This window comes from Zea mays, chromosome 5 (assembly GCF_902167145.1).
Source record: "Zea mays cultivar B73 chromosome 5, Zm-B73-REFERENCE-NAM-5.0, whole genome shotgun sequence".
NCBI classification, from domain to species: Eukaryota; Viridiplantae; Streptophyta; class Magnoliopsida; order Poales; family Poaceae; genus Zea; species Zea mays.
Window position 1 is genome coordinate 59,009,364 of NC_050100.1, and position 144,179 is coordinate 59,153,542.

The window sequence follows — 144,179 nt, forward strand, 5'->3', positions numbered from 1 at the left end:
TCTTTGCTTAGTTCGACTTTGGTCCTAAAGAGACTGCCTTCACTAAACCAAAGGAATCGGTAAATCATTTAAAGCCGCTCTTCGTGCGTGGTCACATTGAGGGATACCGATGGCTAAAATGTTGGTAGACAGGGTGGGGTGACCGTAAATCTAATGCCTTATTCATTGTATAGATAATTAGGTAAACAGGACAACGAATTTGTCAAGACCAACATGACCCTCCGCGGCGTTGGAGCTGATAGTTCGATCGAAGCCAAGGGAGTCATGTTCGTTGAGTTAACCATCAGGACTAAGACCCTTGCTACTGCATTCTTCGTTGCTAATGTAGAAGGAAAATTTAGTATAATCTTAGGCAGTAATTGGATTCATGCTAATCAATGTGTACCTTCTACGTTACATCAAATGTTACTACAATAGGTAGGCGATGAGGTAGAACAAGTATATGCTGATGCATCGGGCTGTATTGCTATGACCGATGCCCCTGTACTCTGGACCTATGAGACTGCTACATGTCTCATATGAGTAGATTTTTTTGATTATCAGTTCATAAGTATAGATAAAAAAGGGTTCATTCCTGTAATGCTAGAGCCGATGGAGAATCGGTTGAACCCTAAATAAAGTTTAAATGGTAATTGCACATAGAATGAATGAGTCCCTGGTCGCGGACGGTCCGGCCTCTTAGGCCGAACGGTCCGGTCTATCGCAGAACAGTTCGGCTTTTAAGGCTGAGCGACCGCCACAACATAAAACCAGTGCCACGGACGGTCTAGCTCTCGAGATCGAACGATCCGTCGTCACACAGAGATCATCTAATTCCTCTGTGGGAGACATAATAGAGGAATTCAGAGATCTCGACAAATTAGGACATGGGTTTACATCGGCCGATCCTTTGAAGGAGTTCGATATAGGAGATGGTAAAACTCCAAGGCCGACTTTTGAGAATAAAACCCTAGAGACCGATCCTAGAGATGAAATGATCAGTCTATTGAAAGAATATTCTGATTGCTTTGCTTGGAATTACACTGAGATGCCAGGATTAAGCCGAGAGATAGTAGAGCATCGACTACCTATTAAGTTTAGTTTCAGACCTTTCAACCAGAAAGCTAGAACATTTCGTCCAGACCTACTACGACGAATAAAGGACGAAATTCACCGGCTGCTAGAAGCTATTTTTATTAGACCTTGCAGATACACAGAGTGAGTCTCCAATATTATGCCGGTGGAGAAGAAAGAATTAGGTAAGCTCAGTGTATGCATTGATTTTCGCAATTTGAATATAGCAACTCCAAAAGATGAATATCCCATGCCCATAGCCGGCACGTTGATCAATAATGCGTCAGGAAATAGGATTATTAGTTTTCTTGACGGTAATGCCGGATATAATCAGGTTTTCATGGCCAAAGAAGATGCGTCTAAAACAACCTTTATATGTCCAGGCTTCATTGGTTTATTTGAGTGGGTTGTCATGACATTTGGTCTGAAAAATGCTAGTGCTACTTATCAGAGGGCTATGAATTTGATCTTTCATGAGCTGTTGGGAAACACTATGGAAGTCTACATTGATGATGTTGTAGTCAAATCGGCTGAGTTTAGTTCTCATATAGCTGATTTGCGCAAAGCCTTTGATAAAACAATATAAAAAGGTTTAACCTTCGGCTTGTTGTAATAAATCTGTGGCTACACCATCGAGTGTAACAAGGGTGACAAAAGCTCCAAAGTCGTTCCTAAGGGGATGTAGAGCTAAAATACCACCTAAGTAAAAGGTGAAGAAGCTCCAAAGTCGTTCCTAAGGCGATGCAGAGCTAAAATACCACCTAAGTTAAAGGTGAAGAAGCTCTAAAGTAGTTCTTAAGGGGATGTACAGCTTAGCTCCAAAGTCGTTCCTAAGGGTATGCAGAGCTAAAATACCACCTAAGTAATAGGTGGAGACTCCAAAGTCGTTCCTAAGAGAATGCAGAGTCTTGGGTTTTCTTTGATTATTTGTATGTAAACATCATTTGCATCATACCATCATATCATATTGCATAGCATCGCATCATACATCATTTTGCATCGACAAAAGCAGTGGAGAAGAAGGAAAATTGTTCCTTCAAATATACTTGTCGGCTCATGAAAGAACGTACCAATAGCACAAGATATGCCTTTGGCAGATACATTCTTACACAGGGATGGTACCTTCGTCAATAGTATTACTATACAACAGCCATGACGTGATATTCAGTATTACTTCGACAGAACGAGAATTTCTTTCTTCATGAAGCGTGAAAAAGGGAAGGTGTTTTTTCGCCAGCGGTTCAAAACGGTATGTACGAAGGATTCACGCATCACAAAGAAATATATTACATTAACATACATACAAATATTTGATATTTTTTCTTACAAAAACGAAAGCTACGTACAAAGACCCTAAACTTTCAAATGTACAAAGCTTCAATATTCTTTTAAGACCTTTTTCGGCAGCTTCTTCTAGCAGTTTGTTGACAGCTTCGTTAGCGATTCTAATTATGTCGAGCGCCCCCTTCAAAGATGGATCAACTTCGAGATTGTATGGCTTTGGAGAGGGAGAAAGCTCGGCTGCATCAGAATACAAGTATTTATTAGTACCGAAGCTGCAATAACTTACGAAGCTAAGTTGTAATAGGTATACCTATAAGCCTGACGCGTTCAGCAGCCTCTTCAGCTCTCTTAGCTTCTTCTCGGACATCGTGAGGCTCTTTTTCATTTCTTCTAATAGCTTCATCAGCTATCTCTCGGTCACCCTTCAGCCATACCTCTGAATAGAATTTCCCGCTTAGTGCAGTAGCGCGGTTGAAGGGTTTTTTATATCATCGGTTGAAAGTGAGAATCTTGGCTGAGTTACAATTTTCTCATGTTCGCACCAGACTTTCTCCAGGATTGATACAACTCCGCAGGCACAAGCAAAAGCACAAAAATCCCCTTTGTCACTAAGGATCTCCTTAAAGGCTTCGGCTTCACCTTTAATCCACTGAATAACTCCATCGGGGTCACCGCAGATTAAATTTTGTTCTAAGAAAAACGCACCAACCTTAGCAAAGCTATTCTTCAAATTCTTGGCGCATTCTATAGCCACATCGTAGCATTTTTCTTTAGTTGCATGAAGCCCGTCAACATTCCTCTGTGCCCTTGATCGTTCGATTTCAGATATTACATGTTTTGTCAGCTCCACATTAAAATTTTCAGTTGCTTCAGCAACTTTCTTTTCTAACTCTTGCACTTCAGCTTTGTGCACTTCTGCTTGAGCGGATAGCTTACTTCACTGGATTTCAACCTTTCGACCAAAGATAGCAAAATCTTGTCGTTTGCAAGAGCTTTGTTTCTCAAGGTTATAACCTCCAATCGGAGGTTTCCAAGTGCTATCTGACAGCTCTCGTCCTCTACATCCTTTTGAGCCTTTAGAGCCTTACTGAGGATTAGACCCTATCAAACAAAAGAGCGAACAAACAATAAAAGTAAGAATTACAAAAAAATAGCTCGAAAAGTACTAAATACGAAGCCAAAGTGTCCAAACCTTCAAGCTATTGTACGTGAGGCTGTCCTCAAGCTGGTCCTTTGTCATAGCAGACAAACCAAGCTCGAGCTTCGGAAATCCCATGTGTCACGAAACCTCCCAAGGTATTAGGCCCACCTACAGATGTCATTGTCCTAAGGACCTCGGACAACCATATAGATGCACATAATCACTCGACAAGTTTGGTCATCTGTATCATCATCATATCACCCAAGAGCGCTTCACCCATTACGCAGACATTACACACATAGTCAGAGTAAAAAATAAGCGGAAGCAGATTACAATAACTTAATTTACATTCATAAAATATAAGTAGAAGTATTTATTACAATACTAGGTGTCTGAGTGCTCTTACATATAAGGGAGGTAAAACATCCTCCCACCAACAAGTTCACTGATCTGCCTCCTCCTTTGGTACCACCTTCGAGCAGAAATAACAAAACTCCGCTGTTTCATCACCTTCAACAACATGGGTTTGAAAACCGTGAGTACAGAGTGTACTTTCGCAAGTCTTACCCGACAAAGGAAAATACTCTCAAGGATATGCTGGCTTGTGGGATTCAAGGTAAAGCTAATCAATAACCAAAGACTCTGTTTGCAGAAATGCTTACTAACAGTGGATCCTTAAAAATTCAATTTTATTATCAGGTTAAGTCATTACCTGCATCTAGAGTTCTTTCTATCCTAGTTCAGGCACTTGGCCTATGCTACCCGTCGTTTATCAACCTTCACTTTACTGGATTGCTACGTGTAGGGCAGTGACCAAGTCTTCATGTCCGAGAAGTAACGGCGATCCGAATCGATTAATACTCAGCTGAGGATCTCCGACCACATGACATATGTAGCACTTAACCCTTGCATATGTCAACTTGCCACCGGGTTTCTCAAGACCAGAACGGGTTCACGCCAACCGAGAGCACAAATACACCACCGTCCAGCCTCTTGCCACGGAGGGTACACGCTACTCTCACCATCTCTCCACTTCCATTGCGTGGTGGCCTTTCTGGTATTGGTCCGACCGATGCAAAGCTTACCCATGACGAGGCATGTGGTCAGTTAAAGGGTCCTCGGTCAGCAAGCCTACATCGACACGGTCCTTAATCGACTCAGACGGAGATATATACATCGAGACTTCCTTCTTGTGCAAGTCACCCGTCCGGTCTCGTCTTTATCATTTACAACCCAAAGTTTGGTACATGTCAGAGGTACATCTTTTCCGATGTTGAACCCATCATGGCCATGATGGATTCACCATCAAGTTTTTTCTTTGAAAACATCCTATCCCATATGAAGCATCATCTTTGTTTAAAACAAAACATTTTGTTTTCTAAGGCAAGACTAAGCATCAGAAAACCTTTAAGTAAAACAGGTATCAAGGAATGGTAATCAGTTCCAAGGAAGGAAATGCAACAATTGTTTATCACACAACTCCTATCACCTAATGCATCATTTCAAGTGATAAAGAGTTTAAAATAACAAGGAAAGGGTAAATGCACCGGGGCTTGCCTTGTGTTGTAGGAGGCTCAGGTTTGTCACACAGATATTAAAGTAGACTTTGTTCTCGACAGGTGGAATTTCAGCTTACGGGGCAACTTCTTCTTCGACTACCACTTCTTCTTCGTTTTCTATACATACTAATACATATACATGAATGCTCATGTGATGCTATGAATATGCAGTTATAATAGAAACACACTAAGTTGTATCTTGAATACAACTTTCCTTCACGGTGCCCACTAGTCACTAGAGTTTCTTGGGTTAGTACTTTGTTAGGGTTAGGCACCTTTATCCTAGAGAGCTAGTATCTTAGGTTTGGGACCAAACAATGTCCAAAGCATTCCAAACTTTACTCAAGGGCTTTAATCCTCAAATTATGCTTACCCAAAAAGTTTTATTATTTTTGGAGCGACCAAATTAATTCGAAAATTCTAAAAGGCAAGGTTTAGGCATCTTTAAATACTAAATAATTCCTGGTTGGGACTAAAAATCTTGGAACCATTTTTATTAAATACTAGATGAATTTAGGAGTCTAGAAAAATTGATCCCATAATTTTACATTTTTCTAGAATTTCTTATAAATTTCCAAGTCTGCTAGTAAAAAGAAAAGGAAGGAACAGTGCTGGGCTGAAAGCAGCCCAAACCGGCCCACCAACAGGGGAAACTCGCGCCCCCGCGCGCCAGCGTTGGCCATCTTGCACAGAGGCCCTCGGTCATTTGAACAAACAGTAAAGAACCCTCGACACTATTTCTTGTCTCACTGACAATCACACTTAAACCCCTCGGTTTCTATTTCTTCGCAAGATCAGGTCCCCGACGGTGAACGACGGCGTGCGTGCTGTCCGGCGAACTTGCACCAGCCACAACACTCAACAAACCATGCTCTAACTTGGTCTATGTCGAATTCTATCCTCGACAATCTACTGGGAATCACCAATTTGATCCGAACACCATTCTAGAGCTTAGTCCACGCACCCCCGCGGAAGTGAAGGTTTCTCGGTCTGTTCTCGGTGATATAGCGAAGTAGCGTACAAATTGGGAGCATGGTAAGCTTTAGCAACTTACCAGGGCTTAAGAATGGTAGCTAGGAAGGCGGGTGGAGGGACAGGACGACGCGTCGACGGAGGGGTGTCCACGGTGGCGCGGAGAACCAATTTGGGGGAAAACGGAATTGCTTGGGCTATGGTGGATGACTGGCCGAGGTTAGAGTTGCACTGGGTTTGTTATGAGGGGGCGAATCAAGGGAGGTGCTCAATTTATAGAGGTTGGCCACGGTTACTCCGATTTTGGAAGGGATTTGGAGGGCGACGGTGACAAGACATTGTACCGGCGAGCACGATGTGGCGCTCGACGGCATACAAACGTAGGGAGAGTAATTCTGAGCATGCCATGGTTACGACTACATGGTAAAGGACCACGTCGTGGCACAATCGAGTTCACCGGTGACCTATGACAACCATGACCGTTCGGCCACGTCGCGCAACCCCCAAACCCCTCTGATAAGCTACTGCCCGCGACCCAATCCATCTCCCCGCCAGATCTTTTACTCCCCCGCGGTTATCCACCTTGCGCCGAGCATAAATCGTGACGGCCGGCGTGAATCTAGGCACGGGGATCACCGGCGGCGAGGTGCGATGTATCTGAAGATTTTTCCTTCACCACTATACCATTGCGACCGTTCATCAGAGCGCTTGACAGAGCAGATTGAGAAGCCAAATTCTCCAACTTTCATGTGGAGAGCTACCAATTTGACTACATGAAAATTGTTGTTCAACATACCAGCTCTGATTTTGTTATAGCAACTATAATCAAACACTTACTGGATCCTACTTGAAATCGCCCCCAAAGTTTACCAGAGTTCACTGTTAGCCAAGTTCAGTCTTCAGTGGTGACTGACAGTCCAACTTCATCCTCACTTTTCTCCAATTTTTGTACAACACCAATGCTTAGTCACTTAATCAAACTTGTACCCCTAGTTTGCTATATTGACCTAGAGAAAAACCCTCAAAGATTTAGAAATATAAGGCCTCAAACTTGGCCTAATTACACTGAAATTTTAGAGTTTACCACATGGGTGTTCTTGGGACTTTTGCAATTAAGTCCAAAATGTTCCACACTACTTGAAAATCCTCCAATGTAAAAGTTTTTTGGTTTTTGATGTTCTACCACTTTTATATATACACTTTGGTCCAAAAGTGTATAGAATTTGAAATCACCCCTAGGGTACAAATTAGGGTTTCTAGGGTTCCTTTTAGGGTTTTGGGTGCTTTAGGGTTTTTGTGCCACTCAAATCCATCAAACTTAATCTCTTGTGAATATTTCCAATAGTTGTAGATGAACTTATGCACCTATGGAATGATCAACTAGACAAACTGGTTAGTCCACAAGGTTTGTGATGGTCGTCAAACACCAAAATCGATTATAGCAAATGTTGAGACTATTTCCCTTTCAATCTCCCCCTTTTTGGTGATTGATGCCAACACAAACCAAAGCAAATATAAAGTGTAGAAATGTAACTAGTTTGCATTTTGACAGATGTGCATAAGTTATTTTGAAATGAAAGCATTTCTAAGTATATAAGTTTGATTTGATTTTTAACATTTTGGACCACATTTGCACCACTAGTTTTGTTTTTGCAAATTCTTTTGGAAATTCTTTTCAAAGTCTTTTTGCAAATAGTCAAAGGTAAATGAGTAAGATTTTGAGAAGCATTTTCAAGATTTGAAATTTTGTCCCCATGTTTCAAATGCTTTTCCTTTGACTAAACAAAACTCCCCCTTAATGAAATTCTCCTCTTAGAGTTCAAGAGGGTTTTACTAATTGAAAGAAGATCAAATATTTTAGATACCAATTTTGAAAAACTCCTCCTTAAAATATAGATACCAAATGAGATAGAATTTCTTAGAGGAATACTAATTTCAAAGATACCAATTGAAAACAACCTTTTTGAAATTTTTTGAAATTGGCGTGGTGGTGCAGTCCTTTTGCTTTGGGCTAATACTCTCTCCCCCTTTAGCATTAATTGCCAAAAATGGAGTCTTTAGAGCCCTTTTTATTTTCTCCCCATTGGTACAAGTAATAAGAGTGAAGATTATACCAAAGTGGAGAGCTATGCGGAGTAACGGCGAAGAGTGAATAATGCCGGTAGAGTGGAGTGGAAGCCTTGTCTTCGCCGAAGACTCCATTTCCCTTTCAATCTATGACTTAGCATGAAATATACTTGAAAACCACATTAGTCATAGCAGATGAAATAGATATGATCAAAGGTATGTAAATGAGCGATGTGTGCAAAGTATCAATCAAAGTTCCTAGAATCAAGAATGTTTAGTTCATTCCTAAGTTTGGTAAAGGTTTTCTCATCTAGTGGTTTGGTAAATATATCGGCTAATTGTTCTTTGGTGCTAACATAAGCAATCTCGATATCCCCCTTTGTTGGTGATCCCTCAAAAAGTGATACCGAATGGCTATGTGCTTAGTGCGGCTATGCTCAACGGGATTATCCGCCATGCGGATAGCACTCTCATTATCACATAGGAGAGGGACTTTGGTTATTTTGTAACCATAATCCCTAAGGGTTTGCCTCATCCAAAGCAATTGCGTGCAACAATGGCCTGCGACAATGTACTCGGCTTCGGCGGTAGAAAGAGCTACTGAATTTTGTTTATTTGAAGCCCAAGACACCAGGGATCTTCCCAAGAACTGACAAGTCCCTTATGTGCTCTTTCTATCAATTTTACACCCTGCCCAATCAGCATCTGAATAACATATTAAATCAAAAGTGGATCCCTTAGGGTACCAAAGACCAAACTTAGGTGTATGAACTAAATATCTCAATATTCTTTTCACGGCCCTAAGGTGAACTTCCTTAGGATCGGCTTGAAATCTTGCACACATGCATATTGAAAGCATAATATCCGGTCGAGATGCACATAAATAGAGTAAAGATCCTATCATCGACCGATATACCTTTTGATCTACGGATTTACCTCCCGTGTCGAGGTCGAGATGCCCATTGGTTCCCATGGGTGTCTTGATGGGCTTGGCATCCTTCATTCCAAACTTGGTGAGTATGTCTTGAATATACTTGGTTTGGCTGATGAAGGTGCCCTCTTGGAGTTGCTTCACTTGAAATCCTAAGAAATACTTCAACTCTCCCATCATAGACATCTCGAATTTTTGAATCATAATCCTACTAAAATCTTCACAAGTAGATTTGTTAGTAGACCCAAATATGATATCATCAACATAAATTTGGCATACAAACAAATCATTTGCAATTGTTTTAGTAAAGAGAGTAGGATCGACTTTGCCGACTTTGAAGCCATTAGCGATAAGAAAATCTCTTAGGCATTCATACCATGCTCTTGGGGCTTGCTTGAGCCCATAAAGCGCCTTAGAGAGTTTATAGACATGGTTAGGGTACTCACTATCTTCAAAGTCGGGAGGTTGCTCAACATAGACCTCTTCCTTGATTGGTCCATTGAGGAAGGCACTTTTCACGCCATTTGATAAAGCTTGAAGCCATGGTAAGTAGCATAGGCAAGTAATATACGAATTGACTCAAGCCTAGCTACGGGTGCATAGGTTTCACCGAAATCTAAACCTTCGACTTGTGAATATCCCTTTGTCGGGGACCATAATTAGGGGTACCCCCAAGACTCCTAATCTTAGCTGGTAACCCCCATCAGCACAAAGCTGCAAAGGCCTGATGGGTGCGATTAAGTCAAGGCTCGGTCCACTCAAGGACACGATCTCGCCTCGCCCGAGCCTAGCCTCGGGCAAGGGCAGCCGACCCCGGAGGATTCACGCCTCGCCCGAGGGCCCCTCAAGCAACGAACACACCTTCGGCTCGCCCGAGGCCCAATCTTCGCCAAGAAGCAACCTTGACCAGATCACCACGACGACCGACCGTATCGCAGGAGCATTTAATGCAAAGAAGGCCTGACACCTTATCCTGACGCGTGCCCTTCAGTCGATAGAGCCGAAGTGACCGCAGTCACTTCGCCGCTCCACTGACCGGCCTGACAGGAGGACAGCGCCGCCTGCGCCGCTCCGACTGTTGTGCCACTCGACAGAGTGAGGCTGACAGCACCCAAGTCCGGCCTCGGGCACCATAGGAAGCTCCGCCTCACCCGACCCTAGGGCTCGGACTCGGGCTCGGCCCCGGAAGACGACGAACTCCGCCTCGCCCGACCCCAGGGCTCAGACTCGGGCTCGGCCCCGGAAGACGACGAACTCCGCCTCGCCCGACCCCAGGGCTCGGACTCGGGCTCGGCCCCGGAAGACGACGAACTCCGCCTCGCCCGACCCCAGGGCTCGGACTCGGGCTCGGCCCCGAAAGACGACGAACTCTACCTCGCCCGACCCCAGGGCTCGGACTCGGGCTCGGCCCCGGAAGACGACGAACTCCGCCTCGCCCGACCCTAGGGCTCGAACTCCGGCTCGGCCCCGGAAGACGACGAACTCCGCCTCGCCCCACCCCAGGGCTCGAACTCGGGCTCGGCCCCGGAAGACGATGAACTCTGCATCGCCCGACCCCAGGGCTCGGACTCGGGCTCGGCCCCGGAAGACGACGAACTCCGCCTCGCCCAACCCCAGGGCTCGGACCCAGCCCTGGCCTCAGCCGACGATCTCCGCCTCGCCCGACCCAAGGGCTCAGACTCGGCCTCGACCTCGGAAGACAGACTCGACCCCGACCTCGGAGGAGCCTCCGCCTCGCCCTACCCAGGGCTCGGACCGACCACACCACAGGAGGGGCCATCATTACCCTACCCCTAGCTAGCTCTGGCTACGGGGGACAAGACCGGCGTCCTATCTGGCTCGCCCCGGTAAAACAAGTAATGATGGCGCCTCGCGTGCTCCATGACGACGGTGGCTCTCAGCCCCCTTACGGAAGCAAGGAGACGTCAGCAAGGACTCGACAGCCCCGACAGCTGTCCTTCCGCCAGGCTCCAGCGCTCCTCCAACAGCCACGACATCACACGAACAGGGTGCCAAAACCTCTCCGGCTGCCACGACGGCATGTACTTAGGGCACTAGCTCCTCTATGCTAGACACATTAGCACACTGCTACATCTCCCATTGTACACCTGGACCCTCTCCTTACGCCTATAAAAGGAAGGTCCAGGGCCCTCTTACAGAGGGTTGGCCGCGCGGGGAAGGACGGGACGGCGCGCGCATAAGCCTCTCGCTCCCTCCCGCACGGACGCTTGTAACCCCCTACTGCAAGCGCACCCAACCTGGGCGCGGGACAAACACGAAGGCCGCGGGTTTCCCCTTTTACGCCTGTCTCCCTCCGGCTTTCCCCCCTTCGCGCTCCGTCTCACGCCGACCCATCTGGGCTGGGGCACGTGGCGACAATTTACTCGTCGGTCCAAGGACCCCCCCGGGGTCGAAACGCCAACAGTTGGCACGCCAGGTAGGGGCCTGCTGCGTGTTGACGAACAACTTTCCGTCAAGCTCCAGATGGGTAGTCTCCAGCAACCTTTCCAGCCCGGGACGGTGCTCCGTTTCGGGAGTCTTGAGTTCATGTCCCTCGACGACAGCTACGACATGATACTCCTTCCCCCGCCGCGCGACAGCGACAATGGCGGCCGACAACCCGCCCGCCGGCGGCGGAATCGACGACGTCTTCCCCACGTGGCAGAAGAACAACATTCGGGCTTGTCCCGTCCCCTCCCCCGCCGACGGAGGAGGAGGCGGGGCAACTAAGGCCAAGCAGGAGGCGGCACCTCGTCGGCTGTTGAGCGAGTCGACGACGCCGGCGCCCCAATGGGGGGCACGTCGGGCATCGACCTCGCGTCTGAGACGAAGACGAGCGCTGTTTCCCCACAACACGCCAACTCCAAGCGGACGGACGACGCCAGCACGCTCACAAAGGACTTGTTGGGCGTCACCCTCGTACCTGAGACGACGGTGCAGTCTGCCCCTGATGCGACCTCGTCATCGCCCGTCGACCAAGAGGTACCGACCGATTCCCATCTCGAGCCTTTTGGATTCAGCCTCGACCCACCAAGTGACCTCGCTTCGGTGGACGCTTTCATAGAGGCGAGTCCAAACCCTCCGGGGTACGGTATGTGGTCACCCTGGGACCAGCTGATAGCCGTCTCGACCTACGGGCCCTTGGGTTCCGAGGAAGATGACGAGCCCGACTTTTGTTGGGATTTCTCCGGACTTGGTAACCCAAGTGCCATGCGGGACTTCATGACCGCATGCGACTACTGCCTTTCTGATTGTTCCGACGGTAGCCGCAGCTTCGGCGACGAGGACTGCGGCCCAAGTCGTGAATGTTTCCACGTCGATCTAGGGGGTCCCGGCAAAGGCAACCATCTTGGTATACCGGAAACGGTGATCCCCCTAGGCCTGCGCCTCGCGTTGACATCCTTCGGGAGCTAGCTGTGGTCCCAGTCCCCGCGGGGGGTCAGGACGCACAGCTCGAGCAAATGCGTGAGATGCAGGCCAGGCTCGACAAGGGAGCAGGAGCACTTGAGCCGTTCTGCCGGGACATCGGGCAGGAATGGGCAGGCCAACCTCTAGCCGGAGAAGCGCGTCATCTACCCCAGGGCATCCAGCATCGCATCACCGACGATGTCAGGGCAAGGCCGCCACCGGCTTCCAGTGGGGTCGGCCAGAACCTGGCTGCAGCGGCAATACTTCTTCGCGCGATGCCGGAGCCATCAACCACCGAGGGGCGGCGTATCCAGGGAGAGCTCAAGAATCTCCTGGAGGATGCCGCGGTCCGACGGGCCAAAAGCTCTGCCTCCCGAAGGCAGGGGTACCCCTCGGAGCATCGCGCCGCGACTTCCCGATTCATGCGGGAAGCCTCGGTCCACACCGGACGCACGCGCAACACAGCGCCGGCGGCCCCGGGTCGCCTCGGCAACGAGCACCATCATCGCAACCGTCGAGCCCACCTCGACGAGAAGGTGCGCCGAGGCTACCACCCCAGGCGTGGGGGACGCTACGACAGCGGGGAGGATCGGAGTCCCTCGCCCGAACCACCCGGTCCGCAGGCTTTCAGCCGGGCCATACGACGGGCGCCGTTCCCGACCCGGTTCCGAACCCCGACTACTATCACAAAGTACTCGGGGGAGACGAGGCCGGAACTGTGGCTCGCGGACTACCGGCTGGCCTGCCACCTGGGTGGAACGGACGATGATAACCTCATCATTCGCAACCTCCCTCTGTTCCTCTCCGACACCGCTCGAGCCTGGCTGGAGCAATTGACTCTGGGGCAGATCTCCAACTGGGACGACCTGGTCCAAGCCTTCGCTGGCAATTTCCAGGGCACGTACGTGCGCCCTGGGAACTCCTGGGATCTCCAAAGCTGCCGCCAGCAGCCGGGAGAGTCTCTCCGGGACTACATCCGACGATTCTCGAAGCAGCGCACCGAGCTGCCCAACGTCACCAACTCGGATGTCATCGGCGTGTTCCTCGCTGGCACCACCTGTCGCGACCTGGTGAGCAAGCTGGGTCGCAAGACCCCCACCAGGGCGAGCGAGCTAATGGACATCGCCACCAAGTTCGCCTCTGGCCAGGAGGCGGTTGAGGCCATCTTCCGGAAGGACAAGCAGCCCTAGGGCCGCCAGCCGGAAGATGTCCCCGAGGCGTCCACTCAGCGCGGCACCAAGAAGAAAGGCAAGAAGAAGTCGCAAGCGAAACGCGACGCCGCTGACGCGGACCTTGTCGCCGCCGTTGAATACAAGAACCCTCGGAAACCTCCCGGAGGTGCCAATCTCTTCGACAAGATGCTCAAGGAGCCGTGCCCCTATCATCAGAGGCCCGTCAAGCACACCCTTGAGGAGTGCGCCATGCTTCGGCGCCACTTTCACAAGGCCGGGCCACCTGCGGAGGGTGGCAGGGCCCGCGACGATAATAAGGAGGATCACAAGACAGGAGAGTTCCCCGAGGTCCACGACTGCTTCATGATCTACAGTGGGCAAGTGGCGAACGCCTCGGCTCGGCACCGCAAGCAAGAGCGTCGGGAGGTCTGCTCGGTAAAGGTGGCGGCGCCAGTCTACCTAGACTGGTCCGACAAGCCCATCACCTTCGACCAGGGCGACCACCCCGACCGCGTGCCGAGCCTGGGGAAATACCCGCTCGTTGTCGACCCCGTCATCGGCAACGTCAGGCTCACCAAGGTCCTCATGGACGGAGGCAGCAGCCTCAACATCATCTACGCCGAGACCCTCGGGCTCCTGCGGATCGACCTGTCCTCAGTCCGGGCAGGCGCGACGCCTTTCCACGGGATCATCCCCGGGAAACGCGTCCAGCCCCTCGGACAACTCGATCTACCCGTCTGCTTCGGGACTCCCTCCAACTTCCGAAGGGAGACCCTCACGTTCGAGGTGGTCGGGTTCTGAGGGACCTACCACGCAGTGTTGGGGAGGCCATGCTACACCAAGTTCATGGTCGTCCCCAACTACACCTACCTCAAGCTCAAGATGTCGGGCCCCAATGGGGTCATCACCGTCGGCCCCACGTACCGACACGCGTACGAATGCGACGTGGAGTGCGTGGAGTACGCCGAGGCCCTCGCCGAATCCGAGGCCCTCATCGCCGACCTGGAGAGCCTCTCCAAGGAGGCGCCAGACGTGAAGCACCATGCCGGCAACTTCGAGCCAGCGGAGACGGTTAAGTCCGTCCCTCTGGACCCCAGCAACGACACCTCCAAGCGGATCCGGATCGGCTCCAAGCTCGATCCCAAATAGGAAGCAGTGCTCGTCGACTTTCTCCGCGCAAACGCCGACGTTTTTGCGTGGAGTCCCTCGGACATGCCCGGTATACCGAGGGATGTCGCCGAGCACTCGCTGGATATCCAAGCTGGAGCCCGACCCGTGAAGCAGCCTCTGCGCCGATTTGATGAAGAAAACCGCAGAGCCATAGGCGAGGAGATCCACAAGCTAATGGCAGCAGGGTTCATCAAAGAGGTATTCCATCCCGAATGGCTTGCCAACCCTGTGCTTGTGAGAAAGAAAGGAGGGAAATGGCGGATGTGTGTAGACTACACTGGTCTAAACAAAGCATGTCCAAAAGTTCCCTACCCTCTGCCTCGCATCGATCAAATCGTGGATTCCACTGCTGGGTGCGAAACCCTGTCTTTCCTCGATGCCTACTTAGGATATCACCAAATCAGGATGAAAGAGTCCGACCAACTCGCGACTTCTTTCATCACTCCTTTCGGCATGTACTGCTATGTTACCATGTCGTTTGGTCTGAGGAATGCGGGTGCGACATACCAAAGGTGCATGAACCACGTGTTCGGCGAACACATTGGTCGAACGGTCGAGGCTTACGTCGATGACATCGTAGTGAAGACGAGGAAAGCCTCCGACCTCCTTTCCGACCTTGAAGCGACATTCCGGTGTCTCAAGGCGAAAGGCGTAAAACTCAATCCTGAGAAGTGCGTCTTCGGAGTCCCCCGAGGCATGCTCTTGGGGTTCATCGTCTCCGAGCGGGGCATCGAGGCCAACCCGGAGAAAATCACGGCCATCACCAACATGGGGCCCATCAAGGACTTGAAAGGCGTACAGAGGGTCACGGGATGCCTGGCGGCTCTAAGCCGCTTCATCTCGCGCCTCGACGAAAGAGGCCTACCTCTGTACAGCCTCTTAAGAAAGGTCGAGTGCTTCACTTGGACCCCGGAGGCCGAGGAAGCCCTCGGGAACCTGAAGGCGCTCCTCACGAACGCGCCCATCTTGGTGCCCCCGCTGCCGGAGAAGCCCTCTTGATCTACGTCGCTGCTACCACTCAGGTGGTCAGCGCCGCGATCGTGGTTGAGAGACGAGAAGAGGGGCATGCATTGCCCGTCCAGAGGCCAGTCTACTTCATCAGTGAGGTACTGTCCGAGACCAAGATCCGCTACCCACAAATTCAGAAGCTGCTGTACGCGGTGATCCTGACACGGCGGAAGTTGCGACACTACTTCGAGTCTCATCCGGTGACTGTGGTGTTATCCTTCCCCCTGGGGAGATCATCCAGTGCCGAGAGACCTCGGGTAGGATTGCAAAGTGGGCAGTGGAAATCATGGGCGAGACAGTCTCGTTCGCCCCTCGGAAGGCCATCAAGTCCCAAGTCTTGGCGGACTTTGTGGCTGAATGGGTCGATACCCAGCTCCCGACAGCTCCGATCCAACCAGAGCTCTGGACCATGTTCTTCGACGGGTCGCTGATGAAGACAGGGGCAGGCGCATGCCTGCTCTTCATCTTGCCCCTCGGGAAGCACCTACGCTACGTGCTACGCCTCCACTTCCCGTCGTCCAACAATGTGGCCGAGTACGAGGCTCTGGTCAACGGGTTGCGCATCGCCATCGAGCTAGGGGTTCGACGCCTCGACGCTCGCGGTGACTCGCAGCTCGTCATTGACCAAGTCATGAAGAACTCCCACTGCCGCGAGCCGAAGATGGAAGCCTACTACGATGAGGTTCGGCGCCTGGAGGACAAGTTCTACGGGCTCGAACTCAACCACATCGCCCGACGATACAACGAGACTGCGGACGAGCTGGCTAAGATAGCCTCGGGGCGGACAACGGTTCCCTCGGACGTCTTCTCCCGAGACCTGCATCAACCCTCCGTCAAGACCGATGACGCGCCCGAGCTCGAGAAGGCCTCGGCTCAGCCCGAGGCACCCTCGGCTCGGCCCGAGGCACCCTCGGCCCCCGAGGGTGAGGCACTGCACGTCGAGGAGGAGCGGAGCGGGGTCACGCCTAATCGAAACTGGCAGACCCCGTACCTGCAATATCTCCACCGAGGAGAGCTACCCCTCGACCAAGCCGAAGCTCGGCGGTTGGCGCGGCGCGCCAAGTCGTTCGTCTTGCTGGGGGACGGGAAGGAGCTCTACCATCGCAGGGCCCCTCAGGCATCCTCCAGCAATGCATATCCATCGCCGAAGGCCAGGAGCTCTTACAAGAAATACCCTCATGGGCTTGCAGTCATCACGCAGCACCTCGAGCCCTTGTTGGAAACGCCTTTCGACAAGGTTTCTACTGGCCGACCGCGGTGGCCGACGCCACTAGAATTGTCCGCACCTGCCAAGGGTGTCAATTCTATGTGAGATAGACACACTTGCCCGCTCAGGCTCTGCAGACGATACCCATCACCTGGTCGTTTGCTGTGTGGGGTCTGGACCTCGTTGGCCCCTTGCAGAAGGCACCCGGGGGCTACACGCACCTGCTGGTCACCATCGACAAATTCTCCAAGTGGATTGAGGTCTGACCCCTAAACATCATCAGATCCGAGCAGGCGGTGGCGTTCTTCACCAACATCATCCATCGCTTTGGGGTCCCGAACTCCATCATCACCGACAACGACACCCAGTTTACCAGCAGAAAGTTCCTGGACTTCTGCGACGATCACCACATCCAGGTGGACTGGGCCGTCGTGGCTCACCCCATGACGAATGGGCAAGTAGAGCGTGCCAACGTCATGATTCTGCAAGGACTCAAGCCGCGGATCTACAACGACCTCAACAAGTTCGGCAAACGATGGATGAAGGAGCTCCCCTCGGTAGTCTGGAGTCTGAGGACAACGCCAAGCTGAGCCACGGGCTTCACACCGTTCTTTCTAGTCTATGGGGTCGAAGCCATCTTGCCCATAGACTTAGAATACGGTTCCCCGAGGATGAGGGCCTACGACGACCAAAGCAATCGAGCTAACCGAGAAGACTCACTGGACCAGCTGGAAGAGGCTCGGGACATGGCCTTACTACACTCAGCGCGGTATCAGCAGTCCCTGCGACGCTACCACGCCCGAGGGGTTCGGTCCCGAGACCTCCAGGTGGGCGACCTAGTGCTTCGGCTGCGACAAGACACCCGAGGGCGGCACAAGTTACGCCTCCCTGGGAAGGGTCGTTCGTCATTGCCAAAGTTCTGAAGCCGGGGACGTACAAGCTGGCCAACAGTCAAGGCGAGGTCTACAGCAACGCTTGGAACATCCGATAGCTACGTCGCTTCTACCCTTAAGATGTTTTCAAGTCGTTCGTACACCTCATTCACACACAAAGTCTAACCATCAAGGAAGGGTCAGCCTTGCCTCGGCAAAGCCCGACCCTCCCTCGGGGGCTAGAAGGGGGGAACCCCCCTCTCGTCAAAATTTTCCTCGAAAAAAGTCTTCCATCAAAAAGGCTTCCGCATCTCCCGGCTATATCAGTAGCAGGACCCCGAGAAATGAATAAGGGCGCATGTAAGTGGCAAGGCCGACCGAGCCGAGGGACTCCTACGCCTCTGGGATACGGATACCTCACTCGTCACCTACCACGAAAAATGACTCTTACTTGGGCAAGCTACCCTGCTACTGAGGAACGGGTCCGGATACGCAAAACGGAAGGAAAAGGAGCACAACCTTATATTACGATGATAAAGTGTTCGGGCCTCGGCGGCCGCAAAAGACACATATGCATTCAAAGAAAACTGCTCTGGCAGAGTCAGGCGTCGCCCGGAGAAGGCGCTGCGCCCTCGGCTTTGTCCCCACCTTCGGCAAGGTCCGCCCCGGCCTCGGACGACGACGCAAGCGGGAGGATCTCTGCCTCGAAGGTGGTTGCCAGCACCGCGCTTGGGCCCGCGGCGGCCGCGGCGAGCCTCTGGACTTCGGCCAGGGCGGCTTCATCTTCGTCAGGGAGGCAATACCCCTTGCTGACCCGCTCTAGATCCACGACATAGTGGGAAGCGAGCACGGCGAAGGTCCGCCTAACACCGTGATGCATCGCCTCGCGGAGTCTGCCACGCGCATGGTCACCCAAGGCCTGCAGGCGACTTTGAGGGGAGCTTCCCGAGGGGCCGTCGTCGAAGCCAACAACTCGGCAGAAGGCCGAGATGGCCTCGAACATGGCCGCGTGGTCGGCCTCCCTCTGCTTGGCTGCCTGAGCAAGCGCCTTGGTGGACTTATCAAGAGCAGACTCGAGCTCTGCGAACAGCCAAAGCGGAAGACCTCAAACACAAGTTGAGGAACCGAGCTGAAACAAAAACTTGAAACAGCCAAGACATACCTCCGGCTCGGGCACGCTGCTCCGAGGATGCGACTTGGGCCACAGCTAGGTCTGCTGCAAAGGCTCCGGCCCGAGCAGACGCCTCGGCTAACTGGACTCCAAGAGCCTCAGCCCGGTTTTGGGCCTCGGCGGCCCGGCCCCGAGATTGGTCCCGCTCGCCGGTGACCTGGTCAAGCTCCGACTGCCGCCGCTGCACCTCTGCGCGTGCCGCTGCTGCCTCTACTCCTAGATCGGCACAGAGCAACCAAAGGTCCGCCACCTCGACGCTCTGTTGGGAGAGGCGCGCGGTAGCCCTGGCAAGCGTGGTCCTCAGGGACCACAACGAACCCCAGACATCGACCTCGCGGCGGATGAACGACGACTTGGCGGCGCTCAGATCCGTCAGATCCTGAGGGAAGAAAGCGGGGCGTCACAAAGAACGCCTTGATCACAAGAAAGGTATGCCTGAAATCATTACCTGGAGGATCTTGGGAACGTCCCTGCAAAGGACTTCCAAGGTCGACTGGAGCGACCCCACCGTTGCCTCGGCACACTCACGAAGCTCGTCCCAAGACTGCTCCTCCCGCTCATTGTCAAGAACGAAGAAGGGATCCGGGGCCCCACGGGTCCGGAACCGAAGCAACTGGCGCCGCCCCTCGGAACCGTGCAGCGCGGGGACAAGGCTGCCGCTCGACGGGACGAGTCGCGGTCCCGCGCCCCCCTCCTCTGAGGCACCAAGTAGCGACGCCTCGGCCATCTCAGCATCGGCGGCAACGGGTGGCTCCATGGCCAGAATGGCAACGGCCTCGGCAGCAGCCGGCGCCAGCACCGGCAGCTTGTCTGGTGGGCCCGAGGCCACGGCCGCGCCAGCAGCCTCCCCCAGCGCGACAGCCGCTTCAACAGAAGAGCCAGCCTCGGGAGCTCGCTCCACGGCAGCTGGTGCCGCCTGAGCCCCCCGCTGCGGGGCGTCTTCTGAGGAGGTTAGCTGGCCGGCGAGGCCCGGCGCGGCACTAGCTGCGGAAGCCAACGCCGTCTTGAGGACCTTCCGGGGAGCCAGATCGGTCGGACTGTGACTCTGCTTGCTAAGGAGAAAAGGAAAATCAGGGTCGGGACATACGAAGGAGGAGCCAGGACGAAGATATCCTAAGACACTTACCCACTCCGGGCCATAATCAACCGTGGCTGTGGGGAGGTCTCTCGAACCTCGACCCCCGAAGGTACCACCGAGGTCCGCCTCGCTGCCACCTTCGGTACCATCCTCGCCTTGGGCGCCCTAGGCTCCCGAGAGACGGACTGCCCAGGCGCAGCCACGTCAACCTGAGGATCGCCCTCCTGCGCAGCCGGCACGGGTGACGGTTCTCGGGGAATAGGCAGCTCGGCCTGACTCCCCGGGGTCACCTCAACTTCCCCGGCCGAGGGGTCAAGTACCCCCTCGGTCTGCCCCCGCTCTTCGGACCGGGACCCCGACGTCCCGGCCCCGGATACCGACGGCACCAGCCTGCTCGGGGGCTGGCTTGACGACCCCTGGCCCAGCCTCAGATCCGGGCTGAGGCCAAGGCGGGCAGCCACATCGTCGTCTTCGTCATCGTCTTCATCGTCGTCGTCGTCGTCAGGCGTCTCTGGCGATGGCTCCCTCGGGAGCCCATCCCTCTCCTGCCGACGATGGAGCTTTTCCAAGGCGTCCCGAGCCCGCGTCCGCTCGCGGGCCCGAGCCTTCTTCGCGTCCTTTTTCTCCTTCCTCTTCTCCTCGGCAACCCTCCGCGCAGCTCGGTCCACCGTGTCCTCCGGGACCAGTGGCCGGGAAGGCTTGTGATGCCCTACCTCCTGGAGACAGACGAAAAGTCTTGGCTGTGAGAACCAAGGGCAATCCGGCGCAAGGAGAAAAAAGGAGCGGACACTCACCAGGGACACACACCCGCGGTCGGGACGCATCAAGGGCTGGGAAAGAGCGCCGGCGTCCGGCTTCCCCAACGTGACGGCTACCCGCCTGTGGAGGTCGTCGACGGGAAGGGGATCCGAGGACATCCGCAAACCCTCCAAGTCGGCCCCCGGCGTCATCTCCCAAAGCGGCAGTCGCCGCTCCGTCAAGGGAAGCACCCTCGGGCGATGAATGGCGGCAACCACTCCCGCAGCGGTGAGCCCTCCTTTTCACAACTCCTCCAGGGCCTTCAGAAGGGGCTGGAGATTCTTCTGTCTGTCGCGCGGGGTCCCGTAGCGCCAGATATCGGCGGCGGTGGTCACCACTCGCTGAAAAAACGACGGGAGCCTCCCGTCGTCATTTCGGAGATAGAACCACCGGCGCTGCCACCCTTTGTTCGAGGACGCAAGGATGGCGGGGATATAATGCGGCGCCCGCGCCTGCCTCAGCTGGAGGATGCAGCCACCGGCCCGCACTGCCGTGCGAACTCTTCTCTCCCCCGTTGGCGAGGCGAAAAGCTCCACAGAGAAGAAATGAGTCCACAGGTCCCAGTGAGGGTCAATCCCCAAGTATCCTTCACAAACTGCCGCGAAGATGGCGGCTTGCGAGATGGAGTTGGGACTGAGGTTGTGCAGCTCCACCCCGTAGACATGCAGAATCGCCCGCATAAAACGGCTTGCCGGCACTCCGAACCCCCGCTCGTGAAAGGAGACGAAGCTCACGACATACCCCGACGGCGGGGACGGGGCGGCTCCGCTCGGGGGAGGCATCCACTCCGGCTGCGAGTCACCGGAGAGAGGGCGAAGCAAACCCTCAGCGACAAGGGCCTCCAGATCCTCCGTCGTGACGGTGGAGAAAGGCCATGGCTCGCGCGGCGGAACAATGGTCACCCGGTCGGCCATCACCAAGCAGAAGAGATGGCGGCGGAAAGGACTGGGTGAGCGGTTTCCTTTCTCTGGCTATTCCCTCGAGTTGCGAAAACCTAAGAAGGAGGCAAGTAGCAAGAGTAAAAAAACTGTCACCGGTCCCTCTCCCGAATATATAAAGACCGAGGCGAGACCCATTCAACACTTCGCTCGAACCCGCCGCAGGATTCAAAACTCAAAGCGAAACGCTCGTTCCTCGAATGGCTCGCGCACGCGCAACGGCTGCCCCGCGAACCACTCGTCCCGTCGCATTAACTCTGTGGCAGGACAGGCGGCGCCTTTGGCGGACAAAGCAGGCAACGCTTCGCTTCCGCCATAAAGACCGCGTCAAAAAAGGTGCGCCACGTCATTCGATTTTGTATCCTTTTCCTCTTCCTCTTTCTCTCTCTTACAACAGGGACCGGGAAAGGGGATACCCTGAAAGGGATCCTTCTCCGCGAAGGAAACGGGCCCCGAGCCCCCCTACTGATCAGAGGTTCGAAGGCTGGCCCCTCGGAGGGGTTCAACAGCCGCCTCAGAGCGCTCGGGCTCCACGCCCACTACTGGTCAGAGGTTCGAAGGCCGGCCCCTCGGAAGGGTTCAACGACCACCTCAGGCCACTCGGGCTCCGCGCCCACTACTGATCAGGGGTTCGTAGGCTGGCCCTCGAAGGGTTCACAGCCGCCTCAGACGCAGAGCGAGGGATGACCCTGGGTACGTTCGATACATAACCAAGGCTCGGGCTACGCTCCCGAGGTACCCTAGGACATTTCCGAGACCCACGGGAACGATTTTGTAACGGAATCCCACCAGAGGGAGGCATCGAGCCCTCGGACCCCGTCAAAAGGGGACCGGGTCCGGCAAATCACCCGCAGGTACTTTTGGAGCGCGCCTCCGGGCCACTAGACGACCCCTAACAAATGGGGCACGGGCGTCCACTCGGATTACCCGTTAGCAGCTCACTGGAGACACCATGTTCGGTGCCCTCCAAGTGCAACATGGCGCTTTCCCCCTCCTCCTTGTGGAAAGGCGACGCAGGGGCATATGTGAAAAAGTCGAGTCTGTCCTTGACCGTCCTCTCGCTCTGTCGGAGGCTCGGGGGCTGCTCTCGCAAACCCGGCTCCGGCCAAACCGTTGACAGCGTCAACATACCAGCCCGAGAACTTGGGACCCGATCGTGCACCCGGGCTACGGCCAGCTCGCATGAGGGAACAACCAGACCGGCCGAAGCATCGCGAAACGCATTAAGACCTCGAAGGAGTCAAACCACTCCTCTGAGGCCTCGAGGGCTACACCCAGTGGGTGCGCTCGCGCGCACCCACCGGAACAAAACGCAACCGAGAAAGGTCGGTCCCCTTGCTAAAAAGTGCGACAAAAGCCTCCAAGCGAGTATTAACACTCCCTTTGAGGCTCGGGGGCTACTGTCGGGGACCATAATTAGGGGTACCCCCAAGACTCCTAATCTCAGCTGGTAACCCCCATCAGCACAAAGCTGCAAAGGCCTGATGGGTGCGATTAAGTCAAGGCTCGGTCCACTCAAGGACACAATCTCGCCTCGCCCGAGCCTAGCCTCGGGCAAGGGCAGCCGACCCCGGAGGATTCACGCCTCGCCCGAGGGCCCCCTCAAGCAATGGACACACCTTCGGCTCGCCCGAGGCCCAATCTTCGCCAAGAAGCAACCTTGGCCAGATCACCACGACGATCGACCGTATCGCAGGAGCATTTAATGCAAAGAAGGCCTGACACCTTATCCTGACGCGTGCCCTTCAGTTGACAGAGCCGAAGTGACCGCAGTCACTTCGCCGCTCCACTGACCGGCCTGACAGGAGGACAGCGCCGCCTGCGCCGCTCCGACTGTTGTGCCACTCGACAGAGTGAGGCTGACAGGAGCCAAGTCCGGCCTCGGCGCCATAGGAAGCTCCGCCTCGCCTGACCCCAGGGCTCGGACTCAGGCTCGGCCCCGGAAGACGACGAACTCCGCCTCGCCCGACCCCAGGGCTCGAACTCGGGCTCGGCCCCGGAAGACGACGAACTCCGCCTCGCCCGACCCCAGGGCTCGGACTCGGGCTCGGCCCCGGAAGACGACGAACTCCACCTCGCCCGACCCCAGGGCTCGGACTCGGGCTCGGCCCCGGAAGACAACGAACTCCGCCTCGCCCGACCCTAGGGCTCGGACTCGGGCTCGGCCCCGGAAGACGACAAACTCTGCCTCGCCCGACCCCAGGGCTCGGACTCGGGCGCCGTCCCGGAAGACGACGAACTCCGCCTCGCCCAACCCCAGGGCTCGAACTCGGGCTCAGCCCCGGAAGACGACGAACTCCGCCTCGCCTGACCCCAGGGCTCGGACTCGGGCTCGGCCCCGGAAGACGACGAACTCTGCCTCGCCCGACCCCAGGGCTCGGACTCAGCCCTGGCCTCAGCCGATGATCTCCGCCTCGCCCGACCCAAGGGCTCGGACTCGGCCTCGACCTCAGAAGACAGACTCGACCCCGACCTCGGAGGAGCCTCCGCCTCGCCCTACCCAAGGCTCGGACCGACCACGCCACAGGAGGGGCCATCATTACCCTACCCCTAGCTAGCTCTGGCTACGGGGGACAAGACCGACATACTATTTGGCTCGCCCCGGTAAAACAAGTAATGATGGCGCCCCGCGTGCTCCATGACGACGGCGGCTCTCAGCCCCCTTACGGAAGCAAGGAGACGTCAGCAAGGACTCGACAGCCCCGACAGCTGTCCTTCCGCCAGGCTCCAGCGCTCCTCCGACGGCCACGACATCACACGAATAGGGTGCCAAAACCTCTCCGGCTGCCACGACGGCATGTACTTAGGGCACTAGCTCCTCTCTGCTAGACACGTTAGCTCACTGCTACATCTCCCATTGTACACCTGGACCCTCTCCTTACGCCTATAAAAGGAAGGTCCAGGGCCTTCTTAGAGAGGGTTGGCCGCGCGGGGAAGGACGGGACGGCGCGCGCATAAGCCTCTCGCTCCCTCCCGCACGGACGCTTGTAACCCCCTACTGCAAGCGCACCCGACCTGGGCGCGGGACAAACACGAAGGCCGCGAGTTTCCCCTTTTACGCCTGTCTCCTTCCGGCTTTTCCCCCCCTTCGCGCTCCGTCTCGCGCCGACCCATCTGGGCTGGGGCACGTGGTGACAATTTACTCGTCGGTCCAGGGACCCCCCGGGGTCGAAACGCCGACACCCTTGGCTACAAGTCAGGATTTGTTCCCTATCACCACACCATGCTCATCTTGCTTGTTGCGGAAGACCCACTTGGTTCCTACAACATTTTGATTAGGACATGAAACAAGATGCCATACCTCATTCCTCGTGAAGTTGTTGAGTTCCTCTTGCATTGCCAACACCCAATCTGAACCTCTTAATGCATCTTCCACCCTGTATGGCTCAATAGAAGACACAAAAGAGTAATGTTCACAAAATGAGCGACACAAGATCGAGTGGTTACCCCCTTATGAATATCGCCGAGGATGGAGTTCACGGGATGATCTCGTTGTATCGCTTGGTGGATTCTTGGGTGAGGCGGTCTTTGACCCTGATCATCTTCCTTGTCTTGATCATTGGCATCTCCCCCTTGATCATTGTCCTCCTCTTGAGGTGTCTCATCCTCTTGATCTTCATTTTCATCATCTTGAGCTTGATCCTCATCTTGAGTTAGTGGAGATGCTTGATTTGAAGATGATGGTTGATCTTGTGCTTGTGGAAGCTCTCCGGATTCCTTAAGGCACACATCCCCGATGGACATGTTCCTTAGCGCGACGCATGGAGCCTCTTCATCATCTAATTCATCAAGATCAACTTGCTCTACTTGAGAGCCATTAGTCTCATCAAACACAATGTCACAAGAAACTTCAACTAGTCCAGTGGACTTGTTAAAGACTCTATATGCCCTTGTGTTTGAGTCATAACCAAGTAAAAAGCCTTCTACATCCTTAGGAGCAAATTTAGATTTTCTACCTCTTTTAACAAGAATAAAGCATTTGCTACCAAAGACTCTAAAATATGAAACATTGGGCTTTTTACCGGTTAGGAGTTCATATGATGTCTTCTTGAGGATTCGGTGAAGGTAGAGACGGTTGATGGTGTAGCAAGCGGTGTTGATTGCTTCCACCCAAAACCGGTCTGAAGTTTTGTACTCATCAAGCATGGTCCTCGCCATGCCAAGTAGAGTTCTATTCTTCCTCTCCACTACACCATTTTGTTGTGGTGTGTAGGGAGAAGAGAACTCATGCTTGATGCCCTCGTCCTCAAGAAAGACTTCAATTTGGGAGTTCTTGAACTCCGTCCCATTGTCGCTTCTAATCTTTTTGATCCTTAAGCCGAACTCATTTTGAGCCCATCTCAAGAATCCCTTTAAGGTCTCTTGGGTTTGAGATTTATCCTGCAAAAAGAACACCCAAGTGAAGCGAGAATAATCATCCACAATAACAAGACAATACTTACTCCCGCCGATGCTTATGTAAGCTATCGGGCCGAATAGATCCATGTGGAGTAGCTCAAGCGGCCTGTTGGTCGTCATGATGTTCTTGTGTGGATGATGAACACCAACTTGCTTTCCTGCTTGGCATGCGCTACAAATCCCGTCATTCTCAAAATGAACATTTGTTAGTCCTAAAATGTGTTCTCCCTTTAGAAGCTTGTGAAGATTCTTCATCCCAACATGGGCTAGTCGGTGATGCCAGAGCCAACCCATATTAGTCTTAGCAATTAAGCAAGTGTCGAGTTCAGCTCTATTGAAATCAACTAAGTATAGATGACCCTCTAACACTCCCTTAAATGCTATTGAATCATCACCTCTTCTAAAGACAGTAACACCTACATCAGTAAATAGACAGTTGTAGCCCATTTTGCATAATTGAGAAACTGAAAGCAAGTTGTAATATAAAGAATCTACAAGAAAAACATTGGAAATAGAATGGTCAAGTGATATAGCAATTTTACCAAGTCCTTTGACCAAACCTTGATTTCCATCCCCGAATGTGATAGCTCTTTGGGGATCTTGGTTTTTCTCATATGAGGAGAACATTCTTTTCTCCCCTGTCATGTGGTTTGCCCGCTGTCAATAATCCAACTTGAGCCCCCGGATACATAAACCTAAAAACAAGTTTAGGCCTTGTTCTTAGGTACCCAAACAGTCTTGGGTCCTTTCACATTAGAAACAAGCACCTTGGGTACCCATACACAAGTCTTGGAGCCCTTGTGTTTGCCCCCAACATATTTGACAACTACTTTGCCTGATTTGTTAGTTAAAACATAAGAAGCATCAAAATTCTTAAATGAAACATTTGGCTCATTTGATGCAATAGGAGATTTCTTTTTAGGCAATTTAACATGAGTGGATTGCCTAGAACTAGATGCCTCACTCTTATACATAAAAGCATGATGAGATCCAGAGTGAGACTTTCTAGAATGAATTCTCCTAATCTTATGTTCGGGATAACCAGTTGGATATAAAATATAGCCCTCGTTATCCTGAATCATGGGAGCCTTACCCTTAAAAAAATTAGACAATTTCTTAGGGGCATTAAGCTTGACATTGTCTCCCTGTTGGAAGCCAATGTCATCCTTAATGCCAGGGCGTCTCCCACTATAGAGCATGCTTCTAGCAAATTTAAAATTTTCATTTTCTATCTCATGCTCATTAATTTTAGCACTAAGTTGAGCTATGTGATCATTTTGTTGTTTAATTAAAGCTAGGTGATCATGGATAGCATCAACATTAATGTCTCTACATCTAGTACAAATGGAAACATGATCAACAGTAGATGTAGAGGATTTGCATGCATTTAATTCATCAATCTTAGCATGTAAAATAGCAATTTCATTTCTAAGATTAGAAATAGAAACATTGCAAACATTTAAATCTTTAGCCTTAGCAATTAAATTATCATTCTCAATCTTAAGGCTAGAAAGTGATTCATTCAACTTGTCAATTTTAGAAATCAAACTAGCATTATCATTTTTGAGGTTGACAAGAGAATCATCACAACCATTTAACTTCTCAACCTTAGCAATTAATTTAGCATTCTCATTTCTAAGGTTGGAGATAGTGTCATGGCAAATGCTAAGCTCACTAGTTAATTTTTCACATTTTTATATCTCCTCAGCATAAGCATTTTTAACCTTAACATGCTTCTTGTTTTCCTTAATAAGGAAGTCCTCTTGGCTATCCAAGAGTTCATCCTTCTCATGAATAGTACTAATTAATTCATTCAATATTTCCTTTTGTTGCATGTTTAGGTTGGCAAAAAGGGTAAGCAAATCATCATCATCATCACTAGAGCTAGCCTCATCACTAGATGTTGCATATTTAGTAGAAGCTCTAGATTTTACCTTCTTTTTGCCGTCCTTTGCCATGAGGCACTTGTGGCCGACGTTGGGGAAGAGGAGGCCTTTGGTGACGGCGATGTTGGCGGCGTCCTCGTCGGAGGAGGAGTCGGTGGAGCTCTCATCGGAGTCCCATTCCCGACACACATGAGCATCGTCACCCTTCTTCTTGTAGTACTTCTTCTTTTCCTTCCTTCTCCCTTTCTTGTCGTCGCCCCTGTCACTATCACTTGACATAGGACATTTTGCAAAAAATGACCGGGCTTACCACACTTGTAGCAAACTTTCTTGGAGCGGGGCTTGTAATCCTTCCCCCTCCTTTGCTTAAGGATTTGCAGAAAGCTTTTGATGATTAGCGCCATCTCCTCGTTGTCGAGCTTGGAGGCGTCGATGGGGAGCCTACTTGACGTAGACTCTTCTTTCTTCTCCTCCGTCGCTTTGAATGCGACGGGTTGCACCTCGGGTGTGGAGGTGGCGCCTCGCTCGATGATTTGTTTGGAGCCTTTGATCATCAACTCAAAGCTCACAAACTTTCCTATAACCTCCTCAGGAGACATTAGCTTATATCTAGGATCACCATGAATTAATTGAACTTGTGTAGGATTAAGAAAAACGAGCGATCTTAGAATAACCTTGACCATTTCATGGTCATCCCATTTTGTGCTCCCGAGGTTGCGCACTTGATTCACCAAGGTCTTGAGCCGGTTGTACATGGCTTGTGGCTCCTCCCCTTGGTTGAGCATGAATCGACCGAGCTTCCCCTCAATTGTTTCCTGCTTGGTGACCTTGGTCACCTCATCTCCTTCGTGCGTGGTCTTGAGCACGTCCAAAATCTCTTTGACACTCTTCAACCCTTGCACCTTATTATACTCCTCTCGACTTAGAGAGGCGAGGAGTATAGTAGTGGCTTGGGAGTTGAAGTGCCGGATTTGGTCGACCTCCTCCGAATCATAGTCTTTGTCCCCTTCTTTCGGTACCTACGCTCCATACTCAACAATATCCCATATGCTTTTGTGGAGTGAGGTTAGGTGATGCCTCATTTTATCACTCCACATAGAATAATCTTCACCGTAAAAAACCGGTGGTTTGCCTAATGGGACAGAAAGTAATGGAGTGCGTTTGGAAATGCGAGGATAGCGGAGGGGCATCTTACTATACTTCTTGCGCTCATGGCGCTTGGAAGTGGCGGATGCCGATTCGGAGCCGGAGGTGGAAGGTGACGAAGAGTCGGTCTCGTAGTAGACCACTTTCTTCATCTTCTTCTTCTTGTCACCTTTCCGTTGTGTCTTGATGGAGGAAGAGGATTCCTCCTTGTGCTTGTGGCCGGACTCTCTTGAGTGGGTTATCCCCGAGCTTGCGGACATGTCGCCGCCGGTCCCGATCTCCCTCTTGACGGATGCTCCCGACATCACTTCGAGTGGTTAGACTCTAATGAAGTACCGGGCTCTGATACCAATTGAAAGTCGCCTAGAGGGGGGTGAATAGGCAAATCTAAAATTTATAAACTTTAAGCACAACTATAATCCGGGTTAGCGTTAGAAATAAAGTCGAGTCCGAAAGAGAGAGTGAAAACAAATCACAAGCAAATAAAGCGGATGCCACGGTGATTTGTTTTACCAGGTTCGGTTCTTGCAAACCTACTCCCCGTTGAGGTGGTCATAAAGACCGGGTCTCTTTCAATCATTTCCCTCTCTCAAACGGTCACTTAGACCGAGTGAGCTTTCTCCTTAATCAAATGGGTCACTTAGACCCCTCACAAGGACCACCACAACTTGGTGTCTCTTGCTTTGATTACAAGTGCTTGAAGAACAAGAATGGGAAGAATAAAGCACGATTGCAAAACATCAAGCGACAAGAGCGACAAATAACACACAAATCACTCTCTCTCAAGTCACTAATCACTAATGATCACTTGTCTCAATTGTAAAACTTGGAGAGATTGGAATCTTTGATTGTGTCTTAGAATGGATTGCTAGCTCTTGTATTGAATGTAGAGGATTGGAATGCTTCGATGAAGTGAATGGAGGTGGTTGGGGTTGTATTTATAGCCACCAACCACTTCCTAGCCGTTGCTCCAATTTTGCCGACCGCGAACGGTCCACGCCCCTAGTCCGGACGGTCCGCCCCTGTACATCAATGGTTGAAATAGCAACGGTCAGCAGTAACGGCTATATCAACGGCTATAATGCATTAAATGCGTCGTCAGGTGTCAGATAAAGGCAGTCGCAGACGGTCCGGTCGTGCACCCCGGACGGTCCGCGAGGACGCTATAATTCATTTTACCGAACCCGTCATCTTCGGGTTTTTCGGTTCTTCACTGACCGGACGGTCCGCGCCTGAGGCCGGACGATCCACGCTTGGACTTTGGACAGTGCTAGCTTTTTCGTCGGACGGTCCGTAGTGTATACTTGTGTTTTTGCTTTGGTTCTGTCTGAGGGTCATTTGGGTGTCGCGGACGGTCCGCCGCAAGGGGCCGGACGATCCGCGCTTAGTTTGTTTTTCCAAAAAGCTTCTCCTATCCAGAATAATCTACGGTATTCCGGACAGTCGACTTTAGAATAGTTGTAGATGAACTTATGCACATGTGGAATGATCAACTAGACAAACTGGTTAGTCCACAAGGTTTGTGATGGTCGTCAAACACCAAAATCGATTATAGGAAATGTTGAGACTATTTCCCTTTCACCTTGGCATAGTGTTCTACTTTGGCAATTTGTTCTAATGATAACTGCTTTCCCGAAGTGTGTCGAACAATGTATTCCAAGTCACCATGGGGAGGTGCTTCGGGAGCAGGAGTTTTAGGTTTTTCAGGAACACTTTCTTCCACCAGCCCTATTGGCGCAACTTTCGAAGATCCAGCTTCAGGAAGAACATTAGCTATGCTTGCAGTAATCGCTTCTCTTGCAGCTTCAGATTTTTCACCGGTTGCTTTGGCAAAAGCAGGAACTGGCGCTTTCACGGATTCTAAAACGGCATCTAAGCCGCTAGCCATTCTTCTCTTCCTTGGAGTCACTGTTGTAGTACTCGATGGCTTCGACAACCCTGTTACAGCTGGAGGGCTCAACACCTTTAGTTGTTCTGCTGCCTTTTCTGATTCCGGCTCTTTTACCAGACATGTACTAGCTTCGATCAACATCGCATGAGCTATTTTTGTGGCTGAGGGGGCACCCTCTGCACTTTCAATAAGCTCCGGCACCTCGACCCTCCCAATAGGCTTCGACCTATGTGTCAAGACCTTGACCATCTTCGGCTTCGGCGCACTAGAAGAGGTTGAAGCAGTAACTTTCCTTTTTCCCCTTTGCCTTCGGACAGGAAAACAGTAATCAGGGTAGACAAACCCAATAACATCAAAAATCCTGTTCAGCCTATTTTTCCCTCGAGCGCCGAAGGCAACAGTCATGGCCTCGTCCTCTGTCCTCAAGTAGGCTCCAAGAAGCTCATCACTCGTTGCCTCTATAACGTCTAGCCAATCATCATTTGGCTCATCAAACTGGCTTCTGTACCGGAAGGTGTACTTAAGATAAACCAAGTCACCCTGACTAGAGCCAGCGATAGTTTCCTTTAGCATTTCCCATTCATTCGTAAGAGGCCATACTTTGAAAGCGATGTGTTCTTGAACTAAGTCCCTGGTACCGATATAGGTACATACGATGTTGAAGGCCATTAGGCATGCTTGCACTTCATTCCCAATTGCGATTGATGGTCTTCTAATGCCGAAGCGCGACCATATGGGGCATTAAATGATGCCCCTCACATCCTCCCTCTGATTCAGATCATTCTTTACGTAAAGCCATTGCTTCATCCAAGAGCCCGGCCATTTCTTTCGAAATGTAGGCACAAGATAATTTGCCTCAGAGCGGGGCACAAAACTATAGCAGCCAAAGTTGTTATGGTATTGTTCTTTTCTGGTTGCCTTTGTCTTGTAAAATAATTCGTGAATATTGTAGAAGCGTCTAGCATTCGGCTCTAGCCCCTAACTCTTCATAGCCCATATAAAAACCCCCACTTTGATAAGAGCTTCGGGGGTAAGTTGATGAAGGTATATTTCGAATGTCTTCAGAACCTCAACCAACATCTTGTGTAATAGAAAGCGAAGCCCAGCTTTCATGAATCCCTTGAAGACCACCACCTCATCAGCTTCGGGATGGGGACGGTGCTTCCCCCCCGACCCTCACTATAGAAACATCATGAAAGTATTTGCCCTTGTTTGACAGTTGATTTCCCAAAAACAACATGACTCGTCCTCCACGATCGATTTTCGACATCTTCATTCCCGCTCTCCACGTCGAAACTTTCGCTATCGCTGGAATCCTCAGACAACCCAGCCAACATCTCATTGTTGATCTTTTCTGTGTTGGTCTTCTCCACAGCTTCATAAAACCCAGACATTGTGGGGTATGTAATCTTCTTGTCTTCAGCCATTCGAATGATGGTTGCGGCAAGTGTCGAAGCTCAAAAGTGAATTGAGCTCGCAAAAGAGACGAAAGCTAAGATGACAATCACAGCACAAACAGTAAGATGACACGAAAAATATTCACGACACAACCTTCTATACATATACTTAGAGCCCCACAGCTCGGTGGGTCCCACGGTTCAGAATGATTCACTATTCTAGCGAAGGGAAGGTGTTTTTTCGGACCTTCGGCTAAAGGCCTTCGTTCACGTCACAGTTTGAATTTGTTACAAAGAAACAAATTAATACTGCGAGGGGCTACTGTTGGGGGCCTTCCTCTTCCGAAGGTCTAAAAAACATTAACCATATGTTTTTAACATGGTATGAATTATTACAGGAGCTTCAGCTTCAGGATGAAAGTTTTCTCCCATGGCAAAGGCATACGATGTGAAGATATAATCCGAAGATGATAAGAATGGACGTCGAAGCTATAACCGAAGAGTAATAGCTTCGACTTATAATGGTGATGAAGACCAAACATGATGATGATCGGAAGGGAAAAAGACCAGCTAGTCCTTAATAATTTATGTTACGATCACAAGTAAATGTCAAGGACATAAATGTACTTTTACCCGGACTGCGTCCCGTGCCTATAAATAGATGAGCAGTAGCGCCGTACTGTTCACGCTAGATTGTCATCACTCTCGCGTCAACACCTTCGAACAAGCTGAATGTATCAATGTAATATAGACTTTGTTAATATTCATATGTATATTATGAAATATAAATGTGAACGAACCAATGAATTATATTCTTCATCTTTACATATTCTTATTTATCCATGAAATGATGAAGACATGTCATTCATGACCTTCGTCCGATGATCATTATATCATAGAGGAGGTAATGATTCGGAGGACGAATGTCCTTAATGCTTAACAATTGTGTTGCCTTGTTCTTGATTCACAACATTTGAGAACAAGTGACCAATAGAAAGTAAATTGGTTCAATTGGAATGAGTTCGGGGGCTCTCAATCGGTCATACCCCTTCATATATATAAGGGAGGTCTAGACCCGTTCCTAGCGCGATAGCCAATAGACCTCACATGATTAGATGGATAACCATGCACGAGATAATGATAATCGTCCGAGTCAATCTGATCACGAGGGCATGGACCATCCGAACCCTAGGGCCGGACCGTACGTCACTTTTGGTGTTCAACAGTAGTATATTTGAGTCACTTCATAATATGCTCTATATTTTTTATAAAAATTGTAAAATAGATACCTTTACGACTAGTTTGGGAGCTCAATTTTTTTCCTAATGATTCCTATTTTCCTAGGAAAAAATGAACTAATTTCTCAAGGGAAAATAAAATTTCCTTAGGATAACAAGATTTTCAAACTAACCCTTAAGGCTTTGTTTGGGTACTCTAGTATTGATCTCAATCCACATGTGTTGAGGTGGATTAGAGTGTAAATTAGTTTAAGTTACACCTCAATACATGTAGATTGAGGTCAATACTAGAGTATCCAAATTAGATCTAAAGTTATTTTATGGGTCAAGGCTTTATTTTAAGATAGTACATTGTTTTAAAGCAATGTTGGTCATGCTCTTAAGATTTTTTGACTGACGTGGCGCTCGAACTAGTCTATTGCTGTTGCTGCAGCGGCTCGGGTCAAGAGAGAGAGGAGTCCGTGGGCCGTTGCTCAACCCACGCGTCTTTCTAGCTCAAATGGGCAAGTAGGCCTGGATGAACCTAAAATGAGCCCACATCACAAAATTTCCCCTCGCTCCTAGCACTCGAGCACTCAACTGTCGCACCATCGGGACGCCGCGGCGGCGGCCAGCACGTTCGAGGCTGCGGCGGCAAGGTGGGCTGTCGTGCGAGGTCAGCGAGGACAGGTCGTCTGGGAGCACCTGAGGCTGTGCGAGGTGCCGGCAGGCTATGACATTTCTAGAGTAAGTAATACTCTGGGGGCATCTCCCGCTCGCTTAGCTGTGCCCGCCAGGCCATGGAGCGTGAGGACGCCGACGGCGCTCTCGATTCGTGGGCTCAATTCTGCACTCTTTCCAACGAGCTTCTCGCCGGAGACGGTGATCTCGCCGTCGGCCCACGCCTAGCTCCCGTCGTTGGTGACCTCTGCACACGCGGCCTCGCCACGCTCGTCCGCGACTACTTCCTCCACTCCCTCGAGGTCCATACCGTTCCCTCTCCTCCCCGTCCCCTATTACTCTCTCTCGCGCGCGATCGAGCACGCACAACTGCTGACGGGCTGGTTTTCTATTCCTGTATTCGGGTGGAGATTTGGGCGGTGGATCGATGATAGTTTCATGGTGTGAAGGTACGCCTTTGCTGCATACTAGGTGTTTGTGAGAATGCCTGCACCAAATGGCTGGGGGCCATACGCGAGGATGGAATTGGGATCCTGTCTTAAGCTCGGGTGTTTATGGAAATGGCGCCCAAATGAAATCTCAGTGCTGGACTGTAGGATTTACAAATGCCGCGCTCAGCATTCTTTTCAAGTTCTTAACTTTCATTTCATCGCTAAAATGTTCCTCATGTTTTCAATTTTTTTCTATTTTATTCGATTTCTGTTGTCAACCTGTCCTTGTTGGTGCAGGAAACATTTCGAAACCATGCAGTCAAGAAGTTCTGGCAGCACTTTCATCCTTATTGCAGTGCCTCAACCGTAGACAGAATTAAGTTCTGTGTAAGTTATGGAAAACCTAATCTCCTTTATTTTGAAATGTTTAGAATGGAAATTTCAGCTTTATAAAGAGAGGGTGTCTTGTTTCCTACTTATTTTCTCCTATAAGTATGTGCTACCAATGATTTCAAGTCGGGCGACTTGCTAGTCGATACACCTAGGCGACCAGGTGACTAATCACGATTAGGACGACGACTAGGTCGACTAATCGGGTCCTAGTCGACCTGGTCGTCCCTACAGCGCTCCTGCATATTTGCAGGACCTATGTATATAATATTGATATATATAGCAATCTAGCATATAGGAGGCAATACCAAACATAAGTACATAACAAATATGAATACTGGAACTGGACAATTCAGATTTCAGAACATCAACATCAGTCACTAACTTAATTATATATAGCAATATAGTATATAGGAAGCAATACCAATTACCAAACGTAGCAAATATGAATACTGGAAGACAGAATTCAGATTGCAGATTTCAGAACATGAACAATTGAACATCAATTACTACTTAGTAGTCACTAACTCAATAATTCATATGATGCAGAGTTGCAGACTTACTAGTTACTACATAAATGCCAAGTGCAGACTTACTATTGACCTAAACTAGGAGTCCAGGGCAACTAATCACCCCACCCAAATTGGACGACTAGTCGCGTTTAGTCGACGACTAATCGGACGACCAAACAATTAGTCGAGCAGATCGGGCCGCCCTCCCTAGTCGTGCTAACAGAACCGATTAGCCCGACTAACTGTGACTAATCGCGATTAGTCAGACGACTTGAAATCACTGTGTGGTACCCTACATATATCATGAAGTAATAAAATGACCTGTTTTCATTTAATTATAGTTTGATGGTGTGGACTCTTAATGCCTGGTTTTACCTGGTTATTATCTCTCTCTCTTTTTTTGAAAAAAATAACAAAACCTCTCCATTAATTCATTAGGTTAAGGAACATTGGCCTGAAGAAATCTTAAGTAAAGCACTGGAGGACATATGCTTGGAAAGGGGTTACCAGGAAAAATGTGTTCTTGTTCTTGTCCAAGTTTTACAATCATATGAGGATAGGATGCCACGAAAAAAAATCAAAGAAGTGGTCTGTAGTTCCAGCTTAATGCCTAGGTATCAGTTAATGGTATCATCAGTACTTCTGACAACACTGCCCTTGAGCTTTCCTGGTTAGTATAATTTCTTCTCTGTTTTGCATGCAGAGAAAGCCTTTCTATTGCTGTATCAGTCACAGTTATATCCACCAGTTTATAGTGGACCATGTATTTTAATGTTCCTTTGAATAATGCTCTGCACACAAGAAATTTTTTATACACACATTTTGTTCACTGTTCCTTTGGATAATGCTTTACAAACATGAAAAATGGTACACGGCTGAGCACAAACTGCACCTTGTTTTCTCTTCGTTGCAGGCACCCTATGTTGCCCTGATACGGCGATACGGATATGCGATACGCCGATACCCTGATACACTATTTCTCAAAAAACACTGATACGGCGATACACAATATATATTATAAATAAAATTAAATGCTGAAAAAATGGACCACAGCTGACCAGTTCAATTTAAGGGCATCAAAAGTTAATGTTCAACAACTTTGACTAAAGTAAACATCTACCTCCTCTTCTAGAATATATCTGAACTCAAATCAACGAATCCAGCATGCCAGAACATGTGTAATGATACACTAGACCAGCAGACTTGCAGATAATCACCAGTTCATAACACGAGTTCACAACTAGTACATAGATAATAAAGTTCGGGCCATCAAGCCATCAAACCTAGGAACTTCAGTCTTCAAGTTCTAACAGACCACAGACCAGACAACAACTAGATTTCATTAAGAATCTTCGGCCAAATCCAAGGCCCCAAGATCTTCAAACAATCTTTCTTCAAGTTCTGGCTCATCAAGTGACAGATCAGCTTGCTCAAGAAAATCAGCATCACCCTCAAAATCAGCTTCGAAAGTGTCAGCTCCAACATCCCACATTGAACCACGGTGGTATTCATCAGATTTTCTAGAAAGAAGATGCAATTTTTGGTGTGCGAAAACTAAATCCTTAGCACCCCAGGATTTAGCCTACAATTTAAAGAAAGATTGTACATCTAATCCTAACATTGTCCCCAGACCCTTTCCAGTTCTTTCAAGTATCTCAGCATACCTCCACAATGGCTTTTTTTCATCATCTGGAAAAACCACACGAGCAGCAGCCAAGACCTGCCCTGCGATAGCAGGGTTATTGACAACGGGAAAACTTCCTTCGCTGCCACTGGCCTCAGTAGATGCATTTAAATTTGCTGCCATGGGATCTAACAAGACCAGAGAATGGGAGCAGTAGCAGTAAGAGGCAGCAGATTGAGAAGAAAGGAGGAGTTCGAGAAGCAAGAACAAGAAGGGAAGAACACGGCCACAGACCACGCGGTATTGGCTTCAATCCGTGATTGACGAGCTGATGGCCATAGATCGGCGGCGCGCGGCGCCCACAGATCAGCGGCGGCGGCTCCAATCGGCAGCGGCGGTTGGCGATGCGCGATACAGGAGGCGGGGAGGCTTTGGGCCTTTGGCTGACCGCTACAGGAGCACGGGCAACGTAGGGTTCCCAACATATCCCGCAGGTATCGGAGAGGTGTCCTAGGAGTATCCGTCTTTTTTTTTATTTAAATCCACATAAATATCTGATACATCCTAGATACGTATCTGGAAGTATTCGAGAGGTATCCGTATCCGATACAGTATCTGACATTGGTACGTGAGTTTTGTGAAGTATCCGCGCATCCTAGCAGGCACCAGTTGTTCCCATGGTTTGGTTCTGTGATAGCAACACCTGGTCTGTCACTAAGCTGTTTACTAGGGAAAGTTAGGTTCATTGATATGTGTACTAAATTGGATCTTTCTCTTTCTCTTTTGCCTACGCTTATGGTTAGCTCACATAATTCCTTGGGTTGATATAAGGATTTTATAGCATTTGTCACCTCCTTCACTAGAAACCATCATTGTACCAGAGTACTTTAGTGATTACATTCTTGTGCATATTGATATCCTTGCAAGACATAATCACTGACTAACTGATTTCAACTATATTTTACCATACGTATTGTTCGTTGTAATAGTTAATTCAAAATCACAAGTCAGATGAAAATGTTTTTTTCTCGAACACGCCGTAGAGCTGCGTATCATTAAAGTAAGAAAGAAAGAAGGGTCCAAAAATAGACCAAGTGCAAACACAAAGGAAAGGCACCCTATGGTGGCCGCAACTTAGAATATATGAAAGCATCCATGATAGAACACCTAAAAAGCCCACCACCTGCACAGCCCTGACGCGCTAGCTCAACACCAAATAACATCTTCATCTTTGATGTTACCACAAACTCTCTCTACCAGACCCCTGCAAGACACCTGGAATGGGAGCTGTAAGAAGAGCCAGATGTTTGGCCCCAGCGAACTTCCATAAAACAATATCTTCTTCAGCTCTTCTGATAGCTACCTCCAAGTTGGGTTTAATTTTGTCAAAGACAACCATTTCTATGGTTCCAGAGAGTCCACAGCCCGAGGGTGATCAAAGACTTAAGCCCTTTTTTTGCAATCCCCTACAGCAGCTGTTCACTATTTCTACTCCACCACTGCATAGTGCTCTCTTCCCCCAGTTGTGGAGCAAAACCTTGTAGATTAACTTGTCCAAGCAGTTGGAACCAAAAGTTCCTAGCAAAGACACACCCCACCAATATATGATCTATATTTTCTTGTTCTTGGTCACACAAAGGACACTTGTAAGGATGACTTAATCCTCTTTTCTGACGGTCTGCTGTCCAACACCTTAAATCATCTAGCCATAGGAAGAATTTACATTTAGGTGGTGACCAAGTTTTCCAAATTAATTCCCAATGTTCAGATTGGGTCAACCCAATGAAGAATCCCTTATAGGCAGCTTTTGCCGAGTAGTTTCCATCAGTAGCAAACCTGAATATATTGTTTGAAGCACATCCCAGAGATCTAGGAGATCAGCAAACACACCTACTGTCAATGCCCCTTTAATATCAGTCAACCAGTTTCTATCTATTAAGGCCTAGAACAGTTCTGCTGTTCTTAATCCTCTTTGGAACGGCTGCAACCAGTCTAGGAGCTAGGTCATCAATTTTCTTTCCATGAACCCAACGATCTTGCCAAAATAAGGTTGAAGATCCATTCCCAATTTCAGTGAGCATGGTAGTGGAAAAGAAGGCCTTCATCTTTTTAGAGAACTGCATAGGCAGCGAGGACCAAGGTTTATCCGGTTCTGTTTTGCCCAGCCATAGCCATCTCATTCTCAAGGCCCATCCCAATTCTTTGAGACTAGAAATACCAAGACCGCCAATTTCAAGAGGTCTACATACTCTGCCCCAAGCCATTAAACAATGTCCTCCTCTAACATCTTTCCTTCTACGCCAGGGAAAGCCTTTTCTGATTTTGTCAATAGCCTTGAGTGATCCTGGGGGTATGTCAACTGCCATGGCTAAATAAATGAGCATGCCTGCCATCACATATTGGACCTGCACTCTTCTCCCAGCCTTTGTCATTAGATCCGCTTTCCAACCAGACAATTGATCAGCCACTCTGTCAATAATGGGTTGCACCTGAATTCTGGACAATTTTTTAAGGACAGAGGCAGGCCAAGGTATTTACAGGGGAAAGATGAGAGCTCAAATGGAAGCTGACTTGTAGGGTTATCAAATCCTCATCACCACTTCGTATGAGATAAACACTACTCTTCTGAATATTAGTTTTCAAACCTGAAGCTTCTCCAAATAGCTTCAAAATATTGAGCACAATATGTATTTCATTCTCTCTTGGATGAAAAAATAAAACCGTTGCACTTTGTAAAATGGAATAGTATTAATTCTTCTCACACTTCTCAGACATATTGAATATCTATTTCAAGAAGAAGCTGGAAGAACTTAATAGTATTATGGCTGGATCTTATGAGAGTGATCAACTTGTGGATCATGAACCTTTTCAAAGGAGTAATACATCTGACTGGCATTCTGGAATGGACATTGATGGTTCTGAAGTTTCAGAAAATAGCTCCTTGGTAAAGAACATTGGCAAAGTTGTTCGTGATCTTAGATGTATTGGTTTTACATCGATGACTGAAGATGCTTATTCCTCTGCAATAATCTGGCTTTTAAAGGTTTGCATCACTTATTTTGGCATAGATACTATTGAATTTCTTATAATTGACCTAGTATTATCTCTCATTCTCACTCTGCAGTCTAAGGTTTATGAACTAGCTGGTGATGATTATAGAGTGTCAGTCCTTTGGTGTGTGAAGAAGTGGATTCAGGTACCATCTCATCTCACCATTTAGCGAAGTACGAAATTTGGACCTTCGGTTGTAGATTTACTCCACCCATGTCCTCTGACATAAAATTCGGAACTTGTCAGGCTGTTCCTCTTCAGTTTCTGCATGCTCTTTTAACATATCTCGGTGACTCTGTGGACCATGGCAGTGGATCTTCTGGTCTCAAATCACCATTAGCTTCACGCCCTTCTTCCTTCCCAGGGATTGGTGTTCCTTCTGAAGCCCTTGTGAGATGGCACATGCGCCTTGAATATTTTGCTTATGAAACCTTGCAGGACCTACGAATTGGCAAACTTTTTGAAATAATTGTAGATTACCCTGAGAGGTCAGTCATTTCCCTTGTATGATGCTGCAAGATTCAATATGGGCTTTGACAATCCAAATATTTTAAATGCTTGAATAGTTTTTCTTGACTGATGTTATATGAAGCTTGGCATACAAGACTTTGGCAACTTGATTTATGAGATAACTTTTGCAATGTGTTTTTCCTAATGGTGTCCATCTGGACAACATTTATGTTCTCGCATGCTATCCTCATCTAACTGGGGGATTGCTTAATATGATATTGTGGCTCATATAGGCATCTCATCATTCTGTTGTTGTTTTATCTGTATGACTACTGAGTTTTGTTCTTTGCTCCTCGATTCCTTAAAACAAACATCCTATTTCGTTCATCTATCATACTGTTCGTAACTTCATATAGTTTTAACAGTCTTGTCATTTGATCTTTTGGCTTTGATCAAGTTTTTTAATACATATATCTGAAACTTCTGGCCTACCATATGAATGCTACTTTGATTCCATTCTATTGTTACTATTCTTATGTAGTTAACTGATGCCAAATTCATACACATTTTTTGGCCAATTTTTTGATGTAGCTCTCCCGCTATTGAAGACCTAAAGCTGTGTTTAGAGTACACGGGCCAACACTCTAAGCTTGTTGACTCATTTATCTCATCGCTTCGATATCGTCTACTTACTGCTGGTGCATCAACAAATGATATATTGCACCAATATGTGTCCACTATAAAGGCATTGCGGACAATTGACCCCACCGGGGTGTTCTTGGAAGCAGTTGGTGAACCAATTAGGGATTATCTGAGAGGTAGAAAAGACACTATCAAATGCATAGTGACAATGCTAACTGATGGGTCAGGAGGAAGTGGAAGTGGAACAGGCAATGCAGGTGACAATCTTCTGGAAGAGTTGAACAGAGATGCTGAAAACCAGGAAAATGCTGATTACGACGATCATGCAAACATTGATGAGAAACAAGCATGGCTCAATTCTGAAAGGTATATCTTCATTCTAGTGATCGTAATGCCATTTATTCTGTGAGTTTTAAGAAAGTTAGCTCCTTTAAATGTGGTACGTTACTGTGATCTGAACTTTTTACAGCTGGGAACCCGATCCTGTAGAAGCAGACCCATTGAAAGGCAACAGGAACAGAAGGAAGGTCGATATACTTGGACTAATGGTTAGTATAATTGGCTCAAAGGACCAACTAGTCAATGAATACCGTGTAATGCTGGCAGAAAAGCTGCTCAACAAATCTGACTTTGAAATTGATTCAGACATTCGCACATTGGAACTCCTGAAGGTTGGACTGTTAATTTTATGATAGACCTATTCTTAATTGTGTTTCCAAGAGATTTTTCTGTGCCACATGACACATCCCTTCACTTTGCGATGATATTGTTATTTTGGCAGATTCATTTTGGTGAGAGCAGCATGCAGAAGTGTGAGATTATGCTTAATGACTTGATTGACTCGAAGAGAACCAATTCGAACATTAAAACATCTTTGCTGAAGTCATCTCAAACTGGTACTGCTTAATTATAACAAAGTCCCTTACGGAACGAAGTTTAGTATACTGTAACAACATGTGTACACTTCTTTTTCGTTGGCAGTTCCTGGGCAAGAGGAGGCAGAAGTGTCTCATGATGTTTTGGATGCCACTATAATATCATCTAATTTTTGGCCACCAATTCAGGTATGCCCTAAGAATAAACATTGTGGTAGTCCTGGAGCTAAATCAGTGACATTTTACCTATTTCATCCTTTATCTCTGCTTAGACTGAGATGACTTTTGGCCCCCGTGTCGCCTGACAAGGGGTGGCACGAGCGGATCCTGTCCTTGCCGCCCCAGCCCTCCAACACCGGACTTCTCCATCCTCGTCGCCGCCTGAGCTTGTGGCCGGGATGCCCGCGCAGAGGGCAAGGACGACGGCGGCAGGGCCATCTCCCCTCTCTCCGATGGTGTTTTTCTCCGTGTGTCGTGCGTGCTTCTGGTCCCGTTCGCCGGTGCCCGTGGGTAGGGATGAAAACGGTCGGTAAACACTAAAATCATTACCGTTTTTATATTTTTTTACCGGAAACAAAATCGAAAACGGTAACTCCGGAAAAAGAAATGATATCGATATTTCGGAAACGAAAGTTTGGTGCGGAAAATACACCGGTAACGATCGAAATCTAAAATACGATCGGTAAACATATCAAACTTCACAATACAACAAAGTTGACAAAAGATCACAAAGACCACAAGTTCACAATTCATGATATAACAAGTTCACAAGGATCACAAATTTATAATATAAAAAGTTTACAAAGATCACAAGTTCACAATATAATAAGTTCACAGTATAACAAGTTCATAAAGATCACAAGTTCACAGACTCAAAGTTTACAATTCACAATATCCACTCGATCTAGCTGAAATGGCATGCTTACTTATGAAATATTTTTTCCTTACATAAAGAGTTTTTTCACAACCTCACAGGAAAACCCTAAAACCTAGTGTGTGGAAAAGACAAATTGTCGGCTCTCAATCATTATATATTACTAATACATAACATATGCATAGAAAAGGGTGGATTCGTTCGAGAGACCAAATCGTTAATCCCAACTGCCTTCCAACACCATCTATCCCAAAAAAATCTTAAGGCGTCTAAAAAAATACAAAAAATAAGTAATCCTTATCTAGATACGTACATGTGATGCGAAAAATCACATGCTGGAAATTTTCGAAAAATCTAAGACACAATTCCGGAAAATTCCGAGACACAAATCCGGTAATTTCCGACAAAAACCGGTAACCGAAGGAAACGATCGGTAAAACACCACGCCGATTCCGATACTGATTCCGATAGAAAATTCCAAAAACCGATTCCGTTTTCAAAAAATACCGTTACCGATAAATCCGATCGAAAAATTTCGAAATCGGTTTCCGGAATACCGAAAAATTCCGAAACCGTTTTCATCCCTACCCGTGGGGGCCTGCTCCGGGGGTCCTTGGCCGGATTCGTCCGGGACTAGCGTAGATCTCGCCTCCTAGGCCGGTGGGGGCGTCGTGCGACTGTGGGTTGGGGCAGCGTCTTCGGTGGTGCGGCGTGGCGGCTTCCAGCGGCGCTACCCGGTGGACAACCTTCCGTTCGGGACCGGATCCGTGGCCTCCCTGGTCTGCCTTGGTCGTGGTGGCTGGTGGTGGCGGCTGCGTGGTCCCCGCGATGTGGCAAGTGTTGTCGGCGGGTATCGCATTGGTGAGCAGCGGGCTGGTGGTGCGGGTGCTGCTGCTACTGGCGTCGGTTAAGATGCACGGGCCAGATCTGGGACGACTGTGGCCAGGGGGCGCAGCGGGTTGGTGCTTGGCTTGCCCGTGTGGATCCCACGATGTTATGACCGGCCGCCACTATAGGCGCCGGGCAACAGCATAAAGCATGCAGATAAGGATTAGAAGATAAGATTGCATGCAGATAAGGATTAGAAGATAAGATTGCATGCAGATAAGGATTAGAAGATAAGATTTGTTAGAGAGAAAATAGGAGATCTATCTCATTAGATAAGGATTAGAAGGGAGTATAAATAATTGTAAGCACCACTCTATAGAAAAAGCAGAACAAGATTGTTCCGGCTTCCCAGAGGGAGCCGGGAGATTACTGTGACCTAGCTGCCCCTTTCCTCGCGCCTCTCTCCTCTCACGCGTGGTGAACACGGCGACCCGCCGCTGTGCATCGCGCCCCAAACCCCGGCCACCAATCACCCACCACTACAACCTGCGATCAATCCGGGAATCAGCCCCGATTCCTATCAACCTGGTATCAGAAATTTCAGGTTCGATCACCATGTCCAGCCCCAACCCTCCACCTTCTCCCCACCACCCGCAGCCGCCACCATCTCCGGGGCTGTCCCAGCCGCCGGGTGCCCAGCTGCAGACACCGGCATCCCAGGGGACGACCGCCCCCATGCTCGGCGATCACACGGCGGCCGCACTGGTGCCCACTGCGCCGCCAGCCGATGTCCTGGCGGGCTCTGCCCGCCTCCAGGCATTCACGCCTCATGAGATGACGGCGGCCATCTTGGAGCTGGGCCAGGCGGTGGCCGGGATCCGCGCCTTCCTGGCAGGGCCCTATACGTCGCCACCGCAGCTACCTCCGCCGCAGCAACCGCCCGCGTCGGCGACCTCGTACCAATACGGGATGCCGCCGGACTGGGCAGGTTCCGCTTCATCTTCTTCACCACAGGCGTCCCAGGGCCTCCCCATCCATATGGTCCGATTTCCGCCCTCGCCTTCACCACTGCCGGCGTGGGCGACCGTGACATCGGCGCCCGTCTTCGGATCGGCCGCCATACAACCACACATACCGTTTCAGCCAGCCGCTGGGGGAGTTCCCTCTCACAGGGGCTCATCGGCGGCCGGTGTCCTCTACGGCGGGGTGGATGGGTCGCTGTTCCACGGCAGCAGCGTTCCGCCCCCGGGGTCCAGGGGCCAGTGCTCGTCCCCGCCAGCAGCAGCACCGACGGCACCCGCGGCATCCGATCCCCTGCCTCCACGATTCTACAAACTGGAGTTCGCAACATACGACGGCGCTACTGACCCCGTCAATTGGCTCAATCAATGTGAGCAGTTTTTTCGGGGCCAACGCACGCTCGCTTCCGACCGCACATGGCTGGCCTCATACCACTTGAGGGGCACGGCCCAGACGTGGTACTACGCCCTCGAGCAGGACGAGGGCATGCCGACGTGGGAACGGTTCCGAGAACTCTGCCACCTGCGTTTCGGGCCGCCAATACAGGGCAGCCGACTTGCGGAATTGGGTCGGCTTCCCTTTCAGTCCACGGTGCAGGAGTTCGCCGAGCGCTTCTAAGCGCTTGCGTGTCACGTCGACAGTGTATCCTCGGTTCAGCGGGCGGAACTCTTCGTCGGCGGCCTTCCCGACCACATACGGGTGCAAGTGCAGATGCACCATCCACAGGATCTTCAGACCGCCATGTACTATGCTCGCGCATTTGAGCTATGCACGGCGGCCGCACAGCCGACTCCGACATCCCGCCCCACGCGACACGCCCCTCGCCCGCCCCAGCAGCCACCGGCGCGTGCGCAAGTGGGGGGCAACCTCCTGCAGCGGCGCATACACCTCCAGGGGGGCGCCCCTTTCGTCGGCTCACACCGGCGGAGATGCAAGAGCGACGCCGCCAAGGGCTGTGCTACAACTGTGACGAGCCATATGTTCCGGGTCACGTGTGCCAGCGCCTCTTCTATTTGGAGTGCGGGGACTACATCGTCGACGAGGGCGCGCCCGCGGCTACCGATGACGCAGGACTGCAGGCTGCGTCCGTCCAGGACCCTGAGGCCGCTATTGCTTTTGTGGTCTCCCTCCAGGCACTCGCAGGCATTCGCACAGAGAGCTCCATGGTGCTTCCGGTGATGGTCAAGGGGGAGCGACTTATGGCTCTGTTGGACACCGGCTCCACGCATAACTTCCTCCAGAGTGCCACCATGCGTCGTTTGGGGCTGGTACCCGCCGCAGGGGAGCACCTCAGGGTCACTGTCGCAAATGGTGACAACCTTCGCTGCGCCGGGGTGGCCCGCGATGTGCCCATCTCCATCGAGAACGAGCACTTCTCCATCACGTGCGTCGGCCTCGACTTGGGTTGCTTCGACTTCATCCTCGGCGTCGACTACCTGCGGACCTTAGGGCCCATCACTTGGGACCTCGAGGCCATGACGATGGCATTCCAGCGCGACGACCACCGTGTATTGTGGCGGGGCATCGGGGGTGCCGACCCTCCTGACCCTCGAGCCTCCGTAGCAGCGGTGGTAGCCGCAAGTGACCAGCAACCCATGCTGGACCGGCTTCTTCTTCAGCATGCCTCCACATTCGAGGAGCCCCGAGGCCTGCCGCCGGCCCGACCATACGACCATCGCATCCATCTGCTCCCGGGAACAGCACCGGTCGCCGTGCGACCATACCGATACCCCCAGCTGCAGAAGGATGAGCTGGAGCGCCAGTGCGACGCCATGCTCACCCAGGGGATTATCCGCCCTAGCACCTCGCCATTCTCGGCGCCGGTACTCCTTGTTCGCAAGGCGGATAAGTCCTGGCGTTTCTGCATCGACTACCGCGCCCTCAACGCCAAGACTGCCAAGGACAAGTTTCCCATACCCGTCGTGGACGAGCTTCTCGACGAGCTCCATGGGGCTCGCTTCTTCACCAAGCTCGATTTGCGCTCGGGCTATCATCAGGTGCGGATGTGCGTCGACGACATCGCCAAGACGGCGTTCCGCACTCATCATGGCCACTATGAGTTCCTAGTGATGCCGTTCGGGCTTTCCAATGCCCCGGCGACATTCCAGGCCTTGATGAACGACGTCCTACGGCCGTACCTAAGGAGGTTTGTGCTCGTCTTCTTCGACGACATTCTTATCTACAGCTCGTCATGGGCAGAGCATCTGCAGCAAGTCGCCATCGTCCTGAATGAGCTTCGGGCGCACCAGCTCCACCTAAAGCGCTCGAAGTGCTCATTCGGCCCTCGCCCGCTTTTCCCGGTGCCAGCATCTACATCTTGGCGAAATCGGTCGAGGAGGACGAGGGCGTCGTTGCCAGGTGTAGGCGCAACATCATGTTCGGTGGGCTGTTGATGGCGCGGCCGGCCAGCGGCTGCTCCTGCCAGATCTGGCCGGCGGGGGGTGCGGCACCATGTGCTGCTGGCGGCGAGTCGCGTGGCACTCGCGTCTGGTGTTTGCTTGCTTTGGTGACCGCGGTTGCCAGGGCTGGTGGCGGCTGGCGACAGTGGCTTCGACGCGTGGCAGTGTGTTGCACGCGGCTTGGTGTTGCTCGGTTTCTGTGTGCCTAGCAAGAGGGGATGACAAACCAACGCAGCTTTGCGGCTGCTGCGGCAGCCGACGCGTCGTCGCCCCTCTGGAAGGGTTTGTGTGAGGTGTCAGGACAACAACGACGACAGAGGTTGCTTGCTTTGACCGGGGTCTTGGCCTGACATTGTGTTGGGGGCTTCTTGGGCAAAAGCCTCGACGACGGTGACGCCTGTGGGCATTGCTTCCCCTGCTGAGGGCGTCACATTCTTCAGCATTGTCTTCCATGGGCGAAAGACCGGTCCATCTCAGACATGCGACGATGGTGTCCCCGACGTCACTCCTTGAAGACATCGCTTTTGAAGTTCGTCTCGGCCACGACGTCGTCTCTCGGTTGTTGGTTTCGCTTCTCGTTGTTCGGTAGGCGGGTGGAGGTGCGGGCTTGCAACGTGAAGTCGAAGCTACTACGTCAGAGGATGTGGCTCGACAGCGATGACATGTGGCGAACCCCCCTTCATCGTGGACTGGACTGCTTCGGAGGTTGGGCGTATGCGGGGTGGGGTGGGGCGGAGGATCTTGTTTGGAAGTCTCGTTGGTGAAGAATCGAAGCTACCTTACGTGGGGTGTCTCAAGGCTTGGCAACGACGACACACCGCGGTCTTCCTCCTGTGCTGGTGTTGTGGGTGTAGACGTCGTCAGGTTTCCTTTGGTCATGTGTTGTCTGTCTTGGGGAGTCGGAGCTGCCCATCCTTTGTGTTGAGCTCGGTAACGATGACTCTGAATGGGCTTTGTGTATGGGCTGTCGTCGTTTAGGTTGCTTGGGCACCTTGTATAGGTTTTGGGCCCGGTTTTCCTTAAAACTGGATCAATTCCTTTCTTCTTAATTGAGAGGCAGAGCTCCTGCCATTACGTTAAAAAAAGTCTGAGATGACTAGCGAGTCAGGGTCTATCGACTTTTTTTGAGGGAAAACAGCAGCGGGAACCACTATGGAGGCATATAGAAAGTTTGTACGCCGAAGAAGAATCTCAGTATCTTCAAGCTATACTAATCATGATGTGGAGATACTGATTGACTAATGAGTCAGAATGTAGTGACAGTTTTAAAATCGATATGTTCTGAGAGTTTCTGACTCATTAGTCAATCAAATACTAAACTCCGAATTGACAAGATCAGTTCTGCATCAATTAGCATGCTATCCTGTCGAAGCAAGAGACATATGCTTCATTAACCACTGCATATGTCATCGTAACTGTTAAATAACTAAAGTATTTCAATGCTGTTAGGGTAATTGACTGTCAAAAAATTGTACACCAACATTTTTTGTGTATATCTTAGTTCACGTAACACTAGTATTTTCGTGACGGAACATCATTTTTAGGAGATAATTTGAACAGTCAGTATTTTCTATCTCTTGTATGCTCTTTTTTCTTCACCGGCCTCTTGTGTCCGGTATGAATGCAGATAGAAGACCTTGTTGTTCCTGCTTCAGTTGATCAGTTGCTATCGGATTACGCAAAACGATTTCACCAGATAAAAACTCCACGAAAGCTATTATGGAAGAAAAATCTTGGAACAGTTAAGGTTGGAAAAACATATTTAATTAATGGGTACTATGGAAACATATCTTGCTATGAGAAGCGGGTATAAGTTATAACTTTCTTTGCTCTTGCAGTTAGAACTGCAATTTGACGGAAGAAGCGTGCAATTTACTGTAGCTCCTGTGCATGCTGCAATCATAATGCGGTTTCAAGAGAAATCTAGGTATTCAAAGAACTGTATTATTGCATGTATCATTTGTACTCTTTTGACTAAATCTATCGAACTTTCTAGTTGGACTTCAAAGGCACTTGCTACAGAAATTGGCATACCTATGGATTCTCTTAACAGAAGAATAAGTTTCTGGACAAGCAAGGTCTGGCACACATGTATCAGCGGATAATTGTTGCTTTATTTTTTTTTATGTGAAATATGCTTGTCATCATGCAGAACATGCTAACATGACTGTTGGAGCATAATCATTATTATTGTATATTGGCTGTTGCTGATAGCTTCTGTGATGTGATGATATAGGGGGTCCTGACTGAATCAGCAGGACCAGATGCCGATGATCGCACCTTCACTGTTGTCGATAGCATGTCTGATGTCAACAAGGACAGTATTGTGAATGAACGCATGGCAGAGTATCAGATGACTGAGGAGGAAGGTGAAAGCTCTGTGGCTTCAGTGGAGGAACAGCTTAAGAAAGAAATGACAGTCTACGAGGTATGGCTCAAAATGAAATACTGAATAAATACGTTTACATTTTGTTTGTGCTCACCTTTCAAACATTGGGACGCTGTACGCACCGCAGAAATACATCGTCGGAATGCTAACAAATTTTGGGAGTATGTCGCTGGACAGGATACATAACACTCTAAAGGTAATGGCACAAAAGATGGTTGGTCGGCATTCCCCTTATCTGATATACTGGTTTTTTTTTATGTTTCACATTTTGATCTCTTTTCATTTTTTTTTCTCATTTTGCAGATGTTTTGTATTGCCGAGCCATCGTATGACAAGTCGCTGCAGCAGCTGCAAAGTTTTCTTTCTGGTCTAGTAGCAGATGAAAAGCTAGAAACGAGGGATGGGCTGTACTTGCTAAAGAGGTAGCAGCCGTTTCTATACTAGGATAGTGGGTTGTTAGACTAGGGTTGTACACTTGTACTATTTGCTAATGAGTTGTTTAGACTAGAGATGTCAGGTAATCAGATATAACACACTTCATTATCAAAGCTATGTTATCGGGTTCAGAGGCAGCTTACATATCCTATCTCACATCCTCCTTTATTTTAAACTTCATTATGTAAACAATGACTATGAAGGTGTTACTATGGAGGTATTTGAGATGGCTCTAGGTTCTAGATCCAGTATGGAGCTGTAGTTTATGTCAGTTTATTTAAATAGTTTTAAAGTATTTATAATCTAAATAATAAATAAAATAATTTAACTAAATGTTTTTTAAAGTCTTATAACTCTAGATTCACGATTTTCTGAAGCATCTGATTTGTTATACCAACTCTATCAATTTTTTTGAGCTAAAATTGTCCCAAACAAGATCTATATACACAATTTGCTAGAGGCAGATGCTGACGTCAGGCTACGACTCCCTCTCCCCTCTTCCACGTGTACGAACGGGGATGAGCCGTCCAACGACGTCATCTCCCTAAGTCCCTTTCCATGGAATATTAGGTGAGAGAAAAATCTCATCGGATGTAGGAGATGTAATCTCTCATTTGTTAATGACTGTGATTATTTACGAAATTAATCTATTCTAAACTTCTTAACCAGAAAACAATGCGTATTGCAATAGCACAAATACGAATATCGTACATTTTTTAACTCCAAAAATTTATTGTATATGAGTTAAATAGCTTAGTTAAAACATAAAGGGAAGCCAAATAGTGGAAATGATTGGATAAGATAAATAGGGAGAGTAATAAAAGAGGGGATGTATTTAAAAATAAATAGAAAGTATGAATAGAGGGAAATGAGAGTAGGAATGGTTGGAATCAACCTTGTAGCACTTAGCATTCACTATCGCAAGTTATTATTGCTATTGTTACACCCCTATCCAATACGTGAATAGTTATGTGACGATGTGGATAGTTTCAATAATAATAAAAATGCTAAGGTAGTGATTTGGACCATGATAAAGAATGATAGGGTGATTAATGATATTATTTTTAACTGTATGAGAACTAGTTGACATCATAAAATATAAGACAGTCTACAACAGTTTACTCATATGATCATAAAAAACTGGTTTGCACTGTAGATTATACTGTTTACATAGTAAAGTTTAAATATATGGATGATGATGGTTAAGCTACTAGAGATAACCTAATAATACACTTTGTGATCTGCTATGCAACTAATTTATTATAAAGATGTGAAATGAGAATCGTATCTTTATAAAACATCTTTATAAAACAGAGAGTGAAGGTCCACACCAAATAACACTTCCTTTCCTTATCATTAGAAAAATAGATTTGAATTAAAAAAACAGCATATTTAGTGTAAAAACTATTAGCACACTAATATACTAACACCAAGTCTTGTCCATCAGATTCACTATCTACGATTGAGTTAAATCCCACGCACATCCTATCATACGAAGACTTAGTTCTTTAGAAAATAGTTTAGGAGGAGATGATATTGCACTAAGTCATAGATGCTGAATTTGATGAACAAGATTCAATGTTACTGTATTAACACCTTAATTATTTTTACACTATGTTGTCTTTATAGAAAACTACTGTAACGCGCATCCTGGAATCTTAATCCAGATATGGGAAACCGTTGTTTAGCCCACTTTCCAGTACATTTTGCGGGCTGCAGGCCCACGCACGCGCCACTCGGGGCCCAACGAAACTGGCGCCGCGACGAATCCTCTCGCCGGCTGCACCATGGCCGGGAAGAGCGAGGGACGCTCCCGTGGTCGAGGGTTGGGATACCGATGACTCTGTGTGTGTGCGCGCGCGCGCCCCAAGTCCAGTCCAAACATCCATCGGTAGGGATGGGACTGCCTAGTCGAGGAGAAGCTTCGCTGGCGCCGCGCCGCCCCGCATTCGTCGACGAGGTCCGTTCCTGCTCAGGTTTATCCCACTCCGCGTTCATCTCTTCCGTGTAACAATAGAGGGATCGAACAAAATGCAAGTGACGGGAAACCGAGCAAACCAGTGATTCTCCTGGAGGGAAGCATGCAACGGGGCCGCCAGGCCGGATGCTGCGTTTTTGTTTGTAGCTCGCAGACTTCGATCTGCTTGATTTCACTGACGTGCTCATCGCAGAGGCATTTTCGACTGTTTCCACGCGGTTGGCGATTAGCTTTGACTCCACTCAGCTGTAACAGTCCAGCGAAATTTCCGTCTCGTCATCTTTCCTAGATGCCTAGGCACGAGACAGGAGTCACAGGAGTCCACATCTGTCTTCCACTATGCTCTGTCGTTCTTCTCTCCTATACTTTCTTACACCTCTTTCCTGCTAGCTACTAGGGACCTTTGTCCTTTTGCTTCAGTGATAAGTAAGGAACAATCTGTGGGTGGATAACAAAGCTTGACCTGACTCAGAGACTCGGAATCTTTGGCTCTTGCCCCCGCGTCTTCTGGGAAAAGACGCTAAAGGTAACCAGCATGAACTAATAACTGGGAAACTGCATTATGCACACGAAATTAAGCACCAGTGTAATGAGTGATCAGTTAATCAGAAATTTGTTTTTTTATTTGTAATTTGGGTTGTATGCACTGCAATTCATTGCAGTGGATAAGATGGTTGGGAATTGCAGATATTCATGCTAAATCACTGTTTAAACGATTTTCATTCACAGTTCGACAGGCCCAGTGCTGCCGGCTCCCATATGAGTGGGGTAGTAACCGAGCCAAGACTTAATTCCGTGGTACATTCTACATAGAGGCTTCATCGAACTCAGGACCTTTGGCTTAATGGAAAGGCCTGTCACCATTGCGTCAGGTCTGTCCTTCATTCACAGTTGCTATTTTGAAAATATTTCATTTGATGGTTAGAGAAAGCTTTAGGATTAATGGAATTTTGAGGTTGAGGTTTCCTCCAAAAGAACAAAAAAGGAAAAGATGTGAAATAATGGAAAGGAAAGCAGTCTACCTAACTTTTTTTTGCATTGTTATTAAAGGTGGCTGACCAAGACAGCTTGACTTGACTCCCACCTTCCATGAAATGCACTGGCACTCAGCCAAAAGACTTCAGGAGTTCGACACATACATTGAATCGCAAAATCAATATTTACATTACTTCACTCCATTACGATTCACAACAGCTAAAGCCGCTCCATGACCATGGGCACAGTTGTCGGTGAGATGCTTGCATCGGCTGTCCTGAAGGTGGTCATGGGGAAGCTTGGTGCGGTTATTGGGCCTGAGGTCAACATGCTGTGGAAGTTCAAGGATGATCTTGAGTCGATCAGGAGCACTCTGTTGACTCTCCAAGCTGTATTGAATGACGCTGAGAAGCGGTCTTCACGAGAGGAACGTGTGCGCCTCTGGCTCAAGAGGCTTAAGTTTGCTGCTTATGACATTCATGACATTTTAGAGGAAATGGAATCAAATAATGACATTGGCTATGGTTCGTTTAAGAAGGTGACCACCTTTTTCTATTTCTGATTTAATTTTTTCTGTATTGAAGTACATTTTTGTTATACATAAGAACGAATGGGCTAAAAAGGTATACTGGTATCTTTCTGTTCAATGTGTCGGTGGCGGGTACTCCTAAGTACTTGTTTTCAAGGTTCTGTGGTGTATATAAATTAATAGCTACTGAGTTATCCCTTTTAGTTCTCTCAAAAGCTTTTTCCCTTCCCCTCCCCTTTCTCTCTCTTTCTCTTTTTGGTGACTTCTTGTTGGGTTTCAACTCTAGCCTACCCCAACTTGTTTGGGACTAAAAGGCTATGTTTATTTTGATGTTGAATGCAAGTGTAATGATAAACACACAATTAGTAGTAGCTGTCTAAGTTCTGATATAATTTGTGCATCAATCTAACTTAAAGTTGCAACAGGATAATCAACTAGTTTTGTAAAGTTTATATGCAGGCAAGGAAGTAGGGAGTGTGCTTTCTAGCATTTACGGTTTTGAAATCATTTGATTTTTACAGCGTTACATCATATATGTGTTCTCCTTCAGTGAGCATTAGGCTTCGAGACTTTTGAAGCCTGAGAAAGGACTGTTAATAACAGCAGAGTATCTTTTGGAAATTTGGTTATCCACTCTTTGCTGGCAGTATAGAAACCTCTTTCTATAAATGAATACCAGGGCCCCTGATCCTTGTCAACTACAAGGAACAAAACTAATTTACCACACAAAGCATGATGTTAAACGACAATGCTTACAAAAATTCTGTTATTTTTTTCAGCGTGGAGAAGGATTTAGTTTGGGATTTTTTTGTGTGAATTATGTAACCTTACCTCAGAAATTAAAGTCTAATACATGTGACACAGCTTAGCGCACACATTACCATTGCTCACAAGATGAAGAAGATGAGGCAGAGGTTGGAGAAGATTAAGGAAGAAGCAAAACTGGATATATTCAATTTTAAGGCTGATTGTTGCTCCTTGGATGAAAATGTTAATAGCAGGGCTACGTTTTCTTGTATCAGTGAAGATATTGTGGGGAGGTCCACGGAGAAAGAAACTATAGTTGCTATGTTGACAACATATAGTGAAGAAGAGATTTTGACCATCTGTATTTATGGTTTTGGTGGCCTTGGTAAGACCACTCTTGCCAGGTTAGCTTTCAATGATGAAAATGTTGGGGGAGTTTTCGATTACCGAGTATGGGTCTACGTATCTATGAAATTTGATCTGAAGAAAATTGGTGAATCTATACTTTCTGAAATTGATGAAGGCAACTGTGGCCACCACGGAAACCTTCAGGAGGTTACTCGTCATCTCCAAAGAGTACTTGATGGCAAGAAATTCTTGGTTGTTCTTGATGACTTATGGGAAGACAATTGGATCCAATTGCAAAATCTGAAGGCAATGCTCAGCTGTGGTGCAAAAGGAAGTAAGATCGTTGTGACTACACGCACTGGGAAGATTGCTTCCCTGATGGATCATTGCATGCCTTACAAGATGGATGTCCTATCTGATGATGATTGTTGGATTTTGTTTAAGAGAAGAGCCTTTGTTCCTGGAAGGGATGATCCTAGGATAGAAGTGATTGGAAGGGATATAGTGAAGAAATGCAATGGTGTGCCTTTGTCTGCACAAGCTTTGGGTTTCATGATGCGGTTCAAGGAAGGGGTGGCTGCATGGGAAGCAGTGAGGGACAGTGAAATATGGGAGATAGAAGATCAGAATATTATGCCATCTTTGAAGCTTAGTTATTGTCTCATGCCTTGTCACCTGAAGTTGTGCTTTGCATACTGTGTAGTTTTCTCCAAAGGAGCTGCCATAGACAAGGACATGCTGATACAGCAGTGGATTGCACTTGGATTCATTCAACCCACTAGTGGAAGCTTGACACATGTAAAGCGCGGTGAGGAGTACATCCGTGAACTAGTGAGCATGTCTTTCCTTCAGGCTTCGATGTTCTCATCCTCAGTGAGTCACTTTTACATGATTGTGACTATACTGCTGAAATTAAAATGTTGTTTACACAACATGTCATCTTAGTCATCTGCCATAGTTTTGGTAATATTTACTTTTGTGATATGTTTTTAAATGTTATTCGATTTACTTATGCATTTAAACTTATTATGTACACATCAGGCGGATAACCATCACATGAAAGCTGCAAGGGTATTCCAGATGCATGATTTGGTGTATGACCTTGCAAGATGTGTTGCTAATGAAGAATTCCTATTCATGGATGCCAAAAAGAGTGGCATGACTAGCGCTAGAAATGATCATTATCGACATATTGTGCTGATGAATTATGTTGAGGTACCAATGAACAGCAAGGCTGCACTTTGTAAGGCAAAATCACTTCATTTTAGAGATTGCAAAAGGCTGCAGATTTCTGGGAGATCACTCTCCCTGACCCTGAGTAAATTCTTGCGAGTCTTGGACATAAGTGGCTGTTCTATGTTAGGGTTACCAAGTCAACTTAACCAGATGAAGCAGTTACGTTATCTTGATGCATCGGGAATGCAGAATGAATTGAAACAGGAGTCTTTCGCTGGTTTAAAATGCCTAAATGCACTAAACCTTTCGGCAGGTTATTTTCAGAAACTGCCAGTTCAAATAGTTAACCTTGAGAAATTGCATTACTTAAACCTTCATGGTTGTTCTCGTCTCATGTTAATTCCTGAGTCCATTTGTGAACTAAGGGATCTGGTGCATCTAGACCTATCAGGATGCATTAACCTACGAGTTCTGCCCACATCTTTCGGCAAACTCCATAAATTATCATTCTTGGACATGTCTGGTTGTCTCAACCTAGTTAGCTTGCCAGAATCATTTTGTGACCTCCGTTCCTTGGAAAACCTTAACTTGTCATCCTTCCATGAACTTAGAGAGTTGCCGTTAGGCAATCATCAAGAACTCCTCATACTGGACATGTCCAATTGTCATAAAATCCAAATTTTACCCATGTCATTTTGCAATCTCCTACATTTAGAGGATCTCAATTTGTCATGCTGTTATGAACTTCAAGAACTGCCAGAAGATTTTGGAAAAAATCGTGGGCTTCGTATTCTGGATCTAAGTAACTGCCACAGACTTCAGACATTGCCTGATTCCTTTACTGACCTTGTAAACATAGAGAAACTGATCTTATCCGATTGCTGGGAGCTAGTACAGCTTCCAGAACTGCTTGGGTTCCTACAGAAAATTCAGGTTTTGGACCTATCATGTTGTTCACAGCTTTTTGCATTGCCTGAGAGTGTTACTAAGCTCACAAATTTAGAGCACCTAAATCTGTCATGCTGCATTAGCCTTGAAAAGATGCCTGGAGACTACGGCAGCTTAAAGAAACTTAAGCTTCTGAACATATCATATTGTTTTAAGGTCCGTATCCCTAATGGCATAGCCAATATGTCTAACCTGAAATGTTTGATGGCGGTTGGGTTGGACGGTTACTCTTGTGGGAATAAGGATGATTTCAATATTGTAAGTAGCTTACTGTGTATGCCTAGGATAGATTTGAGTAAAAAGGACAGCCCCATTGGTGACTTCCATGGGATCTTGAAGCACAAAAGACTACATCTTTTTGGTCTCGGCAACGTGCAAAGCATTGATGAGTTTGAGAACTTGGGATTATGCAGGCATCAGCAGCTCAACTCACTAAGACTTAGTAGCTCCTACATGAATGGTAATGAAGTGGCTAAATTTATCCCAGATGACATTGTACTTGAAAAGATCATACCTCCAAGGACCCTGGAACACTTTGAACTTTTGGGCTATCATGGTTCAGAATTTCCTGAGTGGATGCTGAATCTGACAACCATTTTGCCAAACCTTGTACACCTTAAGCTTTCTGGCCTTGCTACATGTGACCATCTGCCGCCTCTTGGCCAGCTACCAAATTTGCAGTCCCTGGTCATAGAATGTATACCAAATGTCAAGGCTGTTGGAGAAGTTTTTGCTGGTGGCAGCAGAGCGTTTCTGAAATTAAGGGACCTCACTATCAGTGGTATGCCAAACCTAGAAAGGTGGCTGACAACTCTATCAACTACCAATGAAGAGGCCCATGTGTATGTGTTCCCTAACCTTCACCATCTGAAGGTGTCATGGTGCCCAAAGTTGATATTTGAACCATCTCTTCCACAGTGCCTTTTATTGGAAATTGATGCATGTGGTGAGATCTTGCAAGGATGGACAGCCTCACATTCACAAATAAACCTTAGGCCAACAAGAAGGTTAAGCTTCCAGTTCTGTGACTTATCATTTTCAAGGGGGGACCAACTTCATTTTTTTAGCTCCTTAAGTTCACTTAAGTTCCTGACAGTAAGGTCATGCGAAGGTCTGGACACTTGGGGAGAAAGTATAGGAACATTAACCAGCCTTGAGGTGTTGGAGCTTTCACTCTGTGATATACCAATGTTTTTGGGAAGAATCGCTTCGTTGCAGAGTCTGAGTATTGAAATGTGCCATCTACCTTGTGATTTTTCTCATTACTTGCTACAGCTTCCATTCTTGCGGCAGCTACAAATTGTTTGTTGCAACGCTAAGTTAGAGTTACCTGGTGAAATAACCAGAGCCATCTTGGCTCGTATTCCAAATATCAGCATACACAATGTAAGTTATTGTGCTATACATACAGTTGTGAAATATATTTATCTTGATGTACCAATGCTGTCTTGTTAATATAATAATACACAGTTCTCGTGCGTGTCCGAGGAAAAAAAAGTCAGATAATGAAATATAGCATGACACATTCTTTCATCTCATCTATTATGCAACTTGTCTTTACTCAGGTCGGATGTGTCAGGCATATAGAACAGGAGAATGGTATATGCCAAAATGTTTCAGTTGACAAGGTAAGCTGATGTTTTTTTTTGCTCCTTTACATTCAAAAAGTAATCAAATGTTTGTTTCATTATGGCAAGTAATCGGTGATGGTTGAACAAGACCATTCTAATTTGAAAGCATGCAGCTGATTCTATTGATTGCAGTTTTATATTGTGATGTTGTGCGAGGCATATGAGTACCATTTTTTCTTCTTAATATAGCACTAGTGTTCTGATAGGCGCAGGAAATCAACAGCTCGTGCAGATGGGTTTCTTCGAGCACCCTCTCTTGTCGACAACCTTGTTATATTTCAGAGGTTATTTGTTTGACATCCATCCATCCATCTTCTCTCCAAATTTAGGTCGGATGTACGAGCTCTATCGACGTTATAGTTGTGCCTCCGCGAGTCCGAGCTGACCCAGCAGCGAGTCAGGTACCAGCAGTAGAGTTGTTTGTTTTGTCGTCCCATACTGAAAATTTATCATCTATGCACATCTCTTGCCTGATCCCCCTTTTGCCTTCTGTATCGTGGTTCAGAATCCAGCAGTTGTTGCCAGGAGGATGGTTCTGAAGTCACCACGCCTAAGGATCAAAAGGCCTGTCGTAGTGGCACAGCTGATGAAGGGCAGCCACCGCAAGCGGCCCGCAGCCAGGAAAACAAGAACTGGGGACAAGGCTTCGAGTAGCACCCGCCAGGGAACGCCGAATGACAGCAATATCACGGGTGAGGTAGATATTGGAGATCTTATCGACTTCCTTCGGGAGGAGTACGGATGTCGAGGAACGTCGACAAGGAGCTATCAGGCGCGGCAAATGACGGTGATGAGCGGATTCTCATGTATGAACTTATTCTGCTAGCGTCGTGTCGTGTATAGGCAGAGTCATTGAAAAAAATGCAAACGTGAAGGCGGCTCAAGACGGCTTCGCCAAAATGCCCACTGAGCCATGTAACTCGTCAAAATACCCATGTCAACATGAAAACATTGATGTAATGCTCATACCTCTTTATATATTATGTTTTGTAGACTTGTATAGACCAAAATAGCCTTCTTAGATATGCATACACAAATAAAGGTACAAAATAAAACGTACCATATTTCATCACCAGCATACAGTGGCCGCAGATATAGAATGATAATTCATGGGGGCCAACAAACCGCACGATAAAATTAAACAAGACCATAAAAAACTAGTGTTGCATATAATTTAACTTTTATATACAGGTTTAAAGAATGAAACTACATAAACAAAAGAAACAAACATATTACTATCGTTTGGTTCATATATTAATAACGTAATGGGTAACCTATAACGTTAAATTATGTTTGTTTAAGTCCAATCGTAATCGATACCACACTAGAAATGTATATCGACTTATTCAAACTTGTTATCGCCGATATTCGAGTGTGAATCATTATCATTACCATTTACGTTACATTTCGTGAACCAAACAGCACCTAAGTTCTTACTGACTGAGACAATTGCATCCTTCTAGTTTTGAGATGTAGAAATCATTGAAGTCATTTTTCAATTTGAAGATCTCATCATCAATCCTCAAATAATATTCTCATCATCAATTTATCATCTTAATGTTAGATATGTAACTATTTCATCAATTTGTCTCCAATTCACAGTCAATAATATTCCAATCTGATCCAAATATTCAATCTTATACTCAATCTATCAATCGAATAAAAACAACAACCACCAAATCGAAGACGCGTGTATATTGTCGAATGTCGATCTTCTCAAAGGGCGGGGCACCGGGAAGGGGGCATGGTCGGATGACATCGTTGGCTGAGAACCAGGACTCGCTGGTTTGCCAAGCTCGCTGGCCGTCAAGGACGAATCGTGTTGTCACGATAAGTGAGATCGAACTTGTTGAGCGACCCGACGTCGCAAGGATGATGAGTGAGGCAAGGGCGTCAAGAAGGGGACATGGTTAGAGGGTGTTGGGAATAGGATGTCAGGGGGACGGGCTCGGGCAACATCGGGAAGAATGGAGTTGGACATATAGATAAGAGAACCAGACCAAGTAAGAGGACAGGAGTCGGAAGGACTCGACCGATCCGACGAGGAGACATAGGACGGAGCTATTTTGGCCCACCCAAAAATTATTTTTTATACTTAATATTAAGTATAAGAGGATTTTGGAAATTGAGGGGGGCATGGCCCACTTTGCCCTCCCTCTCTGTGCCTGCCTCTGGCATCATATAATCATATAAATAAAAACCAATATAACACATACAACCAACACAATATATAGTGCCAACATAATATATAATACTAACATTATATATAGTGCCAACATAACACAATAACACACAAATAATGATACATAATAAAAATGTACCATATTTCATCACCAACATATAATCATATAAATAACAACCAATATAACACATAGGGCCAACACAATATATAGTGCCAACATAACGCGTAGTACCAACATAATATATAGTGCCAACAAAACACACAGAGCCAATTTAGAGGTAACATAAATGTCAAACAAAATACATATTGCCAACAAACAACTCAAGTCTTCTTCTTCTTTGGAGTTATTTTTCTGACAACCCACTTCTTTGGAGTTGCTTGCTTTGTAGGAGTTGTCATGGTCATGATGGGTTGAGATTAGGGCTGGATGAAATGCTCGTGTCTCGTCGGCTAGCTCGGTTCGTAGTTAGCTCAGCTCGGCTCGGATGGGCTCATTTGAATTTTTCACGAGTTGAGCTGATATCCTAGCTCGGTTTGTTAATGAGCCAGTTCGGTTTGTTAACGAGCCAGCTCATGAGCTAAACGAGCTACCACATTTCAACAAAAATGGAAATGAAACTATACGGATATTATTTACGTAATAATTGATGAACATGTTACATTTATGTGTGGTGTTTATGGTCTATGAGTTAAACTAATGATTGATGAACTATTTTATGTATTAATTTGGTCTATACAAATTTAAATATGGGTTAAACTGATTAATATGTGTGTGAACTGTAAATTGATGAGTGTGATAATTTGGTGTTACATTGATGTGGTCTGTGAAACTATGATACCCTGTTTGGATATAGATATTGGAGCACAAAATTGGGAATTGGAATCAACTTTACAAAATTATGTTGTTTGCTTGTGCATATAAATGAGATTTAGAATCAGAGACCCAATTCCTTGGAATTGGACTATAACTAGAAACCCAACTTTCCAATACAGAGCATCACCCCTCGGTGTTGTGTGGAATTAGGCCACACAATTACAAACTCCAATTCAGTGACAACCAAACAATAGAATTGGAATTACATCTCATTTCAATACCATGGTTGATTTGATATTGAACCCAATTCAATTCCTTGCCCTCCAATATCGTAATCCAATGGAGCATGAGTATACTTACTATTTTCTATTGTTAAATTAGTTTGAAATTAACTAGAAATTGAATAGTATATACATATTGTTTTTTTTGCTCTGGCTCGCGAGCTAAACGAGCCAGCTTGAGCTCGTAAATGAGCCAAGCCGAGTTGACTCTATGACTTATTAGATTAACGAGACGAGCTGGCTCGATATCTAGCCCTAGTTGAGACTGAAAGTCGCCTAGAGGGGGGGGTGAATAGGCGAAACCTGAAATTTACAAACTTAAACACACACTAAGGTCGGGGGTTAGCGTTAGAATTAAATTCAAGTCCGAAGAGAGGGGGAAAACAAATCAAACAAGAATCAAGGCGAGTGAACACAGTGATTTGTTTTACCGAGGTTTGGTTCCAAAGAACCTAGTCCATGTTGAGGAGGTCACAAAGACCGGGTCTATTTCAACCCTTTCCCTCTCTCAAACGGTCACTTAGACCGAGTGAGCCTTCTTCCTTAATCTCACGAGTCACTAAGACCCCGCAAGGACCACCACACACTTGATGTCTCTTGCTTCGCTTACAAAGCACTTGAGAATAAGAATGGAAAAAGAAAAAGGCCAATCCAAGCGACAAGAGCAACAAAAGAACACAAAACACCCTCTCTCAAGTCCCTAATGGAATTGAGTGGATTTGGAGGCTTAGAAAGGATTCAATCTATTTGATGTGTCTTGGAGTGGAGTCTTTTTCTCTTGTATTGAATGAGATGTTTGGAATGCTTGGATGGATATGAATGAGGTGGTTGGGGGGTATTTATAGCCCCAACCACTTCCATAGCCGTTGGTGAAGGCTGCTGTCGATGGGCGCACCGGACAGTCCGGTGCGCCACCGGACACCAACTGTTCATTATCCGGTGCTCCGCCACATTAGCTAACCGTTAGGGTTTGGAGCTGGTCGACTGTTGGAGCTTTTGTCTTCTAGCTGCACCGGACAGTCCAGTGCTCTCTGACTTCTGTGCTCTGACTATGTCGCGGTACTGTTCATCCTGTCAGAGTCGACCGTTGATCCCAGAGAGCCTTTGCTCCGCTGACTCACCGGATAGTCCGGTGAATTATAGCGGAGCGCGCCCTGGAATTCCCGAGAGTGGCTGATTTGGAGTTGTACGGCCTGGTGCACCGGATAGTCCGGTGCGCCATTTTTCAGCACACTCAAGTCCTTTTTGCTCCAATAAAATTATGTCCCTAACTGATTTCTTTCTTGGTTTATGTTGAACCTTATGCACCTGTAATACATGAATTCTAGACAAACTAGTTAGTCCATGTGTTTGTGTTGGTCGTCAACCACGAAAATTAATTATAGGAAATGGTTAACCCTATTTTCCTTTCAATCTCCCCCCTTTTTGGTGATTGATGCCAACACAAACCAAAACAAACATAAAGTGCAGAAATTGTAACTAGTTTGCATTTGATATGAATGTGCATAGGTTACTTAGAGTTAAACCAATTGAAAGTATCATTAAAAATAAGAGTGAATGGATTGGCTTTCTTTTATTTAACATTTTGGACCACATGTTTTGTTTTTGCAAATTTTTTGGAAATCTATTCAAAAACTTTTGCAAATATTCAAAGGTATAGAAATATGATTGCAAGAAGCATTTTTCAGATTTGAAATTTCTCCCCTGTTTCAAATGCTTTTCCTTTGACTAAATGAAAGCCCCCCTGAATGAAATTATCCTCTTAGCTTTCAAGAGGGTTTTGAAATAGATACCGATTTGAAATTTTATTTTCAAAAATCAAGTGAAACATAGATACCAATTGAGAATACATCAATTGAAAAATTCATTTCGAAAATTTTCAAATGATGATGGTGTGGTCCTTTTGCTTTGGGCTTAATACTTTCTCTCCCTTTGGCATTAATAGCCAAAAACGGAGAACTTGAGAGCCCTTGATACTTTCTCCCCCATTGGTAAAAGAATTATGAGTGAAATGTTATACCAATTGAGAGACATATGAGTAATGGCAAAGGGTAAGTGATACCGTCAGAGTTGGAGTGGAAGCCTTGTCTTTGCCGAATACTCCATTTCTCTTTCAATCTAAGACTTGATCATAGAGATATACTCGAAATCATATTAGTCTTAGCATTGGCACAAGAAGAATAAGAAATATGCATTTGTGCCAAATGAAAGAGATATGACCAAAGGTATATAAATAAGCTATGTGTGCAATGTTTCAATCAAAATTCCGAGAATCAAGTATATTTAGCTCATTCCTAAGTTTGCTAAAGGTCTTCTCGTCTAATGGCTTGGTAAAGATATTAGCTATTTGGTTGTGGGTGTTAACATAAGCAATTTCGATATCCCCTTTTGTTGGTGATCTCTCAGAAAGTGATACCGAATATCTATGTGTTTAGTGCGGCTGTGCTCAATGGGATTATCCGCCATACAGATTGCACTCTCATTATCACATAGGAGAGGGACTTTGCTCAATTTGTAGCCATAGTCCCTAAAGGTTTGCCTCATCCAAAGTAATTGCGCAAAACAATGGCCTGCGACAATGTACTCGGCTTCGGCGGTGGAAAGAGCTACTGAATTTTGTTTCTTTGAAGCCCATGACACTAGGGATCTTCCCAAAAACTGACAAGTCCCTGATGTGCTTTTCCTATCAATTTTGCACCCTGCCCAATCGGCATCGGAATACCCAATTAGATCAAAGGTAGATCCCTTGGGGTACCAAAGCCTAAACTTAGGAGTGTAAACTAAGTATCTCATGATTCTCTTTACGGCCCTAAGGTGAACTTCCTTAGGATTTGCCTGAAATCTTGCACACATGCATACTGAAAGCATAATATCCGGTCGAGATGCACATAAGTAGAGTAAAGATCTTACCATCGACCGGTATACCTTTTGATCTACGAATTTACCTCTCGTGTCGAGGTCGAGATGCCCATTTGTTCCCATGGGTGTCTTGATGGGTTTGCCATCCTTCATTCCAAACTTCTTAAGTATGTCTTGAATGTACTTAGTTTGGCTGATGAAGGTGCCCTCTTGGAGTTGCTTGATTTGAAATCCTAGAAAATACTTCAACTCCCCCACCATTGACATCTCGAATTTTTTGATCATGATCCTACTAAACTCTTCACATGATGACTTGTTAGTAGACCCAAATATAATATCATCAACATAGATTTGGCATATAAACAAGTCTTTTGTAATAGATTTAGTAAAGAGAGTAGGATCGGCTTTTCCAACTTTGAAGCCATTAGTGAGAAGAAAATCTCGCAGGCATTCATACCATGCTCTTGGAGCTTGCTTGAGCCCATAAAGCGCCTTTGAGAGTTTATACACATAGTTAGGATACTCACTATCTTCAAAGCTGGGAGGTTGCTCAACATACACCTCTTCCTTGATAGGTCCATTGAGGAAGGCACTTTTCACGTCCATTTGGTAAAGCTTAAAGCCATGGTAAGTAGCATATGCAAGTAATATACGAATTGACTCAAGCCTAGCTACGGGTGCATAAGTTTCATCAAAGTCCAAGCCTTCGACTTGTGAATAACCTTTGGCCACAAGTCGAGCTTTGTTTCTTGTCACCACACCATGCTCATCTTGCTTGTTGCGGAATACCCATTTGGTACCTACAACATTTTGATTAGGACATGGAACTAAATGCCATACCTCATTTCTTGTGAAGTTGTTGAGCTCCTCTTGCATAGCCATCACCCAATCCAGATCTCTTAATGCATCCTCTATCCTGTATGGCTCAATAGAAGACACAAAAGAGTATTGTTCACAGAAATGTGCAACTCGAGATCTAGTAGTTACCCCTTATGAATATCACCAAGGATGGAGTTGACGGGGTGATCTCGTTGAATTGCTTGATGAACTCTTTGGTGTGGCGGTCTTTGATCCCTTATTTCTTGATCATCTTCCTTGTCTTGTTCATCTTCATCTCCCCCTTGATCCATGTCCTCCTCTTGAGGTGGCTCATCCTCTTGATCTTCATCTTCATCATCTTGAGCCTGGTCCTCATCTTGAGTTGGTGGATAAGCTTGCATGGAAGATGACGGTTGATCTTGTGCTTGTGGAGGCTCTTCGGATTCCTTTGGACACACATTCCCAATGGACATGTTCCTTAGCGCGACGCACGGAGCCTCTTCATCATCTAATTCATCAAGATCAACTTGCTCCACTTGGGATCCATTAGTCTCATCAAATACAATGTCACAAGAAACATCAACTAATCCAGTGGATTTGTTGAAGACTAAAAGTCACCTAGAGGGGGGGGGGTGAATAGGGCGAATCTAAAATTTACAAACTTAAGCACAACTTCAAGCCGGGTTAGCGTTAGAAATAGAAACGAGTCCGAGAGAGAGGGCGCAAAACAAATTGTGAGCGAATAAAGAGTGAGACACGATGATTTGTTTTACCGAGGTTCGGTTCTTGCAAACCTACTCCCCGTTGAGGTGGTCACAAAGACCGGGTCTCTTTCAACCCTTTCCCTCTCTCAAACGGTCACTTAGACCGAGTGAGCTTCTCTTCTCAATCAAACGGAACACGAAGTTCCCGCAAGGACCACCACACAATTGGTGTCTCTTGCCTCGGTTACAATTGAGATGATCACAAGAATGAAGGAAGAAAAGAAGCGATCCAAGCGCAAGAGCTCAAATGAACACAATAAATCTCTCTCACTAATCACTAAAGCTTTGTGTGGAGTTGGGAGAGGATTTGATCTCTTTTGTGTGTCTTGTATTGAATACTAGCTCTTGTAAGGTGTAGAAGAGTGGAAAACTTGGATGCCATTGAATGTGGGGTGGTTGGGGTATTTATAGCCCCAACCACCAAAAATGGCCGTTGGAAGTGTGCTGTCGCATGGCGCACCGGACAGTCCGGTGCGCCACCGGACACTGTCCGGTGCGCCAGCCACGTCAGCGAGCCATTGGGGTTCGACCGTTGGAGCTCTGACTTGTGGGGCCTCTGGGCTATCCGATGGTGCACCAGACAGATCCTGTAGACTATCCGGTGCGCCTTCTCGCGCGTGCCTGGCTTCTGCGCGCTCTGGCGCACATTAAATGCTGTAACATGTGACCGTTGGCGCGGAAGGAGTCGTTGCTCCGCTGGCACACCAGACAGTCCAGTGTGCACCGGACACTGTCCGGTGACTCACCGGACAGTCCGGTGAATTATAGCGGAGCGCCCTCTGTCTTTTTCCAAAGGTGAAGAGTTCGAGCTGAAGTGCCCTGGTGCACTAGACACTGTCCGGTGCGCCAGACCAGGGTGCCTTTTGGGATGTCTTTTGCTCTCTTTCTTTGAACCCTTTCTTGGTCTTTTTATTGGCTTATTGTGAACCTTTGGCACTTGTAAAACTTATAGACTAGAGCAAACTAGTTAGTCCAATTATTTGTGTTGGGCAATTCAACCACCAAAATCAATTAGGAAATAGATGTAAGCCTAATTCCCTTTCAATCTCCCCCTTTTTGGTGATTGATGCCAACACAAACCAAAGAAAGTATAGAAGTGCATAATTGAACTAGTTTGCATAATGTAAGTGCAAAGGTTACTTAGAATTGAGCCAATATGAATTCTTATAAGATATGCATGGATTCTTTCTTTATATTTTTAGTATTTCGGACCACGCTTGCACCACATGTTTTGTTTTTGCAAGTTCCTTTGTAAATCCTTTTCAAAGTCCTTTTGCAAAATAGTCAAAGGTAAATGAATAAGATTTTGAGAAGCATTTTCAAGATTTGAAATTTTCTCCCCCTGTTTGAAATGCTTTTTCTTTGACTAAAACAAAACTTCCTCTCAATAAAATCCTCCTCTTAGTGTTCAAGAGGGTTTTAAGATATCAATTTTGAAAATCCCCTTTTGAACACAATAAGGTACCAATTTGAAAAACATGAGTTTAAAATTAGGTGGTGGTGCGGTCCTTTTTCTTTGGGCTAATACTTTCTCCCCCTTTGGCATGAATCGCCAAAAACGGATACATAGAGTGAAATATAAGCCCTTGGTAAACTACTTTCTCCCCCTTTGGTAAACAAAATATGAGTGAGGATTATATCAAAGTTGGAGAGTTGCTCGGAGCGACGGCGAAGGGTGAGTGATGGAGTGGAGTGGAAGCCTTTGTCTTCGCCGAAGACTCCAATTCCCTTTCAATCTATGACTTGGTTTGAAATATACTTGAAAAACACATTAGTCATAGCATATGAAAGAGACATGATCAAAGGTATAGTAATGAGCTATGTGTGCAAAACATCAAAAGAAATTCTGAGAATCTAGAATATTTAGCTCATGCCTAAGTTTGTTAAAAGTTTGTTCATCTAATGGCTTGGTAAAGATATCGGCTAATTGATCTTTAGTGTTAATATATGCAATCTCGATATCCCCCTTTTGTTGGTGATCCCTAAGAAAATGATACCGATTGACTATGTGTTTAGTGCGGCTATATTCAACGGGATTATCCGCCATGTGGATTGCACTCTCATTATCACATAGAAGAGGAACTTTGGTTAATTTGTAACCATAGTCCCTAAGGGTTTGCCTCATCCAAAGTAATTGCGCGCAACAATGACCTGCGGCAATATACTCGGCTTCAGCGGTAGAAAGAGCTATGGAATTTTGCTTCTTTGAAGCCCAAGACACCAAGAATCTTCCCAAGAACTGGCAAGTCCCCGATGTGCTCTTTCTATTAATTTTACACCCCACCCAATCGGCATCCGAATAACCAATTAAATCAAATGTGGATCCCCGAGGGTACCAAAGCCCAAACTTAGGAGTATGAACTAAATATCTCAAGATTCGTTTTACGGCCGTAAGGTGAGCTTCCTTAGGGTCGGCTTGGAATCTTGCACACATGCATACAGAAAGCATAATGTCCGGTCGAGAGGCACGTAAATAGAGTAAGGAGCCTATCATCGACCGGTATACCTTTTGATCGACGGATTTACCTCCCGTGTCGAGGTCGAGATGCCCATTGGTTCCCATGGGTGTCTTGATGGGTTTGGCATCCTTCATTCCAAACTTGTTTAGAATGTCTTGAATATACTTCGTTTGGCTAATGAAGGTGCCCTCTTGGAGTTGCTTCACTTGAAATCCCAAGAAGTACTTCAACTCCCCCATCATAGACATCTCGAATTTTTGTGTCATGATCCTACTAAATTCCTCACATGTAGATTCATTAGTAGACCTAAATATAATATCATCAACATAAATTTGGCATACAAACAAATCATTCTCAAGAGTTTTAGTAAATAAAGTAGGATCCGCCTTTCCGACTTTGAAGCCATTAGTGATAAGAAAATCTCTTAGGCATTCATACCATGCTCTTGGGGCTTGCTTGAGCCCATAAAGCGCCTTAGAGAGTTTATAAACGTGATTAGGATACTCACTATCTTCAAAGCTGGGAGGTTGCTCAACATAGACCTCCTCCTTGATAGGTCCGTTGAGGAAGGCACTTTTCACGTCCATTTGGTAAAGCTTAAAGCCATGGTAAGTAGCATAGGCAAGTAAAATGCGAATTGATTCTAGCTTAGCTACGGGTGCATAGGTTTCACCGAAATCCAAACCTTCGACTTGTGAGTATCCCTTGGCCACAAGTCGGGCTTTGTTCCTTGTCACCACACCATGCTCATCTTGCTTGTTGCGGAAGACCCACTTGGTTCCTACAACATTCTGATTAGGACGTGGAACCAGATGCCAAACCTCGTTCCTAGTGAAGTTGTTGAGCTCCTCTTGCATCGCCACCACCCAATCCAAATCTTGTAGTGCTTCCTCTACCCTATGTGGCTCAATAGAGGAAACAAAAGAGTAATGCTCACAAAAATGTGCAACACGAGATCTAGTGGTTACCCCCTTATGAATGTCGCCGAGGATGGTGTCGACGGGGTGATCTCGTTGGATTGCTTGGTGGACTCTTGGGTGTGGCGGTCTTGGTTCTTCATCCTCCTTGTCTTGATCATTTGTATCTCCCCCTTGATTATTGCCATCATCTTGAGGTGGCTCATCCTTTTGATCTTCTCCTTCATCAACTTGAGCCTCATCCTCATTTTGAGTTGGTGGAGATGCTTGCGTGGAGGAGGATGGTTGATCTTGTGCATTTGGAGGCTCTTCGGATTCCTTAGGACACACATCCCCAATGGACATGTTCCTTAGTGCGATGCACGGAGCCTCTTCATCACCTATCTCATCAAGATCAACTTGCTCTACTTGAGAGCCGTTAGTCTCATCAAACACAACGTCACAAGAAACTTCAACTAGTCCTGAGGACTTGTTAAAGACTCTATATGCCCTTGTGTTTGAATCATATCCTAGTAAAAAGCCTTCTACAGTCTTAGGAACAAATTTAGATTTTCTACCTCTTTTAATAAGAATAAAGCATTTACTACCAAAGACTCTAAAATATGAAATATTGGGATTTTTACCGGTTAGGAGTTCGTATGATGTCTTGTTGAGGATTCAGTGTAGATACAACCAATTGATGGCGTAGCAAGCGGTGTTGACCGCCTCGGCCCAAAACCGATCCGAAGTCTTGTACTCATCAAGCATGGTTCTTGCCATGTCCAATAGAGTTCGATTCTTCCTCTCCACTACACCATTTTGTTGTGGCGTGTAGGGAGAAGAGAACTCATGCTTGATGCCCTCCTCCTCAAGGAAGCCTTCAATTTGAGAGTTCTTGAACTCCGTCTCGTTGTTGCTTCTAATTTTCTTGATCCTTAAGCCGAACTCATTTTGAGCCCGTCTCAAGAATCCCTTTAAGGTCTTTTGGGTATGAGATTTTTCCTGCAAAAAGAACACCCAAGTGAAGCGAGAATAATCATCCACAATAACTAGACAGTACTTACTCCCGCTGATGCTTATGTAAGCAATCAGGCTGAATAGATCCATGTGTAGGAGTTCAAGTGGCCTGTCAGTCGTCATGATGTTCTTATGCGGATGATGAACTCCAACTTGCTTTCCTGCCTGACATGCGCTACAAATCCTGTCTTTCTCAAAGTGAACATTTGTTAGTCCCAAAATGTGTTCTCCGTTTAGAAGTTTGTGAAGATTCTTCATTCCAACATGTGCTAGTCGGCGATGCCATAGCCAGCCCATGTTAGTCTTAGCAATTAAGCAAGTGTCGAGTTCAGCTCTATCAAAATCTACTAAGTATAGCTGACCCTCTAACACTCCCTTAAATGCTATTGAATCATCACTCCTTCTAAAGACAGTAACACCTACATCTGTGAAAAGACAGTTGTAGCCCATTTTGCATAATTGAGAAATGGAAAGCAAATTGTAATCTAAAGAATCTACAAGAAAAACATTGGAAATTGAATGGTCAGGAGATATAGCTATTTTACCCAATCCTTTGACCAAACCTTGATTTCCATCCCCGAATGTGATAGCTCGTTGGGGATCCTGGTTTTTCTCATAGGAGGAGAATATCTTCTTCTCCCCGGTCATGTGGTTTGTGCACCCGCTATCAATGATCCAACTTGAGCCCCCGGATGCATAAACCTACAAAACAAGTTTAGTTCTTGATTTTAGGTACCCAAATGGTTTTGGGTCCTTTGGCATTAGATACAAGAACTTTGGATACCCAAACACAAGTCTTTGATCCCTTGTGTTTGCCCCCAACATACTTGGCAACTACCTTGCCGGATTTGTTAGTTAAAACATAAGATGCATCAAAAGTTTTAAATGAAATGTCATGATCATTTGATGCAGTTGGAGTTTTCTTCTTAGGCAATTTTGCATGGGTTGATTGCCTAGAACTAGATGTCTCACCTTTATACATAAAAGCATGATTAGGGCCAGAGTGAGACTTCCTAGAATGAATTCTCCTAATTTTGCTCTCGGGATAACCGGCAGGGTACAAAATGTAACCCTCGTTATCCTGAGGCATGGGAGCCTTGCTCTTAACAAAATTAGACAATCTTTTAGGAGGGGCATTAAGTTTGACATTGTCCCCCTTTTGGAAGCCAATGCCATCCTTAATGCCAGGGCGTCTCCCACTATAGAGCATGTTTCTAGCAAATTTAAAATTTTCATTTTCTAAGTCATGCTCGGCAATTTTAGCATCTAATTTAGCTATATGATCATTTTATTGTTTAATTAAATCCATATGATCATGAATAGCATCAATGTTAATATCTCTACATCTAGTACAAATGGAAGTATGCTCGACAGTAGATGTAGAGGGTTTGCAAGATTTTAATTCTACAACCTTAGCATGTAATATATCATTTTCATTTCTAAGGTTAGAAATAGTAACATTGCAAACATCAAAATCTTTAGCCTTAGCAACCAATTGTTCATTTTCATTTCTAAGGCTAGCTAGAGAATCATTCAATTTTTCAATCTTAGCAAGCAAATTGGCATTGTCATTTCTAAGATTGGAAATCGAAGCATCACAAACATTTGAATCAACCTTAGCATTTAAACTAGCATTTTCATTTCTAAGGTTGGTGATAATATCATGGCATGTGCTTAGCTCACTAGATAATTTTTCACATTTTTCTACTTCTAGAGCATAAGCATTCTTGACCTTAACATGCTTCTTATTTTCCTTAATTAGGAAGTCCTCTTGAGAGTCCAAGAGATCATCCTTTTCATGAATAACACTAATTAATTCATTTAGTTTTTCCTTTTGTTGCATGCTTAGGTTGGCAAAAAGGGTACGCAAATTATCCTCCTCATCACTACAATTATCCTCATCACTAGAGGTTTCATATTTAGTGGAGGATCTTGATTTTACCTTCTTATTTTTGTCGTCTTTTGCCATGAGGCACTTGTGGCCGACGTTGGGGAAGAGAAGACCCTTGGTGACGACGATGTTTGCGGCGTCCTCGTCGGAGGAGGAGTCGGTGGAGCTCTCGTCGGAGTCCCACTCCCGGCAAAATGAGCATCGCCACCCTTCTTCTTGTAATACCTCTTCTTCTCCTTTCTTCTCCCCTTCTTGTCGTCGCCCCTGTCACTATCACTAGATAATGGACATTTTGCAATAAAATGACCGAGCTTACCACACTTGTAGCAAACTTTCTTGGAGCGGGATTTGTAGTCCTTCCCCCTCCTTTGCTTGAGGATTTGGCGGAAGCTCTTGATGATGAGCGCCATCTCCTCATTGTCGAGCTTTGAGGCGTCGATTGGTTGTCTACTTGATGTAGACTCCTCCTTTTCTCCTCTGTTGCCTTGAATGCAACCGGTTGTGCTTCGGACGTGGAGGGGCCATCTAGCTCGTTGATTTTCTTTGAGCCTTTGATCATTAGCTCAAAGCTTACAAAATTCCCTATTACTTCCTCAGGAGTCATTAGTATATATCTAGGATTATCGCGAATTAATTGAACTTGAGTAGGGTTAAGGAAAACAAGTGATCTAAGAATAACCTTAACCATTTCGTGGTCATCCCATTTTTTGCTCCCGAGGTTGCGCACTTGGTTCACCAAAGTTTTGAGCCGGTTGTACATGTCTTGTGGCTCCTCCCCTTGGCGAAGTCGGAAGCGACCGAGCTCCCCCTCGATCGTCTCCCGCTTGGTGATCTTGGTCACCTCGTCTCCTTCGTGCGCGGTCTTTAGCACGTCCCAATTCTCTTTTGCGCTCTTCAACCCTTGCACTTTATTATACTCCTCTCGACTTAGAGAGGCGAGGAGTATAGTGGTGGCTTGGGAGTTGAAGTGCACAATTTGGGCCACTTCGTCCTCATCATAATCTTCATCCCCTACGGATGGTACCTGTACACCAAACTCAACAACATCCCATATACTTTTGTGGAGTGAGGTTAGGTGATATCGCATCATATCACTCCACCTAGCATAATCTTCACCATCAAACGTTGGTGGTTTGCCCAATGGGACGGAAAGTAATGGCGTATGTTTAGAAATGCGAGGGTAGCGTAGGGGGATCTTACTAAACTTCTTGCGCTCATGGCGCTTAGAAGTGACGGACGGTGTGTCGGAGCCGGAGGTGGATGGCGACGAGGAGTCGGTCTCGTAGTAGACCACTTTCCTCATCTTCTTCTTCTTGTCACCGCTCCGACGCGACTTGTGTGAAGGGGATTCCTTTTCCTTCCCCTTCCCTTTGTTGTAGGACTCTCCCGATGGAGCCTTCCCGTGGCTTGTAATTGACTTCTCGCCGGTCCCCATCTCTTTCTTGGCGTGATCTCCCGACATCACTTCGAGCGGTTAGGCTCTAATGAAGCATCGGGCTCCGATACCAATTGAAAGTCGCCTAGAGGGGGGGTGAATAGGGCGAATCTGAAATTTACAAACTTAAGCACAACTTCAAGCCGGGTTAGCGTTAGAAATAGAAACGAGTCCGAGAGAGAGGGCGCAAAACAAATCGTGAGCGAATAAAGAGTGAGACACGATGATTTGTTTTACCGAGGTTCGGTTCTTGCAAACCTACTCCCCGTTGAGGTGGTCACAAAGACCAGATATCTTTCAACCCTTTCCCTCTCTCAAACGGTCACTTAGACCGAGTGAGCTTCTCTTCTCAATCAAACAGAACATGAAGTTCCCGCAAGGACCACCACACAATTGGTGTCTCTTGCCTCGGTTACAATTGAGATGATCACAAGAATGAAGGAAGAAAAGAAGCGATCCAAGTGCAAGAGCTCAAATGAACACAACAAATCTCTCTCACTAATCACTAAAGCTTTGTGTGGAGTTGGGAGAGGATTTGATCTCTTTTGTGTGTCTTGTATTGAATGCTAGCTCTTGTAAGGTGTAGAAGAGTGGAAAACTTGGATGCCATTGAATGTGGGGTGGTTGGGGTATTTATAGCCCCAACCACCAAAAATGGCCGTTGGAAGTGTGCTGTCGCATGGCGCACCGGACAGTCCGGTGCGCCAGCCACGTCAGCGAGCCGTTGGGGTTCGACCGTTGGAGCTCTGATTTGTGGGGCCTCTGGGCTGTCCGGTGGTGCACCGGACAGATCCTGTAGACTGTCCGGTGCGCCTTCTCGCGCGTGCCTGACTTCTGCGCGCTCTGACGCGCATTAAATGCTGTAGCATGTGATCGTTGGCGCAGAAGAAGTCGTTGCTCCGCTGTCACACCGGGCAGTCCGGTGTGCACCGGACACTGTCCGGTGACTCACCGGACAGTCCGGTGAATTATAGCAGAGCGCCCTCTGTCTTTTCCCAAAGGTGAAGAGTTTGAGCTGAAGTGCCCTGGTGCACCGGACACTGTCCGGTGGCACACCGGACAGTCCGGTGCGCCAGACCAGGGTGCCTTTTGGGATGTCTTTTGCTCTCTTTGTTTGAACCCTTTCTTGGTCTTTTATTGGCTTATTGTGAACCTTTGGCACCTGTAGAACTTATAGACTAGAGCAAACTAGTTAGTCCAATTATTTGTGTTGGGCAATTCAACCACCAAAATCAATTAGGAAATAGATGTAAGCCTAATTCCCTTTCAAAGACTCTATATACCCTTGTGTTTGAGTCATACCCTAGTAAAAAGCCTTCTACCGCCTTAGGAGCAATTTAGAACTGCTACCTCTTTTAATAAGAATAAAGAATTTACTCCCAATGACTCTAAAATATGAAACATTGGGCTTTTTACCGGTGAGGAGTTCATATGATGTTTTCTTGAGGATTCGGTGAAGGTAGAGCCGGTTGATGGAGTAGCAGGCGGTGTTAATCGCCTCGGCCCAAAACCGGTCTGGTGTCTTGTACTCATCAAGCATGGTCCTTGTCATGTCCAGTAGAGTTCTATTCTTCCTCTCCACTACACCATTTTGTTGAGGTATGTAGGCAGAAGAGAACTCATGCTTGATGCCCTCATCCTCAAGAAATCCTTCAATTTGAGAATTCTTGAACTCCGTCCCATTGTCGCTTCTTATCTTTTTTATTCTCATTCCAAACTCATTTTGAGCCGTCTCAAGAATCTCTTTAAAGTCTCTTGGGTTTGAGATTTTTCCTGCAAAAAGAACACCCAAGTGAAGCGAGAATAATCATCCACAATTACTAGACAATACTTACTCCTGTCGATGCTTATGTAAGCGATCGAGCCGAATAGATCCATGTGGAGTAGCTCAAGCGGCATGTCCGTCGTCATTATGTTCTTGTGTGGATGATGTACCCCAACTTGCTTCCTTGCTTGACATACACTACAAATACTGTCTTTCTAAAAATGAACATTGGTTAGTCCTAAAATGTGTTCTCCCTTTAGAAGCCTGTGAAGATTCTTCATTCCAACATGGGCATGTCAGCGATGCCAGAGCCATCCCATATTAGTCTTAGCAATTAAACAAGTGTCTAGCTCAGCTTGATTCTCATTAAAATCCACTGAATATAGCTGACCATCTAACACTCCCTTAAATGCTATTGAATCATCACTTCTTCTAAAGACAGTAACACCTATATCAGTGAATAGACAATTGTAGCCCATTTTACACAATTGAGAGACAGAAAGCAAATTGTAGTCTAATGAATCTATAAGAAAAACATTAGAAATGGAATGGTCAGGAGATATAGAAATTTTACCCAAACCTTTGACCAAACCTTGATTTTCACCCCAAATGTGATAGCTCGTTGGGGATCTTCATTTTTCTCATATGAGGAGAACATTCTCTTCTCCCCTGTCATGTGGTTTGTGCGTCGCTATCGATTATCCAACATTAACCACCGGATGCATAAACCTACAAAACAATTTTAGGCCTTGTTCTTAGGTACCCAAACAGTCTTGGGTCCTTTGACGTTAGAAACAAGCACCTTGGGTACCCAAACACAAGTTTTGGAGCTCTTGTGTTTGCCCCCAACATATTTGGCAACTACTTTGCCTGATTTGTTAGTTAAGACATATGATGCATCAAAAGTCTTAAATGAAACATTATGCTCATTTGATGCAGCATGAATTTTCTTTTTAGGCATTTTAACATGAGTTGTATGCCTAGAGCTAGAAGCCTCATTTTTATACATAAAAGCATGATGAGAAATATTGTGAGGTTTTCTAGCATGAATCTTCCTAATTTTATGTTTGGGATAGTTTGCAGGATATAAAATATAGCCTTCCCTATCCTGAACCATGGGAGCCTTGCCCTTCACAAAGTTAGACAATTTTTTAGGGGCATTAAGCTTGACATTGGATTGGTTCCCATGTTGGAACCCAATGCCATCCTTAATGCCAGGGCATCTCCCATTATAAAGCATGCTACGAGCAAATTTAAATTTCTCATTTTCGAGCTCATGCTCGGCAATTTTAGCAGTTAATTTAGCTATGTGATCATTTTGTTGTTTAATTATAGCAAGGTGATCATCAATAGCTTCTACATTAATATCTCTACATCTAGTGCAAATAGAAACATGATCAACAATAGATGTAGAGGGTTTGCATGCATTCAATTCCTCAATCTTAGCATTTAATTTATCATTCTCAATTCTAAGACTAGAAATTGAATCATTGCAAACATTCAACTTTTCAATATTAGAAACTAAACTAGCATTCTCAGTTCTAATACTTGAAGTTGAATCATGACAAATGCTAAGCTCCTTAGATAAGTTTTCACATTTCTCTATTTCCTGAGTATAAGCATTTTCAACTTAACAAATTTTTTGTTATCTTTAATTAGGAAGTCCTCTTGGCTTTCCAAGAGGTCATCCTTCTCATTAATGGTTTCTATTAATTCATTTAATTTTTTATTTTGGTCCATGCTAAGGTTGGCAAAAAGAGCAAGTAAATCATCTTTATTATCGCTAGAGCTACCCTCATCACTAGATGTTATATATTTGGGGGTGGTTCTAGAGTGTACCTTCTTATTTTTGTCGTCCTTAGCCATGAGACATTTGTGGCCGACGTTGGGGAAGAGGAGTCCCTTGTTGAAGGCGATGTTGGCGGCGTCCTCGTCGGAGGAGTCGGTGGAGCTCTCGTCGGAGTCCCATTCCCGACACATGTGCGCATCGCCGCCTTTCTTCTTGTAGTACCTCTTTTTATTCTTCTTCTTCCCCTTCTTGTCTTCATCCCTGTCACTTTCACTAGAAATTGGACATTTAGCAATAAAGTGACCAGACTTACCACACCGGTAGCACACCCTCTTGGAGCGAGACTTGTAATCTTTCCCCCTTCTTTGTTTGAGGATTTGGCGGTAACTCAAGTGACCAAGTCCCCAGCTAGTTTGTGCCTTCAATACATGTAAGACAACTGGTAGTATCCTTCCAACAAGCATTTGCCCAATCCATCTCCTCTTGTGCCATAAAATCATGATCATTTGCCTCAGCTTGTCAGCAATCTCACAAACAGGCAAATCATTTATGTCTCTAATCCAATTGTTAAAAACCTCCGCTATATTGTTGGTGACATAGTCGCACTTGATGGTTAGATTAAAATCACTTCTCATCCACTTTAGTTTGTGGTACTGATCTAAATATAGCTTAACATCAAGATACATATGGATTTTGGACATGTGCTATTCACACACTTCCTTTTTATATGACCTTCTTGCAGGATACATATGTCCCCCTTATATCTTTTAACATAGTTGTCCATAAGATGCTGAAAGTCGCCTAGAGGGGGGGTGGATAGGCGAAACCTAAAAATTAAAACTTTATCCCCCAACTAGATCCCTTGATGAGTGGTTAGAACAAGATTCACGATTATAGGAGTATAAAAACTAAGTCCTTTGATTGTAAGGAGTATTCCTTTCAAATGATGCGAAATTGATAAATCAATACTACTAATAAGTCTATGAGAACAAATCAAGAAGGCTTAGATAAGAAGAGCAATATCACAAGTTCCTTTCTTGCAAAGTGTTGCTTCACTAAATGAGAATTTAACTTAAAGCAACACCAAATAGTATTATCAAAGAGTAGTGCAAGAAAAACTTAGAAAGGGAAAGAATAAATCACAAGCAATAAGCACACGAGACACGGGTGATTTGTTTTACCGAGGTTCGGCCCTCGAAAGCCTAGTCCCCATTGAGGAGTCCACTAAGGACGGGTCTTTTTCAACCCTTTCCCTCTCTCCACCGATCACCAAAGACCGGCGAGCTCTTCTTCTTCTCAAGGATCACTTAAGACCCCGCAAGGACCACCACACTCTTTGGTGTCTCTTGCTAGCTTTTACAAGCCTCCAAAACTTTAGAGAAAGTTCAATGGGAGTCAAAACTCCACGCACAAATGAACACAAAGATGTAGCACACACTATCTCTCAATCAATCTCACAAGGCACTAGAGCTAAACTCTCACAAGAGGCTTTCTTTTGCTTGCTCTCTCTCTTTTGTGGCACTTGTGTGGTTTGTAGTGGTCTAAATCTTGTGTATAGGATGGATCAATGAATAGAGGTGGTTGGGAGGGCTTGTATATGTTAACTAGATGACTTGGAATGTTGCTTGGGCTCCCCCTTGAAGTGGCCGGTTGGGGTGGTATTTATAGCCACCAACCAAATTGTAGCCGTTGGAGTAGTCTGCTGGCGATGGGCGCACCGGACAGTCCGGTGCGCCGCCGGACAGTGTCCGGTGCGCTGCCACGTCATCCTCCCATTAGGGCTTGGAGCTGGTCGACCGTTGGAGGCTTTGTCCTCATGTGACACCGGACAGTCCGGTGTCACACAGGACAGTCCAGTGCCCCTCTGACTTCTGCTCTGACATTCTGAATTGCACTGTTCACTTTGCAGAGTCGACCATTGCGCGCAGATAGCTGTTGCTTCGCTGGCACATCGGACAGTCCGGTGGCACACCGGACAATCCGGTGAATTATAGCGAAGCTGCGCCTGGAAAACCCGAAGCTGAAGAGTTTGAGTTCGATCCTCCCTGGTGCACCGGACACTGTCTGGTGGCGCACCGGACACTGTCCGGTGGCACGTCGGACAGTCCGGTGCGCCAGACCAGGGAGCACTTCGGTTTCCTTTGCTCCTTTCTTTTTGAACCCTTTTTAATCTTTGTATTGGTTTTGAGTTCAACCTTTGGCACCTGTAGAACATATACTCTAGAGCAAACTAGTTAGTCCAATTGTTTGTGTTGGGCAATTCAACCACCAAAATCATTTAGGAAAAGGTCAGACCCTATTTCCCTTTCAATCTCCCCCTTTTTGGTGATTGATGCCAACACAAATCAAAGCAAATGTATAACTGCAGAGTTGAACTAGTTTGCATAAGGTAAGTGCAAAGATTGCTTGGAATTTGAAACCAATATAATTATTTCAATAGATATGCATGGATTGTTTGAATTTTAACATTTTGGACCACGCTTGCACCACTTGTTTTGTTTTTGCAAACTCTTTTGGAAATTCTTTTCAAAGTCTTCTTGCAAATAGTCAAAGGTAAATGAATACGATTTTGAGAAGCATTTTCAAGATTTAAAATTTTCTCCCCCTATTTCAAATGCTTTTCCTTTGACTAAACAAAACTCCCCCTCAATCAAATTCTCCTCTTAGAGTTCAAGAGGGTTTTAGATATTAATTTTGAAGAAGGTATACCAATTTGAAATTATATCACAAATAAGATACCAATTGAAAACAACTTTTCTTTTAATACAAGTTTGAAAGACATTTTTGAAATTGGTGGTGGTGCGGTCCTTTTGCTTTGGGCTAATACTTTCTCCCCCTTTGGCATGAATCCCCCAAAACGAATACTTGTGAGTGAAATATAAGCCCTTTGTAACTACTATCTCCCCCTTTGGTAATATAATATACGAGTGAAGATTATACCAAATTAGAGGGCTAGCGGAATACCGGCAAGGAAGGATAATACCGAAGATGTAGAGTGGAAGCGGTGTCTTTGCCGAATACTCTATTTCCCTTTCAATCTAAGACTTAATACATGATATGCTCAAGGAAACATATTAGTCTTAGCCTTGGCACAATAGAGATAGGAAATATGCAAATGTACCAAAGGAAAGAGACATGATTAAAAGGATATGTCAATTAAGCTTAAACAATTCTATATAATATAGATTGCTCCCCCTAAATATGTGCTTTGAGAGGAATACAAACTTTTTTGGGTCTTAAATGCCAAGTGCACATAATTAGGTTAATGAGATCATGTCTATGTTATAGAGAATGTGAAGTGCATTGTGTCATAGTATAAGTGTGATGCTCATGACAGTTTATGCACTTATGAAAGCATGTTATAAACATCTCAAGCATTTACCTTTGGAACAAAGGCAGCTTATCCTCGTTACAAGGTTAAGCTTTAAGCTCCTTGACAATAAGACTACTTCACCCAGTTTTAACAAAGATGCAAGAATGAATGTTTGAGAAGTTAAACTAGGTATGAAGCAGGGCTAATGCATGAATATGCTTTCTCTTCCTTTTATACAAGATATGCAAAGTAAGTATGAAAAAGGAAGATTTAGGTACAAGTTTGAAATGAAAGGAAGTTGTTTTACCCTTTTGTACCTTCACATAGAGACGCTCTCTTCATTGTGCTTTGTACTTAGTCTTAGCTGCTTAAGACCTATACTCAAGATAATATATGGAAATATTTTGCACAAGAGAGAGTTCTACAACTAGTGATCCTTTTCTAAGTCATTATCAGCATATATCAAATGGATCACAAATTGCATAGATGTATCATGAATTCTCCTTTTAACTTAGTGCATATCAAGAGATATTGATTGATAGAATATGCGGAACTAAGAAACATAAGTGTTCATTCAATGATCAAACAAAGAACATATGTGATCAAAAGAACAACATATGCTTTAGATAAGCTTTGAAGTAGGAGAATCCAGTAAATATGCTACTTTAGCAATGAAAGCAACAATCCTTGATAAGAACGACATTATTTTAACAAGTTGGATTGATATGTAGTAGCATACATCATGAGAAACTTATTCTCATGCAAGAGACTATATGGGATTACTAGGATAAAGCGATAGTCTCGATATGATCAAGATATAGAAATAGGCTCCTCCTAGAGATATGCATCAAAGAATTGAAATGAAAAGAATAGATGCATTCAACTTTAGAGACGAATAGGGAGAAGCATCATTCATCTTGATCAAGGCTTATAAAATTTGCAATAAACAATTTTATGCCTAGTATTCTCAATGAAAAAGATTTAGAGTGCTTACAACTACACCATTGATTGTTTTGAAGATCTCATTATCCAAGTAGGTGTTGTTGTTCTTGATGTCTTCCTTTTTCATTTGAGAATCCTCCCTTTGTAGTTGTCTCTTTTTCCTTTCAAACTTATTGAAAATACTTAAGAGAGATGTTAATAGCACAAGGGAGGAGGATATGATGAAGGATGATTTCTTTAGATAAGAAATATAAACAATTCATCATCCACAAGTCACATAGGCATGAAGTAAAATCCTTAACATTTGTGCACATTATTAGAAAGGAGGAATATGCACCTTTTAAACAATTTTAATCAACCATAGGAAATTTACTTCTTCATATTGAATTTATTATCATAACTTAGAAGCATATCAATATGAGAACAAATATAGCAAAGGCATGAATTAGATTCTAATGGATACATGCATTAATGAGATTGAATGAACATCTTAGCCAATTTAAATTCAATAAAGAACCTATTCTTCACAAAGGTAGAATATGATAATTTAGAGTGAATAACCATTGATGGGAACTATATTTGATTAAGAAGATGAGTTCCCATACCTTTGCTTTTACCTTTCTTCCTTTGGGTGAAGAGTAACACTTGTGGCATGCGGCTTGCACTTACTCTCTTGTAGATTTTCATAAGTAAGCTCAAGAGACATGTCATTAGTAACACAAGCACTAGTTTCCCTTTTGTAATCATTGTTGACAAGGAGTGAAAAGTGCATTACTAAGGCATGGATACTTTATAATATGAACTAGATTATTCCATGATATATGCTTAGTTTTAACTTATGAAACAAGCATAGTTAATTCTTTACGATAATGGGAACAAATCTAATCCAATTATGGAGAGCGATGAATGTAGAAGAATCATATCCAATATAAGAAGCACAACAACATAAGTCATTGGATTGATTTTTCTTTTTAAGTTATATTGCGCACTTCCAAAGAGAAACTTATTCTCTACTAGTGAGACTACATGGGTTACTTAGATAAAAGCATTAGTCTCACTATTTTAGTTATAGAGAGAATTTTCCTTTTATAAGTGTCCTAAGGATTTGAATTCCTTACATGGCACCTTATTCTTTTAGGAACTTGGAATATCTCTCTATATCTAGAATCATGGCAATAATAAGATAATTAGTGTAAAACATGCCATGGGGTACTTACAACAATTTAAAGCATGTAGATTGCTATAGTATAGAAATGATGAATGTACAATCTACCATATGAGAGGAATTTCTTCAAAGAATGGTGACATAATTTAAAAACATTTAAAGTGCTTTCTTTTTCTATGTGACTACACAAGACACATAAGAAATGATATTTTAAGATACTTGCACTTAAAAGCATAAATATTACCATCCTTTGGCTTTCCTCCATGTTGTAGGTCTTGATTTTTCGGCACAAGATAATTCTTTATTTCCTACAACATCAATATCTTCCCTCGAGATGATATGAGTTTAAGATTAGTAATTTGAAAAATAACCTTTGGTCAATCATGGATATAGATCATTGAATTTTGATAGCTTGAGTTAACAAGAATTGACTTGACTCTCTCAAGCACCCCAAAGCTTCATATCATCTCTTTTTCCTGCAAAGCTTGTCAAGCATATTTTGGTACCCATCTCTTGATGGGTCCATCAAGGTTAGTCAACAAAGATCTAGGAACCCAAAAGTCCTTTGTGTTAGCGCTTGGTAAACTAATTACCTTTCTAGCACAAGTTGCAATTTTGGGTTGCCTAGTTACATGAGAATTAATTAACAAGCTAGGAGTGGGATTGTTACCAATGGGACAATCCTTGCATTGATGTCCCTTCTTTCAGCATATGTAGCATAGGCGATCCTCAAGTCTTGAAGTTTTCTTCTTTCCTTGTTTCTTTCTGCTACATGGTTAGTGAATATTTTCTTTTCTAATACTATGCCTTTTTGTTTCAAATGGGGACAAGACCTAGACAAGTGTCCCTTCTTAGAGCATTTAAAACAAAGTTTATCATCCTTGTTAATAATCAAGTCATTTTTAATATAGGGACAAGACCTAATAGAGTGCCCCTTTTCAAAGCATTCACTACACTTCTTACTTCTCTTAGAGTGAAGTGTGACTTGATTATTACTTCGGATGTTACCTTTTATGGAGGCGTGGTTGAGGTTTTTGGAAGATGTATTGATTTTCTTCTTTTGTTCCTTCCTCTTGACAATCCTCAAGTCCTTGACCTTTTCTTCAAGGGATTTAGTGCATGCTACGGTTGTTCTCGTCCCAAGCTTTTTCACCATGTGATCATGGTTATCTTGAGAAGGTTGAGCAATGCACTTCCCTTTTAGTTGTGTCAAGCTCATTTTTAGCCTCTCATTTTCTTCTTTGAGCTTTTGATGTGTGTCATATTTTGTTCCTGCAAATTTTAGCTCAAAGGAAGATTTGCTTGTCGACGGACAACAAGCATTGGCACATGATAATATAGTTTCAATTTGAATACATGTGCATGGTTGAGGTTGTTGGGATTTTAAGTTTTCTATTACAACCTCATGAGCAATGTTTAATATGATATGATCATCCATAAGATTTTCATGAGAATATAGAAGCACATCATATTTATCTTGAAAAGCTAGATTTTCAACTTTTAGCTTTTCTACTTGGTCCTTAAGCAAGGCATTCCTATTTACTAATTAAGTGATACAATGTAAAGCATTATCTTGCTCAATTGAAATAGTTTCATACCTTTGGACCAAATCAACATGAGAGCACTTTAGCTCCTCATGTTCTTTAGTCAACTCGTCAAAGTATTGCATTTTCATGGAGAGAACATTTTCTAGTATTTGACGAGCTTCGCTTTGCTCTCTGGCTCTTTCTAGAAGTTTGAGCATGACCGCCTTATCTTCTTGGCTTAGGCGAGCGTAGAGTTGCATGAAGCTTCTTTCTTCCTCCTCATCCTCGTTTGTACTTCCTCTATCATTTTCATTAGCCACACAACATATGTGGGAATCGAAATGGGAAGACAAACCTCTTGGAGAGGTGGATTCATCGTTTGGTCTCCATCGGTCATTTTCTTCTTCTTCCTTGCAAGGGTTAGTATCACAAAGACTAAAGGAAGTGGAAGCACAAAATGAACTATCATGTTTGGACTCATTAAATTTAGTTTTAATTCTAGTCCAAATATCATGCGCATCACGAATAGATTCATTATTATTCATTATGAAGGCATGATAATCTTCTTTGCTAAGAGAATTACTTAAGATGTCATAAGCTAGATAGTTTAAGCATATACATCTTTGATCTTCGTCGGAAGCATCTTTCCTATCATAACTAGGGGTAAAATACTCTTGTATAATATTTGTTCTAATTGTGGATCTACGGTTCTAAAAGCATTTAGTACCCTAGTAGCCCATGAATCGTAATTAGAACAATCGGAAAGTAATATCTCAAGAGTTACCTCCTTGTTCTCCTTGGTCTTCTTGTTCTTTTGGGATCATCTTCGAGCCATCACTTTGAGTTGTTAGACTCAATATGAAGTGCCTAGCTCTGATACCAATTGAAAGTCGCCTAGAGGGGGGGTGGATAGGCGAAACCTGAAAATTAAAACTTTACCCCCCAACTAGATCCCTTGATTACTGGTTAGAACAAGATTCACGATTATAGGAGTATAAAAACTAAGTCCTTTGATTGTAAGGAGTATTCCTTTCAAATGATGCGGAATTGATAAATCAATACTACTAATAAGTCTATGAGAACAAATCAAGAAGGCTTAGATAAGAAGAGCAATATCACAAGTTCTTTTCTTACAAAGTGTTGCTTCACTAAATGAGAATTTAACTTAAACCAACACCAAATAGTATTATCAAAGAGTAGTGCAAGAAAAACTTAGAAAGGGAAAGAACAAATCACAAGCAATAAGCACATGAGTCACGGGTGATTTGTTTTACCGAGGTTCGGCCCTCGAAGGCCTAGTCCCCGTTGAGGAGTCCACTAAGGACGGGTCTTTTTCAACCCTTTCCCTCTCTCCACCGATCACCAAAGACCGGCGAGCTCTTCTTCTTCTCAAGGATCACTTAAGACCCCACAAGGACCACCACACTCTTTGGTGTCTCTTGCTAGCTTTTACAAGCCTCCAAAACTTTGGAGAAAGTTCAATGGGAGTCAAAACTCCACACACAAATGAACACAAAGATGTAGCACACACTATCTCTCAATCAATCTCACAAGGCACTAGAGCTAAACTCTCACAAGAGGCTTTCTTTTGCTTGCTCTCTCTCTTTTGTGGCACTTGTGTGGTTTGTAGTGGTCTAAATCTTGTGTATAGGATGGATCAATGAATAGAGGTGGTTGGGAGGGCTTGTATATGTCAACTAGATGACTTGGAATGTTGCTTGGGCTCCCCCCCTTGAAGTGGCCGGTTGGGGTGGTATTTATAGCCACCAACCAAATTGTAGACGTTGGAGTAGTCTGCTGGCGATGGGCGCACTGGACAGTCCGGTGCGCCACCGGACAGTGTCCGGTGCGCCGCCACGTCATCCTCCCCTTAGGGCTTGGAGCTGGTCGACCGTTGGAGGCTTTGTCCTCATGTGGCACCGGACAGTCCGGTGTCACACCGGACACTCCGGTGCCCCTCTGACTTCTGCTCTGACATTCTGAATTGCACTGTTCACTTTGCAGAGTCGACCGTTGCGCGCAGATAGCCATTGCTCCGCTGGCACACCAGACAGTCCAGTGGCACACCGGACAGTCCGGTGAATTATAGCGGAGCTGCGCCTGGAAAACCCGAAGCTGAAGAGTTTGAGTTCGATCCTCCCTGGTGCACCGGACACTGTCCGGTGGCACACCGGACAGTCCGATGCGCCAGACCAGGGAGCCCTTCGGTTTCCTTTGCTCCTTTCTTTTTGAACCCTTTTTAATCTTTGTATTGGTTTTGAGTTCAACCTTTGGCACATGTAGAACATATACTCTAGAGCAAACTAGTTAGTCCAATTGTTTGTGTTGGGCAATTCAACCACCAAAATCATTTAGGAAAAGGTCAGACCCTATTTCCCTTTCAGATGCCTACAACCTTCTTCAATAGTAGGGAAAACAAATTTCATTGCATTTTCTAATCACTTGCAAGCATCAGTGCAAATATCAAGTAGTGGAAGATCTCCTACAACCTTCTTCAATTGTGTCATGAACCAAAATTAGTTATCTTCAGTCTTAGAATCAATGAAACCATATGCAATTGGATACATCCAGTTATGACAATCCACACTACGAGCTGCAACTAAATTAGGTCAAAGCCTTTTCTTTTCCCTTCCAAGTGGTGTCATAAACAATAGTACACTTAAAATCGTCCTGCAACTTAGATTGAAACTCCTTAACACCCATATTAGGAGTCTTCTTCAAAATAGAAAGAGCCTTGTAAGCAACCCATGGACTAGTAGGAGTTGTTTTCTTTCTTCTCATGCTAGATGTGCAAGTGTGTTCATTTGTTGAACACAATTACCTACAAATTCTCAAAAAGAATTATGACTAGTAATCTACAATAAATAATATGGTAGAAAAAATAAAACTAGTTGAGAAAAAACATTACAATGACGATATCTCCACCACATTGTTCTAGACATGCATGTATATGCCAAGGACATCCTTCTTCACCTTTATAATACCCATCATATCAATTTTTATCATTTTTCCAACAATTAGTTCAAATTCCATGTTGATGACATATTGTCTCACAGCCAATCTGAACTCTATCATAGAGGGGATTAAAGCACCTACTTTCATTTCTGGTTTATCTTTGTTGTACAAAATCAACCTCTCATTTGGTATATGATCATCAACATAAATGGTTGCACCATCTACATCTGAATTGATGTTTGGAACACTAGAATGACTATGTTGAATATTATCTTGTCTATCCTTTTGTGCTCTCTCATCCTCAGCTCTCATACCTAAAAAACATATAATTGCTCTTCACTAGCAACTTGTAATCTCCCTTCGTCATCATTTGTTTCAATAATTTGTAATGCATCCCAATCAACTTCTTGAACCTCTTGTTCGTGAGGTGCTAAACTAATCCTACAACAAGAAAAAGAACCAAAAACATGGTCACTCTCATCCATCGAACAAAGCATCAAAAGATTTGAGATATAAAACTTACTCGCATCGGCATCAACCACACCATTTCCCTCACGTGTGATTGCTTCGTCCCATATCTCATCCTCCATTTCGCCTATAGTCTAAGAAATATATAATTATATTTGGACCACATTGAAAAAGGGAGCACAATTAAATTTACAAGTGTTGGCTCCGGATCAAACACTAGGGTTTGTTCCGCCTGGCGAGCTCTCTGTGGCAGTGCAGACGGTCCGGTACGGGGACGGACGGTCTGAGACCCTACGGTAGGAGTGGGTCTTCTATGCGTTGAGTCGGACGGTCCATCCTAGGGCCAGATGGTCCACGCGCAAGTAGAGACGACGACAATCGCCTACAACACCTAGATCTCGCCCCCCGGAGGGACCCGTCATGGAGGAGAGATCGTAGGGTTTGCCTTGGGGTCGGTATGCCATCCAAGACACCTCCAAACGATGTAGAGTCAAAGAAAGGTGAAGATGGAAACACTAATTACTGCCACTCCTAGGGCAAGAAAGTAAAGGCATTGATAAATATATTGATTGGTTTGATTGGTGATGCGCGCAACCATGTCGTACCCCTTCATATATATAGGGGAGGTCTCGACCTGTTCCTAGGCATTCTCCAACAAACTCCGCATTTCTAGGTGGATAAACACGCACAGAAATTACTATCATCACTAGAGGATGGGATACTTGTTTTACCTCTTGCCATAAGGCATTTGTGTGATGATCGTGAAGAGCGTGATGAAGAGCGGTGGCTACGAGTCTTTGGAGGACCATGTTTGCTTGAAGAGACATCCCAAGTCTTGACACTTGTGAGTGCTTTGCCTTTGCTCCTCCTCTTTGTGGGTTCGACCATATTTGGACTTCACCCAATCTACTAGCTAGAAGTAAAAGCTATAAAATAGAGAACAACCCTAAGTCATTATGGAAAATACTAGTAAAGAAAATACAAAAAGTACAATGCTCAAAGTAAATGCGGAAAGTAAAGTAGGGACAAGAAGACTCGTCCAATTTTTCTCGATGTATCGAAGAGTCGACACTCTCCACTAGTCCTCGTTGGAGCACCCGTGCAAGGGTATCGCTCCCCGTTGGTCCTCGCAAGAACCAAGTGCTCACTATGAGATAATCCTTTGCCTCTCCGGCGCGGTGGATCCCTCACGACCGCACACAACCATCGAGTCGGGTCACCAACAAATACTCTGAGGTGATCACCGAGCTCCAATCGCCACTGAGTCGTCTAGGTGATACCGTCACCAAGAGTAATAAGCCATAAACTTTCACTTGACCAAGAGAAGACTAATGCATGCGGTGTGTGCTTTAGGTGGCTCTCATGCGCACTAATGAGGTCCTAAAATGAGATTATGATTTTGCTAATCACCTCACTAGGCTTTGTGGACTTTTAATGTTCTAGCAATAAATTCTAGGTGGTTGGGGCAACAAGACACTTAATATGGCTAGTGGAGGGGGTATTTATACATGGGATATTTATACATAAATACCCCACCCACCAAAAACTAGCCGTTGCAAACTTCGCTACACATGGGCGCACCAGATAGTCTGGTGCGCCGCTGGTGTGCCAACTGTGCACTCCTAACGGCTAGTTCTGAAAACTAGTTGTTGTTGTGGAGTTGCATCAGGCACTGCATAGTGCATGTCCAGTGTACACCGGCTAGTTCGGTGCCCGACTAAAAATTGGTTGTTTCGAACTGTTCGCTCTCGGGTTCTCGGCACTCAGAGTTAGCTTTGGGGCGCTCTCGGACCCACTGTCCAGGGGGACCATAGGACAGTTCGGTGCCCCTAGGACATCAACACTTTTTCTTTTCTTAAGTTTTTCTAAACCTTTTTCGATTCTAACTTGTGAGTGAGTTCTAAAGTGACACTTATCACTAGTTGTAAGTGTGAACATGAATCGACACTACGCTAGTTATCTCTTGGTCAAACTACTCATACACAACCCCTCTTTATAGTATGGCTAAAATAAAATAGAAGTACTAACTCTATACCAAGTGTCGCACAACTCCTTTGACACTTAGGATATGAAAGACATTCATATTTTGATTCGCCTTTTTCAGCCGTCCCTTCAAGTTCTCATATGAGAGATTGATTTCACGATTGCAGCGCAACTTCCTGCATTGTGACCTAACTTACCAGTTGTTCTACAAAACACACGTTAGTCATAAGTAATCTTATGTTGTCATTAATCACTAAAACCAACCAGGGGCCTAGATGCTTTCAAGGGTCCAGATCTAATTTGCACCCTAGATCACTAATCCAATGAACGAGAGCAATCTATTGCCCTTCGACCAAGTATCTTTTGCTAAAGAGGCCTCAGATTTCATATTAACTAACCCCAGTCCATTATCCAATTAAAATAAACGAAGATAAATCTAGAAACTGCAAAACACCTCGAGAGCTATTTTAACATATGAAATGAATATAAAAATGCATATAAACTTGCAAAACTCATATCTTCTTCATCTTAACTCCGATTTTAGCGGTTCTTGAACCTACAGTTTTGTCTCGACTTGTAAAATAATATTATGTGATTTGTTATCATGTTTGATATGATGTTAATTGAAAGGGAAATAGGCTCAAACCTTTTCCTAAATGATTTTGGTGGTTGAATTGCCCAACACAAATAATTGGACTAACTAGTTTGCTCTAGATTATAAGCTCTACAGGTGCCAAAGGTTCAACACAAACCAATAAAAAGTCCAAGAAAGGGTTCAAATAAAAGAAGCAAAACCAACCGAAGGCTGCCCTGGTCTGGCGTACCGGACTGTCCGGTGTGCCACCGGACAGTGTCCGGTGCACCACCAGACAGTTTCCGGTGCACCACCAGACAGTTTCCGGTGCACCAGGGAAAATCACTCCGAACTCCTCAGCTTCGGGTTTCTGGAAAAGGTTCTCCGCTATAATTCACCGGACTGTCCGGTGTAGCACCGAACTGTCCGGTGTGCCATGCAGAGTAACGACTACAGCGCCAACGGTCGTCTGCAAAAGTGAACAGTGAAGCTACAGTGCACGGACAGCGCGCGCAGAAGTCTGAGCAGGCACCAGAAGGCGCACCGGACAGTGAACAGGGACTGTCCGGTGCACCACCGGACTGTCCGGTGGCCCCACTTGTCAGAGCTCCAACGATCGAACCCTAACGGTTGGGTGACGTGGCTGGCGCACTGGACAGTGTCCGGTGGCGCACCGGACTATCCGGTGCGCCCGTTGACAGCAGCCTTCCCCAACGGTCACTTTGGTGGTTGGGGCTATAAATACCCCTAACCACCACACTTCAAGGCATCCAAGCATTCACTACTCCTTATTCAATACAAGAGCAATACACAACACTCCAAGACACAAATCAAAGCCTCCGATCGAATCAAAGTCCACAATTCAACTCTAGTTTTTAGGACTTGTGAGAAGATCAACTTGTGTTCTTTTGTTGCTCTTGTTGCTTGATTGGCTTTCTTCTTTCTCTCATTCTTAATCTCAAAGCCTTATAAGCGAAGCAAGAGACACCAATTGTGTGGTGGTCCTTGCGAGGTCTAAGTGACCCAGGAAATCAAGGAAGAAAAGCTCACTCGGTCTAAGTGATCGTTTGAGTGAGGGAAAGGGTTGAAAGAGACCCGGTCTTTGTGACCACCTCAACGGGGAGTAGGTTTGCAAGAACCGAACCTCGGTAAAACAAATCACCGTGTCATCTGCTTTATTTGCTTGTGATTTGTTTTCGCCCTCTCTTTCGGACTCGACTTTATTTCTAACACTAATCCCGGCTTGTAGTTGTGCTTAAAGTTTATAAATTTCAGATTTGCCTATTTACACCCCCTCTAGGCGACTTTCATTAATTTATGTTTATATTGTTGTGATTAGGCGAGCATATGACCGAAGAACCTGAAGTTCAGCATGTTGAAGATTCTGAGCAGGAGCTCACAGAAGGCAAGTTGTGTCATTAATCACATTCTTTGACCTAATAATGATCATGATTCTGTTAATCACCATAACATAGTTAGGTTAACATGATGATACCTAATAGGTTATCTAGTTTTGTTTACCCTACACCATGCATACAAATGAATTATTGGGTAGTTTGCTATTACTCTATAGGTTTTTGTGTTAATGATATTTATGGATTATGATAATATTTTATTATGATATATTATTGTATTATTTATTATTGTGCATAATAAGATCACAGTGTTTAATTAGAACATGGAGCGCTAACACGAGACAACAGTGCTACCACAAGAGTGGAATGTGACGCCCTTGGCCGATTAATTAGAAAATCTAGTGTGAGATGATCCTTTCCTAAAAGGGGCAAGCATGGAGTAATCGCGAAAACATAGTGTTGGCTGTAATTACTGCGATGGGGTTACAGATCGTGGAAAAAGGCCTATGTTCCTTTTGCCTGAAACCGTAGCGGATTTTCTCATACAAGTGAAATTTGTAAAAGCAACGTAGTGAGCCCTTGCCTACTCACCTTAGTAGTGTTTAAGAGTCTGCGCAACCCGGGGCAAAAGGGGGATCACGGCTCGTGGGTAAAGATGTGCAAGTAATGTGTAAAACTGGTATATGAGTCGTGCTCACGGTCATGAGGGGCTTGGGCCTCTCACATGAGTAAATTATGGAATTAAACTTAATCTATCATACATTGCATTGTGGGTATTTACTTATTTGTGATCAATTATATTATTAGGTTAATATGCACTTATACTTAGTAATTGCTAATAAAATTTTGACCAACAATGTTAAAAGCAATGTTCAACCTTAACCATCTTTCTTGGTTAGCCTTACATTACATTGTTTCCCACATTTGCTGAGCGATGACCTATGAGAGCTCATCCTTGTTATAACCACACTAGGTCAAGAGCAAGTACCACCAGAGGAGGACTATTACGATGAGTTCGATGAGATCTAGACATCGTCTCCCAGTCAACTGTGAGTGGAGATAATTATCTTAGTTCGATTTATTTTATTATCAGTTATTTATAAGACATTCTCGTTATAATAAAGAGGATGACATTTGTCTATATACACTGAGTCATTGTATGTGTGGAACTCGATTCTGACGCACATATAAGATGCATCCGGATTTGCCCTTAATTTCGGATGTGACACCCGTGGACCATCCGGGACAAGAACAATTCAGACTACATGGCTAGACCGTTCGGCCTTTTTAGGTGCTAAATATGGTGCTCAACAACAAGGATGAAAATCAGGGATTAACGCCATTGTCGTCTCGAAACACTACTAACCTAGCTTGATAGGATTCGGACACCAGGTTATCTGGAGGTGGAGGTGACATGAATGCAGGGAGGAATAGGGATGCACGTCAGCCGCGGTATGTGTAGGGGTGGATAACGAGCCAGCTCGGCTCGGCTCGTCCGAGTTCGAGCTGGCTCGTTAAGCTAACGAGCCAGCTCGGCTCGGCTCGTTAAGGTAACGAGCCACAGAGTCAGCTCGGCTCGGCTCGTTTACGAGCTCGAGCTGGCTCGTTTAGCTCGCGAGCCAGAGCAGAAAAAAATAAAATGTACATAATAATTATTTTTTAGTTAATTTCAAACTAATTTAACAATAGAAAATAATAATTATACTCATAGTTTCACAAACCACGTCAATATAACACCAAATTAGCACAATTCATCACTCATTAATTCACAATTCACATACATGCTCATCAGTTTAACCCATAATTATATTTGCATAAACCAAATTAACACATAGACATAGTTCATTAATCATTAGTTTAATTCATAGGCCATAAACACCTCACATATATATAACATGTTCATCAATTATTTTGTAAATGATATGCATATAGTTTCGTTTTGCTGGAATATGGTAGCTCGTTTAGCTCGCGAGCTGGCTCATTAACGAACCGAGCTGGCTCATTAACGAACCGAGCTAGGATGTTAGCTCAGCTCGTGAAAAAATTCAAACGAGCCGATCCGAGCCGAGCCGAGCTGACCACGAACCGAGCGAGCCAGCGAGCCACGAGTATTTCGTCCAGCCCTAGGTATGTGCTCCGGCCACAGGAAGGACGGGATGAGCGCCCTCCGCTAGTGGACGGGAGAGATACGAGGATCGATGGAAATGAAAAGGCACGGAAAAAACCGAGAAGGGTAAGAGGGTGTTTGGAAGTAAAATATTGTTAGAGTTTTAAGGTAATACTAAGATATTGAACAATATTATAATATCTATTTGTTAAGTGTAATTGGTGAAAGGAAAATAGGGTTAACCATTTCTTATAATTAATTTTAGTGGTTGATGACCAACACAAACACGTGGACTAACTAGTTTGTATAGATATTATATATTATAGGTGCATTAGGTTCGACACAAGCCAAGAAAGAAATCAAGTTAATGACTCATTCAAAAATAGAGCAAAGAAACTGAGTGTGCTAATTTTTAACGCACCGGACACTGTATTCTCCCTCCTTCCTCCTTCGCTGTATTCTCCCTTCCTAACTCTAATGTGTATGCAGGCACAGGGGGCTGAAGCCCCAAGACCACAGGATCCACCATTGGTTTTAAATGTGTAAAAAATATTATGGTTGTGTCATCATATTTTAAACCCATAATATTATTTAAAATACTTTACTTGTAACATGCCTTAAAAGAGTCATCTGGACATTGCAACAATATTCTTATATTCATGTGGGTATTCTGACGAATTAACGGTTCGATGGGCATTTCGGCTAAGCCACGTCTTGTGTATTTTTCCAAATATCTCACCGTAGACGCCAGACGGACGCCTCCGCTTCCGGCTTCTCCGTTTCTAGGCCACGGCCCATGTGGTTTTAGCCCGTGTATCTCGGACCGAGTCCAGCGGGGAGACCGAGTGCCTGCCTGGGCCTGGCGTTGAGCCGAGGCCCATTGAGCCCAGAGGGAGAGTGTTTGGAAGCTTCGATTGCGTCCCCGCCGGTCCATGCTCCATCCGGCTTCCCTTGCCGCAACCGCAAGCCCCGGCCCCGCAAGGCGATAGGAAGCCGGCAGTTCAGCCGCGGCTTCGGTTCCGCCGTTCCGGAGATGGGGTCCGGCATGAGCAGCGCCCGGCGGCGCCGCTTCGGCCTGGAGGCGTCGCGGGGGATGCTGCCCCTGCTGGCTCTGCAGGTGCTCATCGAGTACGGCCGCGCGGGGGCCTCCCGCCCGCCCGTCACGGCCGCGCTGCTCGCCGCCAACTCACTCGTCTACCTCCGCCCCGGCGCGCTCGACGGGGTCCTGCCCTCGCTCGCGCGCGTCTCCTTCAACCCTCAGCTCATCATCGAGGTGCCTGACCTTTTTTAACACAGACGTGACCAGTGCTTACGAAATTGCCTTTCCTTTCCTTTCGCTGCGGAATTTAACGAGATTGCCTTTCTTTTTTATTTTTTATGTGAAATTTACCCTGCAAATTCATACCCGAAGTCGAATTTTCAGTTCCAGTGAGGACACGAATAGCTCTGTTTTCAATTTAAGTCCCAAGCCTGATTATGATGAACAGTCTTGCAGTATCGCGACTTAATCTCCCAACCGCACATGTATTCAGTTCCTGGCACCAAGACTGATTATGGTGAACATTTTTGCAGTATGGCGACTTGACGCGCTTTTTCCTGTCACCCTTCTACCACTTGAGTGAAAGTCACCTCTTCTACAACATGACGTCGCTGCTGTGGAAGGGCATTCATCTCGAGACATCAATGGGTAGTGCCGAGTTTGCTTCCATGGTCGCGGTGCTGCTTGGCCTGTCGCAGGGTATCACGCTGCTCCTGTCCAGAGGCTTACTCTTGCTCGGTGACGATACCATGTACTATGATCAGCATGCCGTTGGATTCTCTGGTGTTCTGTTTGCCATGAAGGTTGTGCTGAACGCCTGGTCAGACGATTTCGTGTATCTGCACGGGATGGTTATTCCAGCGAAATACGCTGCCTGGGCGGAGTTGATCCTCATCCAGGTTTTTATTCCTGGGACATCCTTTCTTGGCCATCTTGGTGGGATACTTGCTGGACTGGTTTACCTTTGGCTGAAGCGTGCATCCAATGGGCCAGATCCGATCACTCTTTTGATCTCAAGCGTTGCCAATGTTGTGACCTGGCCAGTGAGGTTCGCTCAGAATCTTCTACGGTCTGCCCGTTCACAGGGCCGCGTAACAGGTCGGGGCAGGGTTGGGCGCCGCATATCAGCAAGAGATAGCCCTCGAGGTTTTTGGAGATGCCCAACCTGCACCTATGATAATTCAGTTTCCACAGATATCTGTGAGATGTGCAGCACTGCACGAGATAACCATGCTTTTTTGCGGAGACAGCATCATCAAGCCGTAGGTAACACGGTGGAACTCCCTGTTGATGAGATGCGCCGTAGGAGGCTGCAAAGGTTTGACAGATGATGTAAATCATTGTTGTCAGTACACACATTGTGCGCTGCTGAACACAGTTGAAGTATGGCAGGTCCATTCCTCTGCTTGATGGTTTTGGCACATTTGTCTCTTCTCATGATGATGAATGCTTTACTTTACACAATTGAAATTTTCATCATTATGTGAAGGAGACTCCTACTGATTTAGCATTATCCTTTACAAGTTTAGATTGTTTCAAAGCCTTGGAAACAATTAGTTATTGCCTAATTTTGTATAAATTATGCCAGGGCATGTTGAAATCAAAGTACTTGAGCATATCTATCTTCTGTTTATGGCAACCATTGAGATTTAACCTTCAGAATATTTGATTATTGGAAATCCGCTATTGATTGTCATACCATAAGCATCTTCTGCTCATCTACTATCTATTACTCATACTCAGTGTGTTCCCAGTTATAGTTCGTCCAAAGTATATTTCCTTTAGTTTCATCCTAAATCAAACTTGTCCAACTTTGGCTAAGTTTATAGAAAAATGCATCAATGTTAAAGTAGTGTCTTTATTAAGTTCTCCATGAAAAGTGTCTTCATAGTTCGTAGTGCATTTATTTGAAATTGTAGATGTCAATATATTTTTCTAGAAACTTGGCCAAAGTTAAAGTAGCTTGAATTAGGACAAAGCTAAAGTTTGTAATTTGGAATGGTTTGAGTAACGAAACAAGCACTAGAATTTGTACTAATCGTGGTACTGCACAAGCGCTGCTAATCTTTGGTGTTGCTGAATCTTCTTGGTTGAGACAGGTTCTAAGGCAATCTTGGAGGAAGAATGTATTGATGAACTGTAGGTCACGTGTTTAGTTTTGTATCCATATAATAATTTGATCCATTTTATCAACTGGTATGAAACTTGAAAGTGTGGGAAACATGTAAGTGCCTAGCTTTTCTTTGTGTCATAAACTCTGTTTTTCTTGGTACAATAGCGACAACTTTCCCTTTTGCACAATGCAGTTTTGATTTTGTTTCTTAATGTCACATAAGCTCAATAAGAACAACCCATCTGCACTTGGCATGTTGATCCAAATGGGTTTTAGTAGTGTAGTTTACAAACAGTTAATGTTAAATTGACAACATTGTGCACCAAAAAAGTGATCAAGCAAACTTTAGTTACCAAGATGAACAATAGGATATTATCATTGATGCCAAGGGCGTCAAACCCCTGACTGGCCCGGCCAAGGCTATGTAGCTCGTAGCTGCCGTCCGTCTTCTTCGATGAGGATAAACTCAACCGTAGGCTTGAGAAAGAAGAAGGGGTTAGGAAATAGTTTATTACTTGCCTCCTCCATGTGTGGATTACAAGAATATATAGCCGACAGCCCACTAATTTAGGAGCTGATAATAGGAAGGACCTACTACTTTGGTAACTAATAATAGGAAGGAACATCCCCCCAATCTAGGAGCTAATAATAGGAAGGAATCAACCCACTAATTTAGGAGCTAATAACAGGAAACTATCTCTCCCCTCCCCGAGAGGTAGCTCGTCCCCGAGCTGAAATGTTGGATACTTGGCGCGGAACGACACCACATCTTCCCAGGTGGCCGATGCAGCAGACTAGCCCTTCGAGTGGACCAGGACCTTCTCGATGCCACGAGCGACTCGTCGACGGACAGCACGTTCCGGCTCTAGAGTAATGACGTCGTTGTGGACCAGTGGAAGTGGCGGGGGAGCCTCTGGTGGAACGCAATGGAACTTCTTCAGGAGGCTCACATGGAACATGTCGTGTAGGCGAGCCTGAGGTGGGAGAGCGAGGCAGATGGCAACCTCGTTGATCATCTCGGTGATGTGGTAGGGCCCGAAGTAGCGTGGCTTGAGCTTGCCAGAGGTGGCCTAGGGCAGCGACGCAACCGGGCGTTGACGAAGTCGTAGCAGCACCCAATCATCGACCTTGTACGAAACAACATGATGGGTCTTGTTAAAGTGATGCTTCTGAAATGCCTGAGCTTGCTCGAGACGAGCGCGGATGTCAGCGAGAAATTCCTAGCGTTCTTCCATGTTCTTGGCAACGACCACCACCCGTGTGTCTCCCGACTCATAGGATCGGATGGTCGGTGGGTTTAGGGTTTTAGGGTTGTTAAGGGCATCAAACCCCTGACTGGCCGGACCACGACTACGTAGCTCGTAGCCGACGTCTGTCTTCTCGGGTGAGGATAAACTCCTCAACCGCAGGCTTGAGAGAGAAGGGGTTAGGAAATAGTTTATTGCGTGCCTCCTCCATATGTGGTTTACAAGAATATATAGCCTTCAGCCCACTAATTTAGTGGGTGATAATAGGAAGGACCTACTACTTTGGTAACTAATAATAGGAAGGAACAGCCCCCCAATGTAGGAGCTCATAATAGGAAGGAATCAGCCCACTAATTTAGGAGCTAATAACAGGAAACCATCTCTTTTTTCTAGTTTAGCCACTTTCCCTACTTTCCTGTTCACACGTGTCTGCTGTGCGCGCTGCGCGCTCCGCTGCGTGTCACATATCTCGTGTCCGACGCCTAGTATATGTCTGATCGTAACGCCTGGACATGACAATCGATGTTTGTGTTTTTCTTATATCTTGAGTTCTTGACTATGATGGGCTGCCACCAGGGGTGTGAACATTTAGATGTTTCGGCACTGACTAATACTCCCTCCAGTTTTTTATTTGATGTTTGTTAGTATACATTTGATATCGAGCGTCAAGTAAAAAAATAGAGGTAGTAATATTTTTGAGTTGATACATATCATGTAAGTGCTAATAATATGTGTGCATTCATGCAAACTGGACATAAAGCCTTAAGTTTTTGTCGCACTAGATTAATGACTGAATGTCTTTTTTTCTTCCTGAGACCTACTGTATATATTTATTTTTTCTTAAGTAATGAGATATATTTCATCTCCTTTAATATGATTGATAGATACATCATCTACCTCTTAAATATTCCAGACTTTTGTGAATGTTAGGCCATCCAAAATAGGAGACAAACAAAAGGCAGCCCATACAGAGGCACTTCTAAACTCTAATCCTGCTGCCCCTACCAAATCATTAGAAAGAGAAACTTTTGGGGCTCGATAGTCCTTTTGGGTTGTCGAAGCCTTCGGAGGACATCGAGCCCTTACATCGAGCCCTTCGAGACCATTAGGACTGTGGTTCAGTGACAGGAAATCTGGATGGGATCTGTAGGGAGTAAATCCTTTGCTATTTAAAACTAAATAGGAAGGAGGAAATAAATGAATTGGTAGAGGTGTAATGGGGCCTGGTATATGTGTGTATTTATGGTTGGATCTTAGATGGCTAGAGGGATAAATGAACTAAAAATATATCCTACAAAATCACAATTCTAAAGAGTAAAGTTTGATTGATAAAAAATGTTAAAAACAATTATTTTGTACTATACTAATTCATCAAATGCATGCCTTTAAAAAGTTCTAATAACTTAGACTTAATATATTGATCAAAGCAAGCTACTTAACAAGAGATATCAATTGAATGCAATTAACACTACTTACGATCTACATAAGGCTAGTTAAGCAAATATCTTACAACAAGTATATAATGTAATTGCAAGAGCAAGTATAGTGAGAAAATTATGTGGTGCATTTAAGTATAGTGAGCAAATTATATAGTGCAAGAAATGAAGTTGAAGTGATACATGAGGGGTTAGTAGTCGCAGCAACGATAATAGGAGCGCAATAAGTTTCATCAAGTGACTCCTAAGTTTTCTATTTCAATAGGCTTCTTTTCAAAAATAAGAGTGAAATGGTCTTTTAACTTCTCATGACTTTCAATGAGAACTTCACGAGTAGTTAAATGTTTCTCAAAGAGTTGGTCAAGTGCTTTGTGCTTCTTTTGCGATTATCTGAATTCTTCTCTTTTTTGTTTGAAAGAGCCTCTTATAATAGCTCTATAAGTTACTCTTTAGAGAGCTCTTTGTCATCTCAATTTCACTCTTAGTATCATTATTACTCTTATCATACTGTACCCTAGGGCATGTGGTTATGATGTATGTTGGTGTGCCAAAGAGATATGGTTTGTTGTTGATGGCGATACTTCCAAATGCTTTCTTCTTTTTATCCTCCATATCGTCATAATCATCATAACTATCACTTGATTAAGCATCAAAGTCCTCAACATATTTTGCATAGTTTTTTTCTTAAATGTCATCTTGTTGACTTTCTTATCTTTTTCGGATTGTAGAACAATACATGCACTCATATGTACATTCATTTAATAGGTTGTTCACTTTGGATTAAAGGCATGTGTTTAGAATACTGCATCTGCAATCCATAGAGACAAAACGCTGTAGAAAAAGTATGGATTAAAGCTAAGAGAACAACCTATAAATCCATGCACATACATCATAACCTTACGAGAACCTATTAAGACCGAATCGATAAATCTAAAAATTGATAAAGTTACAAACAACACCATTATATTAGACACCGGTCGACCATCCATCCAAGGTACCTACTTGAGGGGGAAGAAGTCGATCTGGCAACGTTTTGAAGGGCCCAAGGATTGTCTCCTAGTGTTCTAGAGACTATCGTCTCAGAAGGTCTCATCACTGTAGGGCAGAGCTAGGCGTGTTACTCATCATTAGAAGAAGAAGTTGGTCTGGGTGTGTATCTCTCCCGCTTTGCAGATTACCGCCCCATGATGAAGGTCCAAGAGCAAGAAAGGAAAAGGTCCCATGGATGATGAATGTGCGTGCTGGTGCGAGTGTGGACTCTCCCATATCATTTGATGATATTGAAGTTCATCTCACTTTGTTGAAGGTGGAAAGCTAGAGTGCTACTCTCCCATCAACAGATGTCTCATGTGTCCTTATGTTCACTGATGAGATGGCAAGGGAGGAGATCAAATTACGTAAGGCCTTGTTCGTCACCACTGCAGGAACTAGGCATGTGGTGCAAGGATCAGAGGTGTTGGAAGAGGTGGCTCGTAGCTTCGATGTCAACATTGATGAAATGTCCATCCACCAGTCCTCGCCGGAGGATTTCTTGTTGTTTCTGTCGGATGAGGAAACAACATCTAGGGTTCTCAATGATGGCAAGTTGTTCACTAGACCTCATTTATGCTTGATGTTCAAAAGATGGTCTAGGTTTTCGCGTGCTTCTTCGTCTCACATGTCCCTCTTAGTGGATGTGGATATCCTAGGGTTCCCTAAACATGCCTGGTTTTGTTCCACGACGAATGTCATCCTAGAGGACTCGTGTTGCATTGAAGAAGTTCATTCAGATTCCTTGTTGAAGAAAGATCGTTCGTCCTATGTTTTGAGAGCATGGTGTTTTGATCCAGAGAAATTATAATGGAAAATGACGCTACACATTATTGATAAAGGGTTGCATGTTAATGAAAGGAGTTGTCTAACATACAATATCAGTGTCACTGTGATCCTTGCTGATACTACGGACGCTGCCTTGGGGTTGGGGCCTCCCTTCCCTTCGATGGATGGTCACCAGCCTAGGGATTGCGATGATCATGAGGAGCGGGATCGACGAGATTCTCTTCCTTGGCGTTCGAGCGGTCCCCCTGATAGGCGGCGGTCGATCCATCTCCGGCTAGTACCACAGCCGCCACATGGAAGGGGTGGGGTTTCACGTGCCCCTAGGGACTCGGATGCGTCAGCCCCAGTTCCCTTAGGTGTAGTGCTGGGGCATTCGTCAACCTTGAAGGGCGTGGTATACAAGCTGCTGAGTTGACCCTGAGTGAAGATTTGGGGCTGCCATGGCTTCCCGATACTATTGGTCGGGACCCAGGAGGCAGATGAATAGTTCCCTAAAGGTGGGCCCCGAAGACAATGGGAATGGTACGATCGGGTTGCTGACCCCCTAGGACGATTTCGCCCCAGCCATTGGAGACTGGGTCGCTAGATTCGGATGGGCCAGGATCGCCCTAATTGTTGGCCCCTCATATCCCCGCTCTTCCCTCCTCTGGCTCTGTCCTTGGGCTGCTTGAGACGACCTGCTTGTCTGAGGTCTAGCCCCATGCTCTTGGGCTGCTTGAGACACATACTTTAGGACCAGTCTCGCCCCAGGTATCTAGGTCAGGATCGCCCCAATGGATGACCCTCCATGTCTCAGTATTTTCCACCTCTAGATCCGATTTTGGGCCGCCTGAGACGGACTGTGCGCTTGTGGTCTCGCCCCATATTGTTGGGCCGCCTGAGACACTGAGTACCGTACCCGCAGTCTCGCCCAATCTCAATTGGAAGAGCTGAACCGAGATGGTGCTAAAGCTCCTTGGTTAGCACCTATGGGAGAAACCAGATCCTCCCCCATGTAAGCCGATCTGCATCCAAGTAAGTCTCCACTCAAATTTTACTCATGAAGAAAGAGTGGAACAAAGCATGTGATAGAAGTGGCCTCTAACCCCTTGGGTGTTGAGGTGCCCATCATGGACACGTCGGCTGGGACAAGCAATTTGATCTTAGGCAATTCAGAAATCTGATTGATCCATCAACCTTCATCGGCAAGAAGACTACACATCTTCTTCCAGCGCCTAGGACTGAACAGAGGAATCTGAACTCTCAGATTGTGACTGCACCTCAACGTACCAGGTGCGTTGCTGGAAACTGTGTCAAGTTTTCTATGCAAAAATAACGCAACAGGTCTTCTAGGAAGGCTATGAGGGCCCTGCATATAATCAAAGATTCTGAAGAAAGTAGTCTTAAAGCTATAATGGAGTATGCTTTCTTTTCAAGCACCCACATGTCCAACCCCATGTTAATGCCTTAGCTGCTCTTTTTGGTTGTTTCACACCAGAAGAATTAAAGTCCTAGGGCTTGTGTTTATCTATTCAGGTTGTTCCTTGTTAGTTTATCTAATGGATCCTTCTAAGATTCTTTTTTAGAATGTGCGAGGGCTTAACTCCTCGGTTAGACAAGATGTTGTGAGAGATTTGGTTGATTCTGCTATGATTGATGTTGTTTGCTGTCAAGAGACTAAAATGCAATATATCTCTAGAGGGGATATTTTTATCCATGCTTGGAGTTGAGTTCACTGAGTTCGTGTTCCTCACTTCGATGGGAAACAATGGTGGCATCATAATGTATTTGTTCAGTCCTACATTCATAGTGTTCCTCACTTCGAGGTGAGCGCAATAGAGGAGTTTAGGGATCTTGAGAAGTTAGGGCAAGGATTTACATTAGCAGATCCTTTGGAGGAGATTGACATAGGAGATGGTAAAACTCCAAAGCCGACCTTTGTGAACAAGACCCTGGAAGCCGAACCTAAAGATGAAATGATCGGAGAATATTCTGATTGCTTTGCTTGGAGTTACACTGAGATGCCAGGATTAAGTCGAGATAAAGTGGAGCATCGGTTGCCTATTAAGTCCGGTTTTAGGCCTTTCAAGCAAAGACCAAGATCATTTCGTCCAGACTAACTCCCCAGGATTAAGGACAAAATTCACTAGCTCTTAGAAGCTAATTTTATCAGACCTTACAGATACATAGAGTGGGTCTATAATATTGTGCTGGTGGAGGAGTCTGGTAAGCTTAGAGTGTGTATTGATTTCTGCAATTTAAATGCAGCAACTCCTAAAGATGAATATTCTTTGCCTATAGCCGACATGTTACTTAATAATGCATCAGTAAATAGAGTCATTAGCTTTCTTGATGGTAATGTCAGATATAATCAGATCTTCATAACTGAAGAAGATGCGTCTAAAACGGCCTCTATATGTTCAAGCTTCGTTGGTTTATTTGAGTGGGTTGTCATGACGTTTGGTTTAAATGCTGGCGCCACTTATCAGAGGGCTATAAATTTGATCTTTCACGAGTTGTTAGGAAATACTGTGGAAGTTTACATTGATGATATTATAGTCAAATCAGGTTAGTTTGGTTCTCGTATAGCTGATTTACACAAAGTCTTTGATAAAATGTATCAGTACGGTTTAAAAATGAACCCACGTGTTGGGGACTTGTTCTCAAATGCTATGAATTAAGAACAAGGCAACACAAGATGTTAAATGTTAAAGCCCTTCGTCCTTCGAAGCATTATTCCCCTTAGGATATAATGATCTTCAGACGAAGGTCATGAAGGACATAACTTCATGATTGCAGCATATGTTAAATAAAAGAAGAAGCATGTGACATATAGGAAACAATATACGCAATCATATATCATTATTGATTTATTTTATATAATCATGGAAAGGCAGGAACAATATTGGATCGTAAAAGTACCTTCGGCTTGACAGAAGGCAAAAAGTACAAGCGTGACGCAAAAACAAGTACAAGTCAGTGTGAACAGTACGGGGGTACTGTTCATCTATTTATAGACACAGGACGCAGCCTGTGAGAAATTACATCCGTGCCCTTTACACTTATTATTGACTTATAGACAAGTCTATGAGGACTAGATAGCTTTTTCGCCTTTAAGTCGGTTCCTTTTTCCGCGATTGAGCCGAAGCTCCCTTGCGCGTAGCTTCGGAGCAACGGTGACCTTCGTCATGATCATGCTCTTCCCATCGTGTATGCTTTTATCTTGAGTCCGAAGGTACCTGTCCATAAGCCATGCTTGGAAGACAATGTTAAATTACGTTTTTGAGGACCTTCGGAGGACGAAGGCCCCCAACAGTAGCCCCTCGCAATATTAATTTGTTTAGGATAACGGATTCAGACTGTGACATGGACGAAGGCCTTAAGCCAAAGGTCCGAAAAACACCTTCCCTTTGCTAGAATAGCAACAGTCAATGACAGGCGGGACCCTCCAATTTGGAGCACGCCGAGTGTATAAATAAGAACTCACCCTGACCAGATTTGATACACTGTTTGTGCCACTTGCTTTGTTTGCTCAATTTTATAGCTCTTTCTCACCAACACTTGCTTAGTTTCTCAGGCTTTCTAAGCTTCGGTTTGAAGGACACATTTTTGTCATTTCCAAAGAAAAGATGTCTCAAGACAAGAAAGTTGCTGCTGAAACGAAGTTAACCGAAGAGGAGAAGCTTTTTGAGCAGAAGAAGGCTGTGGATCCTTATATAGCTGGGTTTTTAGAATCAATGGCGAAAACGAATACAGAGAAGATTACTAAGGAGATTCTGGAAAGCATGTCTGAAGATACTAGTGACAGTGATAGTTATGATGCAGAAAGTGGAGGCGAAGACTCCGAGGATCGACCCTGGAGACCAAGTCATGCAATTTTCGGTAAATCGACCATCAAGCAAAGTCACCTTGAAAATATGAGGGGAAGATACTTTCGGGACATCTCTATTGTGAGGGCTGGCGAAGACAACAATGTTCCTGCGCCTGAGGAGAACGAAGTTGTGATTTTCTGAAGCTTCTTTAAAGCTGGGCTTCGGTTCCCACTGAGCAGGTTTGTGGTCGAAGTGTTGAAAATTTATCAGATCTTCCTCCATCAGATTACCCCCGAAGCTATATTAAGGATGGGGATTTTTGTCTGGGCAGTAAGGAGTCAGGGGCTAGAACCGAGCGCAAAGTGCTTCTGCAGTATGCACGAACTTTTATATGAGACAAAAGCCATGGGTAAAGAACAGTACCACAACAACTTCGGTTGTTATGGATTTATCCCGTCCCAACTCAAGTTACCCAGTACCAACATTTAGGAAGAGATGGCCGGGAAATTGGATGGAGGAATGGTTTTATGTGAAGAACGACTTGGTAGCGAGGGAGGATGTTAAGGAGGTTATTATGCGCCCCATTTGGTCCCGCTTCGGCCTCCGAAGGCCGAAGATTGAGATTGACGAAGCCGCCGAAGCATGCCAAAAGGCTTTCGGTACTGTCTGCTTTTTTATTGGTACAAGAGATTTAATCCAGGAGCATATAGCCTTCAGAGTATGGCCATTTGTAGAGAACTAGGAAATGTCGAAGGAGACTGTCACCATGTCTGGAGAAGGTGAGCTGGTTCGACTGAAATACACCTTCAGATATGGAGATAAATTTGATGAACCGAATGATGACTGACTGAAATGTATCGAAGCTACAAGTGATGAACTGCTTGGGCCGTACTCCAAAGTGGAAGATAATGCCTTATCCACATCCTTCGGGGACCGGGGAAAAAAAGAGATTAAATAGAGTTTTTGATGCCATTGGTTTTGTTTACCCTGACTACTGCTACCCGCTGCGAGGACAGGGAAAGAAGAGGAAGGCTGCTGCTTCGACCAAAATAGCTGCTTCGGCCGCCCCCAATGAGCCTGCGCCGGAGAGCAAGAAACTGAAAGTCCTTACCCACTGGCCACACTATATTGAACCGGCCGTGGTGCCTGAATTTGGCGGAGAGACTTCTTTAGCTGCTAAACCAAAGGAGCCCATTTCTCCTATACAGAAGACTGAAGATTCGACTGTAATGCCGAAGGTACCCTCAGCCGAGCTAGCTGAGTCGAAGACTGATAAGGCTGAAGAGCCAAAAATCGAAGGAACAAAAATGTTAGATGTTTTAAGCCCTTCGGTAGAAGTAACAGTGCTGAAGGCACAAAAAGGTCTTGCGGCAACTCCCAAAAGAAGAAGGATGGCAAATGTACTAGATGTGCTAGAATTAGTAAAGCCTTTAAGTTCTACTCCTTCAGGGAAAATTGCCAAGGCTTCCAAAATGCAAACCGAAGCTGAAACAAAGCCGGTCGAAATTGAAACTGCAGTAAGCCAAGCTAGTGCCGAAGCTGGGCCTTCAGAGCTTGCCGAGAAAAAACCTTCAGAAATTGAAGAGAAAGCAACAGAAGAAAAAGCCTCAGAGCAAACTTCGCCTGAAAAGGTTGCTACTCCTGCTCCCGAAGCTTTGGAAGAGAGCATTGATTACATCATTCGCCATGCTTCGGGAAAGGTGCTTTCTTCGGAAGAAAAACGAGAAGCTCGCCATTATGCCAAAAAACTGAAATACCCGAAGGGGGCACTGGTGTTTAATGGTAGCGGAGAAGAAGATTTTTTATACTGTCTCCGGATAACAAAGAGATATCTCCCAGCCGGAAGATAAGAAGAAGCTTCAGATTTCCGAAGTTAGAAGATGGCCTCTCAGTATTGTCAAAGGATGAATTAGCTGACAGTCTAGCATATAATAGCATAAAGGTATGAAAATCAATTTTTGTATTTGAAAATGAATTATTTGTTTATACTTAATACTATACTCTTCTTACAGGGCTTGATCCTTAGCAATGCCCTCAGGGCATAGAAAAATATCGAAGATGAAGGGTGTACAATAGCTCTGAACAACCTTCGTTTAGAGGTAATTGAACTAAGGAACGAAGGTCTTGAGAAAGACAAAATATTAATTTCACTGGTTAACAAAATAAAAGAAGACGAAGCTAGTTCCAAAGCTCAAGCTGAGGCCCAGAAGAATGAAATCGAAAACCTTCGGAAACAATTAGCTGAAGCCAAAGTAAAATGCGCTGTCGTTGAAGCTAATCGAGATGCCGACGAACACTAGAAAAAATATTTAGAAAAAAAACAGTTGCAGAGCTTCGCGCATCCAAGGAAAGATGTTTTGAAAAATCTGTGGAGTGCGTGAAGAAGATGAAGACTAGCTTTGCCAACGTGGGCGCCTACTCGAACGAAGATAACTTCATACGAGGCGACCCTGAGGGTGTCATCGAGTGGATCAGCGGAGAAGCCGAAGCTTTTGAGGAAATTTTAAGCAATCATGGGATGTCTGTGCATTCTCTGGTGCGAGAGGAGTTGCAGGCGTCTTGGAGAAGGCGGGATGCGATCATGTTAAAACCTTGGCCCAGGCCGAAGCTGCCTTCTCCGTGGATGACACGAAGGACCCCTCTGCCGAAGCAAGCTTTCTTGGCGGAAATTTTTTCACTGATATCTGGGAGAATGGTGGCCGAGAAATGGCCCATGAAATAATGAAAAAGAGTGAAAAAGATATTCACGGCGCTCGAGAAGCAGAGAAAAAAGCTGAGAAAGCCACAGAACTCGAGAGACGGATAGGTGTCGCTTAATGGCTTTTAGTTTTGTCATTTGTTTTCATGGCTTCGAACTAATTGATTTTTTCTATCGCAGCTGAGCTATCTCCTCCACCGGAACCGTTCGACCCACTGACCGACCTAGAAAAGCGGAAAGCAACAGAAATCATTAATATGGCCAAAGCTATCGTCGACGAAGTTGTTACCAAACTTCTTAACGAAGTTGCAGAAAAAGTTCTGAAGGAAGAATAGTAGTAAAAACATCTCTGGAATGTTTGATGTAACATTTGCTGAACTATGTGTGTAATATTTGGTGTTTATAAATTCGAATGCAATATGTAAGTTGTTTGTAATTCAGTTCTTTACGATGCATGAAACTTTGTATACATACCTTTTTTGAGCCTTCGGCGAAAAAACACCTTCCCTTCTTTTCATGCTTCGTAAAGAAGAGTTTTTACACCTCGTGAGAACATCCACACTTTGTAAAGAACATCCGCACTTCGTGAAAACATCAATGCTTCGTAAACAATAGATCCCTTCTTCCATATCAGAACTGATGAAGCTGTAATTCCCAGCTTACTTTGTGCCTTGGCACCTTTTCATTTTTGTAAAGCATTCTCCGAAGATCAGCTTCGTTTCCAATTCATGTCATTGATGTGATATGATGTATGATGTTGTGTTATGCGATATGATGCGATGATATGATGCAAAGAATGATGCTAATGCCGAAGACACAGACCCACGCTGAAACTCAATCTCTTCGTCCCCTTAGAAACGATCAAAATCTCTTTCCCGTTTATTTTTCGATTTCACCGCTTATTTTTTGGTGTAAGTTCTGCATCCCCTTAGGAACGTCTTTTGAACTTCTTCGCCTTCTATTTCGGTGGTATTCGCGTTGACTTTTCGCGCTTCGCCTTATATTTCGGCGGTATTTGGCTCTGCATTCCCTTTGGAACGACTTTTGAGCAGAAAACTTACACTGCGCTCCCTTGGGAACGACTTTTTGTAGCTTCGGCAAACTTACGCTGCGCTCCTTAGGAACGACTTTTTTGTAGCTTCGGTAAAACTTGCAATGCGATTTTTAGCTCTGCATTCCCTTAGGAACGACTTTTGAGCTTTAGCAGTTTTTTTGAGCTTCGTGAGTCTGTGGGAAAGATATATTTCACTATGACAAGAACAAAGCTATTACAAGAAATTAAAAATGACAAGAAGACTGGATTTATATTGATTGTTCCTTATTAAAAAGAAAATGACAATGAATGTAAAAATACTTCAGAGGTAGGATATCTCTCAATAGTTGTGTTTTGATTCTGGCACAGTACTGTTGACTGTGCGAGCTTCGGATTCCTCCCTGAGATCTCGCTGCTGATGAGTCTGATGGCTCCCTTCTAGCCGCTGACCTCGTGAATAGGCAGGTTGTAGTGGCGGCGGAGGTGGAAGCTGTGGCCAAGAAGCCTGTGGCTGACTAGCCGAAGCAACAAAAGTTGTAGGATGATTACCCACATATTCTGGTATATAGGGTGAGTGACACGAAGCAGTGTGCAGAACCTGCTTTGGTTGACTTTGCCGGGCTTCGGCTTCTGCGATCTCCTTCTGCTTTTGGATGGTGATTTGGCACATTCTTGTAGTATGGCCCTTGTCTTCACCACAAAATAGGCAGTAAATCTTTCTGGGCTGGTCCCCAAATCTTCTTCTGAAGCCCCTGGTGCCTCTGCCTCTTGGAGCTGGCGACCGAAAAGAGATTTGTTGCTGCCCCAAAGATTGTGAAGTATACTGTGGCCTCTGCAGCTGACTTCCTCTGTCATCACTCTGAGTAGAGTTGTGAATTGACCTGACATGCCTCGAATGGATTCTTCCTCCGAAGCCCCTGGTCATCTCACAGAACATGTAAGCTTCCTCCTTTCTTTGGCAGAAGTCATTGTCAGCCCTGATGTACTCATCCATCTTTTGAAGCAGCTTCTCCAGAGTCTGAGGAGGCTTTCTAGCAAAGTACTGGGCAGTAGGTCCTAGACGAAGCCCCTTAATCATGGCCTCAATGACAATTTCATTGGGCACTGTGGGCGCTTGTGCTCTCAGACGCAAGAACCTTCGGACATACGCCTGGAGATACTCCTCATGGTCTTGCGTGCATTGAAACAGGGCCCGAGCTGTGACTGGCTTCGTCTGAAAGCCTTGGAAACTTGTCACTAACATATCCTTGAGTTTCTGCCATGAAGTAATAGTCCCTGGCCGAAGAGAAGAATACCATGTTTGAGCCACATTCCGAACTGCCATGACGAAGGATTTGGCCATGACGGCTGCATTGCCTCCATATAAAGATATAGTTGCTTCATAACTCATCAAAAACTGCTTCGGATCTGAATGCCTATCATACATGGGGAGATGAGGTGGCTTGTATGATGGGGGCCATGGAATAGCCTGCAGTTCTGCTGCCAAGGGAGAAGCATCATCAAAGGTAAATGTATCATGATTAAAATCGTCATACCATCCATCGTCGTTGAACAAGCCTTCTTGATGAAGCTCCCTGTGTTGGGGCCTTCGATCTTGTTCGTCTTGAGCAAGATGACGTACTTCTTCAGTGGCTTCGTCGATCTGCCTTTGAAGATCAGCCAGTCGGGCCATCTTCTCCTTCTTCCTTTGTACTTGTTGATGGATTATCTCCATGTTTCTGATTTCTTGATCCAACTCTTCTTCCTGGAGTGTTGGACTAGTGGCCTTCCTCTTCTGGCTTCTTACCTCTCGGAGAGAAAGGGTCTCCTGATTTGGGTCCAGTGGCTGTAGTGCGGCAGCCCCTGGCGCTGAAGCTTTCTTCGGCGGCATGACGAAGGTCAGTGCTTGCCGAAGGTGGTCGAAAAGGGTTCGTGCCCCACGGTGGGCGCCAATGTTGGGGACTTGTTCTCAAATGCTATGAATTAAGAACAAGGCAACACAAGATGTTAAATGTTAAAGCCCTTCGTCCTTCGAAGCATTATTCCCCTTAGGATATAATGATCTTCAGACGAAGGTCATGAAGGACATACCTTCATGATTGCAGCATATGTTAAATAAAAGAAGAAGCATGTGACATATAGGAAACAATATACACAATCATATGTCATTATTGACTCATTTTATATAATCATGGAAAGGCAGGAACAATATTAGATCATAAAAGTACCTTCGGCTTGACAGAAGGCAAAAAGTACAAGCGTGACGCAAAAGCAAGTACAAGTCAGCATGAACAGTACGGGGGTACTGTTCATCTATTTATAGACACAGGACGCAGCCTATGAGAAATTACATCCGTGCCCTTTACACTTATTATTGACTTATAGACAAGTCTATGAGGACTAGATAGCCTTTTCCCCTTTAAGTCGGTTCCTTTTTCCGCGATTGAGCCGAAGCTCCCTTGCGCGTAGCTTCGGAGCAACGGTGACCTTCGTCATGATCATGCTCTTCCCATCGTGTATGCTTTTATCTTGAGTCCGAAGGTACCTGTCCATAAGCCATGCTTGGAAGACATTGTTAAATTACGTTTTTGAGGACCTTCAGAGAACGAAGGCCCCCAACACCACGTAAATGTGCTTTTGAAGTGTTGGCTCGTAAATTCTTAGAATTCATCATTCATGAATATGGTATAGAGATAGATTCCCCGAATTAAGTCCATTTGGAATGTGGGAGTTCCAACCTGTAAGCTTGAGATGTAGAAGTTCCTCGGCAAAGAAAATTATTTACAAAGGTTTATTTCTAACTTGGCCGGGAAGATTGATGCTTTCACTCCTATTCTTTGGCTTAAATATGATGTTGATTTCACTTGGGGCAGAATAGCAGGAAGCATTGTTCTTATTAAAAATATTTGTTTTGTCTCCAGTATTAAAAGCACCGCAAGCAGGAGTACACATCACGTTATACATTGCAGTTGAAGACAAAGTTATTGGAGCTGTTCTGACGCAGGAGACCAATGAAAGGAGCATGTGGTGACCTACTTAAGCCAAAGGCTAGTGAATGTTGCAACAAGGTACACCTTCGTTGAGAAATTATGCTTATGCATGTTTTATGCATGCACCAAGTGTAGATGTTATCTATTGTCTAGTCTTTGCACTGTTTCCGGTCCAACCGATGTGATCAAATACATGTTGCAAAACCCAATTATGAGTGGTAGAGTTGGTAAGTGGTCTTATGCACTTATAGAATATGATTTGGCCTATGAATCACTAAAATCTATGAAAGGCCAGGTCGTAACATATTTTATTGTAGAAGATCGGATTGATGATACACATAAACTAGACATGTCATATCTCACTATTACTTTCAAGACTTTGTATTTTGATGGATTGGTTTGTAATGAAGAACAAGGAATTGGCATCGTGCTTGTTTCACCAAGTAACGCCTCTTTTGACTTCTCTAGTCGATTGAAAACTTATTGCACTAACAATCAAACCGAATATGAGGCCCTCTTATTCAATTTAGAACGTCTGGATTATATGGGGGTAAAACATGTGAGGGCATTTGGTGATTCCCAGCTAGTTGTCCAAAACATTTTAGAAGAGTATCAATGTTTAAATGGTACTATAAATAGTTATCTTGGAAAATGTTGGGATATAATCTATTCTTTTGAGGAATTCAACATTCGGCACATATCCAGAGTTGTGGTTGTAGAGCTAATAATTTGGAACAAGAGGCCTCAGGTTATCAGATAAAACGAGGGAAATTTCACAGTATCGAAGATCTGATAACCGATGTCGTGCCAATCCTCAGGTTGCGGACCGTCCGAGCGGCCAAGCCGGACCGTTCACGTTGGGCTCGGACCGTCTGGGCAAAGGGTCCGGACCATCCGACGATGCCAGGGACATCCTCTTAATTGATTCGGCTGATAACGCGGCCAATGCAACTGAATGGAGGACACCTTTAATTAATTACCTATGTAATCCTAGTATTAGGACAGACATGAATGTTCGACGTACAACTTTCAAATATGTTTGAATTGATGATGAACTCTATCGCCGAACTGTCAACGATGTCCTACTTAAATGCTTGAGTCCATATGATGCTATATTAGCCATGGCCAAAGTACATGAGGGGATTTGTGGTACTCATCAATCAGCTCCAAAGATGAAGTGGTTATTGTGAAGATTTGGCTTCTATTGGCTTGACATGATAGCTGATTGTTTCAAGTATTACAAAGGGTGCCAAGTGTGCCAGAAATTCGGTGACTTGCAGTTGGTCCCTGCAGTCGAATTACATCCTATTATCAAACATTGGCCTTTTTATGGGATGGGGGTTGGATTTTACAGGAGAAATTCATCCTTCGTCATCAAAAGGGTATTGATTCGTGTTAGTCGCCATAGAATTCTTTACCAATTGGACTGAAGCCGTTGCTTTGAAGAACATGATGCACAGAGAGGTAACTGTAAGGAAAATGGACCTCGGGCCATTTGGCTAAATGAGTTTTGATGTTTGATGATTAACACAACCTGTGAACTAATGTGTTTGCTAGTGTTTGTGTTTGTAGTTCACAGGATGCTAGAGTGTCTTGGACCAAGGCATTGAGGAAAGCAACACCTCAAAAGAAGACATTATGAAGATCAAGTTAAGTCCAAGAGAAGAATCAAGTGTTGCCTGTGGACTATCTGTGCGAGGAGCACCGGACTGTCCGGTGGCACACCGGACTCTCCGGTGGCACACGCCGGACTGTCCGGTGCACTAGGAACAGCAACCCTAACGGCTAGTTCTAGGTAGCACTATGGAGAGAAGTCCACCGAACTGTCCGCTGTGGAGTCCGGACTGTCCGGTGTGAAAAGCCTGCGCGCCAACAGTCACCTGCGCTGTCAGACCCAACGTCTAGGCGCACCGGACAGGGACACCGGACTGTCCGGTGGTGCACTGAACTGTCCGGTGGGCCGTAGAGAGCAGCAACTTTTCTCCAACGGCTAGTTTTGTGTTGGGGGCTATAAATACACCTCCAACCGGCCATTTCCAAGTGTGGGAGCCCAAGAGACATACCAAGGAATATAGTAGACATTCCAAAGTGCTCTTACACCCAAGTGCTTTATAGAATCACTCAGTGATTAGCATAGGTGCTTTGTGAAGTGCTTAGGTTAGTTAGACCGCTTTAGCGATTGCTCTAGGTGAACCCTAGTTAGTTGAGTGAGTTTTGTAAAACCACACAACCCCTCGGCTCTTGCGCGAGCCGTTGTAATTGTACCAAGTGGGGTGAGAGTCTTGCGAGACTGTGACAACCGCGTTTGTGTCACAACCGCCACCGTGTACCGGAGGGAACGAGGCCCGTGGTGTTTCGGCCGAAAGCTCAATAGTGGAGACGGTGGGGAGCGTACGAGAGGAGCCGGAAGTGGAGCACCACTTGCGCGTGGAGAAGGCCCGTGGCTCTCTACGGAGTTACTCGACCAAGGTGCTTGGCCCTCGCGTGGGCTTCCCTTTGCGTAGGGGCCCCAATGAGGATTAGTCGGGACCTTGCACGGTCCCGGATACCTCGGTAAAAATACTGACGTAATCCACGAGAGTTTGCATCTCTACCTTGCTCTTTAAGTTTCCGCATTTATATTAAGCATTTAAGTTTCAATCTTGTATTCATACTTATATAGTGTAGATTGAAACTTAGCCATTGCTGTAGAGATAGCAACACTTAGACAAAACCTAGTTTGCACACTCTAGTTTGATTATTTGCATAGGTTTTGCTCTAGGAATTTATTTGTGGCCTAGTTTAGTAAAAGTTTTGGAAGTCCTAATTCACCCGCCCTCTTAGGCGTCACCTGTTTCCTACAAGTGGTATCAAAGCCTGGTGCACTAGGGCCGTACGACTCCAAACTCTTCACCTTCGGGTTTCAGCAGCGCCGCTCCGCTATAATTCACCGGATTATCCGGTGTGCCACCGGAGCAATGGCTACTTCGCGCAATGGTCGACTGCAAAAGTACCTGACGCGAGGAACAGTGCGCGGCAGAGTCAGAGCGCAGAGCCAGAGGGGCACCGGACAGTGCACAGTACCTGTCTGGTGCGGCACCGGACTGTCCGGTGCCACATGAAGACAAAGCTGCAACGGTCAAAACCATCAGAACCCTAACGGTTGGGTGACGTGGCTGGCGCACCGGACACTGTCCGGTGCGCCCATCGACAGCAGTCTACCCCAATGGTTGAATTGGTGGTTGAGGGCTATAAATACCCCCAACCACCTCCACTCCAACCATCAAAGCATTCATCACACTCCATTCAATACAAGAGCAAAACACAACACTCCAAGACACAAATCAAAGCCTTCGATCCGATCAAAGTCCCTAATTCAATTCTAGTCTTTAGGACTTGTGAGAGGATCACTCTTGTGTTTATTTGTTGCTCTTGTCGCTTGGTTGGCGTTTTTCTTCCTCACTCTTGTTCTCTAAGTGACTTGTAATCAAAGCAAGAGACACCAAGTGTGTGGTGGTCCTTGTGGGGTCTAAGTGACCCGGTTGATTAAGGAGAAAGCTCACTCGGTCTAGGTGACCGTTTCAGATAGGGAAAGGGTTGAAAGAGACCCGGTCTTTGTGACCACCTCAACGGGGACTAGGTTCTTTAGAACTGAACTTCGGTAAAACAAATCACCGCGTCATCTGCTTTATTTCTTGGTTGATTTGTTTTCCCCTCTCTCCCGGACTCGGATTTTATTCTAACGCTAACCTCGGCTTGTAGTGTGTTTAAGTTGTAAATTTAAGTTTCCGCCTATCCACCCTCCCTCTAGGCGACTTTCAATTGGTATCAGAGCCCGGTGCTTCATTAGAGTCTAACCACTCGAAGTGATGTCGGGAGATCACGCCAAGAGGGAGAGGGAAACGACCACAAGCCACGGGAAAGCTCCATCAAGGGAGTCCGGCGCCAAAGGAAGGGAGGAATCACCTCCCCGCGTCAAGTCGCACCGGAGTGGCGACAAGAAGAAGAAGATGAAGAAAGTGGTCTACTACGAGACCGATTCTTCGTCGCCATCCACCTTCGGCTCCAACGCGCCATCCGTCACTTCTAAGCACCATGAGCGCAAGAAGTTTAGTAAGATCTCCCTACGCTATCTCCGCATTTCCAAACACACTCCTTTACTTTCCGTCCCATTAGGCAAACCACCGGTTTTTATGGTGAAGATTATTTTATGTGGAGTGATAAAATGAGGCATCACCTAACCTCACTCCACGCAAGAATATGGGATATTGTTGAGTTTGGAGCGCAGGTACCATCCATAGGGGATGAAGGATATGACTTGGGCGAGGTCGCCCAAATCCGGCATTTCAACTCCCAAGCCACTACTATACTCCTCGCCTCTCTATGTCGAGAGGAGTATAATAGAGTGCAAGGGTTGAAGAGCGACAAGGAGATTTGGGATGTGCCCAAGACCGCGCACGAGGGAGATGAGGTGACCAAAATCACCAAACGGGAGACGATCGAGGGGGAGCTCAGTCGTTGTTGGGGACTTGTTCTCAAATGCTATGAGTTAAGAACAAGGCAACACAGAGAATGTTAAACGGTAAAGTCCTTCGTCCTTTGAAGCATTATTTCCCTTAGGATATAACGATCTTCGGACGAAGGTCATGAAGGACGAACCTTCATCATCACAGTATATATTAATGAAAGACGAAGCATACGAAACATAAAAGATAGCATGAACAATCATATAATATTATTCATTTAACTGTATTATATCATTATAGAGAAATAGAAACAATATCGAATTATAAATGTACCTTCGGCTTGAGAAGGAGATGAAAATACAAGTGTGACGCAAAAGCAAATGCCAAGTCAGCGTGAACAGTACGGGGATACTGTTCACCTATTTATAGACTCGGGACACAGCCCTTACAAAATTACATTCATGCCCTTTACATTTGATAATAACTCTATAATAGTCTATCGAGGTCTGAATAGCCTTTTCATCTTTAAGTCGGTTCCACTCTTTGCTGTTACGCCGAAGCTTTTCTGCTCAGCACCTTCGGCTCTGTAGCAAGCTTCGTATTATTCCGGTCTTACTGCAATGCCGACTTTAGTCCGAGGGTACCTGTTCACACATTGTACTATAGGAATACTGTTAAATCTTGTTTTTGAGGACCTTCGGACGCCGAAGGTCCCCAACAGTAGCCCCTCGCAATATTAATTTGTTTGAAATAATAAATTTAGATTGCGACATGGACGAAGGCTTTACGCCGAAGGTCCGAAAAAACACCTTCCCTTTGCTAGAATAGCAACATTCAATGACAAGTGGGGTCTTTCAACTTTCAACGCATCGAGCGTATAAATACGGCCATACCGCAAACTCATTTTGCACGCTTTCTGACCAACCTCTCCCGCTCACTCAATTTTTAGCTCTTGTGCACTGTGATTTGCTAAGCTTTTAGCTTTGAAGCTTCGGATTTGAAAACAGTTTTTAGTTCTTCCGAAGATGTCTGAAGCTGCTAAGAAGGCTGCTGCTGAGATGAAGCTGAGTCTTGATGAAGAGAAGAACTTAGGATTTCTTATAGCGATGTCGAAGACCAACACAGAAAAAATCACCAATGAGATTCTGGAAGGACTGTCTGAAGATACTGGTGACAGTGAAAGTTATGATGTAGACAGCGGTGGCGAAGACTCCGAAGATCGCCCCTGGCGACCAAGCCATTCAGTTTATGGTAAATCAACTATCAAAGAGAATCATCTTGTTAATATGAGAGGAAGGTATTTCCGGGATTTGTCCGTTGTGAGGGCCGACGAAGGGGAGAAGACTTGTCCACACCCTGAAGAGAATGAAGTCGTAGTATTCCGAAGCTTTTTGAAGGCTGGGCTGCGATTGCCCTTGAGTAGCTTCGTCGTAGAGGTGCTGAAGATTTTTGAAGTCTATCTTCACCAACTTACCCCCGAGGCCATCATAAGGCTGAACATCTTCGTGTGGGCCATGCGAAGCCAAGGTCTGAAGCCTGATGCAAAAAGTTTCTGCAATATGCACGAATTATCATACGAGACAATACCTTGGGGTAAGGAACAGTATCACAACAACTTTGGCTGCTACAGTTTTGTTTCTCGGTCTGGGTCAAGCTGCCCCGTGCCAACTTTTCGGAAGAGGTGGCCTAGCGGCTGGATGACAGAATGGTTTTATGTAAAAAATGATCTGAAAGCACGGGAAGACATCAAAGGTATAATCATGCGACCTATTTGGCAAAGCTTCGGCCTTCGGAGGCTGAAGGTTGAAATGAATGAAGCCGCCGAAGAGTGCCAAAGAGCCTTCGGCGTTGTCTGCTCTTTTATAGGAACAAGGGACTTAGAAATGGGAAATGCCACAAGAAACCATTAAAGAGGCCGACGAAGGTGGACTTATCAGGTTTAAGTACACATTTAAATTTGGAGATAAATTTATTGAGCCAGATGACGAGTGGTTGAAAAGCATTGACAATTTAAGTGATGAGCTGCTTGGGACCTACTCGAAGGCCGAAGATAATGCAATGTCAGCAGCCTTCGGAGGCCGAAAGAAGAAGAGACTGAATCGGGTATTTGATGCCATCGGGTTTGTCTACCCTGACTATTGCTATCCCATTCGGAGGCAGAAGAGAAAAAACACAACCTCTGCAAAAGAAGAATCTGCAGCTGCTCCTAGCGAGCCAAAACCGAAAAGGAAAAAGATAAAGGTTTATACGCATCGGCCGCGTTATATTGAGCCAGCTTCGGTGCCCGAGTTTACCGGAAAAACTTCTTCGGCCACCGAAGCTGAAAAACCAACCGAGCCAGCCTTATTGCCAGAGATCGGAGAAACGGCCGAAGTGCCACCAAAGATAGAATCAGAACAATCAAACATTTTGTTGTCAGAAACAAAAGAGAAAACCGAAGCGCCGTCCACAGAAAAAATTGAAGAGGTAAAAGAAGCAACTGAGGGCTCCAAAATATCAGAAGTTTTGAGTCCTACAGCAATCATTGGGACAGCAAAAAATGAAAAAGTGCCAGCCACAACTCCGAAGAGAAAGAGAATGGCTAATGTGCTAGATGTACTGGAAACGATCAAACTTCGAGCACACCTCCGAAGAAGGCTGCTGTTACTCCTGAAACAACAGCTGAAATTTCTGGTTCTACAGCTCCAGAGCAAGAAATTGAAGCCGAAACTGGGCCCTCAGAGCCCGCAAAAACCTTGGAAAATAAGGCAGAAAAAATAACAAAGTCAACTTTTGAAGAAACTGATGTTGTTACCCCCGAAGCATCCCCCAAAATTCGTGACTATATTTTTCGTCATGCTTCGGGGAAAAAGTTGTCAGAAAAAGAAGAACAAGAGGCCCAGCATTATGCCCAAAAGTTGAAATATCCAAAGGGGGCGTTGATATTTAATGGCAGTGGAGAAGAAGATTTCTTGTATTGTCTCCCCGATAGCAAGGAAATTTCTGTCTGTCGGGAGATGAGCAAAAGCTTCGGATTCCCAACTTTAGAAGACGGACTTTCGGTGCTGTCGAAGAACGATCTGGCCGACAGCCTGGCTTACAATAGTTTAAAGGTGCGACAAATAAAATTTCTGTATATATATATATATATATATATATATTTTTTTTCGTTTGACAAAACCTATTGTCGCACATATATGTCTTTTTGCAGGGCTTGATACTTAGCAATGCCCTCAGGGCACAGAAAGATGCCGAAGACGAAGGGTGCACTATAGCCCTGAGCAACCTTCGTTCCGAAGTAATTGAACTGAGGAACGAAGGTCTCGAAAAAGATAAAATATTATACTCATTGATAAATAAAATAAAGGAAGACGAAGCTGCTTTTAAAAGTCAAGCTGAAGCTCAGAAACGCGAAATTGAAGACCTTCGGAAACAACTGGCCAGAGCCAAGGAAGAACGCATACTGGAAGAAACAAAACGTGAACTTAGCGATCAATGGGCAGATCACCTAGAAGTGACTGTTGAAGAGCTTCGCTCATCCAAAAAGAGATGCTACAATAAATCTATAGATTGTGTTAAGAAATTAAAGGCTAGCTTCGCCAAGATTGGCGCATTCTCAAGTGAGGAAAACTTTTCGAGAGGCAATCCCGAAGGTGTCATTGAATGGATTGACAACGAAGCTGAAGCCTTCGAAGAAATTTTAAATAGCCGAGGAGATATATGTGCCTTCTCTGGCGCCAGAGGGATTGCTACCATCTTAGAGAAGAAGGGCTGCGAACATGTAAAAATTCTAGCACAGTCCGAAGCTGCCTTGTCCTTTGAAGATACAATAGATCCTTCGGCCGAAGCTAGCATAATTGGTGGAAAATTTTTTACCGATATCTGGGATAATGGTGGCCGAGAAATGGCCGGAGAAATTATCCGAAGAAGTGAAAAGGGCATCCACGATGCTAGAGAAGTAGCTGAGGCTGCTGGCAAGAGCGCAGAAACCGAAGGTCAATTAGGTACTAAATAATAGTTTTTATCATTTTGTAATCCTTAGGCTTTTAAGATCTGTTTGCGATTTGTAATAGCAATGTAGCCGTATCCTGCTTCAGATCCGACTAAAGCGCCTTCGGACCCCCAGCCGAAGGGGGACGACGAAATTAAAAAGATGGCCGAAGATATTATGGACGAAGTCGTCAATCGGCTCCTAAATGAAGCTGCACAAGTTGTTTTGAGAGAGGATTAAACATTTTTGTAAAAAACTTCAGAACTGTAATATAGTGTAATATTTTGTAACCCCGAATGTAATATATCTATTTTTGCTACTCAATTCTTTACGATGCATGAAACTTTACACACGTACCGTTTTTGAGTCTGGCGAAAAAACACCTTCCCTTCTTTTCATGCTTCGTGAAGAAAAATTTTTATGTATCACAACAATGTCCATAGTGCTCAGATGAAGAATATCCAAGCTTCGTGAAAAAATTCTCCGAAGCTATACTCCGAAGATGAAGATTGTGTCTCCTTGTGACAACATGATTTTCACTCTTTCAAAGCATACTTCCGAAGATCAATATTGTGTCCCCTTCTTGTGCCATATGCAACATGATGTATGATGCTTATGCTATGCAAAATGATGTGATGATGTTATGCTACGTAGATGACATTTGTTCCGAAAGATAGACACATATCCCCACACAATATTTTTGTATCAGCGCTGATTCTTCGCTGTAAGCTCTGCATTCCCTTAAGAACGTCTTTGGAGCTTCTTCGCCTTTTACTTAGGCGGTATAAGCTCTGCATTCCCTTAGGAACGTCTTTGGAGCTTCTTCGCCTTTTACTTAGGCGGTATAAGCTCTGCATTCCCTTAGGAACGACTTTGGAGCAGAAAACTTACACTGCGCTCCCTTCGGAACGACTTTTTGTGACTTCGTCAGACTTACTCTGCGTTCCTTAGAACGACTTTTTGTTGCTTCGAAGGATTTTCGATAGTTCGAAGAAAACATATTTTTCTTGTAGGAATCAACGAAACTAATTACATGAAACCTAAACAATGTCCTTTATTACAGAAAATAAAACTGAATAAAAAGATTGCTATTAAGGTAGGATATTTGTCAATAGATGTGCTTTGACTCTGGCACGGTGCTGTTGACCGTGCGAGCTTCGGACTGTTCTCTGAAGTCCCTTTGATGTGGAGCATATTGGCTCCCTTCTGGCTGCTGGCCTTGTTGCAACGGAGGTGGAGGCGGAGGCTGTTGCCAGGAAGCTGAAGGCTGACTTGCCGAAGCAGCAGAGACTGCAGGATGGTTGCCCACATATTCTGGGATGTAGGGCGAATGATACGAAGCTGTATGCATGACCTGCTTCGGCTGAGCTTGTTGTGCTGCTGCTTCAGCTATTTCCTTTTGCTTCTGAATAGTGACATGGCACATTCTGGTAGTATGGCCTTTGTTTTCACCGCAGAATAAGCAAAAGATTCTTCTCGGTTGATCGCCAAATCTTCCTTCGAAGCCCCTGGCGCCTCTGCCTCTTGGAGCTGGAGGTCGAAAGGAACTTTGTTGTTGCCCTGAAGCCTGTGAGGAGTATTGTGGCCTTTGTTGCTGACTCCCTTTATCATCATTCTGAGTGGAATTGTGAATTGACCTAACATGCCTCGGGTAAAACCTTCCTCCGAAGCCCCTGGTCATTTCAGAAAACCTGAAAGCTTCCTCCCTTCTTTGACGAAAATCATTGTCAGCTCGAATGTATTCGTCCATCTTCTGGAGCAACTTTTCCAGCGTTTGTGGTGGCTTTCTGGCAAAATACTGTGCTGACGGCCCTGGCCGAAGCCCCTTGATCATAGCCTCAATGACAATCTCATTGGGCACTGTTGGCGCCTGTGCCCTCAATCGTAGAAACCTTCGGACATATGCCTGAAGGTACTCTTCATGGTCCTGAGTGCATTGGAAGAGAGCCTGAGCAGTGACCGGCTTCGTCTGAAACCCTTGAAAGCTAGTTAACAGCAAGTCCTTCAGCTTCTGCCATGAGGTGATCGTTCCTGGTCGAAGGGAGGAATACCAGGTTTGAGCAACGCTTCTGACAGCCATAACGAAAGATTTGGCCATGACTGAAGCATTGCCACCATACGAAGACACTGTTGCTTCGTAGCTCATCAAAAACTGCTTCGGGTCTGAGTGGCCATCAAACACGGGGAGCTGAGGCGGCTTGTAGGACGGGGGCCAAGGTGTAGCCTGCAGCTCAGCGGACAGGGGAGAAGCATCATCAAAAACAAAATTCCCATGATGGAAATTGTCATACCAGTCATCTTCGTTGGGAAAACCCTCCTGATGAAGATCTTGATGCTGAGGCCTTCGGTGTTGCTCATCCTGAGCAAGATGGCGAACTTCTTCAGAGGCTTCGTCTATCTGCCTCTGCAGTTCAGCTAGCCTGGCCATCTTTTCCTTCTTGCGTTGAACCTGTTGCTGAAGGATTTCTAGATTTTGAATCTCCTGATCTAGATCATCCTCCGGAGGTGTTGGACTGGTAGCCTTCCTCTTCTGGCTTCGTGCCTCTCTAAGAGAAAGGACGTCTTGATTGGGGTCCAACGGCTGCAGCGTGCCAGCCCCTGGTGCTGAAGTCTTCTTCGGCGGCATGACGAAGGTGATGCTTGCCGAAGGTGTTGAAAAAGCTCAAGAAATGGAAGTGAGTTCACCGGAGGTGGGCGCCAATGTTGGGGACTTGTTCTCAAATGCTATGAGTTAAGAACAAGGCAACACAGAGAATGTTAAACGGTAAAGTCCTTCGTCCTTTGAAGCATTATTTCCCTTAGGATATAACGATCTTCGGACGAAGGTCATGAAGGACGAACCTTCATCATCACAGTATATATTAATGAAAGACGAAGCATACGAAACATAAAAGATAGCATGAACAATCATATAATATTATTCATTTAACTGTATTATATCATTATAGAGAAATAGAAACAATATCGAATTATAAATGTACCTTCGGCTTGAGAAGGAGATGAAAATACAAGTGTGACGCAAAAGCAAATGCCAAGTCAGCGTGAACAGTACGGGGATACTGTTCACCTATTTATAGACTCGGGACACAGCCCTTACAAAATTACATTCATGCCCTTTACATTTGATAATAACTCTATAATAGTCTATCGAGGTCTGAATAGCCTTTTCATCTTTAAGTCGGTTCCACTCTTTGCTGTTACGCCGAAGCTTTTCTGCTCAGCACCTTCGGCTCTGTAGCAAGCTTCGTATTATTCCGGTCTTACTGCAATGCCGACTTTAGTCCGAGGGTACCTGTTCACACATTGTACTATAGGAATACTGTTAAATCTTGTTTTTGAGGACCTTCGGACGCCGAAGGTCCCCAACAGTCGTTTTGTCCTCAACCAAGGAGAGGAGCCACAAGCTATGTACAACCGGCTCAAGACCTTGGTGAATCAAGTGCGCAACCTCAGGAGCACCAAATGGGATGACCATGAAATGGTCAAGGTTATTAAGATCACTCATTTTTTGTAATCCTACGCAAGTTCAATTAATACGTGGTGATCCTAGATATAAGCTAATGTCTCCCGAGGAGGTTATAGGAAAGTTTGTGAGCTTTGAGTTGATGATCAAATGCTCCAAACAAATCGACAACTTGGAGCAAGGTGGCACCTCCACACCCGAGGTGCAACCCATCGCATTCAAAGCGATGGAGGAGAAGAAAGAAGAGTCTACGTCAAGTAGGCTCCCCATCGATGCCTCCAAGCTCGACAATGAGGAGATGGCGCTCATCATCAAGAGCTTCCGTCAAATCCTCAAGCAAAGGAGGGGGAAGGACTACAAACCCCGCTCCAAGAGGTTGTGTTACAAATGTGGTAAGCCCGGTCATTTTATCGCTAAATGCCCTATGTCTAGTGATAGTGACATGGACAACGACAAGAAGGGGAGGAAGAAGTACTACAAGAAGGGCGGTGATGCCCACGTGTGTCGGGAATGGGACTCCGACATGAGCTCCACTGACTCCTCCTCCGACGAGGATGCCGCAAATATTGCCATCAACAAGGGTCTTCTCTTCCCAAACGTTGGTCACAAGTGCTTCATGGCAAAGGACGGCAAAAAGAAGAAGGTAAAATCTAGAACCACCCCCAAGTATACTACATCTAGTGATGAGGGTAGTTCTAGTGATGATGAAGATAACTTGCTTAACCTTTTTGCCAACCTCAACATGCAACAAAAGGAAAAAATAAATGAATTAATAGGTTCTATTCATGAGAAGGATGAACTCTTGGATAGCCAAGAGGAATTCCTTATTAAGGAAAACAAAAATCATGTTAAGGTAATGAATGCTTATGCTCAAGAAGTAGAGAAAAATGAAAATTTGACTAAGTAGCTTAGCATTTGCCATGACACTATTTCTAACCTTAGAACTGAGAATGTTAGTTTAATTGCTAAGGTTGAAAAATCAAATGTTGGCAATGATTCAATTGTCAATCTTAAAAATGAAAATGCTAGTTTAATTGCAAAGATTGATAAATTGAATGAATCAATTTCTAGCCTTAGGGTTGAAAATGATAGATTAATTTCTAAGGCTAAAAATTTAAATATTTGCAATGATTCTATTTCCTGTCTTAGAGATTAAAATGCAATATTACATGCTAAGATAGATGAATTAAATGTTTGCAAACCCTCTACATCTAGTGTTGATCATGCCACTATTTGTACTAGATGTAGAGATATTAATGTTGATGCTATCCATGATCACCTTGCTTTAATTAAACAACAAAATGATCACATAGCTCAACTAACTGCTAAAATTAATGAGCATGAAATTGAGAATGAAAAATTTAAATTTACTAGAAGCATGCTCTATAATGGGAGACGCCCTGGCATCAAGGATAGCATTGGCTTCCAACAGGGAAGCAATGTCAAAATTAATGCCCCTAAGAAATTGTCTAACTTTATAAAGGGCAAGGCTCCCATGGTTCAGGATAACGAGGGCTATATTTTATATCCTGCTGGTTATCCCGAACACAAGATTAGGAGAATTCATGCTTAGAAATCTCATTATGTTTCCCATCATGCTTTTATGTATAAGAATGAGGCTTCTAGCTCTAGGCATCCTACTCATGTTAAAATGCCTAAAAAGAAAACTCCTACTGCATCAAATGAACCTAATGTTTCATTTAAGACTTTTGATGCTTCTTATGTGTTAACTAACAAATCAGGCAAAGTAGTTGCCAAATATGTTGGGGGCAAACACAAGGGCTCCAAGACTTGTGTTTGGGTACCCAAGGTGCTTGTTTCTAATGTGAAAGGGCCCAAGATGTTTGGGTACCTAAGAACAAGGCCTAAATTGTTTTGCAGGTTTATGCATCCGAGGGCTCAAGTTGGATTATTGATAGCAGATGCACAAACCACATGACAGGGGAGAAAAGGATGTTCTCCTCCTACGAGAAAAACGAGGATCCCCAAAGAGCTATCACATTCGGGGATGGAAATCAAGGTTTGGTCAAAGGACTTGGTAAAATTGCTATATCTCCTAATCATTCTATTTCCAATGTTTTTCTTGTAGATTCTTTAGATTAGCTTTCTGTTTCTCAATTATGTAAAATGGGCTACAACTGTCTTTTTACGGATATAGGTGTTACTGTCTTTAGAAGAAGTGATAATTCAGTAGCATTTAAGGGAGTATTAGAGGGTCAACTATACTTAGTTGATTTTAATAGAACTGAACTCGATACTTGCTTAATTGCTAAGACTAATATGGGTTGGCTCTGGCATCGCCGACTAGCCCATGTTGGGATGAAGAATCTTCACAAGCTTCTAAAGGGAGAACACATTTTGGGACTAACAAATGTTTATTTTGAGAAAGACAGGGTTTGTAGCGCATGTCAAGCAGGGAAGCAAGTTGGAACTCATCATCCACACAAGAACATCATGACAACGGACAAGCCACTAGAGTTACTCCACATGGATAACTTATATAAGCATCAGCGGGAGTAAGTACTGTCTAGTAATTTTGGATGATTATTCTCGCTTCACTTGGGTATTCTTTTTGTAGGAAAAATCTCGAACCCAAGAGACCTTAAAGGGATTCTTAAGACAGGCTCAAAATGAGTTCAGATTAAGGATCAAAAAGATAAGAAGCGACAACGGGGCGGAGTTCAAGAATTCTCAAATTAAAGGCTTTCTTGAGGAGGAGGGCATCAAGCATGAGTTCTCTTCTCCCTACATACCTCAACAAAATGGTGTAGTGGAGAGGAAGAATAGAACTCTACTGGACATGGCAAGAACCATGCTTGATGAGTACAACACACCGGACCAGTTTTGGGCGGAAGCAATCAACACTGCTTGCTACTCCATCAACCGGCTCTACCTTCATCGAATCCTCAAGAAGACATCTTATGAACTCCTCACCAGTAAAAAGCCCAATGTTTCATATTTTAGAGTCTTCGATAGCAAATGTTTTATTCTTATTAAGAGAGGTAGAAAATCTAGATTTGCTCCTAAGGCTGTAGAAGGCTTTTTACTAGGATATGACTCAAACACAAGGGCATATAGAGTCTTCAACAAATTCACTGGATTAGTTGAGATTTCTTGTGACTTTGTGTTTGATGAGACTAATGGTTCCCAAGTGGAGCACGTTGATCTTGATGAGCTAGATGATTAAGAGGCTCCATGTGTCGCATTAAGGAACATGTTCATTGGGATGTGTGTCCTAAGGAATCTGAAGAGCCTCTACAAGCACAAGATCAACCATCATCTTCCAATCAAGCATCTCCACCAACTCAAGATGATGATTAGGCTCAAGACAATGAAGATGAAGATCAAGAGGATGAGCCACCTCAAGAAGAGGACAATGATCAAGGGGGAGATGAAGTTGATCAAGACAAGGAATATGATAAGGGTCAAAGACCACCACACCCAAGAGTCCATCAAGCGATTCAAAGAGATCACCCCGTCAACTCTATTCTTTATGATATTCATAAGGGGGTAACAACTCGATCTCGATTCGCTCATTTTTGTGAACATTACTCTTTTGTGTCCTCTATTGAGCCATACAGGGTGGAGGATCCACTAAGAGACTCAGATTGGGTGTTGGCAATGCAAGAGGAGCTCAACAACTTCACGAGGAATGAGGTATGGCATTTAGTTCCACGTCCTAACCAAAATGTTGTAGGAACCAAGTGGGTATTCCGCAACAAGCAAGATGAGCATGGTGTGGTGACAAGGAACAAAGCCCGACTTGTGGCCAAGGGATATTCACAAGTCGAAGGTTTGGATTTTGGTGTAACCTATGCACCCGTAGCTAGGTTTGAGTCAATTCGCATATTACTTGCCTATGCTACTTACCATGGCTTTAAGCTTTACCAAATGGACGTGAAAAGTGCCTTTCTCAATGGACCAATCAAAAAGAGGTCTATGTTGAGCAACCTCCCGGCTTTGAAGATAGTGAGTACCCTAACCATGTGTATAAACTCTCAAAGGCGCTTTATGGGCTCAAGCAAGCCCCAAGAGCATGGTATGAATGACTGTGAGATTTCCTTATCACTAATGGCTTCAAAGTCGGAAAAGCTGATCCTACTCTCTTTACTAAAACCATTGCAAAAGATTTGTTTGTATGCCAAATTTATGTTGATGATATTATATTTGGGTCTACTAACAAATCTACTTGTGAAGAGTTTAGTAGGATTATGATTCAGAAATTCGAGATGTCTATGATGGGGGAGTTGAAGTATTTTCTAGGATTTCAAGTCAAGCAACTCCAAGAGGGAACCTTCATCAGCCAAACAAAGTACATTCAAGACATACTCAACAAGTTTGGAATGAAGGATGCCAAGCCCATCAAGACACCCATGGGAACAAATGGGCATATCGACCTCGACACGGGAGGTAAATCCGTAGATCAAAAGGTATACCGATCGATGATAGGATATTTACTCTATTTATGTGCATCTCGACCGGATATTATGCTTTCCGTATGCATGTGTGCAAGGTTCCAAGCCGATCCTAAGGAAGTTCACCTTAGAGACGTGAAAAAATCATGATATATTTAGTTTATACTCCTAAGTTTGGTCTTTGGTACCCCAAGGGATCCACCTTTGATTTAATAGGATATTCAAATGCCGATTGGGCAGGGTGTAAAATTGATAGGAAGAGCACATCAGGGACTTGTCAGTTTCTAGGGAGATCCCTGGTGTCTTGGGCTTCAAAGAAACAAAACTCAGTAGCTCTTTCTACCGCCGAAGCCGAGTATATTGCCGCAGGCCATTGTTGCGCGCAATTGCTTTGGATGAGGCAAACCCTCAGAGACTATGGCTACAAGTTGAGCAAAGTCCCTCTCCTATGTGATAATGAGAATGCGATCCGCATGGCAGATAATCCCATTTAACACAGCCACACTAAGCACATAGACATTCTGTATCACTTTTTGAGGGATCACCAACAAAGGGGGATATCGAGATTACTTATGTTAGCACCAAAGAACAACTAGCTGATATCTTTACCAAACCATTAGATGAGAAAACCTTTACCAAACTCAGAAATGAGCTAAACATTCTTGATTCTCAATTTTGATTGAATCCTTGCATACATAGCTCATTTATATACCTTTGATCATATCTCTTTTATGTCTACGACTAATGTGTTTTCAAGTGTATTTCTATGCTAAGTCGTAGATTGAAAGGGAAATGGAGTCTTCGGCGAAGACAAGGCTTCCACTCTATCGGTATCATTTACCCTTCGTCATCACTCCACATCACTCTCAAATTGGTATAATCTTCACTTGTATTTACTTGTACCAATGGGGGAGAAAGTAAAAAGGGCTCACAAAGTCTCCGTTTTTGGCGATTAATGCCAAAGGGGGAGAGAGTATTAGCCCAAAGCAAAAGGACCGCACCACCACCAAATTCAAAATTTTCAAGAATTTTTCAAATTGGTATCTAAATGTATTTGATCTCATTCAATTTGGCATTTACAAAAAATTGGAAAACCCTCTTGAACACTAAGAGGAACATTTGATTCAGGGGGAGTTTTGTTTTAGTCAAAGGAAAAGCATTTGAAACAAGGGGAGAAATTTGAAATCTTGAAAATGCTTCTCGAAATCTTATTCATATACCTTTGACTATTTGCAAAAAGGCTTTGAAAAGATTTTCCAAAAGAATTTGCAAAAACAAAACATGTGGTGCAAGTGTGGTCCAAAATGTTAAATAAGAGAAACCAACCATGCATATCTAGTGAAAGTATAAATTGGTTTAATTCTAAGCAATCTATGCACTTACCTTATGCAAACTAGTTCAATTCTGCACTTATATATTGCTTTGGTTTGTGTTGGCATCAATCACCAAAAAGGAGGAGACTGAAAGGGAAATAGGGTTTAACCTTTTCCTAAATGATTTTGGTGGTTGAATGACCAACACAAATAATTGGACTAACTAGTTTGCTCTAGATTATATATTCTACAGGTGCATAAAGGTTCAACACAAAACAATAAAAGATCAAAGTTAGGGTTCAAAAGAAAGGAGCAAAAGAAACCGAAGAGAACCCTGGTCTGGCGCACCGGACTGTCCGGTGTGCCACCGAACTGTGTTCGGTGCACCAGGGCCGTACGACTCCAAACTTTTCACCTTCGGGTTTCAGCAGCGCCGCTCCGCTATAATTCACCGGACTGTCCAGTGTGCCACCGGAGCAACGGCTACTTCACGCAACGGTCGACTGCAAAAGTACCTGACGCGAGGAACAGTGCACGGCAGAGTCAGAGCGCAGAGCCAGAGGCGCACCGGACAGTGCACAGTACCTGTCCGGTGCGGCACCGGACTATTCGGTGCCACATGAAGACAAAGCTCCAATGGTTGAAACCATCAGAACCCTATCGGTTGGGTGACGTGGCTGGCGCACCGGACTGTCTGGTGTGCCCATCGATAGCAGCCTGCCCCAACGGTTGAATTGGTGGTTGAGGGCTATAAATACCCCCCAACCACCTCCACTCCAACCATCCAAGTATTCATCACACTCCATTCAATACAAGAGCAAAACACAACACTCCAAGACACAAATCAAAGCCTTCGATCCGATCAAAGTCCCCAATTCTATTCTATTCTTTAGGACTTGTGAGAGGATCGCTCTTGTGTTTATTTGTTGCTCTTGTCGCTTGGTTGACTTTCTTCTTCCTCACTCTTGTTCTCTAAGTGACTTGTAATCAAAGCAAGAGACACCAAGTGTGTGGTGGTCCTTGTGGGGTCTAAGTGACCCGGTTGATTAAGGAGAAAGCTCACTTGGTCTAGGTGACCGTTTGAGAGAGGGAAAGGGTTGAAAGAGACCCGGTCTTTGTGACCACCTCAACAGGGACTATGTTCTTTAGAACCGAACCTCGATAAAAACAAATCATCGCGTCATCCGCTTTATTTCTTGGTTGATTTGTTTTCCCCTCTCTCCCAGACTCGGATTTTATTCTAACGCTAACCTCGGCTTTTAGTGTGTTTAAACTTGTTAATTTCAGTTTCCGCCTAACCACCCCCCTCTACGTGACTTTCAGAAACGTTTTAGCTTCACTGCTAAAAGAGCCGACACTTTTTAGAGGAAGGGATGGATACTCATAGGCCACCACACTTCGACGGCACTAACTTCCCATATTATAGTGCTAGAATGGCTTGTTACCTAGAGGCCGTTGATCTAGGTGTGTGGAGAGTCACTCGTGACGGGATGAAACCCCCTAAAAATCCCGAGAAACCCACCACGAGTGAGGAAAAAGAAATTCATTTAAATGCTAGAGCCAAAAATTGCTTGTATGAATATCTTAGCAAGGATATTTTTAATCAAGTATTTACCTTGAAAACTGCTAATGAGATTTGGTTAAAATTGCATGAGCTTCATGACGGCACATCAAACGTCCGTGAGCAAAAACATTGCCTAGTCTTAAATGAGTATAATTCTTTTGCTGTGAAAGATGATGAGCTTGTTAGAGACATGTATTCTCGTTTGAATCTAATTATCAATGAGTTCAATTCTATTGGCATTAATAAGCTAGGTGATGCAGACATTGTAAGGAAAATTATCTCCCTACTACCACAACAAAGATATGGGAGCATCATCACCATCCTTCACAACATGGAGGACTTGAGTACCATGACCCCGACCATTGTGATTGGGAAAATCGTGGTTTTGAGATGTCGCGAAAAATGTGTCGGGGAGAGGAGCCAACTTCCTTAAGGCCATATGCTTTTGCATGTGACGAGAAGGGAAAAAGAAGGCTCCCACTCCAAGTTCCTCAAGTGAAGAAGAGGAAGAAGAAGGAAGCGATGATGATGAAGATAATCAACCATGCACATCATCCTCCGAGGACGAAGAAACAATTCGACGTGTCGGAAAGGTAATGGGAATGATCCACAAGATTAATCTAATGGGTGTGCCCCTGCAGGTAGAGGATCTTCTCTTTAATATTGACAGGAAAAAGCAAAGAAAGAGAGGATGCTTCACGTGTGGGGAGAAGGGCCACTTTAGGGACAACTGCCCAAATATGGCCAAACCCAAAAAGAGGAGGAGCAAAGGCAAGGCGCTAACAAGTTTCAAAACTTGGGATGACTCTTCAAGCGAAGATGAACCTCCAAGGACGCGTAGCCACCGATCCTCATCACGCTCATCACGGTCATCACACAAGTGCCTTATGGCAAGAGGTAAAATGAGCATTCCATCCTCTAGTGATGAAAGTAGTAGTGATGATGAAGGTGAGGGAAAGCCCTCCGTAGATGATCTTGCGAAAGCTGTTAAATTTTTCCAGGATGTTTGCACTAAGCAAAAAGCTCAACTTAAAACTTTGAAAAATAAGTTGATTAGCTCTCAAAATGATTATAAAGGTTTGCTAGAAAATTTTGAAACTTTTGCAAACTTAAATAGTGAGCTGTCAGCTAAAATTGAGCAATTAGAGTCTAGTGCTCCATCCACTGCTACTGATGATGGCCTTATTAAAAAGAATAAAAAACTTAAGGCTAAGTTAGCTAGCTCCCAAGAAGCTATTGAAAATTTGCTAGAGAAAATGGAAATTCTTAGCATACAGAATAATGAGCTAACTACTAAGCTAGAAAACATTGGTAGCACCCCAGGGGCATCTTTATTTGAAATTACTGAAGTTGTTAAGAAAGATGCTTCTACTTCCTGCTTTGATTTAATTGATGATTCTAACCCCTGCAACCAAGTTCTTGTTAAGAATATTGTTGTAGAAACATGTTCGGATAAGGTTGCAAAGGAAAATGAAGTATACCTTCTTAAATGTTGCTACACACTATCAACATTTCATACAAGTAACGAAGTATACCTTCTTAAATGTTGCTACACACTATCAAGTTTCAAGTAAAGAAAAAACAATTCTTCCGCAACTTTAAAACAATTATTTTGTTTGGTGTTGTCAGGACTCTGATTTCCTTTGTAATAACCTCTCATGGTAAGTTGCTAAAACCACTTGTATAGTTTGTATGGTCTTACTTTGGTTTCACATGTATGCTCATATTATTCCCAATCACATAATACTTTAATTGGCACTTGCTCAATAGTTACCAGTGAAATAAGTTTGTTAATGTTGTCTTCTAATTTATTGTTTCTAAACATGTGCCGGTAGTATCTGATGGGGTGTTACTTTCCATAAGCAAAACAATTGCTAGGTCAAAGGCATAAAGCTACCGCTCGAAATGGAATTTGTACCTAACTCGATCCTGGAATCAAATGGCTTTCTCGAGATGAATTAAGAAAAGAATATGAGGATTGTGAATGTAGGATTGTCGTTTTCATGTTATATTGTTGCTGCTATACACATGTATTTTTTTATTTGTCTATGGGATTTTTGCCTATTTACTATTATGCACTATCATTTTATTAAATAATTTATGTGTCGTTACAACGTACGGGCACCTAACTAGTATTTAACTGAAGAACTCTTAATCGAACTGGGTTGTTGTGATTTTGTCAATTTAAGGTTTCTTGCTTATCAATGACAAATATGGATTCATGGTCATGGCACAACAAGGCTTGGTAGTGTAAATTTGCACACATATAAATTTCAAGTTTCATGACAACAAACATATCTAAAGCATTTTCTTGTTACGGTTACCAGGATGCTACGGTTACATTAGAGACAGAGGCATGGAAAAATTTGCATGCACCATATGCATGGCATGCATTGGTGGCAGATCTCTGAGTCTCATTCTGTTTAATTACTACTTCTGCAATCCAAGAGCACCTATGCATCAATAGAAACTGAACCTGTTCCTACGTGTTGTGCTTGATTCCTTCCCTGTTTTTTTTGTTTTTGTCGCAGGTCATAGTAGGTCCTGTAGGTGCTTTTAAACAGGTCTGCCATTGTTCAGGTATGTCCCCGGACCATGTTTCTCTCGCACGCTGTAGCTCTGTTTTAGTTTGGATCCCATGTGTTGTGACGGTCTTTGCATGCTGCAGCTCTGTTTCAGTTTGGATCCCATGTGGTGCGATGGTCTTTGGGTACTACTTGAAGCAGTACATTTATTCCTGTGTACATGGCTCCGATCAGCATTTTTAACTTGTAGCATGCTTTATGCATCTCCATGTACACCTCCAGACTAATTATATAGAGATGATCAATTGATCTGCTGACAGAAATCCTTCCAATAGTCATATCTAGTCAAGATTATAGGACGCATAACAGTGACACACTTAATTATAGAATGGTAGTAATTCATTATCATGAGCTTTCATACAATATTAAAGTTTTATGAATCTACTATCTATATTCAATATAGGGGGAGCAAGATGATGATGAGTTCCAGGATCTGCATGAAAGCTATAGAAAAGGAGCTACAAAACATAATTTGTTATGTTCAAGTTCAACTTGGTTCATCCTTGTGGCTACCTCAGAATTCGATGATGGTACACTTTTAATCTTGTTTGTAAGAACTGTATTCATATTATGATATATTTTTCCTAATCTTTGGCCTATGCATTAGGTTGGAACTTACGTATTCATAAAGAGTTGGAGATATAAAAACAAGAATATTGCCTTAGTGACAGTACTTGGTATTGACCCAAATCAGAAAGTTGAGGTCGTGAGTTAGGCAAAGAATTTTTTATGCTGGTGTTGGTCATGTATATGTGCCCAATGAACTACTGTTACGGCCATATGTCAACTTCAAGGTTATTGGAGATGTTGGCGGTAATCTTATAGTGTGGCCTTCAACTTGTGTATGTTCTATCACCTTACTTAAATAGATAATGTTTCTCCTAACAATAGTTCTATTATATTATAGTATTCCAATTTTATATGCAGGTTCCAAAGCAGAAAAGAATTGATCCCAGAAGTTGAAGAACAATACAGGAATTCATTTTCAGATTGGAAGGATGTGATGGCTTGGATTGGAATGACTGCTTTGCTTCTAGTTTTAGTTGGTTCATCGGCAATGAATATGACTTAGTAGGAGTTCTATATGTATATGTTTTATAGCAAAAGTGCTTTGAATGCACATTTCATAATGGGTTAATATCTAAATGGTACTTTGTAATGAATATGCTATTTTTAATATAGTATTGGGTCGTGCTCATTTGCAATGTGTGGATGGTCCAAAAAAATTCAAGTGCATTTATGACCCAATTAAATGATAAATTATAACTTCCATGATTTATTCCTTGCAACACATATAGGCATTGCGACAATTACATTCCAAGTGTTGCAACAAGATATAGAGGTTTACAGGTGATGGGTGACACAAACACATGTAACCGTTGCAATAGGGAAGACATATGCGTTGCAGGTTACCAACACATATTAATAGGATTTTCCAACCCATGTATAAGCGTTGTAAAAGACCCTTGCAACGCCAGCATAGGCAACACATAATTATGCGTTGGTAAAGCCCCTAGCAACACTTGTATAGGCTTTTAGCAACACACATATATGCATTGCTATAGGGGGGTTCTGTTTGTAGTGTGGCTCGCCTTGGCAAGGCTTTGTATGACAAGAAAGGCAAAGCCCAACAAATCCGACCTCCACAGGATAACACCACTGCGGGAATGAACAAGCCTATGGAGGGTGAAACTGTGATTTGTAGGTTATGCCACAAGGAAGGTCACAAGTCTTTCCAATGCAAGGCGATGACCGGGGATAAACAAAGGCAAAAGCTCAAGCAAAAGCCATCAAGCAAAATCTCCAACACCTACATCAAAAAGGTGGACAAAAAGGATGCTACACCATATCTGATCAAGAAGAAAAAGAATGGAAAGGTGATAGCAATCAAGGCCAACAAGCAAGCCAACAAAGGAAAGGGGGCCAAACGCATCTGGGTGCCAAAGGAAATAATTTCAACCATGAAAAGCTCCAAGAAGGTTTGGATCTCGAAAGGGAAGTGAGCAGTCCGAAGGACTACGGGAAATTTGGAGACTTGGCAAAATTGGGATGTATATCATGGGATACATCATATTGGATCAAGTTTATTGCCAAGTGGGTTAGTGAAAATTTTGGACCCAAATTTCCCACCCATGACTAAGGTAACTAGATTTATTATATTTCCTGTTTTTAGATATGCGTATCTATTTATCTTACATCTAGTTTACCTTTCATGCCTAGTATTTCAATTGATATTTACTTTTTAAAATGCATGCATACTAGGTCAATCATATGGTAGGATTGCTTGTTTTCAACTCACACTCTTAAGCAAACCTACATGAGTTAAAATGTTTATTCAAGCATGGCACATAGCTTATTTAACGTTCCATAGTAAATGATACATTGATTGATATTTTGAAAAGCTACAAATGGTAAATGCTCATATCCTACAAGTACTATCATTTAATTTATATGTGCCAAAAGCTCGGATTATAGATAATTTGCCCCTCTTGATATCAAATCAAAGTGCATGTCTTCTACATGTATTCAAAACTTGTATGCACACCTCCAGGGGGAGGTTACTCTATAATCTAAGACTTTGAGACTAACACCTTTTCAAGTCTATTTCATGTAATAGTCTCATTGTAAGGAAAATGAAGTCCCCGGAGAAAAACAATAATCTTCCACTGCAAATCTACCAGAACTCTTCATTTCACATCATTTACATGTCTTCTCCAATATTTGGTTAGACTATATTTCATATCTTATACTTCCTTGTTGCTATACATGCATAAGTGGTGTTGGGGGCCTTCGGCTTCCGAAGGTCCTCAAAACATGATTTAACAGTGTTTCTAGAGTATAATGTGTGAACAGGTATCTTCGGACTCGTATCAGAGAGGGAGAAGCTCAAAAGATACGAAGGTTGACACAGCGCCGAAGATGTGAGCAGGAAAAGCTTCGGCATGTTCGCAGAAAAGGGAACCGACTTGAAGATGAAAAGGCCATTTAGACCTCGATAGATTACTATAGAATTACCACCAAATGTAAAGGGCATGTATGTAATTTTGTATGGGTTGTACCCCGTGCCTATAAATAGGTGAACAGTACCCCCGTACTGTTCACGCTGATTTGGTGTTCACTTTTGCGTCACGCTTGTACTTTCATTTCCTTCAAATTGGAGGTACATCTGCAATTCAATGTTATTTTTATTTATATATAATAATGATATATGATGATCTACGTAATTCTTTATGTTTCTTGTAATTCGTTCTTCGTCAATATGTAATGCATTTATAAAGGTTCGCCCTTTGTGACCTTCGTCCGAAAATCATTATATCCCAAGGGAAATAATGTTTCGTAGGACGAAGGACTTAACCGATTAACATTTTCTATGTTGCCTTGTTCTTGAAGCATTTGAGAACAAGTCCCCAACATTGGCGCCCACCTCCGGTGAACTCACTTCCACTCTTTGAAGTTTTTTATCTTCGGCGATCATAAACCTTCGTTATGGCGCCGAAGAAAGCTTCAGCACCTGGGACTGCAGCTCTACAACCGCTGGACCACAATCAGGAGACAGTCTCTCTTCGGGAGGCCCGAAGCCAGAAAAGGAAGGCTGTTAGCCCGTCACCACCAGAGGACGAGTTAGATCAAGAAATCAGAGATATGGAGATGCTTCATCAACAAGTGCAGAGGAAGAAAGAAAAGATGGCCAGGCTAGCTGAACTACAGAGGCAGATAGACGAAGCCTCTGAAGAAGTTCGTCACCTTGCTCAGGATGAGCAACACCGAAGGCCTCAGCACCAAGACCTTCATCAGGAGGATTTTCCCAACGGAGATGACTGGTATGACAATTTCCATCATGGGAATTTTGTCTTTGACGATGCTTCTCCTTTGTCCGCTGAGCTGCAGGCTACACCTTGGCCTCCGTCCTACAAGCCTCCTCAGCTTCCCGTATTCGATGGCCACTCAGACCCGAAGCAGTTTTTGATGAGCTACGAGGCAACAGTATCTTCCTATGGTGGCAATGCTGCGGTCATGGCCAAATCTTTTGTTATGGCTGTCAGAAGTGTTGCTCAAACCTGGTATTCCTCCCTTCGACCAGGAACGGTCACTTCATGGCAGAAGCTGAAGGACCTCTTGTTAACTAGCTTCCAAGGGTTTCAGACGAAGCCGGTTACTGCTCAGGCTCTGTTCCAGTGCACCCAGGATCACGAAGAATACCTTCAGGCGTATGTCCGAAGGTTCTTGCGTTTGAGAGCACAGGCACCAACGGTGCCCAATGAAATTGTCATTGAGGCCATGATCAAGGGGCTTCGGCCAGGACCGTCAGCTCAGTACTTCGCCAGGAAGCCCCCTCAAACTTTGGAGAAGCTTCTCCAGAAGATGGATGAGTACATTCGGGCCGATAACGATTTTCGCCAAAGAAGGGAGGAGGCCTTCAGGTTTTCTGAAATGACCAGGGGCTTCGGTGGGAGGTTTTACCCGAGGCATGTTAGATCAATTCATAACTCTACACAAAGTGATGATAAAGGGAGCCAACAGCAAAGGCCACAATATTCCTCACAGGCTTCGGGGCAACAGCAAGCTCCCTTCCGACCACCAGCTCCAAGAGGCAGAGGTGCCAGGGGCTTCGGAGGAAGATTTGGCGATCAACAGAGAAGAATCTTTTGCTTATTCTGTGGTGAGAACAAGGGCCATACTACCAGGATGTGTCATGTTACCATCCAGAAGCAAAAGGAAATAGCCGAAGCCGCAGCACAACAAGCTCAGCCGAAGCAGGTCATGCATACAGCTTCGTATCACTCGCCCTACATCCCAGAGTATGTAGGCAACCACCCTGCAGTTTCTGTTGCTTCGGCGAGTCAATCTCAAGCTTCTTGGCAACAACCTCCGCCTCCACCTCCGTTACAGCAAGGACAGCAGCCAGAAGGGAGCCAGTATGCTCCACACCAAAGGGACTTCCGAGAGCAGTCCGAAGCTCGTACAGTCAACAGCACCGTGCCAGAGTCAAAGCACATCTATTGACAAATATCCTACCCTAATAGCAATCTTTTCTATCCAGTTTTGTTTTCTGTAATAAAGGATATTGTTTAGGTTTCATATAAATACTTTCGTTGATTCCCACAAGGAAAATATATTTTTCTCAGGCTTAAATTGTTAAAGTTTAAAGACTTGTGATAATCAAGAGGACCTTCGGACTACCGAAAATTATTCGAAACAGCAAAAAGTCGTTCTAAGGAACACAGAGTAAGTTGCCGAAGTCACAAAAAAAAGTCGTTCCAAAGGGAACGCAATGTAAGTTTTTTGCTCCAAAGTCGTTCCTAAGGGAATGCAGAGCTTACAGCGAAAAGTCAACGCTGATTCCGCCAAAAGTAAAGGCGAAGAAGCTCCAAAGACGTTCCTAAGGGAATGCAGAGCTTACAACGAAAAGTCAACGCTGATTCCGCCAAAAGTAAAGGCGAAGAAGCTCCAAAGACGTTCCTAAGGGAATGCAGAGCTTACAGCGAAAAGTCAACGCTGATTCCGCTGAAGTAAAAGGCGAAGAAGCTCCTAAGGGAGGCTTATAATGAAAAATTTTGTATGTTTTGTCACAGGAACGCGTGTATCTTCGGAATAAACAACATTTTACTCAGCATAACATCATCGCATCATTTCGCATAACATAAGCATCATACATCATATTGCATAAAGCACAAGAAGGGGATGTGACATCGATCTTCGGAAGAATGTTTTGAAAAGGGCAAACCATGCTAAGTAGCTTCACATTGTCAAGAAGCCTGGATATTATTCATCAGAACACTGGATATTGTTGTGACAAACAAAAATCCTTCTTCACGAAGCATGAAAAGAAGGGAAGGTGTTTTTTCGTCAAAGACTCAAAAAGCGGTACGTGTAAAGTTTCATGCATCGTAAAGAATTAAGCAATAAAAAGGGTATATTACATTCAGGATTACAAAATGTTACAATTCAGAAGTTTACTTTACAGTAGTGTTCAATTTTCTTTTAGAACAACTTCTGCAGCCTCATTCAGGAGTCGATTGACGACTTCGTCCATGATTGCTTCGGCCATCTTTTTAATTTCATCGTCTCCTTTCGGCTGAGGGCCTGGAGACGCTTCAGCAGGATCTGAAGGACAGGACACGGCTATGCTGCTATTACAAACGGAAAACGAAGCTTAAAACCAAAAATTACAACACAATACAAACTATTAGTTAATACCTAATTGACCTTCGGGCTCTGTGCTCTTTTCAGCAGCCTTAGTCACTTCTCTAGCATCGTGAATGCCCTTTTCACTTCTTTGAATAATTTCTCCTGCCATTTCTCGGCCACCATTATCCCAGATATCAGTAAAAAACTTTCCACCAATTATGCTTGCTTCGGCCGAAGGGTCTTTTGCGTCTTCAAAGGACAAAGCAGTTTCGGATTGTGCTAAGATTTTTACGTGTTCACAGCCCTTCTTCTCTAGAATGGTGGCAATTCCTCTGGCCCCAGAGAAAGCACATATATCCCCACGGCTATTTAAAATTTCTTCGAAGGCTTCAGCTTCGTGGTCGATCCATTCAATAGGACCTTCGGGATTGCCTCTTATAAAGTTTTCTTCACTAGAGAAGGCGCCGACCCTGGCGAAGATAGCCTTCAACTTCTTAACACATTCTATAGATTTGTTGTAGCACCTCTTCTTGGATGAACGAAGCTCTTCAACAGTTGCTTCCAAGTGATCCGCCCATTGGTCGCTGAGCTCTCGCCTTGTTTCTTCAAGTATACGTTCTTCCCTGGCTCTGGCCAGTTGTTTCCGAAGATCTTCTATTTCGCGTTTCTGAGCTTCAGCCTGACTCTTGAACGCAGCTTCGTCTTCCTTTATTTTATTTACCAATGAGTGTAATATTTTATCTTTTTCGAGGCCTTCGTTCCTCAGTTCAATTACTTCGGAACGAAGGTTGCTCAGGGCTATAGTACACCCTTCGTCTTCAGCATCTTTTTGTGCCCTGAGGGCATTACTAAGTATCAGGCCCTGCAAAGAAAAGTATGTGTGTTTCAATAAAACAAGCAAAAGGTTTTTTTTGGTATCAACAAAGAATACAAGGATCCCATTTGTCGCACCTTTAAGCTATTGTAGGCCAGGCTGTCGGCCAAATCGTTCTTCGACAGCACCGAGAGCCCGTCTTCTAAGGTTGGGAATCCGAAGCTCTTGCTCATCTCCCGGCAAACAGAAATTTCCTTGTTGTCAGGGAGACAATACAAAAAGTCTTCTTCTCCACTACCATTGAATATTAACGCCCCCTTTGGATACTTCAGCTTTTGGGCGTAATGCTGGGCCTCTTGCTCCTCTTTTTCTGAAAGTTTTTTCCCCGAAGCATGACGAACAATATAATCACGAACTCTGATGGATGCTTCGGGGGCAATGACTCCGATCTCTTCAACAAAAGTTGGCTTTGTTATTTTTTCCTCAGTTTCCAAGGATTCTATCTTCGCGGGCTCTGAGGACCCAGCTTCGGCTTCAGTCCCTTGCACTGGAGTTTTATCAGAAATTTCAGTTGTCGTTTCAGGAATGGCAGCAGCCTTCTTCGGAGGTGTGCTTGAAGTTTTAATTGTTTCTAGTACATCTAGCACATTGGCCATTCTTCTTCTTTTTGGAGTCACTGCTGGCACTTTTTGATTTTTTATTGTCTCAACATTTGCTGCAGGACTCACAATTTCTGGTACTTTTTCTTCAGTTGGTTTTTTCACTTCTCCAATTTTTTCTGTGGATGGCGCTTCGGCCATTTCTTTTGTTTCTGGCAGCGAAACCTTCGGTTCTTCTAGTTCTGTCTTTTTCGCCGTTTCGGTCATCCCTGCAGCTGCAGGTGGCGTGACTGGTATGGTTGGCTTTTTAGCCTCGGTAGCCGAAGAAGATTTTTTGGTAAACTCCGGCACCGAAGCTGGTTCGATATAGCGCGGCCGGTGAGTGAGGACTTTTATTTTCTTTCTTTCAGGCTCTGGCTCGCTAGGAGCAGTTGCAGCTTCTTCTTTTGCAGAGGTTGTGTTCTTTCTTTTCTGCCTTCGGACGGGGTAGCAATAGTCAGGGTAAACAAACCCAATTGCATCAAATACCCGATTCAGCCTTTTCTTTTTTCGGCCTCCGAAGGCTGCTGACATCGCAGTATCTTCGGCCTTTGAATAAGCACCAAGCAATTCGTCACTTAAATTTTCAATACTCTTTAGCCAGTCATCATCTGGCTCAGTAAATTTATCTCCAAACTTGAAGGTGTACTTCAGTCTCACAAGCCCACCTTCGTCGGCCTCTTTTATGGTTTCTTGAGGCATTTCCCATTTCTCCGCAAGAGGCCAAACCCGGAAGGCAATATGCTCTTGTACTAAATCTCTTGTTCCAATAAAAGAGCAGATGACGCCGAAGGCCCTCTGGCATTCTTCGGCAGCTTCATTCATTTCCACCTTCGGCCTCCGAAGGCCGAAGCTTTGCCAAATAGGACACATAATTATACCTTTGATATCTTCTCGTGCTGATAGGTCATTCTTCACATAAAACCATTCTGTCATCCAATCCCCAGGCCATCTCTTCCGAAAGGTTGGTACGGGACAGCTTGCCCCAGACCGAGAGACGAAACTGTAGCAGCCAAAGTTATTATGGTACTGTTCTTTGCCCCAAGGCTTTGTTTCATATAATAATTCGTGTATATTACAGAAGCTTCTTGCATCAGGCTTCAGACCTTGGCTTCTCGCGGCCCACACGAAGATATTTAGCCTTATAATTGCCTCGGGAGTAAGTTGATGAAGATAGACTTCGAAGATTTTCAACACCTCCACGACGAAGCTACTCAAGGGAAATCGTAGCCCAGCTTTCAGAAAGCTTCGGTATATTACGACTTCATTTTCTTCAGGGTGTGGACAAGTCTTCTCTCCTTCATCGGCCCTCACAATGGACAAATCCCGAAAATACCTTCCTCTCATGTTGACAAGATGATTCTCTTTGATAGTTGATTTACCATAAACTGAATGGCTTGGTCGCCAGGGACGATCTTCGGAGTCTTCGCTACCGCTGTCCACATCATAACTGTCACTGTCACCAGTATCCTCAGACAAGCCTTCCAGAATTTCCTTGGTAATTTTTTCCGTGTTTGCCTTCGACATCGCTATAAGAAACCCCAAGTTTTTCTCCTCATCAAGAGTCAGCTTCGTCTCACCAGCAGTTTTCTTTTTCTCTTCATCAAGAGTCAGCTTCGTCTCACCAGCAGTTTTCTTTTTCTCCTCATCAAGAGTAAGCTTCGTCTCACCAGCAGTTTTCTTTTTCTCTTCATCAAGAGACAGCTTCGTCTCAGCAACAGCTTTCTTGTCTCCAGACATCTTCGAAAATACTAAAAAACTGTTTTCAAAGCCGAAGCTTTAAAACTAAAGACTCAGGGAATCTTAGCGCGCAAAAGCTAAAAATCGAGCGAGCGAGAGCAAGTGACAAGAGAGCGTACCAAATGAGCTCGCGGTATGCTCTTATTTATACGCTCGGTGCGGTAAAAATGGAAAGACCCCACCTGTCAGTGAATGTTGCTATTCTAGCAAAGGGAAGGTGTTTTTTCGGACCTTCGGCTTAAAGCCTTCGTCCATGTCGCAATCTAAATTTATTATTTTAACAAATTAATATTGCGAGGGGCTACTGTTGGGGGCCTTCGGCTTCCGAAGGTCCTCAAAACATGATTTAACAGTGTTTCTAGAGTATAATGTGTGAACAGGTATCTTCAGACTCGTATCAGAGAGGGAGAAGCTCAAAAGATACGAAGGTTGACACAGCGCCGAAGATGTGAGCAGGAAAAGCTTCGGCATGTTCGCAGAAAAGGGAACCGACTTGAAGATGAAAAGGCCATTTAGACCTCGATAGATTACTATAGAATTACCACCAAATGTAAAGGGCATGTATGTAATTTTGTATGGGTTGTACCCCGTGCCTATAAATAGGTGAACAGTACCCCCGTACTGTTCACGCTGATTTGGTGTTCACTTTTGCGTCACGCTTGTACTTTCATTTCCTTCAAATTGGAGGTACATCTGCAATTCAATGTTATTTTTATTTATATATAATAATGATATATGATGATCTACGTAATTCTTTATGTTTCTTGTAATTCGTTCTTCGTCAATATGTAATGCATTTATAAAGGTTCGCCCTTTGTGACCTTCGTCCGAAAATCATTATATCCTAAGGGAAATAATGTTTCGTAGGACGAAGGACTTAACCGATTAACATTTTCTATGTTG

At 44.9% G+C, this 144,179-nt stretch overlaps 3 protein-coding genes across 5 annotated transcripts; all 3 read left to right on the forward strand.

The window, feature by feature from the left end:
* The first annotated feature begins 34,263 nt into the window (after positions 1–34,263).
* LOC103626410 (anaphase-promoting complex subunit 2) lies at positions 34,264–50,616 on the forward strand. 2 transcript variants are annotated; one of them, XM_008646816.2, is made up of 17 exons: positions 34,414–34,747; positions 35,174–35,263; positions 36,217–36,448; positions 36,692–37,896; positions 40,174–40,445; positions 40,527–40,598; positions 40,700–40,941; positions 41,495–41,911; positions 42,015–42,216; positions 42,327–42,441; positions 42,527–42,609; positions 49,169–49,288; positions 49,380–49,468; positions 49,538–49,619; positions 49,778–49,969; positions 50,058–50,126; positions 50,234–50,616. In XM_008646816.2, exons 4-17 carry the CDS (start codon positions 37,734–37,736, stop codon positions 50,354–50,356), a joined length of 2,241 nt encoding a protein of 746 aa, XP_008645038.1. In that variant the 5' UTR covers positions 34,414–34,747; positions 35,174–35,263; positions 36,217–36,448; positions 36,692–37,733; the 3' UTR covers positions 50,357–50,616. The 2 variants fall into 2 exon arrangements, with proteins under 2 accessions (XP_008645037.1, XP_008645038.1); XM_008646815.3 differs by lacking the exon at positions 36,692–37,896 and having other exon boundaries at positions 34,264–34,747.
* A 1,252-nt stretch (positions 50,617–51,868) lies between these two features.
* On the forward strand, positions 51,869–59,697 carry LOC103626411 (putative disease resistance protein RGA3). Of its 2 annotated transcripts, none has more exons than XM_008646817.4 (8): positions 51,869–52,325; positions 53,073–53,215; positions 53,394–53,856; positions 54,712–55,815; positions 55,984–58,452; positions 58,632–58,694; positions 59,027–59,098; positions 59,203–59,697. In XM_008646817.4, exons 3-8 carry the CDS (start codon positions 53,551–53,553, stop codon positions 59,521–59,523), a joined length of 4,335 nt encoding a protein of 1,444 aa, XP_008645039.1. In that variant the 5' UTR covers positions 51,869–52,325; positions 53,073–53,215; positions 53,394–53,550; the 3' UTR covers positions 59,524–59,697. The 2 variants fall into 2 exon arrangements, with proteins under 2 accessions (XP_008645039.1, XP_008645041.1); XM_008646819.3 differs by lacking the exon at positions 51,869–52,325 and adding an exon at positions 52,328–52,869 and having other exon boundaries at positions 59,203–59,689.
* A 35,198-nt stretch (positions 59,698–94,895) lies between these two features.
* LOC103626412 (Rhomboid-like protein 14 mitochondrial) lies at positions 94,896–96,791 on the forward strand. Its single transcript, XM_008646820.4, has 2 exons — positions 94,896–95,329; positions 95,629–96,791. The coding sequence occupies exons 1-2, from the start codon at positions 95,090–95,092 to the stop codon at positions 96,424–96,426; spliced, it is 1,038 nt and encodes a 345-aa protein (XP_008645042.1). The 5' UTR covers positions 94,896–95,089; the 3' UTR covers positions 96,427–96,791.
* The last annotated feature ends 47,388 nt before the right edge of the window (positions 96,792–144,179 follow it).

Excerpts from the sequence above, each read along its gene's own strand:
- LOC103626411 (XM_008646817.4), top strand. The coding sequence starts at position 53,551 with ATGACCATGGGCACAGTTGTCGGTGAGATGCTTGCATCGGCTGTCCTG. Across the intron at positions 58,453-58,631 it reads CAAATATCAGCATACACAAT|GTCGGATGTGTCAGGCATAT; the intron begins GTAAGTTATTGT and ends GTCTTTACTCAG. Across the intron at positions 59,099-59,202 it reads CTGACCCAGCAGCGAGTCAG|AATCCAGCAGTTGTTGCCAG; the intron begins GTACCAGCAGTA and ends ATCGTGGTTCAG.
- LOC103626410 (XM_008646815.3), top strand. The coding sequence starts at position 34,565 with ATGGAGCGTGAGGACGCCGACGGCGCTCTCGATTCGTGGGCTCAATTC. Across the intron at positions 40,599-40,699 it reads GTGTGAAGAAGTGGATTCAG|GCTGTTCCTCTTCAGTTTCT; the intron begins GTACCATCTCAT and ends GGAACTTGTCAG. Across the intron at positions 40,942-41,494 it reads ATTGTAGATTACCCTGAGAG|CTCTCCCGCTATTGAAGACC; the intron begins GTCAGTCATTTC and ends TTTTTGATGTAG.
- LOC103626412 (XM_008646820.4), top strand. The coding sequence starts at position 95,090 with ATGGGGTCCGGCATGAGCAGCGCCCGGCGGCGCCGCTTCGGCCTGGAG. Across the intron at positions 95,330-95,628 it reads ACCCTCAGCTCATCATCGAG|TATGGCGACTTGACGCGCTT; the intron begins GTGCCTGACCTT and ends ACATTTTTGCAG.